The sequence below is a fragment of the Ornithodoros turicata genome, chromosome 1, assembly GCF_037126465.1.
Source record: "Ornithodoros turicata isolate Travis chromosome 1, ASM3712646v1, whole genome shotgun sequence".
Taxonomy (NCBI): Eukaryota; Metazoa; Arthropoda; class Arachnida; order Ixodida; family Argasidae; genus Ornithodoros; species Ornithodoros turicata.
The window spans coordinates 214,138,130-214,269,965 of NC_088201.1; the positions used below are offsets into that span (position 1 = coordinate 214,138,130).

A 131,836-nucleotide genomic window follows, 5' to 3' on the forward strand; every position below is an offset into this window, starting at 1 on the left:
CTGCTGCAAGAGGTGGTCGACATCGCCACCGAGTTTGGCCATTTTCGAAGACGAGCACCAAGACCGAAAGCCGTAGCTAGTGCCGCACGTGATGCTGCCCTTGCTGAAGTTGACCCCCGTAAGTTCACCCCAACCCAGGGTGTTGTACACACTTCCTGGTTGTTAGCAATGCCCACCATAACGTTTGAGATGACTCAAAACAGCTTGGGTGTCAATGCATATACCCATAAGGGTACCCATATTCCCAGATATAACATATATAATATATCCATATTCTGCCCCCTGAAGCTCTGCATTCCTCTAGCGGTCACTTTCTGGGGATGTTGCTGATGCAATTGGTAGCAGTGCCAGAAATGGACGACACCGGCAGTGTTGATGTGGTTTTGTAATGTTGTGCTGAGTCGCTTGCTTGTAGTAACTTGCTGTTTCAGGTCCAATTTGTTGCTGTGCAGTATGCAACGACTGTGTTGAAGCATCGCTCACTTTTTTTATACAGTGATTTTTCTTTGTATGTTGCAATGTTGCATGAGCCGCATTGTACTTGGGGAAGGAACCTAATGAAACCTAGAACTAAATATATGAGACTAGATTGGAACTATAATTTTCATACATGATGAAAAAACCCTTAGACTAGGGAGACGATGGAAAACTGGCTCACGCAGACAACTTTTTCATAGTCTCCCTAAGTGGCAGGGTTTTTTCCCCGTGTATTCTAGTAACCAGCACACTTGCTTCAGTTTTCTCATGACTCTTGTTTTTCTGTTTTTGGGTGTGCAGCTTCCACTGCACAAGCAGCTTTCGCACGGATGTACGATGGGGAGTCACATGACCACATGGACGACATGCTCGAAGACGACACACAGCATGTGACACATGAAGAAGAGCGCAGTGCCACTCATGACACACAGCCTGTTGCCCAAGACGCCATACATCCTGCCCAAGATGCCGTGCTTACTGCGCCAGACACTTCACTGGGACAGGCTACCCGACGCAGTAAGAAATTTTGTTGTGCAATTAAACACCATTAAACCTATTTATCCAATTTAGTGTCTGGTATAAATCTGGCGAATAAGTCCCATGCATAGTGCTGGTGATTGCTAATGCAGAATAAATATAGCATATGGGGTATTCAAATTACACAAGCTATGAAGCTGTATGAAATGGGTCAGTAATCTTTGTGATCCTTTTGTAGGAAAAAGGAGAAGGGAGGACCAGGACCTGGACTTCATTGAGAGAAGAGCAGAACGTGAATTCACAATCAAGGAAAGGCAGCTGAACCTGGAGGAAAGGAGGACCCAGCTTGAAGAAAGAAGGCTTCGGCTGGAAGAGGACAGACACGCATTTGATAGAGAACGTTTTCGAGAAATTGAGATTTCCAGAATGCAGTTAGAAGAGGAGAGGATTCGTTCTCAAGCACACATCTTAGAAACACTTCTTAACCATTTGCTCCAAAGGTCAGGTCCACTGTAGAATCTTATGACCAGAAGTATCTGTCATACACTCTTAAAAATGAACTTCACCGCATAGCACGCTCCTAGCCAACCATCATCCCGAATGACAACGTTCTCGCCCCTGATTTGTTGAAAACGGAGGCGTACGCCTTTTTTGTGACAATTATGAACAACATAAGTGTCACAAAAAAGGCGTACGCCTCCCGTTTTCAACAAATCAGGGGCGAGAACGTTGTCATTCGGGATGATGGTTGGCTAGGAGCGTGCTATGCGGTGAAGTTCATTTTTAAGAGTGTAGAGCAGCTATGTAATTGTCAGTGTATAGTGCGTATTACAAGGGCACGAAGGAAATTGATGTTCTGAGGCTGGAACACAGAGAAGGACAAACAGAGAAAGCCTCAAGTACCTAAGAACAAATAATTCTTTCATCATATTACAGGGATGTGAAAATGCATTTTGTAAATTTAATGCAGCATTGCAAAGTTTAATAATCCCTTCTGATTACAGTACTCTACACAAGTGTATACAGTAGAACCTCTGTCTCTCTCAGGAATTTAACGAATTTTTATATAACGCATGCAGCAAAGATGGCCTCAGACTGACTGGTACGAATTCACCTGTGCATAACTATGCTTGTACTGTACAAATACTGAAAGAATTTTAGACAATTATGTTTATTCGACATCCTTTAGATGTAACCGCAGAGTAACTGAGTTCCCTTGGTGTGGTAACTATACACTCTAAAAACGGTGACACTTTAGTGACACGTGAAATTGGTGTGACACTTTGGGGCGAGCCCAAACTTGGATTTGGAATGTGTCACAGAGCGAACTTAGTCCATATACAGTTACCGGAAACGCGTTTTTGTTGCCACCAAAGTGGCTGAGGTGTCGTAGATGATTACTGAAGCCTGGCAGGGCGTTTGAATGCTGGAGTTGTGACACTTGCCGCAGCTGCGGCCGTTGCTCGTGACACATGGTTTGATATTTTCGCTGTTTGAAGGCTTCGGATCTCTATATTTTCTCATTCAGTTACCAACAATGGGCAAGTCTTTGGCCAGTTCAAGCGAGGACGATCACGAGGTTTCTCGCGTCCGGTTTTATCTGCTAATGTAGCTTATTTAACTCGCTTTCGGGAATACTGTGACGACTCAGACGTTGATGTTACTGGAATATCTCGAGGAATCTGTGCGTATGACCTATGCTAGTGTTTGTCATATATGAGGTCAAACCGTTCACACCCGTGTGCACGGCAGGATGGTGCATCATGTGAGGGCATCCTTCAGTGACGTATCGGTAAGTTATTTGGGGTTTGTTTTCTTTTCGGAACGACGAACGCAATGAAATCATGTGAATACAGGGAGGCTGGAGGATAAATTGGAGCAAAGTGTGCCGCATTGTCTCTGTGTCTCTGCCCCCTGTCGAACGCGAGCACACTTTCGGAAACCCCACCTTGCTTTCCCTAGAGCATTAGGAAATACTTGACTTTATGCATGTGAAATTGTTACCAAGCAGACAATCGCATGCGCGCGTCTGCACCACGGGCACGACGCGTATTCGCGTAATGAATGTCCTTCACCAGTGCATCTGTGCGCCATAATTCTTTGACATCCGAAATCGCAAGTTACAGCGATGGAGAGAAATTCGAAGGTTTTTGAGTAGCTCCCGAGAATGGAGGCTTTGCGGCCTGTTTTTCTTCATACATCATTGCGCCGTTTCTTCCGATTACGTTCTGCATTTCGTTTGTCTTCACTTATCTTTTTTAATGTGTCGTGATCTAAACTGACCGCCTATGTTTAGGACCTGCAGAACCCCTATTAGGAAATTTCAGAATAGCGTGTGAGTCGCCAACGCAAGCGCAAATGAAGCTCTTTTGCTAATTATTCAGTTACCATGCTTCCCTTCAGGACACCCCTGTATTTCGAGATGCAGTTCGAGCATCGATTGCCATCTTAGTCGGGGTTCTACGGAATCAAGCAACCAGGAGGGTCTTGCACTCCGTGCTTGCCGCGCGATTACCTCGCAGTGTATCGATTCTGAAATAAAATGTTTCTCTTTTCTCGTGACCCCTAGCATGTGAGCGTGCCTTCCACATACGAGTACATCAGGTGTCAGTGTCCGCTGCATGTTTCACCCATCTCTGAAGTCTATAGAGCCACATTCTGAGAGTCTTCTGCATAAAAGTTAAGTAGCTGTCTGATATTCTGTCTCATGCTGTCTCGGACGCTTTGGCTCCTTCCCCGTGTGGGTTCGTGGAAGCGCACTCAATGCACTACCAAGATTGTCAAGTTTGAGATTGAGACAATACACTCAACTTTTATGCAACTAGGCGATGTTGCGACCACAAGGGCAACATCATGACTGACGCCGTGGGGGAATGTCCGTCCTGTGCCGACATCATATGGCTCAAAGTGTCTGAGGAAAACCCAGGAAATACCCCAAGCAGCACAGCCGGCACCTCTGTGAGGCCGACAACCGCAAGCCATTTCGCTAGCACCACCAGCACAGTCGTGACCACGACACCACCTGCACTCTAAACACAGAGCTCATCGCATAGCACGCCGACAGCCACCATTGTACAGATCGATGTCTTCATCACTGTTGGTTTGTTGAAAACGCGAGGGTAAGCCATTTCGGGACACTTATCATAACTGCATAAATGTCCCAAAAAGGCTTGCGCCTCCTGTTTTCAGCTAACCAACAGTGATAAATGCATCATTCTGTACCATGGTTGGCCTTCGGCGTGCTATGCGGTGAAGCTCTGTTTTTAGAGTGTGCGACGTTTTTTGTGACACTTGTTGTTGGAGCTCTCGTGACACATGCTTCAAAAAGCAAAAAGGAACAAAAAGCGTCTGGAAGTGACACTTGAGCAAAGCGTCACTTTTTTGCAAAAAAGTGACGCTTGCACCGTGTCACAAAAGTGTCACCATTTTTAGAGTGTAGCAGTAAATGTAGTATAGCTACATCTTGAAAAGCGTAACTGTGTCTCTAACCGAGGTACTAATTTTGCAGGCTACCAGTAACTGTAACTTAGTTACAGTTTCTAGAGACTGACCCATAACTTCAAGATACTCACGTAGTAAATATTTTGTGTCCCGACTAACTCACTGTAGTTCGGCTCTACTGTATGTAATTTAACTTGTCTGTGATATTTAGAATGTTTACTCTTCCTTTTTGCTCGAGAGCTTTAAATGCATTACTGAAACTCTTTTTGACGAATGAATGCATTGAATAGGTCAGTTCACACTGAAATGTGCAATACTGTGTGCAATATGAAGGGTGCACCTAACAAGTGCATTGTGGTTGTCTAGTCCTTTTCTCTGTATATTAAGTTTTTTATATAGCTCTAGTATATCTTTGATAAGGAAGCATTTTCTATTTCTGTCTTATTTAGTATTTAATTTTACTTGACTTCAGTGTTGCTTTGGAGCAGGTGGTCATGTTGACTGGGCACTATAATTGAACCTCTGTATGCAATAAGAGGATAAGTCGACTAATCCCCTTTTTACTATTTTTCCTACAATGACATCTACATACCAGTATGTACCTGCCAAAGAAAATTTAGGACTGTATTGCAATTTATTTGCCCGCCTCAGGAGGGTAAGAAATGGGAAATGCATGTGTGTCAATGGGACGTACCATCAGAGCAGGTCCCTTTTCTCGGTTTTTGATTTTTTGACTTCTCCCCTTATTGCACCCAGGGGTTCAGTTGAAGGCTTGCTGAGCCTCGGAATGGAATGGAGTTAATGTCTACAGGAAAAACAGGAGATACATCATCAATTAACACCAACTACGGCAAAGGAGTCAACGTTATGACAGCAGTGCTACCATTGCGAGGACATGTCCTATTGAAGGCAGCACTGCTGTTAAAATGCTCACTGCCCCCTCATAGATGTTGTTATTAAATCTGATTTGTTTGTTTGTTTTTTCTGCAAGCTCCGACCTTGCAATTGTTCTGATTTTACGCACGTAAACCAGTCTCATGTTCAACTGCTCATTTTTGCTAGTGTACTGCAATAACAATACAGTAAACAGTGCTCTATATTTGTGATACATTAGGCCTAGAAAAAAGATTTGATCGCCACATAGCTGGATGTTTATGCTTTAAGACATATATACTGTACACTGTGATATGTTACACTGCCTCAGAAAAGATGCAACAACCACACGGTGGGATGTTCATGCTGTGATATTTACTTGAATAAACACCTTCTTTAACAGCAGGTTAAACTGAACTTTTCTGGTAGACTGCTCTCTACCTTGTTTAATACAAGTCTGTGATCCAGACTGATATACTGCACACATAAGGAATTGATGCACTCTTATTATGCGGTGAGATGTTACAACAACAACAACTTTATTTGGAGATGGTGAATGGGGATTTTCATCACCAAGGGTGGTACTCTACCCCATTGTTGGGGAAGCAAATAACTGTTGCTTTATAATGAATTAACTCCAGCTGCTGAAATTTGCTCCTGGAGTTTGCAAAAAAAAAATGTATAGACATGTACCACCTACCTACCTGAGATATTCCTCTAGGGACGGTGGTGGAAGGTTACAGTAATCAGATGTCTGACTCCCGTACAAGCATGTGTGGCAATTTGTTAATATTACTCCTGCCTTGTACATAGATGCTACATTTTGTAAGAGCAGCTTTTGGTTTTTCTTGAAATCTAGGAATGCGAATTCCGAAACGATTTTTCCGAAACCCCATTCCACACACTGCCTAACAGTGCTCATCTGTTTGTTAAATGCCTCCTGTTGAAGAGACAGTGCAGCACCAGAATATGGTCGAAAAAGGAGCGGTAGCAGCGGGTAGGCAGGGTCCCCATACAGAACAAATGTGCGTCCATCCATAAGTTGTTCCAGCCTCCCATACAGACCACTGTCACGGAAGATTCCTGAAAATTAAATAAACATAAATGTCTTAACAAAATGTATAAAACTGAGTTGGGCTACAGTGGCAGTGGCGTAGCCAGAAAAAATATTTTGGGAGGGGTTCTGCAGGGACTTTACATGGGAGAGGATGATTTCCCTCTTGTTTCCCTCTCCTAAATGCACTACCTTAGGTACCATTTTGCAACCCCCTGGTATCAGCTAGAGCATATCTACGTGCATATCTAGAGCAATGATTTATTGCTGCACATGCACACAAGGAGAAAATTCATCTTGGAGGAGAGTTCTCTCTCTCTCTCTCTAAACATACCTGCATCGTGTCTGCTTCCGGGATAGGGACCGTCGAGCTGTGCGATGATGCCGTTTGGGCACATAACGCTCTGATACTTAACGGCATGGACGCGCTTGTGTCCCGAAAAGTAAATTCTTTGACTCGAAGATGGACGACATATGGGCCTCGCGGTACCGTCAATAAAGCCCCAACAATTCTTTACAGGAGCACCCTTTTCGTAGATTGCCTGGAAATGTCGTTTTCAAATTCGTAAACATGTTTACAGCACATAGGCGCTGGTGCATGCACTCTCATTTGAGATGCTTACCAGTGCAAAGTTCTCCAGCTCCAGCCACGAGTGCGATAGCGGGTTGTTCAAAAGATGCCCGAACGTTTCGGCGATATGTTCAATAACGACGTTGGAGACAATAGAAAGCGTCGAATAGTGGCGGCCGAACATTCTCTCTAGGTCGCAAAGTCTGTTCGGGTAGGCAAGCCGTCTTAAGGCTATGCAAAGCGCCTCGTCCCCTTTTAGAGTGCTTCCTTGTGCTTTCACGTCCTGCACATGTAGAGCTGCTTCTAGTCGCATGATGTCCTCTTTCTCGAAACGAAACTGTTTTCTAACATCGTCTGCATCCATTGCCGTCAGCTCCAGTCGGCCATATATTGAAGTCTGTTTCGCCCGCCGTTCGCGAAATCGGGATCGCAAAATGACATCTTCAATCTCGTCCCAGCTTAAACATTCGGCCAACAGCGGGTCGCGAAGGACGCTGCGATACGGCACATTCATCTCGTAATTGCGAATTTTCCACTTAAACCGTTAGATGCTGTGCAGTGCTCCACTCAAATCCGGCGCTGAAATCTAGTTCAAAGCGCCACCGCACCATTTCGAAAGGAACGATTCATACCGACCCAATAAAAGTCGCCTCGCCTCGCTCATTCGTTTGCTTTCGTATAGGTGGTGTCGGTCGTTTCGTTTGGGTAAAAACGATTGAGTAAAACTCCCTATTTATTGTCGCCGCAAGATCAAACGAAGGTTGTACGTTTCAGTGGGGGTTTAATTCAGTTCACTTCCTTTACCAGTTGGGACCAAAAATATCCGAAAAAGGGCCGGTCCCCGTCTCCTTTCAATCTCAAAACTGGGTTGCAGTTTCGGACGTTCGGGCTGGGTGGGTTTCTCGCTTTGTTTTCTCTCGGCGTTTATGAAGGTCACCACCTCCTGAGAGCAGCGCTGCAGCTCACCCACTTCTTTGGTGAGCTTATCAACAACATCACGGTTCTCCACCAGTAGCGTTGACCGGTCGGCCATGTGTGGGATAATACAGTAGTTGACGTCCACGCAGAGCGTATTCATCTGCTCCCCAATTCTCGCGAGAGACTTTCTTGCTTCATCGATGGAAACTGTATTAATATTGAGTCGGTCTTCCAGAGCGCACAGCTTCACGGCTAAGGACTCCAGAGATCTGGTTATGTTTCGCCCGATGTCATACACATCAGCACTCATTGGGCGGATTACAGACACGGACGATTCACTCTGACACTTGTGCTCCGCGATATGGCTCACGATGTCACGACGAAGCACTTTGGCACTGCATCCGTTGCACGTGACGGCGTGAAAATCACATTCGCGTAACAGGTGACGCTTTGCTAGCGCTACGGGACCAACGAAGCCGCAACCCAGTGTGGAATTACAGCAGAGCACATTAAATTTGTCCACCTGACTGGGCTCGAGAGACAATCTTCCAACGTTGCATTCCATCATCCAACGGGCACCGCCCGGTGGTTTCCAGGATCTTTTGATAACAGAGTTGGCACACAGCGTGGGAACAGTCCAGCAGATGGGTCAGCTCCGGAATCAGGTTGCACAACGAGCACGACCTTACGGAAGGTAAATTAACAAACTGCATGGGGCGCCAGTCCAAGGCGTCAGAGAATCCAACCAAGAAGCTTTCGGCAGCCATTCTACCCATATGGAGGAAGGAAACGCAAGGAGCGGCCAATGTATATGTAAAAAGGAGTACAAAGTCCCATATAAGGCATTGCGTAATGCGTGAAAGTGCACGCTGATGTCAGCAATGACGTGTAGCCTAGCCTGTCCGCCGTTGCTGACGTGTCTTGGAACATCATGGAACGCGGAGGTTTTTGTTTGTCTGTTTATGTCATTATTTCCTCCGCGGTTTGCGCTGTGAACGGTACCGGTAGTCGGGGACCGTGTTGTGGCAAGTGTCTTATGCGCTCATTTAATCCTTGCTGGAAATAGATGGCATGATCCAAATGAATTCTCCCCGCAGTTGCAAGAAGATTCAATGTGAAGTCAGACGGTCAATTCGTTAAATGTGTATAAGCGGATTATTTATCGCTGAGTGAATTAGGAGTCTTGCAGGGAAGCAGCCTTCGCGACAATGTGTATTACCAATTGTGGTGCGAAGATCGCGCCCAGGGAATAAGGAGCCAGTTCAAGGAATTCGTTTAATGGATGTCAATGAGAAATGGAAATACTATGGAATTGAGAAATGCTGGTTTCCAATAAATTTGACGAGAAACTCTACCAATACAAGGAATGAGAAGCCAATTGAGTGAGTTGACCTAATGCGAACGAATGAGACACGATCATCACCAACTGAGACTGGAGCAATGAGATGATACTTTTGGGGCGCCGTGGCACACGTTTCCCCATCCGCGCTCCAAAATAGTTCGCCTAATTTCACATGTTTTTGAATATCTCCTCAGAGGTAGAGGCGCCGTGGTAACTGCGTATCGCGCCTCCCACCTGAAGCTATTGTTTTTCCATCATTGCATGCAAGATTGCACTGCACGAAAGTGGAAGCGTTTCCGGCAGCCGCCAGCGGAATAATTATTCATTTATGAAACGTCGAACTGCGAGGATGACGGACGCGCATCTGCAGCAGTTCACCATGTGTCTTTATGATTTTTTGCCGTTTTAATATGTTAGTGGACATGTAAGGCGTGCCTGTTCTTTGTACGCTTATACCCGTGCAGGCATTATGAGAAGCGCTGATGGAAAGAGAGCAAGATGAACCCAAACGGAACAAAACTTCCCGTGGTGTTCCTGGGGATATCCATTCCCGGAAATTCCGATCTCCCTGGGAGACAGACATTTTCCCCACGAACGTCCCCCACATATCCGAGAGGTCACGGTTTGGACTATCCACAAACATCCGTCCTTTCTCCTCAAAGGAAGTTACACGGAGATGCCAGGACGTTGCACAGACTTAGTTGCGTACGCCGCTCAGGTCCCGAATTTTCTCATTATTATCGATACTGCTTGATTGAGCTGCTGCGTAAGTGGACACATTCTTACTCTGGCCTCTAGGCGTTTATTTCTGCCATTTTATTTCAGCTTCGGCCACTGCATCTTTCTTTGTTGCTCCTCTTTGTTTGTTTCTTGTATGTCCGTTACGGACAATGATCACCAAGTTTTAAAAAGTAAAGACTCTCATACATAAGCTCTTAATACCGTGATGCAACTTAGAAAGGCAGTGGCATAGCTTTTTTTTGTGGGAAAACTTTATTCAGTTGGCGGCGTCTTTCCAAAGTGGAAACTAATACTATATACTGCTTGTCTCACAAGCTTCCACAAATTCAGGAGTCCTGTTTGCCTGCGAGTCAAACTAAAGAGTGGGGTGTTTAAGTTTAATGCGATTGCGCATACCAATAACACAGGACTGAAGAACTGCTTGACGTATTAACTCACTATGCAGATAACGTCTGTGTTTCTTACTGCCTTTGATTTTATTCATTCAGTTGGTTCATCGAAAGTCGAACTCACGCCGCGACAGATCTTGCCATGTTCCTCCTCTCCTGTGGTAATGCTTCATGTAACATTCAGTCAGGGACCCTATTGGGACAATTCTTCAAAGGGCCGTTACGGTACATACGGCGGATGTACGGCTAGGGACGTCATCCATGTAGCTCCCAGAGATGTCCACTTGACACCCCTCTCTGGACATGGACGTTGGGATCTATTAAGGACGTCCAGAGGAGATAGTGTTCTGTCTGGGTAGGCCAGCATCTAAGTCTCGTTGTTCACCTGTCGGCACTGTCACATGATTCTCCGATCTCCCAGATCCCGCCATTTTCGCTTCTGTCCCCTTCCACACGAATTCGCGAATTTATAAGTCCGCGAAAGTAAGCACTTATATACAGTATCTCCCTTTTATGTTTTTCGTCAACATCAGCATCACTACTTCTCCTTCTGCTTCGTCTTTATTCAACTATGGTCCGTGGTCAATACACCATTTCTGGGTCCGCGTATGCGCATGCCCAGCCACTTCTGGCGGCGGCTGCCATGTTTGTGTGCATGAAAACTGTGATGCGAGGTGGCGAAGCTTTTTCGCGCTATGCCTATGATGTGTCAACTGCCGAAACATGAAAGGCATAAATGTCGGTGTATGGTTCTTCCGTTTCCCACTGTAAAGGCATCACGCAGTAAAGCGGGAGCTTTGCATTCACGCCGTTGGGCACGTGAAGGAAGATGGTTTCGTGTGGATGACGAGGAACAACTCAAGTGTCACGCTCTCCGTCCCCATCATCTTTCTCTTTGCCTGTGTGTGCGCATGCGCTTCGAAGCTTTCGCAGTGCCTGGAATGTGTTGCGTGAAACTGTACGAGCGTCGCCATGATAGTTGGCATAAAAGCAACGCGTGTTATGAATATGCCTTAACAAGCTCTCGTGCAGTTTTTGGGGTGCATCACGTGCTGTGTGCTTCCACAGGATCAGGCTATACTACTGAAAACAAATGTCATCCTGCTATATTAGCAAAAAATGCCACCTTCGCCCACGTGGTGTTGATTTGCCATCATTGCTTCGTCGTCTTCTCATCATGTCGTCTCTTTCCGCCAGGAGCGACGCGTGGAAATGGTCCATTTTCCTATGGATATGTGTCACATCAAGAAAACGACGAAAAATGCCCAATGGTCTATCCTCGTGCTCTGTGCTCACGTTCCCGTCTGCGTTCTGACAGCAGCAATGCTTGCCCCTCTGCTCGCATTCGTCATGCTTAACCCGGACTTTATCATCTCTGCGGCGATGACTGCTCTGCTTCCAGACAATCTCATCCACACATCGAACCATAGCGAAGCCGTTAATGAGACTAGCATGGACCAATATCAAGGAGCGCTGTTAACCACCGTGCAGTTGGACATCAAGCAGGGACGTCCGTACATGGTCCTTCTCCTCAAAGAGCATGAAGACGTCCTGTGGACCACCGTCAACGCGCACGAGGAAAGGATAGCCGAACGTGACGTCGTCGCCACGTACCCTACTCTTGCGGACCATCGTCAATACGTCTACGATGAGGGCGACGTTAAGTCCTCCGGCCGGACTGTTGGTAAACTGCCGCGTGTCTTGCAAAGAGTTGGAATGAAGTTGAAGGCGTTACGAAGAAGCCTTGGCTTTCAAAAACCTATGGTTACAAGAATATTATCTGCAGATTCCCTGACGGCTGAGCATAGAAGGGTGAAACTGCACAAACAAACCTCCGCGGGCGATGACGTAAGTTAACGACGTCACAATTTTAGGCACGCTTCCTGGTAACTTAGAGTCTGTATCGCATGGGCGATGAAGAATTGTAGTACGCTGGACACAGTTCCCCAACAACACCGACTATCCTCTGGATGTACGAATAATGTCCTAACGGTTTCGTATGTCCGGTGGCTACCTGATGGATATCCGTAAGAAGCATTAATCCGTTACGACATTATTCGTACATCCAGAGGATAGTCTGTGTTGTTAGGGTTGAGCACCGCATCCCCAATAGGACTGCCGGGTCCGTCATCACCGATTCCGAAACTATAGTACCCTCTTACTTCCCGTTCATCACCGAAAACGAACTCGAAAGTTCGACGCGAATTAGTGAGGTAGTTTTTGTGCCATTTGAGGTTACGCATGGCAGAGGCAGACGTCGGATATTGAGTGTACATGATGAGTTTTCGTCTCTGGAAATCGAAGAAAACGTCACACGGACAAATCCAATGAGGGAACGCCCTCTGGCGACCGATGGGAGGGCGGGCGTCTGCAGATTGCCGAGAGTCTGTGGCCATCTCACGGAATGCCATTCCAAGGTTCTCATACAGCCGGGAACATAAGACCATATTCCATGGTTGCGACACAGTTCGCACACTGATAAGCGAAAGTCGGCGCATTTATCGGCATACTGTTGTGCGAACGAAAAGCAAACGATCTCGCAGACAATCGCCTGCGCTGCGCCAGCACTACCTAGATAACAAAGCTTGCGCGCTCACTCGTCAACGTGACGTAACATTTAAGAGTCAACCAATCCGGGTCGTGTTTTGAACGGCCGTAGCCAATCACGAATAGCAGATGAGCTGCAATCATTTGTTGGTTCCTGAATTCGCAGAACGGTGTATCGGAGTAGCAGACGAATTCCGACCCGAAGAGGGAGAGGAGGCAATGCGCAGGCTTTAGGTACGTTCGATTAGGCCTGCACTGCCTGAACCAGTTCCGGTGGTGCTGCACTCGCCCATTCGTTTCGCCAGTGCAGCCGAGCGCCCCCTGCACCGTCTCGTTCGTTTCAAACCAGTGCACGCCAAGTGTAGCCCTAGTGTAAAGAAACTCTGCACTCCCACAGGGGTCAGTTCAACGGTAGTGCAGAGTAATGGCGGCAATGGCAGCAGACGACACAAGGCAAATAATAGTTAATGTAAATTCTCGAACGTGTCCCGAGAGAGCCGGAAGAGACGTTTGAATTCGAAGTCGAAAAAACGATTCATTACACGGTTCCTGTCAGTTCGCAGAAGATTCAACGCTATCACGGTTGCACTAGCGCTGCACTTCGATATTCGTTTCGCGGCGGCACTAGTGTTGCACCGTTGAACTGGAGCTGCGCTAGTTCAGAACTGGCCCTGCACCGCCCGAAACTGGTTCAGGGAGTGCAGGCCTAATCGAACGTACCTTTTGTCTGACTAATGTTGTTGGCATCGCGCCACTGGTGTGCCTGACTTACGTCACAATGATGTCACCCACGCTGGAGCTTCCATGGCTGCTGAGGCAGCACGAATCTTTAAAACTCGTTCTTTTAACATGTGCGCTGTTTTCAAGAGAAACATGGCGAACTAGACTGTGAAACGTTGTAAAACATTATCGCATCGGACCCGTAGATGTTTCCGAATCCCGAACACAATCTTCTTTTGATATTACTGCCTGTACTCCGTTCACGTAACCCCGTCCGACGGCTCCACACCTGGCAGGGAGACATTGTACATTTCGCGGCCCCCGTGTGCCCTGGTTTTTAGAGTTCTGGTCCCCAATTTTTAGATTTCTGGGCCGACTTGAGCTCCGCAACACACGTCTTCAAATTGTGCTCGAAAACTTGGCTCTCCTAAGACCGCACATGCTGTGGTAAGATTTGAGCACACCAGCTCTCAATACTTAATATGACCTTCGTAGCATCGCCAGCACCTTTTAGGCCCTGTTTCGTGTTGTGAATGAAAAGGCGGCACATAGCGTCAAACAATGGTTTGCGACATTTCGAAATGTCCTGACCCTTCACTGTCGTTCGCAGAGCCACTCCCAAGCACATGGTCTACTCGCGAACAGCGGCAGACCCCAAGGTACCTTTGACGCTTACAGAGGAAACCTAACAAGAGACGGCGTCATACCTCACTTCTTGACCGACGCACCGAACCAACTAATCAACGTCGACTATGGCTACGGCCGCAAAATCCGAATGGGGAATTTTTTCGTAGCTCAACGACTCTGGCTGGAACCCTTGAACGTTTCTTTCCCCATGGAAGAAGGGAACCTGTACACACTCCTTCTTACGGACATCACCTTCATGTTCTGGCAGTATTGGCTGGTGGTGAACATCGTCACCGAGGACGTGTACTCTGGCGACGAACTGATCCTCTACAGCGGTCCCTTTCCAACCTCTGGACGTCCACACACTCTGGTCTTCCTCCTCTACTCTCAGGGGACTCGAGTCATCGACATTGCACAGTTCAAGACGGAAACGGGCTACGACCTGGCCACCAGAGACCCCAGAGTGCTTGTGCAAGAGTGGAATCTGGGCGAACCAATCGCGATCAATTATTTCTTGACGGACGCCGTGCGGGATGACGTCAGGGCAATGTTGATAAACCACAGCGAAAATAAGAAGAGGAAAAAAAGGCGGGAAGACATTTTGAAACGGAGGAAGACCAAGGAACCTTTGCTGGAGGCCAAAGGAGACACAGAAGCTGAGCTGAAGCAGCCGGAAGAAGCTAATGGCGGCCATATTCTTGAATTGTGGTGGCCGCTGTTGCTGATGTGTTTTATAGATGAATATTGGATGTGTGTTCGTGTGTTCTTCACGCATACCATGGTGTACTATGGTGCGTTCCGGTGACCGAGCCTGGAGGACCCTGTTACCATTCGTGTTTACATAATAGGCCACGGTCTGTCATACGTGACGAAATGTTTCCCCCCTTGTTACATGTGCACCCAGGTGTGTCTCAAGGATCAGCAATAGGACCATTAGTGTTTCTCACTAATGCATATAAATTGTGTTACTGAGAAAATAAAGCCGCTAACATAGGACTTTTTGCAGATGACTTTACATTAAGTGAATTATCTTGGCAGAAATATCCTAATGCTGTAACACAATGCTGTGAGACGTGGCTAAAGATCAATAGTAATGAGCAAAATGCGTCAGCATAACAGTCATGACTTCATTACGTGGGGTACGTTTTGTTCACACGTTTTGGCACGAAGTACCTGTTGGCTATGTACTGAATACCTTCGATGGGACAGCGGTAAGGTTGCAGTGTAAGTTACGTTAGTAGTAAATGGGCAGGCCGAGGCTACAGGGATGAGAAACTACGGCCCCCCGCCAGGGCAGTGCTACCGTCGCGCCGACTTTTTTCGCGATTTTTTCCCGTGCGCGGCAGACGGCGCTCGGTGGAGGCTCTTACCATTGGGCGGTGCGTGGCCGGAGGGCTGCGTGCGCGGTTACCCGCTGACATTTTTCATTCGGGGCCGACTTCTTTCGTCATTTTTCAATCTGTGCCGAATTCAATCGCAATTTTTTTCAGCTACAACAGGTGTGCAGTAGGCTGTTTACATGCAAAGGATAGCCATACACAAAAGTACAAGTGAAAATATATTTATTAAAGTCATTAGTGTCAGAAATTATGTTATGACTCCGTGTGAAGGAGAAAAACACAGCCAAAAAAACCTGATGCAGAAGAAACACAATACACGTAACAAAGAATATGCTTATTACGCTGTCCGGGTGCATACCAGCGGGCCGACGGGGATGAGCGTGACCTTATCATTGTGCACCCTGGGCCGACTTCTCTGGCGATTTTTCCGCCTGGGCCGACTTCGTTCGCGTATGTTTTCCCGCTTATCGGCGGGCGGTGCGTCTGCGGAGGGTTGTCCGCGTGCTTATCGGCGGGGGGAGGGCTACGTCCGCGTTTACCCTCTCACATTTTTCAGCCTGGGTCGACTTCTTTCGTTATTTTTCAATCTGGGCTTGGGCCGACTTCCCTCACAAATTTTTTCCGGTACAACAGTTGTGCAGTGGGCTGTTTACATGCAAGTATAGGCATACACAAAAGTACAAGTGAAAATATATTTATTAAAATCAATAGTGCAAGGAATTATGCTGTGACTCTATGTGGTGAAGAGAAACCCAGCCAAAAATCCTGAAGCAAAAGAAACACAATACACGTAACAACAATTATACATATTACAGGCATGATGCAATAGCATTGAATAGGTATCACAGATCAAACACAATATTTTTTATTAACTGTAATCATACACACAAGTTTTCGATGAATCAGAAGTGATAACACATTTAATCAAAGAAAATGTTCTTAATCAATACGATTACAATCAAAATTACAAGTTTTATTATAAAAAGTCTGAGATGTGAGAACCTGATCGATGTAAGTAATTTCGAGCACAATAGCTAAGTTTAATATTCCAATATGACATAAATAATCAGTTTATTATGAAGTGAATAGCGCAGACATAAGGAAATAATTCGAATCAACACATAGCATTAATATAGAACCAATCATCCAACATGTTGGGAAATAATAGCTACACCATATCAAAACGAGAAAACGATCACCACATTTAATCAAAGAAGATATTCTTAATCAATATGATTACAAACAAAATTACAAGTTGTATTATAAAAAGTCTAATATTCCTATACCTGAGAGCAATCATAGCAATAGCGGGAAGTTCCGATAGTTGTATGTAATTAACTGTGAACAGCAGAGACCCTGGAAGACCATGGGACACGAACACAAGAGGAAATAAAATCTATACCACTACAAAGAACTTATTCTTAATCAAAACAACAGAGGAGAATAATCTAACATTTTAACTATCATAAAATCATCCTCGTGACATGATCTAATCGAACACTATACAATTTTCATTCTAAGAGACGCTAAAAACATTACTTTGTTTTATCAACACAGAAAATAGATATGTTAAAAATGAACTTCATCACATAGCACACTCCTAGCCAACAACCAGATCCGATTATATCTGCCCTGATTTGTTGAAGACGGGTGCCGATAGATGTATGTAATTAATTGTGAACAGCACAGACCCTGGAAGACTATGAGACACAAACACAAGAGGAAATAATATCTATACCACTACAAATAATCTATCATTTTAACTATCATAAAATCATCCTCGTGACATAATCTAATCGAACACTATACAATTTTCATTCTAAGAGACGCTAAAAGCTTTACTTTGTTTTATCAACACAGAAAATAGATCTGTTAAAAATGAACCTCACCACATAGCGCGCCCCTAGCCAACTACCAGGTCTGATTATATCTGCCCTGATTTGTTGAAGACGGGTGCCGATAGATGTGTGGAATACCACGGAACACGAACGACACGAACACGAGAGGAAATCAAATCTATACCACTACAAAGAAGATATTCTTAATCAATACGATTACAATCAAATTACAAGTTGCATTATAAAAAGTCTAATATTCCTACACGTGAGAACCATCATTGCAATAGCCTGAATATCTGTCACAACATTTCGAGCGCAATTCCAACATTGCACAACTTTTAATTTCTCATTAAGTGAACAGCATAGACGTAAGGAAATGACGAGAAACAACACAATCAACAGCTACAATTAATAGAGAGCCAAACTTGCGCACAATCCAACACATAGAGAAATAATAGCTAATCAATCTATCAAAAGGAGAAATATTACAATATAGCACAGACTTAACGCTGAAGAACAGGGGAACACTCTAAGCGGCGACATGTAAACAACAACAGAGGAAAATAATCTATCATTGAACCATCATAAAATCGAACAATATACAATTTTCATTCTAACAAACACTACGAACCTTGATGGAGGTATCCAAGACATAGAAAATATGCACTGTTTTCATCTCGGTTTTCATTCTTTTCCTCAAAGCCGGGAGACTTTATGTCTCTATCTATATGACCAAGCTCCCATGCTTTATCACTCAAAGGGTTGGGGGCTATATTCCTTCGTCCAGCAAACGGGACGTTCTAGAGCTCAGATAAGATAGTTCAAAGGCAATATATTTTATTGTGCAGCGTAAATAGATGTCGATAATATTATCGGGGATCACTATCTTTTCGTATCATTTCCTTGAAATGGAAATCTTTCGTCAAAGTGGTTGACAAGTCGACTAAGTTTGTACAGATGCGATATTGTTATTGAACATGTAGAGAAAGTCCAAATTATTAAATGGTAGCAACAATACTCAATCAAAAAACGAGAAACAAATTTAATTACATCAATTTTTGTAATATCTTGCAACAGAAAGTTCTATATAGATGAACCACACAGAAAAATCAAACGTGAAACACAACTCAGAAATATGAGGCATTCCCAACTCAGATATTATTTTTACTTATCTCAATCGAGTGAACAATTGAAACAAATACGACACAATTAATACATCATGCATACGTAATGTCCAACTCATAGAATATCAGTTGAACCTGAAACAAAACAATAATTAGTTCAGACAAATCATTTCTAAGCAAGCAGCGTGAATACACCGTACAATCTGTACAGAAACTTGTCATTTTCAATGAATAAACATGATCAACTAGTGGATTCAAGCGATAAAATGTGATGAAACCCGACGACCCCCAACACTAACATCAAGTTAGGGAGGGACGGCCTCTAGTATGGCCTTGTACATAGAATCATTGAAAGCGCACATTTTTTCTTACTCATCACATCTTTTTGTAAATCAATTTCCATAACTCTCATGGCATGTGGATATTAATAACATTCTAAAAAAATTTAATCACTAAAATGAGCATAGATATGCTTTTAATTAAGTGTAGACGCGCACTTGAAAACAGAAGAGACAATTGTTCTACATTGAAAAGATGGACAGATTTTGTACTCTCTACCATAAGTCATGGGAGGACATGATAAAACACTGCTCCGAAAAGGAAGAGCCGCGAAACGATTCCATTATCGCTGCATTTCAATACGTCCTAGACATGGTCGTATTCGGAGATGTGGTACAAACTACAGAAATGAAGATGCAAGAATTTATATGCCGAATCTACAATACTTATAAAAATATCTGCACATCAACGTCGGAAGGGCCACTGGGATTGATGGCGGAGTTTTTGAGATTTGCTAACGAAGAATTGAGATACACTAGACCAGATGTAATTGTAATCAGTGCAATGGGCATTGCGTTCATCAAGAAAGCAGTCAGATCAAATTATCATATACAAGCGGTCTATATCGCACGGTTCATTACGGATTTGTTGAAATTACACATATCTGAGATGGAAAGTACATAAAATCTTATCACGTGATATGTTCCACTACCAGTCAATGATGTCGAATGAACAGAAGTTCAATATTGTTGTGCAAGGTCTGATGTATCATCACTTATTGAAACTTAACAAACATATCAATTGCGGTGGACCACCGGACGATTTTCATCTAATACTCTCTTGTACTCCATTCAAGAATCTTCATACAAAGAAAGGAAACATCAATAAGCGACTGTGCAAGTTCGTCGCGACAAAGTGCAAGTTGTTGAAGCAATACAAACACGGCGACAACATATCACCTGCGTTAATCAACGCTTGATTCAAGCGCCCAATAATCAGAATAAACTACTTGATGTCTTAGGAATTCATGAGTCAAGACAACAAACGAAAACTTCAGAGTTTGGAATAGAATTGTAATTTATCGTAATAAACAAGCATATAATTGAAATAATCATTGTAATGTATTCTACACGTCGCAACGAAAACAGCTTATGATTAGATTGAAGATTGCTAAGGAGACGAATATTCCACACTGTGTGCAAAAATTCCAATATGGAATCAGAGGTAGCCATCAAATAGGTTTTACCCAACTACACTCTGTACAACTTCATCACCCAAAGGATAGAATTGCCGGAGAAGGATCAGCCTTTGAAATTTAGAGGCATGATACGTCAGTCTATGATTACAAAAAAGGATCACTAATCTCTTGTGAAAACTTATCATATTTCATGAATTAAATTCCACACTGCATGTATATTTCTCAATCAGTTGCACTAGCCCAGACGTAGTAAAAGAAGAAGAAAAGGCGTCTTTGACAAGCAACCCGATTGGAGTGCGGAATAAATAAATAAATATTTTCGTCAACACAGTTGTCCGTTTGTATGACTGGATAGGAAAAATGAGCCGTCCAAGATAGGGCAAAACGGGAAATCAGACAAGATAACTGATTGCGGCGGGATAAGTCAAAGCGTTCGCGACAACTTTTACAATCGCATTCGGTTCAGTGCCTGCGAGATAATACGAAGCCTTCGCAAAAAGCGAATCTATTATGAAATGCCGCGATGCAAATGGAGGATTTTACAAGCATGATGTGCAGGCGAAGTCTACATTTCTAATCACGTAATCTTCCTAACACACGGCACACAAACGTATATGAAATAATTTCCAAGTGCAATCAGATTTTAGGAGAAACGGGGGGGGGGGGATATGTATTTATTGAATGGAAAGGTCTGCCAGGCGAAGGTCGGCATGCTATTCCATTAAAAAAAAAAGAAAAAGAGAAAAGGGAACGAAGAATAAATAGAAACAAAAGGACGAATAGGAAAAGGTGAGTCTCCGTAAAAAGGAGGAAAAACAAAAACGAAAAGAAAAGAATGAAGGGAAAAAGAAAACTATAGCAAAGAAGAAAGAGAAAAAAAAGAAGAAAGAAAACGAAGGTGAGACTCCTGGAGCGCGCACCTCAGAGCTTAGAGGCCAGGCCAGTGCACTTCAGAAAGTGCAGTACAACAGTTGTGACGGCCTACTGTTGGTGCTGAGGCACAGGGCCAAGAAGTACGGCCAGCGTGAGCTGGTTGGTTGGGAGAAACGGATCAGACATCCGCCATCAGAAATTGGACATTATGTATGCATGATGTATTAATTGTGTCGTATTTGTTTCAATTGTTCACTCGATTGAGATAAGTAAAAATAATCTCTGAGTTGGGAATGCCTCATATTTCTGAGTTGTGTTTCACATTTGATTTTTCTGTGTGGTTCATCTATATAGAACTTTCTGTTGCAAGATATTACAAAAATTGATGTAATTAAATTTATTTCTCGTTTTTTGATTGAGTATTGTTGCTACCACTTAGTAATTTGGACTTTCTCTACATGTTCAATAACAATATCGCATCTGTACAAACTTAGTCGACTTGTCAACCACTTTGAGGAAAGATTCCCATTTCAAGGAAAGGATACGAAAAGATAGTGATCCCAGATAATATTGGAATGTTGGAATTGCGCTCGAAATGTTATGACAGATATTCAGGCTAAATGGTTCTCACGTGTAGGAATATTAGACTTTTAATAATACAACTTGTAATTTGATTGTAATCATATTGATTAAGAATATCTTCTTTGTAGTGGTATAGATTTTATTTCCTCATGTGTTCGTGTTCCGTGGTATTCCACACATCTATCGGCATGCATCTAGGGGCGTGCTATGTGGTGAAGTTCATTTTTAACATATCTATTTTCTGTGTTGATAAAACAAAGTAAAGCTTTTAGCGTCTCTTAGAATAAAAATTGTATAGTGTTCGATTAGATCATGTCACGAGGATGATTTTATGATAGTTAAAATGTTAGATTATTCTCCTCTGTTGTTTTGATTAAGAATAAGTTCTTTGTAGTGATATAGATTTTATTTCATCTTGTGTTCGTGTCCCATGGTCTTCCAGGGTCTCTGCTGTTCACAGTTAATTACATACAACTATCGGAACTTCCCGCTATTGCTATGATTGCTCTCAGGTATAGGAATATTAGACTTTTTATAATACAACTTGTAATTTTGTTTGTAATCATATTGATTAAGAATATCTTCTTTGATTAAATGTGGTGTCCGTTTCTCGTTTTGATATGGTGTAGCTATTATTTCCCTACATGTTGGATGGTTTGTTCTATATTAATGCTATGTGTTGATTCGAATTATTTCCTTATGTCTGCGCTATTCACTTCATAATAAACTGATTATTTATGTCATATTGGAATATAAAACTTAGCTATTGTGCTCGAAATTACTTACATCTATCAGGTTCTCACATCTCAGACTTTTTATAATAAAACTTGTAATTTTGATTGTAATCGTATTGATTAAGAACATTTTCTTTGATTAAATGTGTTATCACTTCTGTTTCATTGAAAACTTGTGTGTATGATTACAGTTAATAAAAAATATTGTGTTTGATCTGTGATACCTATTCAATGCTATTGCATCATGCCTGTAATAAGTGTAATTGTTGTTACGTGTATTGTGTTTCTTTTGCTTCAGGATTTTTGGCTGGGTTTCTCTCCACCACATAGAGTCACAGCATAATTCCTTGCACTATTGATTTTAATAAATATATTTTCACTTGTACTTTTGTGTATGCCTATATTTGCATGTAAACAGCCCACTGCACAACTGTTGTACCGGAAAATATTTGTGAGGGAAATCGGCCCAAGCACATATTCAAAAATGACGAAAGAAGTCGACCCAGGCTGAAAAATGTGAGAGGGTAAACGCGGACGTAACCCTCCCCCCGCCGATAAGCACGCAGACAACCCTCCGCACACGCACCGCCCGCCGATAAGCGGGAAAACATACGCGAACGAAGTCGGCCCAGGCGGAAAAATCGCCAGAGAAGTCGGCCCAGGGTGCACAACGATAAGGTCACGCTCAGCCCCGTCGGCCCGCTGGTATGCACCCGGACAGCGTAATAAGCATATTCTTTGTTACGTGTATTGTGTTTCTTCTGCATCAGGTTTTTCTGGCTGTGTTTTTCTCCTTCACACGGAGTCATAACATAATTTCTGACACTAATGACTCATAAATATATTTTCACTTTTCAGGATTTATATATATATATATATATATATATTGATATACTTGTTTCACAGGAAACAAAAACATCTGAACTAGAAAATATAATTACGTCAACAGCAATGACAGCAGGTTTAGCACACTCAAACGGCGATATCATGATCTGTGCGACTCTCAGTTAGATAATCAAATTCCGCAGAAGACAAGGCGGGGAGCTGACTCAATTGGCACCATGCTGAAAAACATTGAGGTTCCCTTTGGCAGCCTAAGCCAGTAATGTCACACCAACTACCGCAATTTTGCACTTTGGTAAATGGGAATTCTGATTGACTGTTCCAATTATTTCGCGTTGAGAAGCCGTTAGCGATTAGCTTGAGACAAGTTGGCTGTCCCAGATGCTGTCACTGCGGTGCTCTAGAGGATCCTCCCCGTGGTATGCAGGCAATGCTCCATCGATTACGCACGGGATCTGCGTTCACGAACTCGCAACTGTTCAAGATCGGCTCCAGGGAGGACTCCAGTTGCGGACACTGTAATCTTCTGGAGACTATCGCGCATGTCCTGACAGAATGCCGTGCATACCATATTATGCGGGAAACTCATCTTCCCCACGCCAGGCCTGGTATACTGACGGACGTCCCCTTCCCCGAAGGTTCTTGTGCGGAACGACTTTCAAAAACTCGCGGCCTCGTGCGCTTTCTTCGAGAAACGGGCCTAGCGGAAAGACCACTCTAGTGCACGTCTCACCTCCAGTGTGCCTCCGTCCCATCAGTATCGGTCATGCTGCCTATGCATCACTTTGAAGTCCTCAACTCCCCTCTTCCACTTTCCTTTTTTTTTTTTGCTATAGTCGTGGCGATGCCCACTTGAGTGCGGCCAAGAACGGCAAGCTACCTCGACACCCCCGCTCTAGAGGGCCCGGAGCGCATTCTTCATCATTGCTCCCATTACCAACCTTCTCGGAGCGCCATCTCTCATGGTCTCGTAGTCAGGCGGACTCTCGTCCCCTTCTTCCTGTAAGAATTGCTTGGTCCCCGGTGGAATGCAGCCCATCAACGCTCTGCGATAAACGCTCTTTTGACCTTTTTGCACACATTAGGACTACGATCCTTATTGCGAAGGGGCCCACCATTTCATTCCCCACATCACCACCAGCAATGGGGTAGAGTATAGCATCTGGCGATAAAACCCCCACTCATCGTCTTAAAATAAAGTGGTGGTGGTTGTAATAAGTATCCTCGGTATAATGCTTAATCAGGGTTGCCGCTGTGGGCCGCGTCTCCTACGGCTGCACACAAGGTTAAGATGTTACAACGTGTAAAAAAAGCGATTGACTAATCCTAGAAAAATGGAATATCTGGCGGTCTGAGAAATGTTGATAGAAGCCGACGCCTCGAGTCGGGAGAAAGCAGATACGTTCATCGAGTTCTTGAACTGTGTCCACAAGGTCCTATACGAACGGTTTGCGGACGTGACGGGGGACTGAAATACCTCCACAGACCATTCGCCTCCCACCCACAAACGGTTCCCGGGTGACATGAGGACGGAGCAGCGTCTTTTGGCTGTTTTTGTCTTCTTGCGATAGGCTGTTTTACAGCTCTGACCGCTGAAGCAGAGGGGATTCGAAGAATCGCGTAATAAGAAGGAGGAATCGTGTACGGGTCTTCACGAAACAAGGGTTTTCCTACGAGTCAGTGTATCTCCAAATATGTTATCCACTAGAGCACAGCAACAGGCAAACTATGATTACGAGCTCTTAGTATACGTGCCCGGACTTGAGATCTGACTGAACTGATACAGCAGTGCAGTTTGAGCTCTTGATTCCGCAACACGGCAACCCTTCTCGTACGCAAAGACGACAATCGCGAAATATCTGTTGTCATCGACTTTAACGGTTTCTTTATTTCACTGATGCGATGGTGTCCTGCATTGTGGAATTTATTGAATTGTATGTACCCTAAAGTGGAAAACGTCCATTTTTCTATTTAAACACAGTACAGAAAAGTGAGAATATTTGTTCACGCAGACTGAAGTATCCCGATAATGTGTTGCTGGAGGCGAACCTATCCGCTCCCATCCCTCGTCCCGTGTGAATGCTCGACGGGGACGGGGACTCCTCCGTCCACGTGGCGTCACCGCGCCAAGCAGACTTATCCCGGGGATTCGTCCCTGGTGTGAACCCTCCCTTAGGATCACGGAATAAAACAAGACAGGAGGCGAATCTTGTCCCTTCCCCACAGTCCGATAAAGATAGCCGAACACCTTCAGGGTGACAGAAGATGACACCATCAGAGAGATAATTCATGCCACTTCCACCCTCTCTCTCCCGACAGAATATTTATCAGGCGTTGCGCTGGTGCTGGCTGCGCCGAGCAGTTTCATCTCCAGTCTTACTTTACTCCGTGGTTGCCATCCACACAATTTACACATAGGCAGTTTTACCACGGCCAAAAGGACGTCCGAATCAGATACTTAAAAAAATGACACGTTTTTGGTGCATCATAGCCGACACTTCGTCGTCTACAGTCGAGGGATGGCGCAGCGAGCGAACTGGTTTGCGCAGTCACCGCTTCACAACATTTTGGCGCTTGCTTGGAAATGCAGTACCGCTGATGTAACGTCTTCTGTTTGTGATATTTTTGTTTTCTCTTGGCGCGCGACGGGTCAAGCGAAATCTTGTGCAAACATATGACCGCTCGTGCTCACCCAAGTCCAATATTGTAAACACGCATATCGCGCTCAGCTAGACGGAACAATTAGTGGCGCGGCTTTTGAATGCCCACAGGCTGTCCATCTGTCTCCTGAAGTTCTTCGTCGATCTGTTGCTGTTCCGTGCTGTGTTGTTGTCGGGCGAAGGGTTAGTCACCAGTCGTTTCGTGTGATTTCTGCAATGCTTGCGCATATAATAAACCAAATCTCTCGTAGCACAAAAAAAAAACCTAGGTTGGACACGACGCGGTTGAAACAAGTTGGTGTCGGCATGTTATAGCCTACCGACATTACGCGGAAATTGCGAAACGAAACCGCAACCTGTTTTCTTTATTTCCTCTCACCCTGGGCTTACAAATTTCAGACCACGTTGTGGTGGTGCAAAAAGCTTCATTTACTTCCACAGTCAACGGAAATGAAATAAGTCTACAAAGAGGCTTGCTTAGAGTTTCCCACATCCTTGGACATCAGTGAAGGAGGAGGAGGAGAAAGGCAAAAGAGAAGACGAAAAGGGAAGAAAAGAAGGGTAGAGGACAAAAATATGTGTGCGTGGACCATACAGCTGCTTGGAACGTAAAGTGCGAATGGAGGGTTCCAGTTTGGTCGGGTATATAATTCGGGTCTGTTGTGCTCATCTTGGTCGTCACTAACCACGGCCCCAGACTTCGCCCAAGTACAGATCAGCATGCCGTGAACTGGGTCTCTGATGTCCCATTCGTCTGGAAGTGACCTTCAGCTCGTGGACTGAGAGTATTTCATAACAGATTGTCATTGTGAGTGTCATCTTGCCTATCCGCGCCGGAACTTGCAGAAATCCACTCTAGCTTTTTTTCTCGTCCTGGTCGAGGCTGCCGACATTACATGACCTTGTCTGGATTAGCAAAAGGCACACGGCACACTGATTACAATTCTTCTGGCTTAGCGTACTTCTTCTGTAATTGGGAACTCTAATTCGCATGCTTCGAGGATAGCGAGGATCAACAGGATCTGGCAGGAGGTAGTCGTTATAACGACTTCAGTCCACACATTTTGCACTGCAATGTTAGTTCACTGCGCAGTCCTTTCCTGCGTTCAGAAACCACTTCCATGTCCGCAAGTGTACAACTGAAAGGGTGATGAATTCCGAGCGCCTTGAAGCTCCTGAACAGATGCATTAGGTCCACAATCCGTCTCCCTTCTGTGGCACCGGATCCGTCTTCTGGCGGGCTTGATGACCCTTCCTCAATGTCGACAGCTCCGGCGTCGTTCGACGCAAAGGTAGAGGAGTGATCTGCTTCCAGCGTGACGGATGCACCGTGCAAACGCCGTACCTTGTGCATCCTCAACCAGCTGTCCCCTGTCACGCTTTCGCTTCCCGTAAACTCTTGTAGAACCCATTTTGCTGAAGCGCTGTAGCAGAGGCTGGCGCACGAACAGCGACTGAGACCGTGTTCGTCGTAGACTTGCCGAATAGCTTAGACAAACGCCGGAAACTTTTGTACGCTTTGCTTAGGACGAAAGCGCAAGGTTTCTGTCTCGCGCACACGAGGCGGAGGCATCCAGGGGCGGATTACTGGCCATTGCATCGGTGCGTCGGCCTAACGTGGCAACGCCCACCGTCGGGCAAGCGCGCGCTGCCGACGCACGATCTGAAGTGGTCAGTAAGGCCACCGTCGTCCGCTGGGTAGGCGAGCGTCGTCGGCGCGAGGAGCAATGACGCTACTCTCGGTGGCAGACGCAAGTCTGTCAAGCAAAAAGCCTAAATTTGACGACATTAACTTACTTTGTATTTACCTCTAAGAAATGTAAATTTTGTTACCGCGTGGAAAAAAACCTTCTTGCACATACTTCAATAGATGAGCACGTAAGACACGAATCAGCCAATGCGAATGCAGTGCAGTGTCGTCTGCTGCCGTCGCCGGCTCGAAGGGAATCCTTCGGTGCTCGGAGCTGTCTCTTTTTCTTTTCACGCGACACATGCGTTGAGGATTAATTGCGTATTTTATTTTAGCATTACATTCGTAGAAGACGAGGACGGTGATCTGTGCACTATACGCCGCGTGGAAGATTGCTATACTGACGAGGATAAAGTTGGCTGCGTCTACTAAAAAAGCGCCGACAGCACCGGTAGGGGGCAGCGCTAGCGACAGCAGGCGCTGGTTTAGTAGACAAGCTCGCTGGTTTTGCTGAAAATGGCGGCCAACGAGCAGACGACGAGATCCCCGATGGTACCGCGCAGTCGATTACTGGATGTTTTTATTTCCGAAGCCTCCGAGACAGATGAAGAGCTGTGTATAACTGGCGCGCTTTCCGTCCTTACTACAAAAAAGCAAACAGACAAAGAATCTGAGGCCATGCACGAGAGCCGCCTTCAGGTTAGTCTCGCCGAAAGCGTATCTCGGTTCAAACCCTACCGCTTCCAGACCGATTTTAGAATGTCACCAACATCGTTTGAGGTTAGTTCATGTATCCACGACCCGTATAGGCTGCATGTTGGCGTCGGGTAGCCACTGTGACAGTGATGAGCCCAGCAGTCGATGTGGACGCCATGTTCAAACTACGCAGCGGGCGATGTCGTCTGCTATTGTGACGTCACACAGCCAGCAGCAGCGCGCTCAGCGGCTCCCGACCTGCTGCCTGCGCTGGCCAGCGGGAGCAGCGGCGCTGCGACAGCAGGTTGTCTACGAAGCGAGCGCGCTGCCCTAGTAGACGGAAACTTGCCATCCGCTGACAGCGCTGGCAGCGGCGCTGCCTTAGTAGACGCAGCCGTTATTTGGTGGACTTACGGTGTGCTTGCTGAGCTTGTCGAGTGATCTCCTCCTTTTTAGTTCTACAACTAAACTAAGCAGTGATTCGGGTAACAGCTCAGGACTACACAGCCTGCTGAGGCTTCCAGAGAGTTGCCGGCTACAACAAGCAGCCAAGCTCAAAATGTGCGGAGCGGAGGCAGATGTCGACGGAGGAGGAGACAGGTGCCACCATCAATGTCCACCAACTCCTTGAAGAACGAAGGAGAATCGTGGAACAACAACGGCGGACCGCAGGAAGCATTCATCGCCTATGCCAAGTATGCCCAATGAAAGAGTTACTAACAATACGGACAATAAAATATGTGCTGGCTCATTCCCGCAGGCACTGGCTGCAATATCACAATATTTAGCGCACAAGCTTCTGCAGAAAAGGCATACAAATGAATAGCGCAAGTATTGCTAGTTTTTTTTTATTGCAGTGTCCAAATATTTCATAAATAAAGAAATGTCATGCTTGTGCAAGACGGAGTTAATTTCACAATGGTGGGTTACATACACACTAAGTCAGCTAATGCGTGTGCATAACATTCCCTATATGGGAAACACTCGATGTGTATGTCAATGTTTCCATATACATCCTGTATGTGTATACATGAGGCTTTGGACAGTCGGAAGAAGGAAACAAACTGCTCTTCCGACAACGACGTGAAGACATCCTTGTGAGCACGAAATGTCCTCGTTGACTGCACTGAAGTGGCTCCTTGGTCCTCTAGAAACGCATACACAAGCGCCATTTTCAACGACGAACATCGCAGCGTTTTGCGTCGGCTGACCTCCTCGCCCAATGGCTACGAACGCCACACACCCGGCGATGGTGGCAGGCTGCGAGTAAGGTCACTTCTTCCTTCTCACGACGAAGCGGGTCACGTGCAGCACGCGTTACTATGGAGACGACGCAGCGCTACGCACCGACAAGTGGCCAGTAATCCGCCCCAGGTGTTGTAATATTTGCTTCATCGTGCGAGCAACTACACATGTGTAACTTTCTGAGATACCACTAAGGTATTACTGGCATCATATGCTCACGTTCATCAGTGTCCACCCTGACGCCCTCATTGTGTAACGGTGTGAGGAAGACGGCACGGTGGGTTTGCCGTGCCGCCGGGTTTTGGTGCTTCTGCCATCCCAGTGCTCACTCATGACGTCGTAACGCTGAGATTCATTTCATTTACACTTCACCCACCTTCGTTATCTTGTATTCGGTTTGGCTCCACATTTGCGCTATATTTTTGTTTTAGGAATAGCAAGCCGACCTTCGGTCAGGCTGACCTTTCCGAAATAACCGTTTATCCACCCCCACTGCAGAATGCCAAGCTGTTAACCATTTCAGAACAACAGCAGACAGAGCATCTTTAACCGCCATCGTTACAACAGCAAGGCGCGTGGGGTCGAAATTCTTGTTTCTCTTTTTAAATTATATTTGCTCACCCTTAACAATCTGCTCTCGTGCGCACTCACAAGGCTTCCCGTGCATTTCAGTCAAACTGAGTGACTGACATGTCAAGTCATGCACGTCCCACGGAGAATGCGAATTAAGCATTACAGTGCTTCCGACGGGTGAGAAAACTTGTACTTGAATCCGCGTTTTTCTTTACCGCTTCTCGCATATTATAAAGTGTCTTCATATGGGACTGCGATAACTGTCGTTGCTTGCTAGTTGAAGTCTCTTATTTCAGGTTATCAATAGCAAGCGTATAAAAGCAGGTTTAGCAGACCGTTTGTAAGGTTATCATGCTTGTCGGTGCCAATTTGCAGTTATGTAAGACCCAGAATCTTATCCAGTGGCAAGTCACGTTCAGGCGAGCGACGTTATGAACGGTTTGCTAAAATTTTCTACCATGTTCACCCCATTCCACAATAAAGCGAATAGGACGCCCACAAAAATTCGAGAAGAATGGCGATTATCTGCGGGAAACATCACGGACTTTTGCGTGACTCTATATACTCTTGGTGCATTGAAAGGAAACTTTGATATGACGTCAGTTGCTCCCTACCATATTATCTCCACAGTTTGCGATTGCACCTTTCTTCCTTTTTCTCGTACTTATTTGAGCAGTTTACCCAACACCCCCAAGATAAGGAGAAGGCCCGTGCCCTACGTCACACAGGAAGGCCCGCTGTTACTATTGCGGATGCTGCTATGAGGTAAATGAATCAGCGAACGAGAAGAAAGCTCGAAGCAGATCGCAAAGTATAGGAAAGGCCTCCATAAGTGACGTAAGCGCGCAGTCGGACGCTATCTAGGAGCTGTTGGTTTACCAATCACTTTTTGTGTCGAACGTGACTCTGCTGCTACCTATATAGATGTTCTGAAAATAAGCACTTCTTCCGCTGCACTTCAGAATTATTTGTACTTGTAAGAATGTGATATACCGTACTGCACGTAATACCCGTTACCTGTGTGGGAAAACTAATTTGTTGATAAAAACCGAAGGATGGTAATATAATACCCTGCGAATAGCTGCCCACTCTATCGCACACTCTAACTTAAGCAAAAATTTGGATATCGACACATCTGTTTCGCCAATTAAGTTTTACGGTTCCCTTAGGGCGTTCTGGCCACGAACCCTTCTCGCACAGGTTTCAGTGCAGGGACCTCCAAGAATTTCAGCCAAGTCAGCAATTTGAATTTGCATTGAATTTTATAATTATTAGCGTATAAGTGATGGTCTCCCACCCTCCCACCACCACCGCCACCAATTTGTGTGTGGGTATCACACACAAATAATTGGTCCCGGGGGTAAGACGTGGAACCACATGCTGTAGCAACGCGTCTTACAAAGAATGGTTAGTAGCACAGAGAGAAGCAGTATTGGTATACTGAACTCAAGTGGAACCCATTCATACACAACCCTATGCCGGGGCCATGATGGGCCTTCTCGCACCTCGAAAGATTTGCAGTTAGAGGTTCCTATCATGCGCACCAAGATCATAATGATAAGTACTTTCGAGGTCATTATGCTGGTACCAATTCGGTTGTGTAATGATAAAAAAATAATATGATCGCATTGGCCTTTCTCATTGTTTATAGTGAAACGACAGTTCACCGATTCAGAGAACGGCGTCGCCTCTTCGTTTTTTTTAAAAATTGATTTGCGTTTCATAGGACATGTGTCTGTCACTATAAGATTGTGGCGGCCCGTGGAAGACGATGAAGAGGTGCCTCTGGTGCCACGCGCTACTGCGCTGGTACAAGTTCTATCGGCACCGTCCTAGCGTGAGGCCACGCACATCTGGCCGCTGGGACATTCCATTAATTCCATCGTCGCCGGTCAGGACTCATGTAGAGGAAGACCATCGTCCTCTACATTTGGTGACCCGAACAACGAACACCATGTTCGGCGTAATTCGGCTTCCTACCATCTAAAATTTCACAACGACGGCTATTGTCGGGCAGCAAGATCCGCTCTCTTGCTGAAGACAACAGACGATGGCGCTAGGGCCCGCCTATCGTGAGTCTCCGAGCACGTCTCTCCAACGGGGCTCGTAATCGGAGGCTACGCTCGCTTCTTCTGACCTGGCACTCTTCGGCTTGAACGCCCCAACGGGTCGCGGTACCCCGTGGTCCCGCACCCTTCTCCAGGTCTCCACGTACTTCGCGATGGCACCCCCGGACATCACCAGCGACCATTCAATGAGCAACACGCTCCACTACCGGTACCGGTAAGTCGCTGTTCTTCCGCCCTGACGCCGCACATGCGTCAGCTCGGCAACGCTTTCCGGAAGACGCTCGCGGAAATGTCTCACGCTGCCCCCATCATCCTGCTTCCACTTGACACGACGCCCAGCGCACTACATCGACCGTCCGCAGCAACGTTCTACAACGAATGTCGACGTCCGCTGTCCTGCCGCGCCTGCTTCCGCGAACTCAAGCAGTATGCAAAGCTTTCCCACGTCCACGTGACATCATCATTCCTCCCGTCTTAGTATTGACGCGAACCTCAACCATTCAAACCGCAAGCGCAGCTCCACGTCTAAAGGGGGGGGGGGGGGAGTGATGTGGCGGCCCGTGGAAGACGATGAAGAGGTGCCTCTGCTGCCACGCGCTACGGCGCTGGCACGACAGTTCTATCGGCACCGTCCTAGCGTGATGCCACGCATATCCGTCCGCTGAGTCTTTCGTGCTGTCTTTCGTGGTACCAGGCTGTTGCTAAGCACGCGCTATTCTCTCTCTTACTGCTTCGTTGTTGTCAACACAGCCCACCGTGCATCGCCGCGGTTTCGGTAAGTCACGTGGTAACGAATAGTGCGAGCTACCGCCAAATCCCATAGCCAAGCGGCGATTGCAAGAACTACTACCCCGGTGCTGGGAGCTTTGCGGATGTCCAGGTCTCTAGTATAGAGTAGGTCGTGTTTTAGTCACGCCGCCGGACAAGTGACAGTATCACGTGACCGCATGCTTCGGAAATTCCGCGTCCTCGTGCAACAGATGGCACTGCGGGCCGGGCAGCGGTAGAGTCACTGTACCCGGTGACTCTAGGCAGCGGAGCGCGCGCTCCTCGTACATCTCTGGTCGTGGGAGAGAGTGAAGTTTCATCTCCTAGGTTTCTTACTCCGTGTCTGCAACTGAGATCACAGTAGTGATATAGAGGTGCTACCGGGTTATAAGAAGCTGCGCGGTTCAAGTATACAGGGTGTCCCAGAAAACGTGTCGTTGAATTATAATAAAAAAAACTACGCCACCTAGAATCATGCGGTCAAGAGCATTTCTTCTTATTATGTGCTTGCCACCTCCTAATGTGAATGTCATGTACTCCAAGTTTAATTATGTAAATATTCGCGAACTGAACTCGAAAATTTGCCAAGTAAAGGTCACTTTTTTACCCCACCAATATGAAGAGCGTGCCGAATTCACTCAAATTCATAATAATTCACAGTGATATTCACGAGATATCCCATCGGAAACAATAGCCGAATATCATGCTTTTCGGAGCATCGGACCATAGCGCGCGATGACTTTTTGAGCGCAATCGCTCTCAGTGAGACGAAAGCAGGTTCCGAAGCCAGCCCACAGAGTGATAGTAGAAAAAGTAACAGTTCCTAAAATTGGGAGAGGGAAAGCATTATCCCAGCGAAAGTCGGACGTGATAAGCCGTGCCTGTTTTATCTCTTTCTGCGATGTCGAGGAGGGCTCGGTTTCCAACCTCCTTTCGTCGGACTGACAAAGATTGCGCTGAAAAATTCATCGCGCTATTCTGTGCGACATCCGCAGACCATGATGTTCGGCAATTTTTTCCGATGGGATAGCTCCTGAATATCCCTGTCAATTATCATTAATTTGACTAAATTAGACACGCTCTTCACATTGGAGGGGTAAAAAAGTGACCTTTACTAGGCAAATTTCCGACTTAAGCTCGCAAAAATTCACATAATTAAACTTGCGTTACACGACGTTCACATGAGGAGGTGGCAAAAACCCAGTAAGAACAAATGCCATTGACCGCGTGACTCTAGCTGGTGTAGTTTTTTTATTTAATGACACGTTTTCTGGGACACCCTGTATACACCAATGAGGATTTTGCTCGCGGTCCGATTAGAAAGGGCAGAGTTGCTGTACTACGCCAAGGTAAGCGGAGAGCCCTACCGACTGCGCAATGATAAGATTTACATTCGTGATAAATAATTCATTTATGATACGCAGTTGAAGGGCGTTAAGCAGGTTCCACGTACACCTCGCTCTGAAAGAAAATTGTTTCCACGTCTAACTTAACGCTTACCTGTTTAAACGCTTGCAGTGTTCTTAACAAAAAGATAGATATTGAAAGTGTCTTGTTTGAACATAATCCTGATGAGTTGCCGATAACTGAAACCTGGTTAAATCCAGAAATTCAGAGTACTGGGATTTTTCCTGGCGGCTACAGTGTAATCAGGGAAGATAGAATATCTCAGGGGGTGGGGTGGTGGTGGTGGTGTTGCGATACTAATAAATGATTCCTAGTTTATTGCATTACCTCCTGCAGATTTTGAAAGCGTGTGGTGCAAACTATTTACAGACAATGGGACTGTGGCGATAGGGGTTGTATATAGGCCCCTGGTGCCGATGTAGCGGTAATAAAGGGATTGTCTGACTATACGAGGGGTGTTCAAATTAAAACCCTGACATTTCATTTTTCGCAAAAGTAAAATTAACCCACACGCAAGACATTAGTTCAATTTTTCAACGTAATCTCCAGCTGCACAAATACACTTGTCCCAGCGTTTCACGAGGGCTTCGATGCCAGCAGCGTAGAAATTCTTACCGGCGCGTAGCAGCCGTGATCGGACCGCATTTTTGACCTCGTCGTCGCAGCTGAAGTGGCCCCCAAGGAACGCCTTAAGTGGCCCGAAGTGATGGAAATCGCTGGGGGCGAGGTCTGGACTGTAAGGGGGATGTGGCAGCAAGTCCATCAGCAACAATTTAGCGGGTGCGTGTCATGAGATGCGCGTTATGCCGGCGTGCATTGGCCTGTAGGAGGAGGACTCTCTTGGTGATGAAACCCGGCCGCTTCTGCTTCAGCGCCTTATGCACATCCCTGAGAACCCGGCAGTAATGTGCTCTATTGATGGTGGTACCACAGAAATTGGCAGAAAAAAGTGGCAGAAAATAACAACGACAACATAAACAACAACGCCAGCCTTGTCCCAGAAAATCATGGCCATGACCTTACCCGCAGACTGTGCTTCGGAACTTCTAGGGAGCTGGCGAACCAGGATGCTTTCACGGTTTTGATGCGCGTTTAGACTCAGGAGTGAAATGCTGCACCCGCGTTTCATTGCACATGGTAATCCGATCAAGGTACGGCCATCCTTCAATGTCGAAACGGTACCTTAGCTCTTGGCAGATTTCCTGCCTTCTCTGCCGGCCAAACACGGACATCTGCCTCGGGACTCAACGGGCACTAGCTTTCCGAAACCGGAGGTTATGCATAATATGGTTTAACATTCCCACAGAAAGGTCCGAGTTCGAGACATGTTATCCGTCGGTCCTTGAGGATCAGGCACTCCACAAGTTTGATGTTCTCAGGAACTCTGACACTGGTCTTCGAGCCGCCCCGCCCGGGATCGTGTTATATTGATGTACGGCCGCCTCGGAACCGTTTGCGTAGAGCCCTGCGCGGATGAGATTTTTGGCATCCGCATCCGATTCGCATTCGCGCACACGTTATCCGCGTCCGATCCGCATCCGCAACATGCACTACAGATTATATGATTACGGATCTGCGAGAAGGTGTAGAGCGTGTTGGTTGGGACATAACATGATTACGACCCAAGCAGCACAATGTACCGAAAGTCGAGTGCAATAGGGGTGGACGGTATGTGTCTTATCAATGTTCTTTAGTTTCACCAGTTCGTTCAAGGTCTTTCACCTGCCCGTCCACCCCTATTGCACTCGACTTTCAGTACATTATGCTGCTTGTGGAACGCGGAGGGACAGGGACAAACACACACGGAGGCGTTCAACGTTGACCGCCTCCGTGTGTGTTTGTCCCTGTCCCTCCGCGTTCTTAATCACGTTCTATCGGATCTGAGTTGGTTGCTGGATGAGATCGCATCACAACTTTTCTTTGGCGGTACAACGTAACGCCAGAACTTGGGTGGTGATTCCACTAGGAACCTCGCTAGGGCCTGATTGTAAGACTGAAATTTCCTTACACGTATTCTGTTTCTGTGTTCTCTCCTAAGGTCAGTAACCCGTTGGGAGTTAGGGTGAGGCTGTTTTGTAATCCTATTAAGACGGCGTTTCAAATGAATTATTTCACGATCAATCCGTGGGATTTTCCTTGCGCGTTGCGACCTGCCTCTTTCTAATTGGAACAAATGTTGTACAATATTGAGAAAGAGTGACCAGAGCTCATTAGAATCACCCCTTACTGACTCGTCGCGAAAACGATCAAATTCGTGTGCCAAATGACCCGGAATACCGACATCGTCCGCATTTGCAAAATTGTGGGTTGTGGTAAACCGCTTACAGGTTGTACGAGCAGGGACTAAATCGCAAGTTAGTTGTACAATAGAATGATAAGAAATGCCATCAAAACTATTGCGAGGAGAAACATTTAAAGTCTGACTCACAAACACCAAATCCAGTTACGATGCAGTTGTGGAAGTAAACCTAGTAGGTTTATATGCTGTCTTTATAAGTTGAACTCAAAACATCGTAGCACAAAGAAGTTCAGCGCTAGCACCTTTATGACATAAAGACACATCATACTATTCCAGTCCACACCATCGAGATTAAAATCACCGCACGTAACCATCTTTTGCGTTTTTTAGCAAACTTGCGTATATGGTCAGACAATCCCTTAATCACCGCTACATCAGCACCAAGGGGCCAAACTTAGCCAAAACTAGCTACACGAGTACTGTACACATACGACCGTCAAAGTTCCATTCTGAATAACCAAGTCGTTTTCGAGGAATTTGTCGAAACATGCCGTAATAGGCAGACGATGGAACCTGCGCTTCTGTCATGGATACGTCGCGTATGACGTCGTCCTTGTCATGGTAATTGTAAGTTGGAGAAGCACCTTGGGTTGAGTTACCCCTTTGCTGTACGCGTTTGCGTGCGCGGTATGCCGGCGTGCATTGGCCTGTAGGAGGTGGACTCCCTTGGTGATGAGACCCGGCCGCCTCTGCATCAGCGCCTTGCGCACATCCCTGAGAACCTGGCAGTACTGTGCACTATTGATGGTGGTACTCTCAATTTCTTAGCACTCTCAATTTCTGGACTCAACCGGGTTTCAGTTATCGCTACTCATCAGGATTATGTTCAAACAAGACACTTCCAATCACTATCTTTTTGTTAACAACACTGCGAGCGTTTAAACAGATAAGCGTTAAAGGGACGGTCTTAGCCACGCTTAGCCAAAACTAGCTACACGAATACTGTACACATACGACCGTAAAAGTTCCATTCTGAATAACCAAGTCGTTTTCGAGGAATTTGTCGAAATATGCCGTAATAGCAGACGACTGAACCTGCGCTTCTGTCATGCATACGTCAGGTATGACGTCGGCCTGCGGTAACGTCGTCCTTGTCATGGTAATTGTAAGTTGGAGAAGCACCTCTGGTTGAGTTACCCCTTTGCTCTCGAAATGGGGATACTCAGTCATATACCTCCGGCAGCGGTGCATGTAGTCCGAGCATTGACTGTGCGGTCTCTGATAATGTGGCGCATAATCGAATACGTGGAAGCTAAGTCACGTGTTCTCTTTCCACGAGTATTTAATGCGGTTTTTAAATAAACACGCACCCCTTCTCCATGTACGTCGTCAGCCACACTTCAATTCGAAGCATGATCAGTGTTCCCTAGTCTCGGGGGTTTTACATTACGCACCATCTTCACCAGTTCGCTTGCTTCATAGCCATTTTTTCATTGTCATGGTCAGTGTGCAATGATGAGTGTAATGGAAGCGCGCGTAATATATTTTTGGTCGGAGCTGATGGCCAGCGACTTCAGATTTGTGATTGTGGGTGGGGTTGTCCTACGACCTTTAACTTGTCTCTGAGGATTAACGTAGTTGTTCTAAACCGCTACGCTTGCACTTCTTAGAATGTGCGTTTTTCACCTGAGAACAGAAAGAAAATGTACGACAGTTGCCGCGGTGCTGCTGACGCAGAGCTGACGCATGTGCGGCGTCAGGGCGGAAGAACAGCGACTTACCGATACCGGTAGTGAGCGTGTTGCTCATTGAATGGTCGCTGGTGGTGCCCGGGGGTGTCATCGCGAAGTACGTGGAGACCTGGAGAAGGGTGCGGGACCACGGGGTACCGCGACCCGTTGGGGCGTTCAAGCCGAAGAGTGCCAGGTCAGAAGAAGCGAGCGTAGCCTCCGATTACGAGCCCCGTTGGAGAGACGTGCTCGGTGACTCAGGATAGGCGGGCCCTAGCGCCATCGTCTGCTGTCTTCAGCAAGAGAGCGGATCTTGCTGCCCGACCACAGCCGTCGTTGTGATATTTTAGATGGTAGGAAGCCGAATTACGCCGAACATGGTGTTCGTTGTTCGGGTCACCAAATGTAGAGGACGATGGTCTTCCTCTACATGAGTCCTGACCGGCGACGATGGAATGTTCCAGCGGCCAGATGTGCGTGGCCTCACGCTAGGACGGTGCCGATAGAACTTGATACCAGCGCAGTAGCGCGTTGCAGCAGAGGCACCTCTTCATCGTCAGAGGGGGTTATCCCCCTCTGAGACCATCACTTGCTCGCTTATAATTATAAAATTCAAAGCGAATTCAGAATGCAGACTTGGCCGAATTTCTTGGAGGCCCCTGCACTGAAACCTGTGCGAAAGGGGTTCGTAGTGTCTGTCAGAACGCCCGAAGAGAACTCTCAAACATACCTGGCGAAACACATATGTCCGGACATCCAAGTTTTGTCTGAAAGAAAAAACGATTAGAGTGGGCGATTTTATTTCGATACAACATCAGCATACAGCTATTTGCAGGGTATTATGTTACCATCTTTCAGTTTTCATCAACAAATTAATGTTCCCACATAGATAACGGGTATTACATGCAGTACGGTATATCTTACGTATATCTCTTATATCTTAGAAATGGAATTATGTCTATGCTAACCGTCATCGAGGCTACAGAAATACGGGAAGCTGCAGAAATACAGAAATACCCTTACAAGAAATTTAATGATTTTTTTGTTGAAAGGTCAATGACTTTTGACACCAGGCTCATCAGAATTTCTCATGAATTTTGTGAAAATTTCTGATGGATTTATATTTAAAATTGACCGATCTTTCCCGATGCATACTTGATGAGTTTCTCACGGTTTATGATCCCTTTCGGGTAAGTTTTCAATTATTTCCTAAGTAATAAATTTCCTAATTACTATATAATAGCTTCCTGATTAGTCTACATGCATTTCTGATGTCTTTATGTTGTGTGGCGATGTATCCTACACTACATTTGTTTCTGACATGTCTTCTGTGTAGCTCCCGATGTCAACACATGAGTAACAGCAGAGGAAGCATGTCACAGCCAATCAGAAACACACTGCAAAATGCTCACACAGAATGTGCGAAGTTTAGGAATAATGATGACGTGAGCTTGGAAATACTCACGAGACAGGATAGCGGATGTGTGCTGTTTATTTCGTTGTTTATAGTTGGCTGCTCTTCAGTTCCTCGAGGTGGTGTCCGGACAAAAACTGCATTTGCACTGAAGGTACGATCGCAATTGTTGGTGCATGAAATGCACGTAAGCGGAATATGTCGTATTGAAACACTCGGAGTGATTAGAAAACGAATTTAATCAGATTCTGCAGCTGGCTGCGCGCTCCCGGTGGAATTCGGGCAACAGTGTGCGAGTCGACGTCACTGGACCTCGCCTCACTGGAGCCCTACATTTCGCACCATACCGGCGCTTGTATTGTTTCGGTTTGACATGTTTGTGTGACTCTGCGACTATCGAGCTATCGAGTGTGCTGCGAGTAGCGACTATCGAGCTATCGCAATCTGCAATCATCGTTCATCCCAAGCATGAGTGGTAGGACTTGTGCTGCTGATGACTGTAAGAGGACATCGGTGAAAGATCCCACTCTTTCATTTTTTCGTCCCCCCCCCCCAAAAAAAAAGGCTGAATTACGTAAAGCATGGTTAGATGCTTTAGGAAATCCGCATGACTGGAAGCGTGCGAAGACGGGCAGAATCTGTTCTGCACACTTCTCAAGAGATAGCTTTGAATTATCTGATCGTTTGAAGTTGGAGTTCGGACTAGGAAAACTTCGGAGAACACTGAAGACTGACGCGTAGTAGTGAGCTTTGTCCAGGAGATGATCGACATTATTTTTTATGCTTTGTTCTCGAGTTACGACAACAGCCGTTATGTGCAGCTCGTCGAGGAGGCACTCGTAGACAATACCTTGTCTAGCGGCGACGCGCAGATGTCGGAAGACGATGTTCAAACAGGTAAGGTTACGTCGCTTTGAGAAGCTTCAATGCTCATAGGAGTGGCATAGTTCTTCCTGTGTGATCGTACAATATAGCAGTAACGATTTGAAAATATTGTCCTGAGGATCATGGTATTATAGTAGAGTGACAGACATTGCAACTTGTGTGGTTGCCGCAGTATTGTGTACAGTACAAAAACGGTTATGTTCACTGTAAGAATAAATAATTGGACACAATTTTCTCTCGCTTTCTGCAAGGCAGATGGAAGTACACGCAGGTTAACTTTCCTACTGCTATTTTGTTCTTTGACTAGTTGCAAAGATGTTCCAAAAGCCAGCATTCGTCATGATGAAAAATACGGAGGACGAAGTGTCTAAGTAAACCAGTTACTCTGTTGTGTAAAGTTGATGTGCTAATTATTATTGACTAGTGTATATTGTTATACAATTATTGTTAGTAAGATGCAGTTCATTATTGACTCGCGTTGAGGTGCAGACTGCAAGACATTTTGCGTTTCTTTTTGTGTGTGTGTGTGTGGGGGGGATTTAAATGTATATACCATGTTTATCAGGCTGTATACACTGCCTATGTCTGTCAAAAATACAGTTCATAGCCTTGACATACATCAATGCTTGTTTTCTTTTCCCTTTTTTTGTGTGGCCGGTCTTTGCAGGAGCCTTGGCGATACTCTTTGCAGGACATTATATACTGACATGTCTTCCTTTTGTGCATTTGACTGGTCCTGGTTTTGCTGCGTTAGCTCAACATTTATTCACACACTCACAATTTCAGGTAGATGGCTGAAGACAGCCAGGATGCAAGTGTTCAGTCTGGTGGTGATGTTCAGAATGAAAAGTCTACTGAAGATGAAGGTGAAAGGTATGTTTGTGTCCCTAACTGGCTAAGATCACGTATTACACAATAGTTAACAATAGCTCTAATTGCAGGTCCAATGGCAAACACACTGATTTCGGTAGGTAACCTCTTTCCTGCTGTTCCTGAGGTAGGGCAATTCATGTCTATACAGATTACATTTTTTTAAATTATAGAAAACATGTTATTGTACAGCTGACATCACAGACCATTTGTTGCTCAGAAGAGCTGCCATTCAAAGTGTCATTATATCTTTATGTTCTTCACAACTGTCAAACGATATCTACCACAGAAAGAAGATATATGAAAATAACGTCAAGGCGCGATGTTCACTCCTTTTGGGCATGGAAATCGGAACAAGAAACCCTTGTGTGCAGCGCGGAGGAGAAGCTGACTCAGAGATATGTTGCTAATATCAACTATACATCTACTCACTGTCATATTACACACACTTCCAGTCTTATTTTCTGATTTTGTCATTCATAATACCTAGTGTTCTGCTTGTATGAACATATAAGATGCAGGTATTCCCATACCATCCCATAGTAATGGATAGAGCAGTCCTAGTCGTAAAAAGTCAAATGATAGGCCTAAGGAAGGAAATAGCCAAAACAGGTCATAAACCATGCAGGTAGTCCTATATCATGCCATTGTAGTGCGTAGAGCACTAATTGTCACAAAAGTCAATTTATAGTTACAAACAAGGACATGCTGTAGGACAAGCTGTAGGATCAAGGACATGCGCAGGTAGTCCCATACAATCCCATGGCAGGGCATAGAGTAGGCATAGTCACAAAAAAGGCAATTTATAGCTGTAAACGAGGTAGTAGTCAAAACAGGTCATAAACCATGCAAGTAGTCCCATACCATCCAATAGTAGTGCTTCGAGTAGCCATCGTCATAAAAAGTCAATTTATAGCTATAAACAAGGAAATAGTCAAAACAGGCCATAAATCACGCAGGTAGTCCCATACCGTTCATAGTAGGGCATAGAGTAGGCTTTTTTTATTTGCGTGTTAGCGCCGCGAAGCAACTGTGGTTATGAGCGGCGTACAGACATAGACAGCAGGAAGGAGTGGGACCAGGGGGTCAATATGCGTCCTGGGCCGACTTCAGGGGGAACTGTGCCAACATTCGTCTAGAAAGTCTTCGGAAACCCCAGCGAACACCTCAGACAGCACAGCCGGGGGTAAGATTCGAACCCACCACCTCCCAGTCTTGAGCACGACCTTGGCTACCACCAACGAGTGGACGCCTTAGCCCACTCGGCCATGCCGCTGGTAGAGCTGGCATTGTCACAAAAAGTTAACTCAATGCTGTAAATGAGGAAATAGTGAAAAAAAAGGTCCTAAATCATGCCAGTAGTCCCATACCATCCCACAGTAGTTCATAGAGTAGGCATAGTCATAAAAAGCCAATTTATGGCCATAAACGAGGAACTACTCATAACAGGTCATAACTTATGCAAGTAGTCCCATACTATGACATAGTAGTGCATTGAGCAGTGATTGTCACAAAAGAGTCGGTGTTGGATGTAAACGAGGAAATAGTCAAAACAGGTCATAAATAATACAGGTAGTCCCACACTGTCGCATAGTAGTGAAAAGAATAATGAAAAGATAACACGAGAATTTAGTGTTAAATTCCAAGGCATCAGGATTAAAATTGGTAGCACGAGCATTAAATTTAACAGAAGAAGGATTAAATCCCACGGTATGAGGATTAAAAGTGGCGGCATAAGGATTAAATCCAGCGAAACAAGGATTAAAAGTGGCGGCATGAGGATTAAATTCCGCGGTATAAGGATTAAATACGACGGGAAAACCTGTAGCTGTAGTGTCCAGTCATGATTCCGTATAAAAAAAAACTATTCTTATCACTTTTTATTGCAAATTCGGGTGGTCATTTCGTGGCAACTTTTTCTGCCGACTCCCGAGCAGTTACGTTTACTCAGTCAAACCACGACGATCTTGGCGATCTCGCATGTTCGCGTGGCGTTTTCGGAGCGCCCGGAATTGGCCAGCGAGCGCGGCAAAGAACCTTGCAATTTCCGAGAGCTCGGTAGTTTTGCCACATTTTGACCAAGCGAATTCGCGATTAAAGGGGCTCGAAAATGCAAAGACAAGTTGACTTTAAGTTACGTTCCACGCTATGTTAATTTCGTACTTGTTATCATAACTCAAAACTTTGATTCCCATACGGAGCTACAATCGAAATTATACCGAACTCTTTCTTCCTTCGGCGCTAAGCAGTGAACGTCGTTTCAGCTCGTGCATCGGTGCTTCCATGCTGCGCGTGCAGCACGTGCCACGCCATCAAGGGGCTACATTTTGAACTTTTCGCTATCCCGTAAAGCGGTAACCGCATACGACGAATTCTCGACGAAAAACGGCCAACTTCCCCACCGGCATGACAACTCGACGGAAAAACGGCGGGATCACGGAGGAGAAGTAAGGAGACCGAACTTCGCTGAAAAACGACGTCCCAATTTATCGAGTCAATTGTTGGCCGCGGCGCGGCGCTCGCGTTCCCTCCGGTACTAGCTCCGCGAAATCGCCTGCACGGCAATGCGCCGTTTGTGCTCGAATACTGTACTAAAAAGCGTTCAAAACGAATGTTTGTTTGATAAGCATAAACAACGGTGTCTCCAGTAACGAGTTAATATTTTCTGGTCAGCTACAATTATTTTTTCTTTTCTTTTTTTTTTTTTTCGGTTTCTGCTCCCTCGTTTTTGTCTCATACATGGAAGCTACCTGTCCGATAAAAATGGAATCGGAAATAAGAAGAAAAAAAAACGAAACTTTAATACGTAAGATAAACGTCTGACATTGCCAAAGGTGTAGTGTCGAATGCCTCCGATGGCATCCTCTGTCGCTTCTCCTCGGCCGTCTCGGGTATCGTGCCCTTCTCTCTGTGGTGCGCGCGTACTTTGACCGCTGCGCTAACACGCTAACATACCCCAAAGGAAGCAAACGTTGTTCCGAAAAGCCACATTTGAGTGGTATGGAGGAAAGAAAATCAGGAGGGAAGTTAGAAGCTGTGTAATCGAAAGTCGCCGGATGCGATCTTTCCGGAATCGCGCGTTATGTGGGTCGTTGCATAAGCTGGGACTGAGGAGTTTTATCTCCGTACGTGTCAAGCAGTTAAGAGACCTTTGTGTGTGTGAGTGGGGACAAGGAGGGGCGGGACGCTCTGATGATGGGACACGGTGCGGTTCCGAAGGTTCTGGCACTTAGTTCCTTATATCTTGTCATGCGTGCCAATCGCTCGCTTTTGGGAACTGCAAAATAAAGTCTCTAATTTATAAAAGATCTAGTCTCGAATTTATGTTGACGAACACTGAAATCTTGAACAACACATTACTTCTACATTATACACTATCGCTTTGGTGTTCCGTTTCAAGTTACTTCTGTACAAGCATATGCTGCTCAAAGCGTTGCACCGGATATTTTACCACCACCAAAAAAAAAAAAAAAAACATCCCCCCCCTCGTACACCAAGATGAAAATTGTCTTCGAGAAACAGGAAGTGCATGCACTGAATCCTGTACCGCGCGTGTGCAAAACCTGCGACAGAAGTGCGTTCTGGTACCTTGGTATTAAATTCGTGTATGGTGGCATGCGAAATATGTAACTCTCTATCCCAGCGGATGCATCACAATTACGACAAAAGGCTCCTGTTTCCCAAAGCGTTGTGCATACGCGACAAAGCTCTCGTGCAACAGCTAGAATGCAAATGCGGATTAACCAGCCCAATGACATCATTACCCTACACTGCGAGGTGTTCCCGGGAACTAATACTGATCAATGCAAACCATTATCAATGTACGTCTCGTGGTCGTGCGTTGGCGGTGATGTAAATACGCGTACCATCCTGTACGATGTCGGATAACAACCTTTGTGCTTCTTCGGGTGTCGTGTTTTATCGCAAATAAAAAAAGAGAATAGCTTCTTGACTGCGAGAGCACCACGCTTACGGAGACATTCAAGCCGTCCAGCCAACGCGGAGCCCCCTTCACGGCGACTTCCCCGCATTCTAAAATAAAAGCTTCTCGCTTTGCACTAACAAAAACTGTAGGCGAAAAATTCACGGAGAGATCGTTCCTTGATACACGATAAGCGTGTTTACTCATCAAAATATTTTTTTCTGCTTCCACTGGACACACAAGTACATCTGAAAGAGTGCATTACAGCAACCTTATTTCAGAGGAGCAAGTACCTGACGGAACGCGAGCGCCGCGCCGCGGCCACAATTAGACTCGAGGAATCGAGACCACGCTTTCTCAACGGCGGCTCGGCAGAGTTCGTTCTCCTTACTTCTCCTCCGTGGGCGGGATCAACCGCATGCACAGATTTCCACTGCGGAGGACGGTGGCGTCCTAGCGGGCGTTTCGTTACTCCGTGTTAAATTTGGACTTCAAATTAATTGATAAATGTTTTCCTACACATAGAAAAGTTATAGTGGCACACAGAAGTTATTGCGGTCAAAGCATATTCGCGAAGCGAGCGCTACAAAAGCGCCCTCAGAGAGCAGCGGGCGAGCGACAGCATGCTTTCCACTTCCCAAGTTAGCCATACGGGCATTCGAAATGCCCGCCACTGGTCCGGCACATCCGCTTGTGGAACGACAGCGCGTGGAGCGGTCCTATTGGCTGCCGTCGAGCGGCCGCTTCCGCTCTTCGGCGAATTTTTCTGTCCACCGTTGTCGTCGAGAAATCGGCGAAGTTCCCATTGCTCGCGTCGGCTCACCGGAAAAACGGTGACGGTGGCCGTTTTTCCGTCGAGAATTCGTCGTATGCGGTTAGCGCTTAAAGCGGTAACCGCATACGACGATTTCTCGACGGAAAAACGGCCAACTAATCCACCGGCGCGACACCTCGACGGAAAAACGGCGGGATGAACCGCATGCACAGATTTCCACTGCGGCGGATGGTGGCGCCCTGGCGGGCGTTTCGTTACTCCGTGTTAAATTTTCACTGCAAATTAATTGATGAATATTTTCCTACATATAGAAAAGTTATAGTGGCACACAAAAGAAATTCGTCCGGTCAAAGCATACTCGCGAAGCGAGCGCTACGAAGGCGCCCTCAGTCAGCAGCGGGCGAGCGACAGCATGCTTCCCACTTCCCAAGTTACCCATACGGGCATTCGAAATGCCCGCCACTGGTCCGGCACATCCGCTCGTGGAACGACAGCGCGTGGAGCGGTCCTATTGGCTGCCGTCGAGCGGCCGCTTCCGCTCTTCGACGAATTTTTCTGGCCGTCGCTGTCGTCGAGAAATCGGTGAAGTTCCCATTGCTCCCGCCAGCTCGCCGGAAAAACGGTGACGGTGGCCGTTTTTCCGCCGAGAATTCGTCGTATGCGGTTACCGCTTAACGCTTGCTAAACGCTCGTGCTCCCCGGTTGACGGCCAATGCGCGTGATGGAATGAACGCACAAATTTTGAAAAATAGCTATAACGATCGCTATGTGCCGATCAAGATCGAGCCCAAGGTCTCTGTGAAAAACAGTGCACGTTGCGGTGCGGACTGGCGTCGCTGCCCGAAGGATGTGAAGATAAATGCTACCAGTGGGACATTCACGAGAACTGTTGTGGGCTACAATTAAAGGAGCATGGAAATCCATTTTGGAACATATATTTCTTACCGCCTGATATGAACATACGAGGCGCAATCAAAAAGTAACATTAATGTTTTTTATTTAGAGAAAACACAAAATTAGAAAAAAAAATAATTCGATCATTTTTCAATATAGTCCCCGCTGGGTTCACTGCACGGTGGCCATCGTTTGACTAAGGCACAAATTTCGTGAGAGAAATATAATTGTGAATTTCAGCGCAATTAGTCATGCACTGCCGTCGAGCAGTATGTTTCAGCGACAATGAAAAACACTACATTCTCGTTTCGTCTCTGCATGAAAATGATGGACCCAGCACTTGTCGCCAGTGACTATACGAGTCAGGAGGCCATCCCCAAGAGCTTCTTGGCACCATATTATGGCCTCACTGATGTCCATGTGGCGTCGTTTGAGTTTGGCGCGGTGAGCTGTCTTGGTACCCACCTGGTGGAGACTTTGCAGCAGTGCAGCTCGTCGTGAACCTGCTGGTGGGTCTAGCCATGACTGATGTTCAATTCTTAGACAACTTCTCCAATAGCCACCCGCCGGTTTTTGCGCACGGTAACCTTTACTCCAGCAACAGCGTCTACAGCGCCTGGTTGCCCAGAGCGACATGCAGCAGTCAAAGTATGAAAGCCAGATTTGAACTTTGCAACATCCATAAACCTGCCAAAGCGACATGCAAGCGTTCTGGTACAGTCTCCTCATCCTCCAATAAATATTTTGAGTTTTTTTGCCCTCGCTGGTCAGAAATACGAGAATGGTATGTTGCTCCTCTCGGGTGCAAATCTCCAAGGTGACGTACATCTTCGACATGGCTTTGTGACGTCATACTTTGCGGCACGCCAACTACTTTCGACGAGCTCTTCCATCTAGGGTGAAATGTGAACATGTCTAAACATCAACCGCGTACTACGTGATCTCCTTTTTATGTTGCCATATTAAGGTTAACTTTTGACTGCCCCTCGTACTACCTTCATAAACTGTCACGCAAAATATTTCCTTCGAAAAGCGTGAATTTCCTGAGAAAATTAGTGTGCAAGAATGCGACAGTCTCCCCCAAGCCGAGTCTGGCGTGTGGTGCCGTCAGGCGGCCGAGCACTTCATTGGCTGCCAGAAGCGTCCGCTCCCCGCCAGAATCGCCTGCTAGCTCCAGAATCGTGGCGACTTACCGACTGCGACGCTGTTGCTATTTATTTGCGTTTAACATTCACTTGTGTTCTTACATGATTTGTCTCGTACGTTTTGCATAAAACATGACTGCGGGCAGTGTAAAAGGTGTGGCTATAGGCCTGTGTGTTGCCGTGACGGCCCAGGTTAAGGTGTATCGTACACGGTTGTGGTTTCTGTTCCTATTGTGCTGAAGTGTCATTGCTTAGTGAACAGTATTGTGCCTCTGTGTGCAGCATATATATGATACGACTAAATACATTCCTGTCAGTTGGAGATTTATTCCATGTGCCATTGTTGTATGCTGCGTATGACCATTCAAAAAAGAAAACTCTTATTTGGCCATGCGTTTTGGGGTTTCCCACAGATCGCTAGCAGATGAACTCTACTGACTTTATTATGGTATCCATGTTGTTGTGCTTGTGGAGACGTTGAGCTCCTGGTATCAGTAAGATATGGTAAGCGCAATGTTACACAGCTATGCATTCATCGGTCCGCTCTTTCGCCTCGGAGATGCCAGTGCCCATGCGGTTCAGAGCCGATAGTGATGGCCACAACAAGGAGAAGTCATGATGGTCGATGACCTCTTCAAATGAAAACACTGGTCACTGTGCCGCGTCTTCATGACTGTGCATTCGTAACCAAGAAGAAGCACTATATTTCAATCCGAATGTTCGTTCACACTTAGCAGCATCCCAAGCAAGCAATGGCCGACGGTTGGCAAAAGGTCGGATGACAGTTGGCCAATGACTCTTTCGGCCATCCAACGTTGGTGCAACGTTGCATAGTGATAGGCAGAGTGAGGATTGGAAAGCCGTCGGCCAGGGTACAGATCCATATCAAGGAACTAGCTCGTTGGCCAAGAACTTGCCAAAGCTTAGGTGAATCTCGCCTGGGGGAGAGGGTAACGTAGAATGGTGTAGCACTGCATAGGTTCGACTTTTGATGGACCAAGGTAATTTTTTAAAACTAAAGCAGTAAGAAACAGAAGCGTTAGCTTCATGGCGAGTTAATACGACAAGCAATTCATCATTTCAGTGTGGTTTGTCTACGCTGCAAATTAAACTTCGACATCTCACCAGTCATTTTGACGCACGCGCGAACAGGACTCTAGAATTGCGAAAGCTTGCGAGACAAGCTATGTATAGTATCTGTTTTTCCTCGGGAAACAAATGCCGTTGTGAGTTTGGTCGCATTGTGGTCTCGGGCATCTTACGAGCTTTTTTTTTTTTTGTACTTTTAGACAACTCTCTATTTTTTGCATTTTGAAACGTTGTGCTCACTGTCCATTGTGGGAAACACGAGCAACACAAACAAATATTGATATATCGTTACCTTACGCCGCGAGAGGATTATGGAAATGAGCGACGCCGCAGGAATGCTTTGGTGTGTACCTTGGCACAAGCTTGGCACAACGTAGACTGGCCAATGCTTGGCAAACCGTTGGCCAGGGTACAGATCCGTATCAAGAAACGAACTTGTTGGCCGATGATGTACCAAGCAAGGTCAGCCTAACTATTGCCAAGCTTGGCCCAACCTTTGTTTGTTGTTTGAGATCACTTACTGTAAGCCTCCGATACGTTCGTGTGGCGAATTCGAAGCTGGCGGAGCTTAGGCTCCAACTCCATAAAACGTTTCGTCAAGAAGAGCAGACATGTCACCTAAAGAGTGTTCAGTTCATCACCTGTCCTTTCAACGACGTCCAATGAATAAAGCCGTTTCCTGCTCAGTCGGCTTGCCGGCGCCACTACGCCGGAGAAATCGCAAAAAAAGAAAGAAAACGACGGCGCGACCACATGACGTCAGCGGCTGGAAGCCGATGAGGGGGCATTTCTGCCGCGAGATTCAAAGCTCCCTGGCGCGCCAGGATTGCGCGCTACGCTCAAACTTTTTGTGCGAATAAGTATCACAGGTCTCAGAATCGTACTTTCTACTTCTCGCGTCATATTTTATTCCGATCATTTCCATGGGGGGTTGCCCGAAATCCACCATTAAGAATAAACGTTTAAGAATAAACCGCTTAAAAAATACACGGTTAAAAATAAATCTCCTAAAATAAACCGCTTACTATCCCCGCTTAGAGATCACCATTTAATAATCCACCATTAAAAATAAACTGTTTCAAAATCCCCTCTCCATCTAGCACGGAAGCGGACTGATTGCAATTTACGCCGGGTTATATCATGTTATGTTAGGTTAGTTTAGTTTCGGTTAGTTTGGGATAGTTTAGGCTAGTTTGGTCCTGTGAGGTTAGGTTAAGCCCCTTGCTTGCAGTTCACCTTGATTTGGGCCTATACCACATGACTCTACCAACTGTAGGGTGGATTTGGGGGGATTCTGAAACGATCTATTTTTAACGATATATTCTTAACCGTGGATTCCTTAGCGTTTATATTTAAACAGGGATATTTCGGCGATTATTTTTGTGCGTTTACTCTGGGAGATATATTTATAACAGTGGGTACTTACGCGTTTATTTTTGAAAGATTATTTTTCATGGTTTCAAACGGGATACACCCTTTCCATGTTCCTTTAAGTGAATCGGTATTCAAAAATGCAGTAGTGGCATCATGCCGCGCACATATGGAACGTTACGATCGGGCCCGTTCCAAATTTACACGGCCACGATAGCTATGCGTCTGCTTCTCCTGCTGTCTCATTGGGTGCTGCCAATCTTCGCCTCCGAATCCCATTACGCCGGGGGATCCCATTCGTGGCTGCCAAAGTCTGCTCTGTTTTCATTGCGTTTTTCTTCTAACCGGTAGCGCTCTGTGGACTAATTTTGCTTGCATGAAGCTAAATGAAACACGGACTTTCATTTGAGAGCAAGTTGTTTTTGCATTTTACTGCCTCTAATCTCTTCTAACCACACACGATTCTCTCACAGTGGTCGTAATCCATTCCACTACAGCTGCTAGCGGCATTAAAAGTACTTCTCAGGATTTCGGTCGTAAGCCGTCACATCTTGCAGAATTGTGTATTTCTTTGGTTCGACTTATTTGTTCATTTTAGCGTTAGAGGAGACGTAGGACATAAAACAAGAGGAAGAAAATCAGAAATGATCACTACGGGAATAGAATCAGAAACGGACACAAGAGCAATTTGCTCACTGAAGTAGGCCCTGGTTGGCTGTCCAGAGCCTGTGAATGATCTCTTTTTTTTCTTTTTACATTTCACAGGTGTCACCACCCAATCCAGCTCCAATAAAATTCTCTTTTTTCACTCTGTTCATGGATGAGAGTTTCAAATCACAGAGAGATCAGTTGCAGTGGGATACAGACAGCATCTGTACAGCCATTCCTCACTCTACATTACCATGTGCTTCTTTAAGTCTTTGGATTCAATACATGTGACGGAACACGACTCACACTTCGGACAGCCTCTTTCATGTGTACATGGCACTTGGACGGCTTCTATCCAGGGGTGTCATGACTACTTCTGAACCCACAGGTTCGCTTTGGCTGAGCACGCCAATTCTCTGGCTGGTCTGTCTTCATGCTATGGCTATAAACCCCGCAGTACTGAGGTTGCATTTGCATGGCATCACACACATGTAGGCCCACTTGTAACGCTGCAGGTTTGTGCTCTGCCTGAAGTACGCAGAGCAGAGAATGCTCTTGTATGGCCTCTCACCTGTGTGTGTCTACTTGTGATGCCCCAGGTCTGCGCTCTGGCTAAATTCTCCCAGAAAGAGATCGCCTTTCTAGGGCTCCTTGTGTGTCCACTTCTGACACTGCAAGTTGTTGCGGGTAAACACGTCAGTAGCGAGGTCACACATTTATGGCTTCTCACCCGTGTGTGTTCACCTTTGATTAGGCACACTCATGCTCTGACTGAACTCTGACACACAGAGATGGTGTGTCACCCATGTGTGTGTTTACTTGCGACATGAAAGGCTTGTGCTCTCGTTGGGCTCTGCAGGAGAGAGATCGCACTTGTAGGGCTTCTCGCTCATGCATGTCTGCTTCTAACACCGCAAGCTCCCGCTGTTGGCCCTACAGGACAGCGGTCGCATGTTTGTGGCTTTTCGCTCATATGAGTCTACTTGTGATTGTGCAGACAAGTGCTCTAACTGAACACTGCAAGGCAGAGATCACACTTGTATGGCGTTTCACCCTTGGGTGTTCGACGGGCTTCTGCTCTGGTTGAACTCCTCAGGAGAGAGATTGCACTTGTACGGCTTCTCGCTCACGCATGTTCACTTGTAATTCCTCAGCTTCGCACTGAACTCTTCGCACTTTTATGGCTTCTTGCCCAGTGAGTTCGCATGTGACACGACAGGCTTCGGCTGTAGCTGAATTTTGCGGGACAGAGATCACACTTGTATGGCCTCTCACCCACGTGTGTTTGCATGTGACTCTGTAGTTCTGTGCTCTCGCTGAACTCTGCACTACAGAGACCACACTTGTGTGGGTTCTCACCCATGTGTGTTTGCCTGTGACTCTGCAGGTTCAAGCTCCGGTTGAACTCTGCAGGACAGAGGTCGCACTTGTATGGCCTCTCGCCTGTGTGTGTTCGCTTGTGACGTTTCAGCGTTGTTCTCTCGCTGAACCCTGCATAGCAGATACCACACTTGTATGGCTTCTCACCCGTGTGTGTTCGCATGTGACGTGACAGGCTCGTTCTATAGCTGTACCCTGCAGGACAGAGACCACACTTGTATGGCTTTTCGCCTGTGTGGATTCGCCTGTGACACTGCAGGTAGTGGTTCATCATGAACTCTGCAGGACAGAGGTCGCACTTAAAGGGCGTGTCACCCACGTGTTTTTGCTTGTGATATGACAGGCTTGTCCTGCTGCTGAACGCTGCAGGACAGACATCACACTTATATGGTCTTTCATCCGTGTGTTTTCGCATGTGATGCTGCAGCGTCGTGCTGTCATAGAACTCTGCATGGCAGAGATCGCACTTGTATGGCTTCTCACCTGTGTGCGTTCGCTTGTGACGCAACAGGCTTGTGCTCTGCATGTACTCTGCAGGACAGAGGTCGCACTTGTATGGCCTCTCCCCCGTGTGTGTTTGCTTGTGATGCCGCAGCGTTCTGCTGACATAGAACTCTGCACTGCAGAGATCGCACTTGTATGGCTTCTTACCTGTGTGTGTTCGCTTGTGTTGCAACAGGTATGTTCTCTGGCTGTAGTCTGCAGGACAGAGATCACACTTGTATGGCCTCTCGCCCTTGTGTGTTAACTTGTGACTCCGCAGCTTTGTGACATCACTGAACTCTGCATGGCATAGACTGCACTTGTATAGTTTCACACCCGTTTGTGTTCGATTATGATCCGACAGGCTCGTGCTCTGGCTGAACTCTGCGGGGCCGAGGTCGCCCTTGCATGCACCCGTTGCGCGTGCAAGTGTCGCGTACTTGTGCAACCCTTCTCCCGTATGACTTTTTGCATGCGCTCGCAGAGTTGATGCATCACAGAATGTCGCGGAACATGTGTTGCAGGTAAGTGGCTTTGTTTTGTGAGCCATGAGGTGATCTTCCAGGTGGCCAATGTCAATGCATGTAGCCAAACAAACAGTGCACTTGTACAACCTGTCTTTCTCATGGGCAAACGTCGTCGATTTGCCTGCCTCCCAAGCCTTGCTCTGATCTGAAAGTCGATCGCTGGTAGTCACCAGTGAACTGTTGTCGAATTGTGGTTCGTCTGTTGTTGCGTTGGTATTGAAGAGTGGATTTGAAGAAGCGCAACTTGTAGACGCTCGACTACAAGGCCCTCTGGGCTGTTTCTCAAGATGAAGCATCCTTGTGCCTTCTCTTGCTCCTGAAATTACAGAAATTGGACATTGAGAGTGCTGACAGCTTGGTAGTCGATTAGCACAATATTCGCTCACAAAATTAAGGCACTATGTTGCACAAAAAATGGTTTGCCATACAGAGGCCACATTATTTATGAAAGATCAATGCCTGGTAGTCATCTGCCGTTTTGTTCCAATACATCTGGTACTATGGTATTTGATAACACTGCAGTGGCTGCCTCCACCTGGTCAGTTGTGCTGCTAGAGTGAAAATGCAGTACTAGCGAAAAAGCAAAGTATCGAGATTTCACTGCCAGGACCACAAGTGAATCATTTTCTGTGGACTATGATATCGTGCTGCGATTGATTGATTGATTGGTATTGCTGTGGATAACAGATGTGTCTTCAGCTCTTGACAAAGCAGAAGATGACCTCACTAAGATCACAAACGAAACAAGAAAATCCAGGTTGATTATAGGACCGGGACTCCAACAAATACTTGTACACCTACAATTTTTTTCCACATGCACCTTGTCTGTAGTGCCATGATTTGGGGCAATAAGTGTGTTAACTATGCAAATAAATATTCATTTAACTATGGGTTAAATAAATACTCACCAATCATAATCATAAAATAGTTTATTTTACTGGGGGTTACACTATAAATCATTTAGAATAAATCTTTTGAGAAAAACTCCTTCATGATACATTGTTTTACAATAAACCGCGTAAAATTCCCCGATAAAGAATCAACTGCACAAAAATTCCCACCCAAAAAACAGTCGCTCAAGAATCCACCATGAAAAGTATATTGCTGCAAAATATATAGTTAAAGATACACTGTTTCAAAATACATCCTGTAGTCCAACATGACAGCAAGGTACTAGATGTATATCTCTATGCAGAGGAGAGAAGTAAGACATTGCTTACATTTGTCGTCTTTGCCACTGTTAGCACTCACCTCTACCTAGTGGTCTGTCATGGCTGCCATATTTGTTTTGTGTGTGTGTTGTTGCTATGTGTTCCTTTGAGTGTAGAAAGGCAACGCGTTATATGCATGTCCTGCGTTATTTCTCTTGAAAAAGCATCGACGAGAACTGTGGCAGTGCTGAGCGCTCGTTCGTGCGTGCGTGTGTGTGTCCAGAGTTAGCTTTACACTGACGTTCAAGTGAAGTACGCTTGCTTCAAGTATGGAAGTGTGATATACGAAGTATACTCATGGTAGGAGTCCAATTAAATTCGCCGACTTTGGGACTGTTTGCCAAAGTGGATTGTCTATTTCACTCGCGGCCACACCACGTGACTGTAAGAACCGCAAGGTGGATTTAGGGGATTCTGAAACGATTTATTTTTAACGGTATATTCTTAACCGTGGATTCCTTAGAATTTTTATTTGCATGGGGACACTTCAGTTATTATTTTTGTGCGTTGATTTTTAAACATGTATATTGCGGGAGATTTATTTTTGACAGTGGCTGCTTACGCGTTATTTTTTTAAATGTTATTTTTAATGGTTTCAAACGGGCTACGACCATTTCTTATTCTGTGCCAGCACCACAAAGCAACTGTGGCCATGAGCGGCGTGCAGACATTGAAAGACGGAGAGACGACAGCAGGAAGGAGCGGAGGGACGGGGGCTAGTACGCGTCCTTGGCCGACTTCATGGGGGAGCTGTCCTGACATTAGCCTGGAAGGACTGCACGAAAGCCAGAGAAATCTTCAGATAGCACAGTCGGTGAGGGGATTTGAACCCACGTCACTCTCCAGTACTGGCGTGGAAGCAGTCATACAAATGAAACAACCTGTAATGCATTAACATTAGAAGGGGCGTTTCGAAGAAAAGTGCGGACGTCGATCCGCACGTCGAGCACAAGGGGGACGTCGAGCACAAGGGGGAGACAATCCAGCCAGGGTCGCGTATCGTTCGCGACACAGAGGGCTGCCTTGAGTTGCCTGTGCAGACGTTCAACGATACCATTGGTGACGGGGTGGTAGGCGGTGGTACGTTATGTACTTGGTGCCGAGCAGGTGGCAGAGCTCCCTGAAGAGAGTGGCAGTCGAATTGTCGGCCTCGTTCTGTTGTTATGGAGGACGGCACGCCAAACCGAGAAATTCAGCCAGAGAGGAGGGCTGAGGCTACCGATTCTGCAGTTATGTCAGCGAGTGAAGCGGTCGATTTGCAGTCGAGATTTGTTAGTAAGTAGCGCTTGCCATGTACCGGAGGAAGGGGGCCGACAATATCAATGTGAACGCGGTCCAACCGCACGTCCGGGGTGAGGAAAAGTCCGGGTGGGGAAACTTTGAACTTTGGACCGTTGGCAGGACAGGCAGGAGCGGGTCCAACGGCGGACATCGCGGTTTATGCCAGGCCAGATATAGCGTTCTTGAACCAACCTCTGTGATGCCCGAATGCCAGGGTGCGAAAGGTTGTGCAAGGAGTCGAAGACGCAGCGGCAGAACTCAGACGGCACGAAGAGTGGTGGTGAACCGGTGGAGATGTCGCACCAAAGTAGTGTGGTAGAGGATGGCAGGGACACTGGGCAAACTTAAGAGAGCCCGACGGCGTCGAGACGCCCGTGACGGTTGGGTGGAAACGGCGGCGATGTCAAGCCGTGACAGTGCGTCGGCAGCGCTGTTGGAGGTTCCGGGGATGTGGCGGTCGTCGTCAGTGAACTCAAGTATGAATGCCATGTGACGTTCTCCTCGGGGAGAGTGGGTGGGGTTCATGGCATGGATGAGGGAGGGGCTTGTGGTCGACCGCAGCGTGAAAGATCGGCCTTCTAGGAAATGCCTGTAGTGTTTCATAGCGACGTATGCCACCAAAAGCTCCCACCCGGAGGTGCTATCGCGATGCTGAGTTGGGGAAAGCTTGTGCGAAAAGCAACCTAGTGGGCACTATTCGCCGTTGCAGAGTTGTTGCAAGACGGCTCCAACTGCTTTGTTTGAAGCGTCGACCAATAAGGCCGTCTCGGCGTTAGGCTGCGGATGATGCAGGAGGGTTGCATCTGCAAGGTGCCGTTTGACGGTCGCAAAGGCTAGTTGAGCTTGACCAGTCCAAGTCAGGGGAGTAGTTTTCTGCTGTTTGCTGCCGGTTTCGGCGAGCAGATGGTGCAAAGGCTCGATGATGTCCGCACAGCGCGGAATAAAACGTTGATAGAAATTGATGAGGCCCAAAAATCTGCGGAGCCTGGTGTGGGGGGTAGGCAGTGCGTAGTCGAGGATGTGCTGGACTCTATCGCCCCGACGTGAAATGCCGTGCAGAGTGATGGTGTGCCCGAGAAACTTGAGGGTGGAAACTGCAAACTCGCACTTAGATGCATTGATGACTATGCCGAATTCCTGGAGGCGAGTGAACAACTGGCGCAGGTGGTCTCGGTGTTCATCGTCGGAAGCACTGGCAACGAGAATATCGTCCAGGTACGCAAAGCAAAATGTTATACCCCGGAGAACATGGCCAATAAAACGCTGAAATGTCTGAGCTGCGTTGCGCGGGCCAAAGGGCATTTGCACATACTCGAAGAGCCCGAATGGAGTCGTGATAGCGGTTTTTGGAATATCTGATGGATGAACAGGAATCTGGTGGTATGCCTTAATTAGGTCGATCTTCGAGAAGTAAGAAGTTCCGTGCAGACGGGCGGTAAAGTCCTGTATGTGCGGCAGTGGATAGCGGTCCGGCAATGTAACGAGGTTCAGGGCCCGATAATCGCCACAAGGGCACCAGTCGCCGGTAGATTTTGGAACCATATGAAGAGGTGAGGACCATGCGCTGGAAGATGGTCTGATGATACCGAGGTCAAACATACGGTCGAATTCCTGCTTCGCAATACGCAAGCGCTCGGGCGCCAGCCGGTGGGGACGGGCGGCTATGGGTGGTCCTTTGGTGACTATGTAATGGACGGTGTCGTGCTTGGAAGGAGCGTCCTCTGCTGCAGGGCGTAAAATGGCAGGAAAGTCGTTGACGATGTCTGCGAAAGGGCTGCGGTCGGGCAGGCGGAGCGTAGGACTGAGAGCGCGAATAGCAGACGGAAAACCGCGGACCTCAAGCAGTGTGGTGTCGACGAGACGACTGCGACGAATATCCACCAGCAGGTCGAAGTGGTTCAAGAAATCGGCGCCCATGATCGCGTAGGGGAGGTCGGCGACGACCTTCCCTACGACGAGGTCGGCTACTTGGGCAAACCAGAGTTGAGGATCAGCCAGGGAATAGAGCGGTAGGTGAAGGTTGGTGACAGTGGCCTCTGCGGTGACGGGTATGTGATCGCTGTCCGGGAGTGACGTCACGTCCGGGTCACCAATTTGTAGCTGCGCTACAATAAGCGAGGTCTGACACAACTGATGGCTGAGGGAAGAATAATGTTTTAATGAGCTGCGGGTACGCTCGACACCTACGCTCGAGGTAAGCACTCACGGGGCCACAGGCGATGGCGGTGATAGTGAAGTTGGCCGCTACATATCTATTGAGCCTTGATGCAGAAAACGAACTGAAGTAATTTAAACGTTGGACGGTGGCGGCAAGTTCTGCACCAGCAGGCGACCATAGCAGATGACGTCAATCGTCCTCCTTTTACAGCGGCGCACATGAAAATGAACGCAACTTTAGTAATGGCTAGAAATAACTTCCAAGCTTTGTGCCATAATCCAAGAATGCCTACTCCCAGCTACACTTCTTTGCAGGAGGGTTAGCAGAGGGTTCTGCCATCAAGCGAACCAGTTTTGGCGAGCAGACAACAAGCCACGTGTGGTTTCAGTTTTGCATATGACAGCTATGTCCCAGTGGTGTCCATGCTATGAATTCCACTGTGGAAACACGCAAGAGCTGACTGAAAATGTCCGCATTAGCCATGGGTTAATTTCTGTCATAATCAACGACATCTGCGATTTAGATTTCATTCCCTCACTCGCTTTTGGTCATCACACGTCTTGTTTGAATACCCACTTTTCGTTGTAGTGTATTGCGGGTGTCTGGTTCGGAGACGAGTTAGATGGAGGACCTTTCAGGCGTAACAGCAGAGGTGGGGAAGGATCTCGTTACCAGCTAATTAGGTTACTGTGCAGAAAAATATGTTGCCATGTATAGTTCCTAAGCCACTTTGGAAAAGTAACTGTGCTAACTTGTGAAAAGTGCTGTGGGCCCTGCAGGATAGAGGCTGCACGTCTGTGGATTCTCACACATGTGTGCCCTCTCGTGATTGCACAGACCTGTGCTGTGGCTGAACTCGGCTACGCAGAGATCGCACTTGTATGCAGGGTGTCGAACCGTACCCGAACCGTACCCGAACCGTTATTTTTGCTGGAACCGAACCCGAACAGCAATTTTTATGACAGTGTTGAACCAGAACCGGAGCAGAACCGAAAAAATAATGCGATAACCCGTCCGCAAGATTGTTCCCGTTCTCACTAAGATCACGAGCGAAACAACGACAAGAAAATGCAGTTTGATTATAGGACCACACTACAGTAGAACCACCTGTACAGCTGTACTTGTACTTGTACAACGTGTACTTGGAGCTGACGAGTCTATCTGTTGCAACATAGACGAGTTGGTGAACTGCCTTCAGCAGTTGATGTGTGGCGCCCAGGGCTGGAATGCTTCTGTGACAGTTGTTGGTTTCGGAATCTGTACCCTGAGGTGCTATGAATAGTGCTTCCAATATTCCGCCGTCGGTATGCCGGCTGTGTCCTCGTTGTTCCAGAGTCCCATTTCTAATGTACGTGAGCCAGTCTGTTCCGACTCGATACAGTAGAGTTGTCCCAGGGGGTTGGCATCAAAATAGACGAGTAAGTGTGTAATAGGAATCCCTATCTGTGGTGTCCGCAGCCCAAAATGACGAGTGATGTGGCAGTCTAGAGATGCCTGCAAATATGGAACATCGGCATTGCCCATTGGTCCAGTCGTAGTCGTGGGGGATGTGGCTGCTTGGGAGCCCCTCATAGAGGTGTTCAGAGTCGGCAAAAATGGCTGGTGTTATGGGCCGTATTCTTCTTTGATGGTTATGGTAGTCAGGCAGTGGTTGAGCAATTTGAAGAGTGTCTGCAGGGCGTCTGCAGGGAATAGGAAGGACACTGTAAACAATTCATCTTGGTTTCAGAACGATGTGGGCTGCAGACTGACGTCAACCTCTTTTACTCCGGCGACAGGTTGGCTAGTTGGCTTGTGGCCTGACCATCATCACAATTTAATAAAATTTCAAGATTGATTGATTGATTATGTGTTTAATGGCACAAAGGCAACAAAGGCCATAGAGCGCCAAAACCATGGTGAGTGTGTCGGAGATGATTATGGGGAAGATGATGTGAGAGAGCGTGTGGTAGTTAAAACCTATCTACAGGTATGAGGTATGAGCGATGAGATTGACCAGGATAAGAGAGAGAGGGGGATGACGATAACAAGCGAGCATGACAGTTAAAAGCTATCTACAAGTGTGACAATGAGATATTTACATGAGGAGTTCGGTGATATTGGATAAAAGCGGAGCAATGCTTATCATCTACATCTGACTAAGAAACCCACACGTGGTCAAAAATTTGATTACGTTATCAAACGGCACAAGAGGGGTGTCACCCAGTAGAAGGGCTGGGTGGAGTGGGACATGGTATCTGTAGAATGCGGTGAAATACTGTTGGCGTTGGTGTTCGAAGTGAGGGCAGGATGCCAGTACGTGCAAGACAGTCAAGCTGTCACCGCAGTGCGCACAAGCTGGCGGATCCTGACCTCTGAGTAGGTGGTGATGCGTGAGCCATGTGTGTCCCATCCTCAATCTCGCGTAAAGAACCTCGGATGATCTGTTGATGTGTTCAGTCCGATGCGGGGGGGAAACGTGTGGCTGTGTGAGGTGTAGCTTGTTATTTTCTTCCATGTCCCACTCCTGCTGCCACTGTGTGCAGACAGCTCTCTTTAACACTGGCAGGATGTCTTGGTAGGGTAGTCCTAGAGCTGACTCCTCTTGTGCCAACGCTCGCCGAGCCTCACGGTCGGCTCGTTCATTCCCCGGGATCCCAGTGTGGCTGGGGACCCAGCAGAGACAGATTGAAAAGCCTCGGGAACAAAGTTGAGTCGCAAGCGCTCGTAGTCGCTTGACGAGGTGATTCTTGGTGTCATAGCATGAAATTTTCAAGAAATTTTCATCTGCCATAATCAGCTTGAAATCCTTCACGGTATATTACTCCAGCTAGATAAATATCTTTCAGAGTGGATGATACCAAGAAGGTCCACGAATATGTCTTCCAAACAGACATCATTAGCGTATAGGAAGAGGGGAGTCAAGTCCTGCAGATCACATAAACAAAATACAGAAACCGACACTGAAGATTTTTGTTTAAGTTTAATTTGTACGAGCTTTCGCGTGGAGGTCCACGTGAAAGCTTGTACAAATTAAACTTAAACAAAAATCTTCAGTGTCAGTTTCTGCATTTTGTTTAAACAGACATCATTAAAAAGGACAGTCGCATCTATTCCAGTCCATTTCAAAAATACGGTGTCTCTTCGTTTCTCGTGGACCACAGTACTGAAAATCCCACACGAAGGAGCAATTTAGTTTGACTGTCATTCGATTGAATACATGTCAAGAGCAGAGGACTAATATTGAGTGTGTGCTGGAATTCCCTCTCTAGAAACTGCCTATGAATCAATGAGGCTGCAACCCTTAGGAATGTCGCGGCTGACCGGGCATCTGGACGGCACCTTTCCTCCTCTGTGCACTTCCCTCTGATTGATGATTGATGATTGCAGTTTTTATGGCGCATGAGCAACTAGACTATAATGCGCCAAAACAGTGATGTGTGTGGAAAGATAAAAGTAACTGTTCAATTAAAACCGAATTATCTCAGAATTCGAAGTGTAAACCACAGTAAAAGGGAAAGTCATTCACTTATAGGACATTTAGATAGCCGATATCTCTAAAAAAGTTAGAAATTCTCATGTAGGGTAAAAGCGGTTCATCCCTAAGCAATAGAGCAGGGTGAAAGGGCAGGTGATATTGATAAAATTCTTTAAAATGGCGACGACGGTGATTTTCGTGTAATGGACATGTGATTAGGATGTGCACTTCCCTCTCATTCCTCCGCTTGTGGAGTGACGTCACGCTGCCAGGGCTTGTGTGGCTGCTGAAGCAGGGCTGATCTTCAAAATTCGTTCATTTAATATATGAGCACTTTTCGGACGGATTTGCTGGGTAGACTGTCAGCCAGTGCCAAACGTAGTGGTGTCGGTTTCATACATGGCCCTCTAGATGTGACCGTCCCTTTAAATACTCATTCTTTACATGGTCTATGCAACACCACCTAGACAGAGAAAGCCTGCTTACTCGTCTGCATGACGTAACAACTAAGAGACAGCGAATCAGGGTCGTGTTTTCAATGGCTGTAGCCAATCATGGATGTGCTTCCAGCGGTCGAAGACATGGAGACGAGCCACTGTCAACCGCATGGGATAGTAACTGTCGTCTGCGAGTAGTGAACGTCCCCACATAGTAAATGGAAAAACAAAATAAAGCGCAAACCGGTTATTGTTTTTTCTCTTCTTAAGACTATTAGAAGCCTATTGCACTTTCAGTCTACAGGTTCAAATTTGCAAAGTTATATGCAATCACCTATCATAGTTCTAGAGTTCGCGGAACAGTGAATCACGGTAGCAGAAGAATTCAGACTTTATATGTCTGCATAGCGAAGAAGAGGGACGATGCATTAAGCACGCGTTCTGTATCTAGGTGGCGTTGGTATACGTCACTGAATAGTGAACGTCCCCGCATAGTAAATGGAAAAACAAAATAAAGCGCAAAACAGTCATTGTTTTTTCTCTTCTTAAGACTATGAGAAGCCTGTTGCACTTTCAGTCTTCAGGTTCAAATTTGCGAAGTTATATGCAATCATCTATCATAGTTCTTGAGCTCGCGGAACCGTGAATCACGGTAGCAGAAGAATTCAGACTTTATATGTCTGCATAGCGAAGAAGAGGGACGAGGCATTAAGCACGCGTTCTGTATCTAGGTGGCGTTGGTATACGTCACTGAATAGTGAACGTCCCCGCATAGTAAATGGAAAAACAAAATAAAGCGCAAAACAGTCATTGTTTTTTCTCTTCTTAAGACTATGAGAAGCCTGTTGCACTTTCAGTCTTCAGGTTCAAATTTGCGAAGTTATATGCAATCATCTATCGTTGTTCTTGAGCTCGCGGAACAGTGAATCACGGTAGCAGAAGAATTCAGACATTATATGTCTGCATAGCGAAGAAGAGGGACGAGGCATTCAGCACGCGTTCTGTATCTAGGTGGCGTTGGTATACGTCACTGAATAACATCCTTCCTTAAAATGCTATTTTCTTAATTCTGTGTTAGTGCCGCCAAGCAACTGTAGCTATGAACAGTGTACAGGCATGGACAGATAGAGAGAGGCCAGCAGGCAGGAGAGAGGGTTAGCTTGAGCCTTGGGCCGACTTCAGGGGAAACTATGCAGACATTTGACTGGAAAGTCTGCCGAAACTCCCAGGGAGAACCTCAGACAGCACAGCTGGTGCGGGGATTCATTATAATAGAGTGTGTGAGCATAACGTCAATCTATTCCTTAATAAATCGTGCCATACTACTGGATAGCGTTATTCGTTATTTTGTTCATAATGATTGTTAGTACCATGAAGTACTATAGCATGTTCTCTAGCAAGACTCTATAAAGGATCGGACTTTATCGGGTTTAACGTGTCCTGCCCCAATTATTAGTATTGGCACGTTTATTATCCACAGTTTTTACAACGAACTCCAAGGGGTCGCGGGAAATATTCGTTGTAAAGGGGCAGTTTCATTTTAAATCGAACAAGGCGCAGAAGTTGGGTCTTTTGATTGTGACGAAAAAAATATATGTTGAATGGGACCACGGGCGATGTAAAACGCGCCCTACACTAAACTCGTTCAGGCATTAATATCTGAGGTGGAGAGGAGGAAAGATCTGAGACTCTTTCGGGCGCTTCTGTCGACCATATTTGAGCGCTCCAGGAGCCGTTCATTTTCATCGTAAAAGGTAAATTCTTTTTGGGGTGAGAGACAGGGTACTAGTGCCTGCGCCACGTTGTTCTTGCCGCCGTGTGATGCGTAGTTAATTTCCAGAAAAATCGTAAACTCTGTGTGTGCGTCAAAAAATCCCACAATTTCCGGTCACCTACCACCATAAGTATTTCTTCCACTGAAGTGAAATTAGTATCACTCGATAGATCGCGCAACGCCCTTTCGTGTGGTATGTTTTTTATGTATACCGATCTGGGTATTACGTGATTTGGAAGCGTTCAAATGCGCAAGGTATGCGGTTTTACGCAAATTTTGGCCGCAGATATCTCAAAAATGCCATCTTCGATTTTAATAATTTTCGGCACATGAGTAGCTTCACCCCGCTTGTTTCTAATGGCGGAGAGACATTTTTACTTTTTTGCGTCTGGGAAGAGGAGCGATTTTCTCCCTGCTGCAATGTTTACGACACGCACGGCTCTCACGCGCCGCTACGCAATCTAATGCGCCACACGTGCGCATCAAAGAACATCACGAAATAGTGTGTCACGCTAAGCTCAGACACGATACACAGCTAAGTCCACTCTATAATATCCATTTGGTGTGCCTAGTTGCAAAACAGCTATGCAGCACCGAAAAGGGTCTCAAGTACATGGGAAAACTGATCTCTGTCAGATCTGCCTGAAATCAATACAGCCAAAGCCGTCTGTCCGAAACAGGAATCGGCGAAGTTCACACACTCTTGTGGCCTGTCCTTTGGATTTGGGACATGCAATAAAACATGTTTTGCTCACAGCTTAGCTTGGCCGGTCCTGGCTACCGCTGATTTCTAGGAATAGTAGCTTTCATATCCACCATACAGTCATTCCGTGATCCAAAAAACAAGTACAAAATATGTGTCAACAAACAAATTTATTTGAGTCATCATATACTAACACAACCGCCTGTGCAGACTGGCACACATACATGCACTGAACGTACAGCGTCCGTTGCGAAGCGCTTCTGAGCAACAAAGTTAAACCGTTGACCCTTGCCGTTCACCCTTTCAAAACACAGCCTTTTACCAACAACGACCAACTTTCACTTTCACATACTTGCCCACAATCACATGATGAACACGTCCTTTCCTTGCCGGCTATACACCAAACAAAACATCACGCTGCTTCATGAATCCTATTTTCTTGTCACTGCAATGCAAAAATAACGGCGCTCGACCATGTTTCTGGAGTCAGAATTCACGACAACATTGCAGTTTTAAATACAGTTGGCTGTTCGTAGACTGATGCTTGTATCGAGAAACAGTACAACACGATCATAAATGGATTAATTAATATTATAGAGTGGACATCGCTGTGTATAGTGTCTAAGCTCAGCATGACACACTATTTCGTGGTGTTCTTAGACTGATGCTTGTATCGAGAAACAGTACAACACGATCATAAGAAATGGATTAATTAATATTATAGAGTGGGCATAGCTGTGTATAGTGTCTAAGCTCAGCATGACACACTATTTCGTGGTGTTCTTAGACTGATGCTTGTATCGAGAAACAGTACAACACGATCATAAGAAATGGATTAATTAATATTATAGAGTGGGCATAGCTGTGTATAGTGTCTAAGCTCAGCATGACACACTATTTCGTGGTGTTCTTAGACTGATGCTTGTATCGAGAAACAGTACAACACGACCATAAGAAATGGATTAATTAATATTATAGAGTGGACATAGCTGTGTATAGTGTCTAAGCTCAGCATGACACACTATTTCGTGGTGTTCTTAGACTGATGCTTGTATCGAGAAACAGTACAACACGACCATAAGAAATGGATTAATTAATATTATAGAGTGGACATAGCTGTGTATAGTGCCTAAGCTCAGCGTGGCACACTATTTCGTGGTGTTCTTTGATGCGCACGTGTGGCGCATTAAAGTGCGTAGCGGCGCGTGCGAACCGTGCGTGTCGTAAACATTGCCTCAGGAAAAAAATCGCCCCTCTTCTCAAACGCAAAAAAGTAAAAATGCCTTTCCGCCATTAGAAAGAAGCGGGGTGAAGCTACTGATGTGCCGAAAATTATTAAAATCGAAGATGGCATTTTTGAGATATCTGCGGCCAAAATTTCCGTATTATCGCATACCTTGCACATTTGAACGCATCCAAATTACATAATACCCATATCGACATACATAAAAAACATATCACACGAAAGGGCGCTGCACGATCTATCGAGTGATACGTGACCGCAAATTGTGAGATTTTTTGACACACATGCCGAGTTTAGGATTTTTCTAGAAATTAACTACGCGTCATACAGCTGCAAGAACAACGTGGCGCAGAGACTAGTACCCTGTCTCTCACCCCAAAAAGAATTTACCCTTCACAATCAAAATGAACGCCTCCTGAAGCACTCAAATACGGTGTCGACAGAAGCGCTTGTAAGAGTCTCCAATCTTTCCTCCTCTCCACCTCAGATATCGATGCCTGCACGAGCCTGGTGTAGGGCGCGTTATACATCGCCCGAGGTCCCATTCAACATATATTTTTTTCGTCACAATCAAAAGACCCAACTTCTGTGCATCGTTCGATTTAAAATGAAACTGCCCAAAGGCGATTTCGTTAAAAAGGAATGTGCAGCGATATTACATTCTAGAGTGACTGTATTAGTCTCAATACAGTTATGTATGCGTAGACTGAATGTGAATGGTGTCACGCACACGTGAAAGAGTTTGTTGCACCAGCGGTGTCAACAAACACGGCGTCATAGTCCGCTTAAAAGGGGCAGCAAACGGGCGTACGAGGCGTACTTTTTTCAAACGCACCGCGATACATTGCAGGCGGTGAACGTTTCGAAAAAATTGACGCAAAAAACATAAATAATGGCTCCAGACCTAATGAATGTTCGCTGCATTATTTTGCCCTCACGGCCATCCCTACACAAGCCCTGGCGATGATAGCCACACGTCATTTTGACATTGCGCATCACCAACCATTCAAAACAAGGGATTGCATTGATTTTGGTTGCAATATCAGGAAGTGAGGTCAATTCTAAACATATTATTTACACTCGTTAATCCCAAAACCTGTAGCCGGGTCAAAAGGTAACAAAAGCCCAAAATACTCCATTTCGTGCGCGTGTCATGTTCTCAGCGCTTTATTGCTCCACAAGGTCACAGCGATGTCCCCACAACCGGTTCTCTCTACATGCCGCTGCTTGTGTCAACGAGGCCTGTCATTGGCTAGGAGTCCAAACTCTCCCCCGTCTCCAGTGACACTAGGGTTGCCACCAGGCCGGTATTATACCGGCACGGCAGGTTAAATGCTCGCTCTGCCGGTTGCCGGTAGGAAGGTGATACCGGCAGCCTTTTGCCGGTATTTGTGGCTCAAGAGCTTTCACAGGGACTTTTGCGGGCTTTTCCCTTCAACATTCCACTACAACTTGAATAAACCTGGAGCACAGACCCAACTCCGCGCAGTCACCAGTTGTTTCCTTAACTAAGGAAACAACTGGTGACTTCATGGTGGTAATTCATTATTATTTATTACGCACAGGAACACGTTTCCCCGTAGTGTCTTGAGCTCTCTCTCTCTCTCGTTTTCTCTGTGTGCTCTTCCACCCCTCACCCACTTCCCTTTCCCGCGAGCTTTCCCCCTTTCCCTCTATTCCACCTCCTCTCCCTCAACCGGTATTTTTCACTGCAAAAGGTGGCAACCCTAAGTGACACGTGTGCGATGTAGGTGCTCTCTGTGTAGGAAGGAGAGACTCACGCGGATTGCGCCCAATACCAATAGAATTTCTGAAGACGAGTTTTATCAGAAGCATGGGAGATAATGAACCACGCGCACCAGCTGTGGTCTGTTCACAATGGGCAGTGTCGCCACCGTAGCGAGCGATGTGGTCCTGGTTTCAGAATGTAAGGCACTGTAGAGCGAATGCCTGAGACAGTGAAAAGTGTTAATTCTAGCATCCTAACCTCACCCAATTATGAATTCAGACAGCTTAGGGCACGGGCAGGCATAAGAAAACAGCGATTTGTTTACCTCGGGCTAAAAAAAAAACTGCGACATTCTTTGGGTCCGGGTCTTTGAGCCCTTTGTGGGCTCTCTTCTTCTTTCTATCCATATTGGTCATTTCCAGTAGTGACTAAGAAGACACTGGAGGCATGTGACCTCCACTCGTGCCCTCTGCTAATCCGTTCATCAAACCACTAAGCCGGAAGCCAGCCGCGTGACACAGGCAGAAGGGGAACCCAATTATGTTGCATGAGGCAGTTGCTTCTAAAACTTCATTATATGGGTCTTGTGCTTCGCAGATCAGGCTTCGATCAGACTGGGGCAAAACTTTGTTATTTCTAGTAGCTCTGTTACAAAAGAATTCGTCATAAAGGGGCGGAAATATATATATATATATACTCACTGAACAATGCGACAGCACCAGAGGACACGTGTTTCGCCGTGTTTGCGGCTCGTCGGCCCTGGGTAGCTGCGCATCGTTCGGGATTGGCAAACAAGGGGTCACTCAGCGAGCGATATACACCTGGGAGGGTGACTGAGCACTCCTCAATGCCTCAGTGCAAGCCAGTGAATTATAAAGAGGGGGAAAAAGACATTAAAAAAATGATGATAAAGTAAATGATGCTAGACGTGTTTGAAATTCAAACTTACAGATTAAAATGGCTTCTATGGCTGTACGTAGAGAAACAGATACTCATTGAACGATGCGACAACACCAGGTGCTGTCGCATCGCGCTTAGGGCCTGACTTTTTCGGGTTTTATTTTTGGCCAAATTCGGGGGGTAAATATCGGGTGATATTTTTTCACTCGAAAATTCGGGTGTATTCGGGTTAAATCCCGTTACGGGATATTCTGTCGTCAGGAATTCGGGTGATTTTTTTTTGTTTAATAAAAATTTGTCTTAACATGGAACTAATGTTTAGCAATGTTATCAAACTTTATTTTAATGCACGCTTACGAGTGTGCCACGCGACATGGATGTTTTCGGGCAGATTCGGGTTAAACCCGAATTTTTACAGATTTCGTTCGGGGGGTAGATATCGGGCGGATACGGGTTTAACCCTAAAAAGTCAGGCCCTACATATGCTGCGGATTGTAGTTTAGCTTAAAATAACATTAGCCCAAGTTAACGGTGCATACCTCGCCTCAGCAGTTTGCAGTTTTGCGGTGGTATTGGGGGGACTTTGATTTGATGTCTGTGAGTTTCCCTTTAGGGACACTTAAGTCATGCCTACAGCCAAGAAACAAAAAGGGTGTCTTGTAACTTCCACAGGGCATGTATGGCAAGGCCCTTCCTATAAACTTCCTATAAGATTCCTAGAAACTCTGTAGATGCTGAAAAGTCTTTCAGAAGGTATAAAATGATTGCACGTGCCAGACATTTGGCCTTGTCAGAGGAGAGCATGTCAGAGGAGATATCATGTATGTAATGCTGAACCACAATTGCGCTTTAAACCCGAGATTTTATAAAATAGGTTTGTCCCTACATTATCCGAGAAAATAAAGTGTTTCCCATTTCAAGCAGCCGTTGGCTGCTTGCTGCGGAAAATCTGCCGGAAGAATTTGCCGCAGCAGAAAACCAGTGGCGTTACCCATTGTTAGAGCCTGAAGTTTTAGGGTTTTACCCAATTCTTCCCCGAATTTGCACCGCGAATTGAAGGTTGACACTTTAGGGTGAAACCCGATTTTTTACCCGGACAAATTGCCCTCACTGGGATGTCTGTAGGAATGTACTAACTTACTTGTTTGGCAGCAAATGGAGTCATATCACCGTTTGTAACAAGCCACTACAGATAGTTTGAGTAACAGAGCACGATTTCTCCCCGAATTTAGAATACTGCAAGTTTTTTTTCATCCAAATTTACGTGAATTTAGTGCGCACGTTTATTTACCCAATTTTTACCCCCCGAATTTAGAAAAAAATATTTCCCGAAAACTTCAGGCTCTACCCATTGTCAGCCATGTCAAAACAGCATGCAGGTAGCACAAAGACTGACTGATACGCATGATTTAAAACGAGATTTCCTTCAAAGATGGCAGCTGATGGCAGCTGGCGTCAGTAACGTCACAGCGCTGACGACAACGGTGATGCGGCCACCTCACTTTGCCGTTTCTCTACCGTTGAGGCATCCGCCGTTTGCCTCAGTGAATTGCCCTCGAGCCGTGATAGTTTGAATTATCTTCCGCGCACGCAATTAACTGCTGCCGAATTAACGAACGTTCGTTCCCACGAATTTCTGCAGACATTTGCTGGGACCTAGCGGGTTGTCCGAATTATCCGAGTTAGCGGGAGGACTAGCTATTAAGGATTTTACTGTATTATCAAGTGCATGTTGTGCACTTGAAAGCACGTTACTGAACAGATAGAGTGCAAAGACAGGACGGAACACAGAGCAGACGGACACAGAGCACCGTGTCCATATCTTAACGAACAAATATGCTGTCGTTTATGTTTGAATTAATTCTGCTAAAGTTACGAGGCAAAATTGAAAAAGCAATCCCAGTGTCTATTTTGTCTACTGCGTGAGTCTTTAGTAAAAGTGAGCGTGCGCTAGCAAGCTGATACAATCAAACCTCGTTAAAACGACACTCGTTAATATAACATCCCTGCTTTATTGCCATTTTCCTTGGGAACTGTTTCCCCCCAGTGGCCTCCGCATGTAACTCTTTTTCGTTAATACGACATTTCGTTAACATGGCAATGACTGGTATTTTCAGCACAACTAGGGCGAAGATATATATTTTACCCTCACTATTATGAGCTTCGGTCACAGAACCGGCAGTTCCCCCGACCTATAGTGGTAAAAATGTTGTCCCGCTTTCGGAGTGACTGATGATGAAGTGCTTAAAGGAGCCCAGAAGGCACTTGAAATCACTAACATTTTTTTAAAACCAAGCGGTTATCCTGCCTCTTAAAATTCATCATGTGAAGTAATTTAATCAACAGATGCATAAATATTCAAGAATTCGGTTCTGGAAATCGCGGCCGTGCGCAACGATGGCAAGAGTTGGAACGAGCCACTGAGGCGCCCACATCATTTTGACGTCAGGAGAGGGAAGCTGCTGGTTGGTTTAGAGGAACTTCATCTGCTATTTTTCAGTCGGAACCACTCCGTAAGCCGGAGAGGTGGAACATGTTTCTTTTCGCATTTTCTCTGAATTATCAGACACAGTAAACGAACACTGGTCTATAGACACCATTCAAAGCATGGTTCAAGCTTAGGCCATTAGATTGTGGAGGCTATCCTCATTGAACTCCCTGGAGGAACATTAGCCAAAAAACCAGTCAACCTGTCTCTGCTCGAGCTCGTTTTTTTTTTCTCTTTCTGCAGTAGGTCAACTATGAAAATAAGCTACACGCACCAGTTGAACATGGTTCTGTCCATGTCTGTGTTTTATATGGTGTTCCTCATCGTGGTGATTGTTACTGGAGTTCCGTTGTTGGCGGCAATAACTATAAACACACAGCACAGCAGTAATCGCTGCTTCAGTTCACGCTTCAAAATGGTCTCCTCCGCATTCCTATGATCACCAATTTGCCCATCATTTCGACGAGCAACCTTTGCTGGCCATTCAGTAATTAATGTATCATTCAGCTAGAGGAGTATTCTTGCCGATACATTGTCAGACACAAAACCAGCGAAATCTATCACAATATGCCGCAGCCAGGACGGTTGCGGCATTAGGCGTGGAACGTCCATCGGCTGTCGCACAGACCAGCAGAGTCAAGCAATGTCATAAGACCACCGCAATATACAGGGTGTCCCAGAAAACGTGTCATTGAATCATAATAAAAAAACTACGCCACGTAGAATCCTGCGGTCAACGGCATTTGTTCTTACTAGGTTTTGCCAACTACTGGTGGGAATGTGATGTATCGTAAGTTTCATTATGCAAATATTTGTGAGCTGAACTCCGAAATTTGCCAAGCAAATGTCACTTTTTTACCCCACCAATATGAAGAGCGTGCCAAATTCACCCAAGTTCACGATAATTGACAGTGATATTTACGGGCTATCCCATCGGAAAAAATAGCCGAACATCATGCTTTTCGTAGCACCGAACCATAACGCGCGACGGCTTTTTGAGCGCAATCCCTCTCAGTCCGACAAAAGGATGTTCCAAACCCAGCCCACATAGTGATAGTAGAAAAAGCGACAGTTCCTGAAATTGGGAGAGGGAAAGTGTGTGGGAACCACAACTTGTGGTGCGCGCCCAGAGGGGGCGTTGCTCACTGTGATATGTTGATAGCATTGCGGGGGGCGAGAGAAAAATGGGATAAAAAGCGGAGCATCGAGCTCGTGTGGGAGAGCTGCGTTGTCTGGCAGTCACCTGGGGCATTCTGCACGAAGGTATGCAATAAACCTTTTCCTCATTGATGCATTGACTCATGTGGGATGTTCATTCATTGGGCCACATGGGGTGTGTGAGCGTTCGGAGAACTGGAGCGGAAGGCGGTTGGTATCAAGGTAAAATAAACATACATTGTTTGTCACGGTAATCCGTTCCATTCTTTTTCGCCGGGCTAGCCAGACGAGCGAGCATGGATCCGAGACGTGGGATAAGGGTCCCACAAGTGGCACCCAACGTTGTGGAGGCAGACCCGTTCCACTGGCGATGTGAACCGGGAGGCCGAAATGCGTAACCATGTTTTTTTTACCATTTCTTATTTAGGGACGTCTGCGACAGCCTCGCGCTGTTGTCCAGAAGACTGGGCGGCCGGTATGCCTGTCGGGAGGACAGCATAGCCGGAATCCTCCGGTATTTTTTTTTTTTCTTCACGCAATGGTCTCAAAGTTTCAGCACTGCTGAGTGGGCGGTGAACGTCCCGAGTTTTCCGGCCTGCTCGAGCGCCTGACAGCGGCAGGCACGCCGTTGCCCATGCACGTTGTTCTTTACTGATTACGTTTCTTTTTTGCCACTGCACAAAAACAGATAGGATTTTGTGGGTTTTATTTGTGTGGGTTTTCATGTTCTCTTTGAGTTTTATAGCCGCTCCAGTACCCGTATCCCGAGAGCGACTGGTTCCCGGTATGCGCCACACATCCCCAGCCATGAGCATGAGCATCTCTGTTGTGCCAAGGGACGAAGCTTCCCCAACCGCTTGCTTCGGTTGAGTAAAGGCTGGTTACACAGTAATCCGCTGTCCCGGGCAGTCACGTCGATAGGGACATGGTATCTGCAGTGCTTCCCCCAGAATGTCTCGACTACGGTGCCTTTAGGGCCATAATCAGACGTGGCGTCTCCATGCTTGGTTGGTTCCACCGCCGCAGGCACAGCGGCACGCGCCGTTACGCTTCTCAGGTAACATGACTGCCTATCAGACTGTCACGGGTATCGTGTATCATGTGCATTCTGTAGGTTGCACTGATATCAGATGTGTCGCACGAGGTATTCCCGCCAGTGCCACCCCCTTTCGCTTGTATCTCCGAGCATATCCCTTTGATAGCTCTGAAGTGATAGCATGGGAAGATCGTACTTTTGCCGTATCTTCCTAGTAAATTTCGCGTCTACTCGAATGAGTGCCGGCTTTTAGCTGGTTGGGATGAGCAAACCATGCTTCTAATGTGTTGTTCCCCCAAGCATTCGATCCCTTCGCATTTGTGCAAAGGTTGATCACCGCAACCAGGGACCTAGAGAGGCCCGCATTGCATCAACTACGCTTGGTTCCTTCCGGACCTGCTTCCAGCTGCGACACTATGCGCACGCAGCGCACGTAGCAGTTACTATTTTCGGTCACCAAAACCTGGTGCTCGCGATGTAGTATCTATTACTGTGATTTCCGTTACGCGGACTTCCACGTTTACATTTGGGGAGTGCTTTTGCAGGCACTCGCGGTACGGAGTCACCCTCTTACTGCTGTTCCCTTCTCTTCAAGCTTCAGCACGCAACATTTACATATGAACGACCCCCTGCCGTCTCGGCGCTCGTCACGGCCCCTTTGGAGGACTGAGCAGGCCCAGTCCCGGTCTCCTGGCCCTCGACGAAGATCGGTGTCTACCTGGACGGTAGTCCACCTGGGCTACCCTGGTTTCCTGGGCTTCACACAACAGATGGTCTGCGCAGCCCCGCCCCCTTAGGAATGCGGACCCGGCATCCACCCCACTGCCGTTTCGGGGTCTCACTATGCTGGAACGAAACCCAGCAGACCCACTCCAACCCTTGTCAGCAGAGGAGCAGCGTATATAATGCCCCGTTTGTGGAGTACCAGAATTGCACTGCACAGCCCACCGGCGGGGTGAGCTTCACCGTTCCCGCATTGAGCAGGCTCGACCGGAATCCATCGATGTCTCTACTGCCCTCTCAACGCTTCGTCAGCTCCGTCCAGATCTACTACGGGAAACGGAACGACAGCAGGTACAACCAGACCCAGCAGATGATGATCTCATCGACTTGGACCCCGATGGACAATTTTTGATGGATAATTTTCGAGTGCCCGACGTGTCTTCTTGTTTCCCTTTTTGTGATGGGGGGAGATGTGGGAACCACAACTTGAGGTGCGCGCCCTGAGGGGGCGTTGCTTACTGTGATATGCTGATAGCATTGCGGGGGGCGAGAGAAAAATGGGATAAAAAGCGGAGCATCGAGCTCGTGTGGGAGAGCTGCGTTGTCTGGCAGTCACCTGGGGCATTCTGCACGAAGGTATTGCAATAAACCTTTTCCTCATTGATGCATTGACTCATGTGGGACGTTCATTCATTGGGCCGCATGGGGTGTGTGAGCGTTCGGAGAACTGGAGCGGAAGGCGGTTGGTATCAAGGTAAAATAAACATACATTGCTTGTCGGGGTAATCCGTTCCATTCTTTTTCGCCGGGCTAGCCAGGCGAGCGAGCATGGATCCGAGACGTGGGATAAGGGTCCCACAAGTGCTATCCCAGCGAAAGTCGGACTCGATAAGCCATACCTGTGTTATCTCTTTCTGCGTTGCAGGTGTGGGTGTGTTTTCAACCTCCTTTCGTCACACTGACAAGGATTGCGCTGAAAAATTATCCGTGCACTAGCTCCGTAGAGCATGATGTTCGGCTATTTTTTTCTGATGGGATAGCCCCTGAATATCCATGTCAATTATCATAAATTTGAGTACATTAGACACACTCTTCACATTGGTGGGGTACAAAAGTGACCTTTACTTGGCAAATTTCTGACTTGACTTGATTGACTTCAGTTCACAAAAATTTACATAATTAAACATACGTTACACGACATTCACATCAGGAGGTGGTGGTAAATGCCGTTGACCGCATGATTCTTGGTGGTGTAGCTTTTTTATTATAATTCAATGACACGTTTTCTGGGACACCCTGCATGGTCCACTTGCCAATCATACAGCTAAACGAGAATTAGCTGAAGCATTCTACAAATGTGAACATCACAAGCACACAAATTTGGTTTCATCCGTGCTTTCCCAGCGCCTCTTGTTCGGTTATCACATATTGACATAGTTTGTGCCCATCGACGTATCAACATGCAAGGAAACTCGCAGCACGTGTTGATATCTTGCAGGCACCTTGAAGCCCACCCTGGGTGTAATTCAAAATAAAGTGATCGAAACCCCGGATGCAAAATAAACTAGTGTAAATAAATGTTATCTGCCCACAACAACAACAAGGTCTACAAAAACTGCGGCTAACCTGGATACAGCAATGCAAACGCCAAACTAACGTATCTCTAATAATAAACCAACACGATTAGAGCCTTAAGTTTTAGGGTTTTACCCGATTCTTCTCCGAATTTGCACCCCGAATTGAAGGTTCACCCTTTAGAGTGAAACCCGATTTTCACCCGGTAAATTCCCCTCACTAGGATGCCTGTAAGAATGCATTGACTCGCTTTTTTGGAAGCAAATGCATTTACACCACCGTTTGTACCAAATCGCTACAGTTAGTTTGAGTAACTGAGCCCGATTTCTCCCCAAATTTAGCATACCGGCAGTTTTTTCACCCAAATTCGCACGAATTTAGTGCGCACATTTATTTACCCGATTTTTATTTACCCGAAAAATCCAATGCTGGATATTCGATTCGCGAATCGAATAGTTCGAGCGTTTGATATTCGATTCAAAATTTGAATATTCAAAATCTTTCAAGTGTAATTTAACATGCCTGTTGTGCTTTATTCCCACCCTTGGCCCCTGAACCGGTTTGGGAACCGAACAGTTTGAAAAAAAACGGTTCGAACCATTATAGTTGCTTTCCGGAGCTGAACCGGAGCTGAACCCTTATAGTCGAACCTAAACCCGAACCGAACCGATAAACGTTACTCTCTGTATGGATCTATACCACCAGCTCGCTTGCTACCTCTCTATCCTTGCATTATCGTAACATGTGCTGTTCGTAACATCACAATCCACTTTATGACCAAAATCCGTAGGAACGGCATTCGTCATATTAACAAGCTTTGACTGTTCGTGCCTAATAAAAAAATTAACAGTTCTGTCGCATCATTCGTTTCTCTTTGTACCTCTCTTTTTTGTGTGTGTGCATTCCCCACCGTTGAGTACATAGCAGTTTACAACAATTTTACCATAATTATCACCTTCTGATGCGGACCCTCCGCAGTGTCGTTGCTGGACTTTGTGCTCCATTTGTTCCTGCCCTGCCAAGATTGTGACATTGTAAGGCTCCGTTTTCACTACTGTGATTGGTTGTTTATCTTCATCTCGGGGTTCTTCTTTAATATGACACATCCCAGGAGTCGCCCCTGAAGCGAAATGAAACGGAGAGAAGTAAGACACATTTGCAAAGCTCATGACAATCGAAATTTCGAGTTTGAGTCGTGTTGACCTTATACTCGAGTCGAACTCGACTCGACAACTGATGATTCGCCAAATTTTGAGTACTCGATATTGTTTCGAGCTCTATTTAGATCCTCATTAAAGTCTATCACATATAAGATTTAACCTGTCTCAACGATTCATTCCACCATTTGGAAACACGCATTTGGCGCAGCCGCGATCGCTGTCACAATTCCGCCATCTTCTTTTCACTATTAGCTTCGGCTAGCCTCGACTTGGCTACAGACTGAGTAGTGGCTATGAATGGCAAACCGGCTTCAACTGGCTACTGCTGGCCACGGAGGCATCTCTCTCTCGCGGAAGCGTATCCGACATGGGAGGAGCGCACTTCGTAGTTTCGTATCTTCGGCCGGAGAGTCTGTTTCGGTTCTACTACATGTAGTTCATAAAACTCGGAGACGACTGACAAGAGTGAAGAAAGTGCATCTGCACACAACCGAAAAAGGGCTGGAAGCCTTGTGTAGGACTACGAAAATTTCTGGTACGAACGCTTCCTTACCGCGCCCATATACAGGGTGTCCCAGAAAACGTGTCATTGAATTATAATAAAAAAACAAAGCAAAAACCCACTCTCACAAGACTCTCGGTGGTGTAGTTTTATTATAATTCAATGACACGTTTTCTGGGACACCCTGTATAGTCGATAACCGGTGATCGACACTTTATGAGCGGCGCTACTCGGTCCCTAAAGTAGATTTGGACAAGTGGTTACAGAATGAGTTCCATTTTCACGTTTATCTGTTCCTTATGGTAGTGATTTATGAAGTTGGCCCTGTGCCAAGGAGGCAGTGTGGAGATTCTATCTTGGTTGCGGCATCACGTTGCGGTGTCGCGTTCCCGCGGCAGACCTCTTTCGCATATGCGCAATACTTGCATTTGAAGCATATTTGAATTAGATTTCGTTTGTTACAATACAAATAACAACTCTGAAGGTGTTAGACAATCAGATTTTTGTCCTGCATGTGCGGGCATGTATATAACTTGCACAATTGCTGTTCTTCCTGTCTCAAAGCCAGCCGGGACGAATGGAAGAGCGGTGAAATAGCAATAAGTGGTACAACAGGAAAGTTGAGCCTGAAATTAATGTTTTCAGCAGAAATTACTATGTTAATTTCCGTTTTACTCCTTCAATGAACTCTGTCACTCAGTTACATGAACAGCATGCAGTGTTAACGTTATTTTCCGCAACTCATTAACTTCTTAATCCGGTTGATATTTTCAGGTATTATTTCTGACAAAGATTGCCGTGTTTTGTATATTTTAGAACTTGTAGATTTGTCATGGTAGTAGGCGCACCTATCGCCATCGGCATCTCCAAGCCAAAGAAGGAGCCGAAGCCAGACTCCAGATCAATCATCAGATGTACTCGATATGTCGATATACTCGGACATGCCTTTGTAACTATGTAATCATCAAACATTGTCTCTGACATGGTGTCAGAAGTGGGATTAGAAACAGCAGACAGAATACCTCAAGAAGAAACAATGTAGCGCAAAAGAACGGATAGAAGACGGCGCCGGAAAAGACAGGCAAGAAAATACGCTAGTAGGTATTCCGAAACTATGGCAGACTGTGGTCTGAAAACGCCCAAGCCTCTCGATGTGTCATCGCAGTCGCCGAACACATGGGACGATTGGCTACAGAGCTATGAATGGTATGCTACAGCCATACAACTGCACAAGAAACCCCCAGAAGTCCAAGTCGCCAACTTCATGACAGTTATCGGTCCGGACGCGCAGAATGTGTACAGAACGCTTTCCCTCAGCGATGAAGAAAAGAAGCAATTGGAAGTCGTGAAACAGAGATTCAAGGAACACTTCACGCCAAAAGCTAATCACGCCTATGAAAGATACAAGTTTAACGAAATGAAGCAGCAAGAAGGCGAGACGTTCAACGAGTTCCTTACCGCCGCACGACTCCAAGCGAAGAAATGTCAGTTTGGCGAGCTGACTGACGAGCTACTTAGAGACCGTATTATCGTCGGTATCAGGAACGACGACGTCAGAGAAAAATTACTGAGCGATCCGACGATCGATCTGCAGAAAACGGTCAACACGTGTAGGGGCAAGTGAACAGGCATCTCAACAGCTCAAAGAGATAGCGAACAAAGATACAAAGGTAGTGGACTCTATTACGAAGAAGAAAACGAAGAGTACACAAAAGATGGACACAGAGATGAAAGAGCAAACACAAAAAAAGATAGGACCAAGAAAAGCGTGTACGTTTTGTGGAAGGTTCCACAAACCTAGAGAATGCCCCGCATATGGCAAAACTTGTAACAAATGCCATAAGATGGGACACTTTGCAGCTGTGTGCCGAGCGAGCAGAAACTTAGCACAACACAACGTCCACACGATTGATGAACAACATGACACAGAAGAGATGTACGTGTCCGAATTGAAGACGGAGGAAAACAAGACAGCGTGGCATGAAGAAATCCAATTCAAACATGGAACCAAAGTCACTATGAAGTTAGACACTGGAGCCCAGTGCAATGTCCTCCCATACAAAGTAGTCCAAGAAATGGGATTACAGGTGTTTGAGACATCTGTTAAGAGGATCTCGTCCTACAGCAATCACAAAATTCCTGTGATTGGAGAAGTAAGAGCTACATGCATTGTACATGGACAGACAGTAGAGCTGAGATTCCTCGTTGTGGACTCGGATGTAACACCAGTTTTGGGTCATAACACGTGTGAGACCCTCAACTTGGTAAGAAGAGTGCACACTGTCCAAACAGTACAAGAGGACGACAAAATATTTCAAGGTATGGGATGCATAAAAGACTTTGTGTATGATGCTGACATAAAAGAGGAAGCAACTAAGACTTTGGTGAACAGGCCACCAAGAAAAGTTCCATATGCGATTATGGAGGAAGTTAAGCAGGAACTCCTCAGCATGGAACAGAAAGGAATAGTTGAAAAAGTCGTGGAACCAACACCATTTTGCAGCGAGATGGTCCTGGTGAAACAGAAAGGAAAAATAATGATCTGCCTCGACCCAACAGAACTCAATAAGGTTCTAATCAGACGTAACTACCCACTCAAGACTCTGGAAGAGATTGTTGCTCACCTCAGAGGTGCCAAGCGGTTCACTCTCTTAGATCTAAAGAAAGGTTTCTGGCAAATGAAAGTGTCAGAACGCACAAAGAAGTATCTGGCCTTCAGCACACCCTGGGGCAGGTACGGCTTCAAGAGAGTCCCATTTGGCATAGCTACAGCACCAGAGGTTTTCCAACAGGTTGTCAGCAGAATCCTAGAAGGTATGCCAAACACAGTCAACTCCATGGATGACATCCTATTGTATGCTGAAACAAGCGAGAAGCTACAAGAATATACACACAAAGTCATGGAAGCACTGAAAGAAGCCGGTGCAAAGCTCAACAGAGACAAGTGTGTGTTTGACAGCAATTCGGTCAAGTTTCTTGGTCATACGGTAACTGCAGATGGACTCAAGATTGACCAAGACAAAGTAGCCGCAATTGATCAAGTCAGGGAGCCAAAGAACAAGACTGAACTACAAAGGCTACTAGGTATGATACAGTACTTGCAAAAGTTTGTGTCAAACCTTGCAGACAAGACGGTACCACTCAGAAAGCTCATTACAAAGGATTCAGACTTCCTTTGGACGTCAGAACAGATGCAAGCGCTAGCAGAAATAAAACAGGCACTAAAGACTGCCCCGACGCTGCAGTATTACAACGTCAATGGCGCAGTAACCATATCGGTCGATGCCAGCTCCAAAGCCTTGGGAGCAGTGCTGTTACAAGAAGGAAATCCTGTCGCATATGCATCTGCAGCAATGACAGAAGCTCAGCAGAATTATCCACAAATCGAGAAAGAGGCACTGGCAATCAGATATGGGTGCAAGAAATTCCATCAATATATATATGGAAGACCACTGACCATTGAGACTGATCACAAACCAATAGAGAACATCGCAAGAAAGCCATTGAGTAGAGCACCTCCCCGATTACAAAGGTTTCTGCTGGATGTACAACAGTACGCACCAACAATAGTCTACAAGAAAGGAAAAGAGCTTGTCATTGCAGACTTGCTTAGCAGAGACTGTGTCGATAACGAGTCCGCCGACATTTGCACACAAGACCTACAACTCTTGGCAATAGCACCTATGTCGCCAGAAACGATGAACGAACTCAAAAAGGATCTTGCAGAAGACAAAGACATTCAAGAGATCATGGAAACCACAAAAAACGGCTGGCCAAGTGACACAAAAAGGCTCAGTGAAACACTAAAACTATACTGGTCCTTTAGAGATGAACTTGCAGTTTACGAGGACATACTTTTCAGGAATGACAGAATTGTCATCCCCAAAGCGTGGAGGAAAAGATTACTATCACAGATACATGCAGGACACCTTGGCAGCAACAGTTGCCTGAAAAGGGCACGAGAAACAGTATACCGGCCTGGCCTAACAACAGACGTCAGAAATTATGTAGAAAGATGTAAAACATGCCAAGCCACAGAAAGAAAACCAGCAAAGGAACCACTCCACATGAAAGAGATACCCGATCTACCCTGGGAAAGAGTGGCATCAGACCTATTCAGTTTTGAAGGGCAATCATATATTGCCATAGTAGACAGCTATTCGGGTTACCTGGATTTCAGAAAACTACGTGGAGAGTCTGCACAGGAAGTTGTCAATGTCATGAAGGAATGGTTAGCCACTCACGGTATACCAAAGGTCCTTGAAACCGACAACGGCCCCTGCTACACAGCGAAGGAGTTCAAGAACTTCACCAAAGACTGGGAATTCCATCATATCACCTCAAGTCCGAGATACCCACAATCTAACGGCCTCGCTGAACGAGCAGTGCAGACAGCCAAGAGTGTACTTCGAAAATGTGCCTTAGATGGAAGTGACATACAAATGGCCCTCCTCAACCTAAGAAACACACCAAGGAATGAAGGGCTGGGATCACCAGCACAGAGACTGTACAGCCGAAGAACAAAGACTACCATTCCAATGCACAGCAAACTACTACAGCCAAAGGTAATACAAGGTGTGAGACACAAATTGAATACAGAACGTGACCGGCAGAAGAGGTATGGTGATCAGCACACAAGGCAAGCACCGAAAATGGCTGTAGGCCAATCAGTCAAAGTGTGGGAAGGACACAGACACTGGATCCCTGGTACGGTCATACGACACTTGGACGAACCCCGTTCGGTAATTGTTAAAACACAGAAAGGTCTACATCGCCGCAATACATCTTTCGTCCGTCCAACAAAAGCAGAACAGCAGAGGACAGACACTCAGACAAGAAGTGCTGAGCACTGTGTGCCCCAGCAAGTCACCCATTCAACTTTTGACGACGACACAGAAGACGACAGAACTCTGACCAGGTCTGGTCGCTCTGTCAAGCCTGTCATGAGACTCAACCTCTAAAAAGAGAAAAAGGGGGATGTCATGATAGTAGGCGCACCTATCGCCATCGGCATCTCCAAGCCAAAGAAGGAGCCGAAGCCAGACTCCAGATCAATCATCAGATGTACTCGATATGTCGATATACTCGGACATGCCTTTGTAACTATGTAATCATTAAACATCGTCTCTGACACAGATTGATATTTTTGTTCAAAATACAGACATATCTTCATGAGGTTTCTGCTGTTACACCAACTTTTTGGTGTCCCAAAATCAATTTTAGGAATACATGGATAGCTTTGTTTACGAAACTTACATCATTCGATAGGGCATTCATTTGGCTATATTTTCCTATATAGCAACATATTTTGAAGTGATACTGTCAGCCACAAAAAATATTTGTCAAACCACCGTAAAATGTGTTAAACCGCATGTTGTTGCAAGACAGTTTTTCTACCCATAACTTTTAAATCTTTTATGGTTGCAGTATTCATTTAGCAATGCTGTCCTTAGGTGGCACATTGTTTTCATAAGGCTCTTATAATCTTCATTCGTTTCATTTTTTGTTAACTGTAGCACAAAAGAAGATTTTTAAGGGGAAGTTGGCCAAAAAGTGGCACTACAGCAGCTTTAAATTTCATATCTATCTTCCTGTTTCTGCACATTGCCTATCATTTAATGGAACGCGAACTACTCGAACTCGACTCGATACTCGAAACAGGGATTTGGTATTACTCGAACTCGACTCAAACTCGAAAATTTTGCTACTCGCACAGCCCTAAAAAAAATAAAAAACAGTTCTGTTGCATCATTCGTTTCTCACTGTACCTCTCTTTTTTGTGTGTGCATTCCCCACCGTTGAGTACACAGCAGTTTACGACAATTTTACCATAATTATTACCTTCTGACGCGGACACTCCGCAGTGCCGTTGCTGGACTTTGTGCTCCATTTGTTCCTGCCCTGCCAAGATTGCGACATTGTAAGGCTCCGTTTTCACTACTGTGATTGGTCGTTTATCTCCATCTCGGGGTTCTTCTTTAATATGACACATCCCAGGAGTCGCCCCTGAAGCGAAATTAAAGGGAGAGAAGTAAGACACATTGCGAAGCTCATGACAGTTTATGCAACCGAAGACACAAACAAGATAAAACGATAGGGTCTTCGGTTTTTTAGGGGAGACGCGGCAATTAAAATGGCGATTTTCATCAAAAAAGTCGATTTTTCAATATGTGTATTTTCGTAATACTCGCACCTTCACCTATCGTGTCACGAAGTGTTTCAGTCAAATTCGAGCTAGAAATTGATGAAATGCTTACTTTTGTAACACACCCTCGCGAAAAAGTGAGTAGAAATTACGCTCGGAAGGCTCTTACCCCCAAATTTTTAAATGTGACTTTCCTTTTGTAACTTTCCTTCCTTTCCCTAGGAACCGCGAAAGTCTCTTTCCCCAGAAGGCCGGTTTTTTCACCTAGTGATACTTTTGAATGCAGCTTCCACTTTCCTTACGAAAGGAAACGCGAACTGTTCTCGGAGCGAGTCTGGGAGTGAGAGTACACTTCCTTTTTGCCAGTTAATATGATGAAAGTAATAATATTTATCGATGATTTATCACTGAAATGTGTTTCTTAAACGTATTACCTCTTCCGTTTAATAAAATTTTGAACAGCGACGCTTCTTCGGGATCGGTTATTACGTCTAACACGTATTTGAATTGTGGTCTTGCAACATTGTACAAGCCGAACAAATCCAAGACGAGTCAAACGTTGCAAGACAGGTGGCGGGACGACCACGTGAGTTCAGACTTCAACCGTTCAACAATGTTCAACTGGCTCGTCAACCATGTCAAAACGAACGCCGTACATGACACCTGATGAAACAGACACCTTTCTCGAACTTCTACGGAAGTACAAGGGCATAGTGGAGAACAAGAAGACCGACAGTGTGTCGGCGAAGTCGAAACAGCAAGCGTGGGAGAAGATGGCTGCGGAGTTCAACAGTATACCTGGTGTAGTGCATCGGAATGTGAAACAATTGCGAAAAGTGTGGGACAATTTGAAGGGGAAGTGGAAAAAAGAAACAGCGAAAGGAGTGAGACACAGCATGCTGACAGGTGCGTACAACTGTTCCATTTGCTAGCTTTCGTTTGACATCACATGCATCGCAGAACACTGCAACTTCTTCTTGGGTTGTCAGGTGGTGGTGGACCTCCCTCCCCAATGGACCCGGTCCTCGAGCAAGTGGAGTCCATCGTCCCCCACATTGCCACAAGGATACACAACCCTTTCGATGGTGACCGCAACTGCTTGACTCCGGAAGTACGGAGTATTCTACTTCCCATGTTAGACGACCACAACGGGACGCAAATTGTAGAGCGAGGCAAGTAAATGACAGTACTAACTCTAAAACAGTAGTTTGGTTGGTTGGTTTGGTGCACAGTCATGAAGAAGCGACGAGAAGGTACGGGACAGTACAGATCCCAGACTTTTTCCTCCGACTTATTAATGATGCCATACACCTTATGTGTAAATCTACTCCAGTTACAATCACTTATATTGATGATGCTCTTTTTGCTAGTTCTTTGTTACATAGAGCTCACACGTGTTTGCTTTTCGCATTTTGTCATGTTTGTGCTCCACTTTTGCTGTTTTCTCTCTGCAGGCACCTTTCACACTGTGCCTGGATCGACAGGTGGTGCTCAGTTACAGTCTGAACATTCCACCTCTGACGACACCATTCTGGACGAAGCTACAACGACAGGTGGTGAAGGGACTCAGTTCCTCAGTTCAGGACCAGCTTCACATGATGCGTCCTCACACGCTATATCGAGCAGTGTACACTTAAGCGGTACATCCGTACCACCACGTGAATCATCAATGCCAACTAACACAACCAACACACAAAGAGAGCAGAGGTCATCCAGAGCAAGAAATGCTGTGCTTGAGAATGCTCTTTCTTCAGAATTGGAATCACGACGGGAGACGATGGCACAGGACAATATACGTAGAGACGCTGAGCACACGCTGAGGGTCAAGCTCATGAACGAAGAACACAAGCTAAAACTAAGGCACATGCGTATAATGCACAAACTGCAAGTCCAGTGTGTGCGTGAAGAAATTCAGGTGCATAAGATGAAGCAAAGACTGTTGGGGGAGCAGCTAACTCAAGATATGAACAAGCAAACTCGAGTGAACGTAACATGATTTAAAAGTACTGCCATATTTCATCGTGACTGCTTTTGTAAGCAGTTGTATGCATTTATCCATCTATGAATGTAATATAATGTAACAGTTCAGTGTACGTGTTTAATTCATTGCACATTCAATGGAAATATTTCACTCATTAAACATTTTTGTAGTCAAAGACAGTAGCAACAAGATTGATGTATTGAAATTAATGAATCACCATTGTTTTCTCTGCATGTACATAATTATCTTCCTTCAGTGAACAATGTAGATGACTTGAGGAAGCATGTAAAAAGATCATCAGGATCAAAGCTCGGTGCTCTAAGCATCGTCCTGGACGCGGGAAAAAACATTTTCAATTAGACGGCGCCTCATGTGTGCACCAAGCACAACGTCTGGGTAGATAGCAGATAGAGGACCCTCATCTTCTTGTATTTGCATGTTGTCCATTGGGCAGGGGTCGTTCCATACGCATGCGATGTTGTGTAGTGCTGCACAAGCGCAGATGAAAGCAGCTGACCGTTCAAGCCGCGTTTGGAGCTTCATTCTGAGGCATGGGAATCTTCTTTTCCACACTCCAAATGCTCTCTCTACTGAATTCCGCGTTTTAATGTGGCTTCGGTTGTATCTGCGGAAGGTAAAAATAATGACTGTCTAGATGACCATTATACTTTCTAGTTTACCTTCTTTCTGCTTGCGTTCTGGGGTCGCTCAGTGGAGTCATTAGAAAGGGCATGCATGGGTATCCTTGGTCCCCAAGCAAGATACCAGGCAGCATCCCTTCTTCGTACAGGACACGAGCTCTGCTGTTATCAAATATCCGACTGTCGTGCACTGACCCAGGCCAACTCGCAACAATGTCGAAGAATTGAAGCTCTGGACCAGTAATGGCCTACGCACAAACTTCAATTCGACTGGGGTACCTACACAACTTTGAAAATCTCACCTGTACGTTGATGGAGAAAACTCCCTTACGATTCCTGTAAACTTCGGCGTGCATCCCACCAGGGCTGTTTATAGGAACATGTGTGCAATCGATACAACCAGTGACGCCCTGAAACCCGGCAATCGAGTAAAAGCGCGTCATTACTGACGCTGCTTCGGATGCAAGAGGAAACCGGACATATTTTGGATAAAGTACAGAAGCGATGCGCCTCGTAACTGTCCAGATCGCGTTGCACGTTGCTGACTGTGATATTCCCACCAAATCACCAATAACTGTTTGAAAAGCGCCAGCACCATAGAAGCGAAGGGTCGCAAGCAGTTTCAGCAATGAAGGAAGAGGATGACCTCTGTTGTCTGTCGCACATTCGAGAGAAAGCTCACTCAAAATACGCAAGACAGACGACTTTGTGAACCGGTAACGAAGTAGGAACTCATCGTTCGAGTAGCACTCCATAGGATTCTCGCGGTCAAGCAGACGACGACGATCCGGACAAACCCGTGCATACAGCTTCCCCGAGCACAAATCACTTGCGCGTGAAGCAAATTCGAGAAAATCTACGAACGATTCATCGGGAGCTGCCATGTTGATTGACGTTGTGAAGGGAAAGTGCAAACGTAAGGTAGCCCCTCGGCAACCTTCCGAAGGGCGTTCCTTTCGCGCTTGCGAAAGGAGGGCAGAAAGGAAAGGAATGTTTAAAATTGAGCGGAAGGCTTGCTTTCGAAGGAAAGGTACTTTCGGAACGGAAAGTCGCATTCAAAAATTCGGGGGTTAGTATTCCACCGATTGCACGATAACTTTCCCACCGACCGGCGCCATCTTAGTATCGTTTGAAACACGAGAAATCCAGCTTCCTGATGGTCGTAGTTTCGCACTTCTCCGTCCGCAAACGAGGGAGCGGGGCGCCTGCGAAAAATGCCAAACTCGGGAAGTGATTGGCTCCCGAGAGCCACGTGGTCAGTCCGCTGCCCTCCTATTGGCGGAGACGGCATGCCACGCTCAAAATGCGCACTTTCGACGTTGCGCGCTGCGCGCTGCGTCGCCTGCTCCGGTTTCACGGCAGGTGTCTGTAAAGCGCGACCGCACCGATTTTACGTGCATTTTCGCTGCCAGGACAGCAGTATTAGATGGGTCTTCGTAAGTTCCGCAGGACACATAAGTTTGGAAAGCGCCGGAAAGCTCGGAATAAAGGGATTAGTAGTTCAATACCTGCAGCTGGCACTACTACAGGTGACGCAGATTTTGCCGATTCTGCGGCGCGACTGGCCCCCGAATGCGAACTTCAGGAATTGGCCACTGCTGAGCTTCTCGAGGACAGCCACGAGGCGTCTACCCCGCAACCTAAGTCCAACATTTTGCAACGGATCTCTGCACTACCTCCAGGTACGGAGGAAATTGCTGAACAGGAGCAGAGAAAACGTGACATTTTGGACGCCCTTTTCATCCACCTCTGCAACAAAGCGAAAATTTGTGCTTTTCAAGGAAGAGGATGTCAGCAGCGCAGCCACCGAATTTTCATTTTTCGTAGTGAACAAAAGTATGCTAAGCGACTTGCTCTCTGCAGCTAGCTGCAGCAGCTGTGGCAATGCACCCATCCGACTTGACACCACACATTGCCTGGGTCCGGCAACAAAAATGCAGTTATCTTGTGACAACTGCGGTATAATAATAAAGAGCAGTTGGTCCTCTCCTTGGATCGAAGGTGAACCCAGAAGGTAAACCCATTTCAAGTAAACGTACATGCTACGAGGGCTGTACAGACCATTGGGAGAAAGCAATCGACTATCGACGCCATCTTCTCCCAGATGGATATTTCACGTAGGGGGTTGCACCACAAGTAGAGCCTGAAGTTTTAGGGTTTAACCCCATTCTTCCCCAAATTTGCACCCTGAATTGAAGGTTGCCTCTTTAGGGTGAAACCCGATTTTTACCCGGCAAACTGTCCTCACTGAGACGTCTGTAGGAATGGACACTAGCTTGTTTGGCAACCGACACAGTTACATCACCATTTGTACCGAACCAGTTTGAGTAACTGAGCCCGATTTCTCCCCGAATTTAGCATACTGGCAGTTTTTTCTCCAGAATTCACACAAATTTAGTCCACACGTTTATTTACCACCCGAATTTAGAAAAAACATTTCCTGAAAACTTCAGGCTCTAATCACAAAAGTCATATCAGAGGCTTCAACGCAAGTACAGTCACCCTGCTGTTGTGTCAGCAGCGGCCACCAAGATTGAAGCAGAAAGTGCTCAAAAAGTGCACAAGATATACAAGGAACTTGGTGGAGCACCAGGGAATATTGATGTAATCTACGCTTCGACATGGATGACACATTAGTGTTGGCTGCATCATTGAACCATACTCTGGCCTCGTGCTCGACCACTGTGTCCTCTTCCAACTACTGCCAAGGTTGTGCTGTGGGACCCAGACCAGATGATGACAGTCACCCTCAGTGGCTTGAAAGCCACAGGCCTCACTGCCAAAAGAACACTGGAGCAAACGCTGGGCAGATGGAAGTGGAGGCAGCCCGAATCACGTTTGAACGGTCATACCAAAAACATACTCTGCGACGGTGATGGTCGAACATTCAGCGCCCTCAGCGAAGAGAAGGTACATAGATTCATCCCCATAAGGAAGCAGGAATAAGGCCCTTCTTTTTTTGCTGTACCAAATCCTGAATTCCGCAGCAGGGAACTATGAATTCTGCATTTTCCCGCGGTAAAAGGAAAATTGCCCTAGTTCAGACGGAAAATGCTCTCTGCTAGCTCTTAGTGTAGAGGGGACCAGAAACTTAGTCCAAAAACTTTTGCGACTTAGCATAACAAGGTACATTGTACTTTCTTCGGAGAAGGAGTGACGTTTGTCACTGACTATCAAATTGTACTTGCTGAGTGACCTCCCTGCATGTACAGAGTTTACTGTCACATGGAGTTACTTGACAGCTATGGACACCAAAGCAGGGGTCAGCGTTTGCATTCCACTCCAGAATCCCAGAGAGTTGAGGGTTAGAGAGAGGAGTTAGAGGGTTGTTCCAGCACACAGATGGGGCCTTATCCCGATTGGCACATCTACGCTGTAACGCAAGCTGACCCGGTGCGAGCAAAGTCCGTTCATCTCGCGCATAAACTGAGTTCAGCACGCGGTTTCTGCAAAATTCTGCGCAAAACCTCATATTCTGTGGCAGACCCCCAATCCGCAAATTTTTGCAGAATCTATGTTAACTATGTCCAAGTTTCAAGGTGATAATTTAAGCGGTTCTTTCTTTATGAATTTTTTCATATCCTCGTCTCGTGGAGAGGCTGGACAAGTAGAAAATTGTGATAGAAGTGTCCTTCAACTTGTCGTGCATTCCGAAATGTATGCTTCACATCGTGACAGTCTGCTTTTTTCAGATTTCCAGCGCAGCAATTCTCAGTCTCATTTTTTCTTCACATAGTCGTGATAGGTAAACCTAGAATGATTACAAATTATGATATTAGAAATAAATTGCTGAGGAACATCAACAAAGGGGAGTGTCACGATGTGCAGAAACTGTCTGTGAATCTTGCAAAACAAACGGCGTGAAAATAGAGCAAGTGGTTGTCAAGATATCTGCTCCACGAGGGAAGCAGAAAGCGAAAAAGTGCATCTTGAGAAAAAGCCCTCTAAAGTTTGCCAAATCATTTATTGCATCAAAATGCTCCGGGATTGTAGTCTTTCGTGTCACTTTGTAGACGGGCCTTCTCAGCCCTCTTGCCCTTTGCTTCATGAGCTTTTGCGGCCTTCTTCTGGCGTAGCCGGTCCTTCTCAGCTGCTCTACGAAGGGCATGCGCTCCAGGTTCAATCCCGATGGAGTTACAGAATTCTTTGTAGGTGCGCAAGGTCCCAGCATTATACCTGCAGATCGCTTCCTCCACAGCTGTCTGAGCTGCTATCAGTGACGAATGCTCATCTTTTGACTGGAGCGACCAGATAACCGAGTGCAAGCTCTCTGCAGCATTTTGGGTCCGCTTCCCCCTGCACCTGTCGAGAAGCTCTGGTTCGGAGAGGAGCTTGTATATCGGTAGGAGTGCTTCTGCAACGTGATTTCCCAGTCGATATTTATGTGCCGGCTGGGGCTGACCTTGGGCTTCGGCTGCACGATGCCTACACCAGCTTGTTGGCCCTGGCGGGCAAAACTCGTGGTGTGGCTTTTCATCAGTCGACGTGATATGGTGGAATGTGGCCATGACAGCCCGCTGCATATCTTCAACTTCTTCATTGTTCCTGAGTGCCAAACCATAATAGCTTGTTAGTTTTTTTATAAGGTCCTGGGTAAGGCCACCCCGTCCTCCAAGTGGTTTATCCTTCTTGCTTTTCGCAACTATGGAACGAAGTGCGGAATCCATACGCTTCTGCACAGGATTGATGCAGTCTTCTTTCCTTAGACGAATAAAGCCATACGTTTGGTCATCACAGAGGGCCAAAAATGTCCGACTGTCCCCGTCGCACACAATATTTGTGTAGCGCAAGCCATTCTTCTCAATGGAGCGTCTAAACATCTGCAGTGCAGCTTCAACCTCCATACCTGAAGAATTGACGTCAGTGTTCTTTTGGCACACATGTGCCTCTTTCCACTCGGCATAGCCATCATCCCCCTCCTTACGTTCTGTAGCACAACCATGACAATAGTTCGATAGTACTACCGAGTCCAATACGAGTCCTGTGAAAAACTCAATCACGGTACCCACACCGATGTGGGAAGTATGACCACGGGTCATCCACGACCCATCATATACAACTGTAATGTTTTTTGAGAACGTAGGGTCCATTTCTGTGTAAACATCCTTGACTGCAGCTACTGCATCTTGGAAGACGTTCTCTACAGCTGCAGAGGCAGCAGGCCCAAAAGTCTCCTTGAGGTGCTTCTGGAACGTCTTATGATGAAGACCGCGGTGTGAAACGTTCATTATCGACCAAAAGTCCGTCGGGGCAGTGGAGCTTTTGCCGACGCTCTTCATCGCTTGCATCGCTCTGAGATTCACTTCAAAAGCTCTACTGTCCTTCTTACGGGGGGAGGACCATTCTTTTGCAACTAATCCACACCTCAGGCACGTCAATTCCATTCTCACAGCCAGCCCATGTCTTGTGCCCGGCACTACAGTTAGTCCTGACTGCCGACACTGTTGACACAGTGTTCCGCTAAGCAGTGCGTTCAACGCTGACACTTGGCACACCACGAACTCTTCATCTTGTGCTGTATCAGTAGTTTCTTGGCTGACACCGATGAGTTGCAGTTTCCGCTCCGTCGCTGACATGGCGCTCAGCGAAGTTTGCACCGCCTCCGATGTCTCGCGCAACTGGTCCAGACTCACAAAACTTGGCTCCAAATGAGCCTGTATCGTCCGCCCGGTGCTTGTCGACGGTACTTGGTCGTCATTTGTACTCTCTGTGGTGCCAGATCGAGTGCTTGTAGGGTTAGCACCTTGCTGCGCATCAACAGGTGGTTCACTTTCGGTACTTTCAGAATGCGGCAAAGTAGTCGTCTTTTTCTTCTTCGCAGTCGGTGATTTCCGCTTTCGACTTGCAAAACTGTGAGCTGTTGCATATTTCTTCTGAAAGGACCGTCTCCCCATAGTTTTTCAGATAAGCTGGGCGACGTAGCGACGAAAACTAAGCAGAGCTACTTCCAAAACCAAGCGTCCATGCGGACGGAGAGCAGACAGTCCCGACGGAGACGGCGCCCGTTGCTAGGAGCAACCAGGGCGCAGGCCAATCTCAAGGCGCGCAGGATTCACGTGACGCGGGATGCCCAATCGGCGCGTAAGCAGATGCATACCAAGTTTTTCAGTTTGCTGCCTTCCTGCTCATTGGAGGGCGGCGACAAGCGGGAATTTTGAAGAGGAGAGAATCCCCTTTCCAACGATACCAAGATGGCGACGCTTCTCCGTTCCGTTCCGGAGTTACAGGCTTTCGAAAATCGCCAATTTTTCGTAAATTTTGGTGCGCTTTGCGCTACCTTGGTTCGTAAAAACATTTTTTTGACGCACTTTGCGTTCGTTTTCAGAAGAAATACTTTGGGATCGGATAGAACATAGACAAGATAGATTGAAACTATCATTTTCAGAAAATCCATTTTTTTGTCATTTTTCGCAAGTTGAAAGCCGTGTCCCCCCTTAAGCAGGAATGTGTAAACCATGTAAAAAAAAAAAAGAATAGGGACGGCACTGCGCAACCCTGTCGACAAGAACAAAAGCAAGGATCGAGGACTCAGTATGGGTGGGAAAGGACGTCTGACTCGGGGATTGATCAAGAAGCTCACCAATTATTACTGCTTGGCTATCAAGAGCAATGCTGGCGACATAGAAAAAAATGGAAAGGGCCATCGTGGCTAACATTTCATGACATCACTTCCACTGACAAGGACCCACACCATGAACTCTGCCCCCACAGGACAAGACTCCTGGTGCACATTCAATAGAGCCCCTGCAAGAGAAGAACCGCCCCCCCCCCCCACTTCAGTACAACTTGCCGCATCATGTCCGGGAGGACCTCTTCCCGATCTATAAGAGGTTCTCGGGAGGGAAGCTCCTTGAAAGATGCAAAGATGGAAAAACACAGAATGCTGTTGAAAGTCTGAACAATGTAGTTTGGATGCTCCGGTCAAAAACCCAGTCGCTCAGGCTGTGTGTAAGTTCAATGCTGGTTGTTGGAGGACAGTTCTTCACATTGCGTCCCAACTGGGGTTCAGCCCAGGTGCGTGCTCCCTTCATCGTGCGGCAGAAAAAGATACAGGGCGTGTAAGTTTTAAAAGAAGGCGGAACGTAAATTCCGGCCATCCGTTGGAAGGAAAGGTGCACCCACGACTCTGAAAAAAAAAATGCCAGACTCGAAAGACTACTGTCCGGGGGTGGTTTCTGAGGGGCTGCAGTAGGGATTAGTGAAAAATAGATGAAATAAAACTTCGCAGCTGGTTTTCCCAGCTTTTCATTTGCTTCAGATTGCCATCACGGCGAGCTTCACCGTATCTGAACAATTGAAGATGGAGCCTTCCTGTTTCTTGCCAGCAAATCCTGACACATTGAGGAGTGCAACAAAGCAATTAGTTTTTATGTATCTGATACAGAAAATTTTATAGAGCCCTTTTTGTCAAGCAGTATATCTGTAGAAAAACAGGACAACGGGTATTTAACGAGCTTTGACTGTTCATGCCTAATAAAAAAATAAACAGCTCTGTTGCATCATTCGTTTCTCTCTCTCTTTTTTTGTGTGTGCATTCCCAACCGTCGAGTACATAGCAGTTTACGACGATTTCACCATAATTATCACCTTCTGATGCGGACACCCCGCAGTGCCGTTGCTGGACTTCGCGCTCCATTGGTTGCTGCCCCGCCAAGGTTCCGACATTGTAAGGCTCTGTTTTCACTACTGTGATGGGTTGTTTATCTTCACCTCCAGGTTCTTCTTTAATATGACACATCCCAGGAGTCGCCCCTGAAGCGAAATTAAAGGGAGAGAAGTAAGACACATTGCAAAGCTCACGACTGTTTATGCATCCGAAGACACGGACAAAATAAAACGACAGGGTCTCGGGTTTTTAAGTTATGGATCTATACCACCAGCTCGCTTGCTAACTCTCTATCCTTTCGTTATCGTAACATGTGCTGTCCGTTAACATCACAATTCACTTTATGACCAAAATCTGTGGGAACGGCATTCGTCATACAGTCAAAGTCCTTTACAACGAACTCCACGGGGACGCGGGAAATATTCGTTGTAAAGGGGACTTCGTTAAAAAGGAATGTGCATCAATATTACAGTCTAGGCATTCCGCACTAGACGTGGACGGAAGTGGCGCGAACGAATACGGGGTCAAAGCCAAAATGAAGCTTTAGGTGTACTACTTCCATTCACAACTTCCTTCACAACCCGTCAATATATCGACGGAATTTCTGAACACGAGCTTTACGTTCTACCTGCAGCATGGCGTATTACGAACCACGAGGACGGACATGTCGTAACGGTTTGTTTACGTTACGCTTCGGGGAACCGATGAGCAGTGGCACCACCGTCGCGGGCGATGAGGTTCTGGTCGGAATGCCAAGCACCGTACGGCGATCCCCGATACCGTGAAAACTGCAAATTCTAGCAGCCTAACCACACCCAGCTTTACAACATGTGTAGGCGTAAGGAAACAGCAATTTATTTATCTCTGACTAAAGAACTCCGTAACTTTCTTCTGGGAAAGTTTGTTCAAGGCACTCCTTGAACAGTATGATTTGAGGCCGTCAAGCATGACAGGAAGGTTTGCACTTTTTCTAATATTTCCGCCGCGTCTCCTGCCGTAATCTTTGTCACTGGTGCTTGGTTTTCCTCGTCGCTGCTGTCCTCCTCTGCGTCTTCCATTGTGCCACGTGATTGTCGAGCTGGATTACCTCGCAAATGGCTGCATCACTGACCTCACTGTCACTTCATCATCCGCAGTGATGAAAGTCTGTCGGCGTAAGTCCCTCAGGAATGCCAAACGCGTCCATGCAGCCATCCCACGCGTCAAGGATCAACGTGTCGTCCTCGTGCGACATCTCCGCTTCATTCATGCTGACTTCCTGCGTGAAACCGGCTTTCCTCCAGCAGTTCTTTACAACCTCTGATGTCACGTTCCGACAGGCTCCGGTTATCATCTCGATATCCTGACGCACGTTGATCTCGGTGGGCCTCTGAACTTCGTTCTCGATGTTAAGTAAGATTCGCTCGAGCATCCTTTTCCGGTAGTACACCTTCCTCGAGCGAATAATCCCCTGGTCCGGCGGCTGGAGCAAGGACGTGCAGTTCGGCGGCAGCGTCACAACCTTCACATTTGTCATTCTCGGAAAGCTTCGAATGAGCGGAACAGTTGTCAAGCGCGAGGGCGATCTTCTTCTTCTCTCTTTCCATCTTGTTATCGAGCATGGCCAGCTAGTCGGTAAATGCAGTGTACTCTCGTTATTATGACCATGGTCGTTCCCGAAAATTTTGGTCATAATGCGTAATTGTCATATTAACGGGGGGGATTTGCAGAGGTTTCACTGCATTGTTCCCCAGGAGTATGGTCGTAAAGCGCGTATGTCAGATTATCGGAGGTCATATTAACGAGGGTTCACTGTATCTCCGTTGTCATCCATGCCTTCTTGTTCCAGTAATGATCAGCTGGGAGGCTGATGACACGCTTAAAAGCGCGTGGGTTGCGGGACTTGCCGAATGACCAGCGGCTTCAGCTTTGCGGAGCCCGTCATGTTGCAACGCAGAAGGACCGCAATCTTCTCCTTTTTACTTCTTCCTGCCTTTGCACTTCTCACCTTTTACGGCCATCGTGCGCTCGGGCAACAGTGCTGAAGAAGAGTGCAGTCTCGTCGGCGTTGAACACGTCCTCGGGGGTGGTACTCCGAGAGTAGTTTCGCAATTTCTTGCTCTCTCCATCCCACAGCGATGGTTTGAGGAGCGGACTTTTCTCCGCCGGCGAGTCCTCTAAACGCAATGTCATGCCGAGCACTAAAGGCCCGGAGCGATCCTTCAGAGCCCTTCAACTTGTCATCAACGCCGTATAAATGCACGAAAAATCTCTGGCCTTCGCGCACAACATGGGTCCAAACACTGGTATGTTCTGGGATCGCCCTTCCAGAAACCGCTTGTACACCGCCTTATCGACGTCTTCGAAGTTAGCAGCTCGCATTCTTTTCCGTGATGGTGCACCTCTGCTGTTGCCGTATTCCCTTTCAAGCTTGGCCCGGTCTTTTAGGAACATTGACAGTGTGGATGCGCCGATTCCGAACTCCCTGGCTATTTCTTTCTTCCGGTGTCAACCGCATTCAAAACGGCCATTCTCTCCTCTAAGGAGAACTGCTTTCGTGTCGTGGACGCTTGTTTGTAGCCATCGCAGACGACTGGCGATCTCTGGCGGCAGACTAGCCTTATGAACACCGGTCAGCTTCTCCCCCTTTTTAACACGCCCGAAAGGGTAATTAACCTTCATCTCTAGCACGTGTTATGCCCCATTCAACCCGGTCAGGCCAGCAGTCATCAGTCCCTTTTCGTTATAAAGGTGTTCGTTGTAAATAACTGACTGTATTAACGAGCTTTGACTGTTCGTGCCTAATAAAAAAATGAAAAACAGTTCCGTTGCATCATTCGTTTCTCACTGTACCTCACCTTTTTGTGTGTGCATTCCCCACAGTTGAGTACACAGCAGTTTACGACAATTTTACCATAATTATCACCTTCTGACGCGGACACTCCGCAGTGCCGTTGCTGGACTCTGTGCTCCATTTGTTCCTGCCCTGCCAAGATTGCGACATTGTAAGGCTCCGTTTTCACTACTGTGATTGGTTGTTTATCTTCATCTCGGGGTTCTTCTTTAATATGACACATCCCAGGAGTCGCCCCTGAAGCGAAATTAAAGGGAGAGAAGTAAGACACATTGCAAAGCTCGTGACAGTTTATGCGACCCAAGACACGGACAAAATAAAACGATAGGGTCTCAGGTTTTTAAGTTATGGATCCAGAGAGTCGAACCGAACCCAAACCGAAAACCGTTATTAACCGTTATTTTTGGCCGAACCGGAACGGAACGCAACGGAACCGAACAGTCGACGCCATCTTGGAGCTGAACCGGAACTAAACCGTTAAATAAATACCGGTAACCGGTACATACGGAACTAAGCGAGGAAACAACAAAACAAACCCTCAAAGCACACACAAAGCCTCAAACGCCCGGAAATATTGGTATTGGTACGGGCAGAGGTTTGCATATTGTGCATGAACATAAAACTACTTTTTCTTCTTTTATTAGCTTCTTAGCCTTAATGTTGTTTGCCGAAAAAGTCGTGCCGTGCAGGAATGCTCTAGATTTGCTGGAGTCGCGAAATATATACAAATATGGTAACTTAAAAGTGTTATGACTATTAACGTCTAGGACATAGACAATTAGACATTAATGTATATAAGGATTAGGGGTCAACGACAGCCTTGGGTAGCATTCATGAAGTGACATACACAGCTATACATGGAGTCCACCCTAACTGACACATATCGCGTGTGAGCTTACATAAGAAAATTACAAGGTAAAGGGTCAGCCACACTGTTAAAACAGAACTTCACCACATAGCACGCTCCTAGCCAACCTTCATTCCGAATGATATCATTCTATGCATTGATTTGTTGAAAATGGGAGGAGGCGCCTATCTGGGACACATTATCTTTAGGGCCCTCGGTTTTCGGGTAAAACCCGATAAAGACGTTTTTACCCCCCGATTTACATCAAAATAGTTCGGGTTTAACCCGTAAACCGGGCTTGCGAAAGTGCAAATCAAGGACTTGATCCGCACACGCGCGAACTACGGCAATCACGCGACCGCTCCCGACTTGCTCCCGACCGCGCCGCGTCTTGCTGGTGAAGTAAACAAAACACGTCGGGTTTGGGTTTGTGGACGCTTGCATGCAGGTCCGATTTCTAGCGTGAAAAATGTTCCTTTGGTAGGCGTCACTATTTGAAAGTTGGCTTCACCTAACACTTCCGTGTATTGCGGTCAAGCCCACTTCAGCGAATGCTTAGTGCTGCTGTACGTTTGTAGATTTAGCGGAACTTTTCGATTCATTTATTTGTGTTACGGGAAAGCCAACTTTAACCCATGACATCATACACTTTGTTTAGTGATATATTAGGTTAGATTAGTGCGGCTGTGGCAGCTTGCCTCGCACTCCCAACTTCATTATTGAGGCGGCCATGGTCCTATTAATCTAACCTAACTTCACTAAACTAACCTAAGACATCAACTTGGTTAGTTTAGAGATAAGTTAGATTAATGGGGCCATGACAGCGTCCCTTGTCCCTCAAAATCAGTTTCAATAATGAGGTGAAGCCGCCTTGCAGAATGGCAACGCCAACCAAAGTAATACCCTGGTTTCGTACCAAAAATGTTGTATGTTTTTCACACCCGAAGAAATGTAGTCTGCTACATGAAAGCTTGTGTCAATAAGTAAGTTGAAAACTTCAGTGTTGGATTCTGTACTGTTAGTGCTTTCCGTGGACGTCGGCGAGACCCTTTCTTGTGCTGTTACCATAAACAAAATACAGAAACCGACACTGAAGACCTTCGGTGTCGGTTTCTGTATTTTGTTTGTGATCTACAGGACTTGACTCCCCTCTTCATATACGATTGTGCTGTTACCAAAAATAGCAAAGGAATCAAGAAAAATCACGCTAAACAGCGAAGAAAAAAGAGTTAAGGAACGCTCGGCGTTCCTTGAAGTGGGTTTGCCCGCAATACACGGAAGTGTTAGGTGAAGGCAACTTTCAAGTCTTGTAGGGAGTATCTTGTATCAGCAAAGTATGCGGAGTAGAAAAGAGGATGCAGCAACAGCCAACAATATCCGAGGCATACCAACGCGAGCGCGAGCATGCTCTCAACACTCATCGATGGATGATGCTTTACTGAACATGCAACTTATTCTTTCTATAAACAGGGGCCAGTGCAAGCCTTAGTGGTTATACAGTGAATTATCTACCAGTCTCTTAATAAATATTCTTTCACTTAATTTCAACACTCCACAGACCAACCGCTGTGGAGTCACTCATGATATCAGTTGTCTCGCGATGTAAACCCCAAATTATTAATTAATTAATTTCAACACATAAAAGTATCTTTTTCTTTTTTCACCCGAAAATACATCACTTCTCAGTATATCACCCGATTTTACCCTGTTTGGCAGGTCCTGATTTTCAACCCGATATTTACCCCCCGATTTTCACAAAAAATAAAACCCGAAAACTGAGGGCCCTAATTATCTTGTCCCAGATAGGCGCCTCCCCCTTGTTTTGAACAAATCAGGACGCAGAATTATATTATTCGGAATGATGGTTGGCTAGGAGCGTGCTATGTGGTGAAGTTCTGTTTTACCAGTGCACCCTCATGGTGGTCAGAATGAACAACAACAACTTTATTTAAGGTTAAGAACATATCAAAGTTGGTTTTCTTTGTACACTTGAAATTTAAGAGGTGAAAACAAATATACAGGGTGTTTCAAAAACCTTTCAGTCGGACTTTATAAAAAACAGGGCGACGGAAAAATACGAGGTAAATGGCATTTGTGTGGCAACTGAATTTGCCATCTTTCAAAAATATTTTAATTAAAAGAAATTGAATTTCTTTAATTGAACTCCAAAATTTCTTAAGTCAACCTAACGTTTTTTTTACTGAATTAGAGAGCCCGTAGCAAACTTAGTCAGATCCACCAAGAAATTCGCTCGATATTGCAAATAGAACTGCCCCCAAAAAGTCCCGAAATTGAGAATTGAGACAGCGCACAAAATCAGTCGCAAAGACGCGCGGAGAGCCTGACATGCTCCTGCCAGGCTCTCAAATTCTGTAAAAAAAACGTTAGGTTGACTTGGGAAATTTTGAAGTTCAATTAAAGAAATTCAATTTATTTTAATTAAAATCAAATTAAGATATTTTTGCAAGGTGGCAAATTCAGTTGCCGCACAAATGCTGTTTACCCCGTATTTTTCCGTCGCCCTGTTTTTTTATAAAGTCCGAATGACATGTTTTTTGAAACACACTGTATATATATACAGGGTGTCCCAGAAAACGTGTCATTGAATTATAATAAAAAAACTACACTACCTAGAGTCATGCGGTGAATGGCATTTGTTCTTACTGGGTTTTTGCCACCTCCTCATGTGAATGTCGTGTAACGTAAGTTTAATTATGTTAATTTTTGCGAGCTTAAGTTGGAAATTTGACTAGTAAAGGTAACTTTTTTACATTGACACGCCACACGAGGGGGGAAACGGTTACAAGCCGTCAGGTGACCTCATTTTTGATAAGATAGCTCTGATTCCCGTACTCACCGCGCGTGTTCGTTCTGTGGGTAAGGCTTGTAGCCCTTTCCCCCCTCGTGTGGCGTGTCAATGTAACCGCCTTTCTTCACAGCTTTGCGCTCAAACTACGAGCCGTCAAAAAAGAGGGGGAGCCAAGGGCTCATTTCCACGGATTTTTGGCAAATTTATTTCGGCAATTGCCATTGCATTACAAGTGGGATTATGTGCTATACTGAGTAAAATGACCACGGGGAACCCATTTCCGCAAAGAAAACGTTAGGTTGCCTTGAAAAATTTCGGAGTTCAATTCAAGAAATTAACTTTCCGTCAATTGAAATGAAATAAAAATGTTACCAATATGTGGCAAAAGTTATTGGCAGAAAAAAAAATCCCTCGACCGCATGTCTCTCCCGCGCCTACGTTTTTTACTATGGATTTCTACCATGGTTGGTGGACCACTCGGTACATATTTTAATTCCGTGTTATAGTGCCGCGAAGACACTGTGGCTATGAGCGGCGTACAGACGTGGACAGATGGAGAGAGGACAGCAGGAAGTAGTGGGGGACAGGGGGTTTAGTATGCGTCCTGGGCCGACTTCTGGGCCAACGGCGACATGGTTGCACGGCGACGGTCAGTGATAACCAATCCAATTTAATAAAAAAATGTCAACCCCCATGCCTGAGAGCTATAGCCAATCCAACTACCATGAAGCGTCGAAAAAGAATGAAACGACGTGTCATGAAGTAACGGCTACCGAAAGTAGCGGCTGTCATGAAGCGTCGTTCGCTGCTTAAAGTGTATTCGCGTCTACCGACCGGTAATCAATAATTTCAATGACTTAAGAGACTTAGGCTAAGGGAGCAGGCTTGGTTAATTAACTGTTATATTCCTGCCGAGATTCTGTAAACAACACGGTGGGTTTGTTAACTACCGCGACACGAGCTAAACATGCTGTAGCAGTCAACCCAAAGTGGTAATTCATGGTTATGCTCCTATCGTAACCACTACTAATCATATCTTTCATATCGCGCAAAATCTTTCAAGTGTAATTTAACATGCCTGTTGTGCTTTATTCCCACCCTTGGCTCCTGAACCGGTTTGGGAACCGAACCGTTTGAAAAAAACCGGTTCGAACCATTATAGTTGCTTTCCGGAGCTGAACCGGAGCTGAACCCTTATAGTCGAACCTAAACCCGAACCGAACCGATAAACGTTACTCTCTGTATGGATCTATACCACCAGCTCTCTTGCTACCTCTCTATCCTTTCGTTATCATAACATGTGCTGTTCATTAACATCACAATCCACTTTATGACCAAAATCCACGAGAATGGCATTCGTCATATTAACGAGCTTTGACTGTTCGTGCCTAATAAAAAAATAAACAGTTCCGTCGCATCATTCGTTTCTCTCTGTACCTCTCTTTTTTTGTGCGTGCATTCCCCACCATTGAGTACATAGCAGTTTACAACAATTTTACCATAATTATCACCTTCTGATGCGGACACTCCGCAGTGCCATTGCTGGACTTTGTGCTCCATTTGTTCCTGCCCTGCCAAGATTGCAACATTGTAAGGCTCCGTTTTCACTACTGTGTTTGGTTGTTCATCTTCGTCTCGGGGTTCTTCTTTAATAGGACACATCCCATGAGTCGCCCCTGAAGCGAAATTAAAGGGAGAGAAGTAAGACACATTGCATAGCTCATGACAGTTTATGCAACCGAAGACATGGACAAGATAAAACGATAGGTGCAGGAACATGCACTTACTTCCAATGAATGACTTATTGCACGGAGGAATACACCGTATAACACACATGGCAACCACAATGCCCCCTAAGACTCCTAGAACCTCAGCCTTGTTAAGTGTAAATCCCTTATCTGTGAACGTCACCGTCGGATGACTTATACATAGGGCCTGACTTTTTCGGGTTTTATTTTTGGCCAAATTCGGGGGGTAATTATCGGGTGATATTTTTTATTTGAAAATTCGGGTGTATTCGGGTTAAATCCCGTTACGGCATATTCTGTCGTCAGGGATTCGGGTGTATTTGGGTGATCTTTTTTTTTTAAGTAAAAGTTTGTCTTAACACGGAACTAATGTTTAGCAATGTTATCAAACTTTATTTTAATGCACGCATATGAGTGTGCCACGTGACCTGGATGTTTTCGGGTAGATTCGGGTTGAACCCGAATTTTACAGATTTTGTTCGGGGGGGTAAATATCGGGCGGATACGGGTTTAACCCTAAAAAGTCAGGCCCTACTTATACATATTATAGGGCCCTCAGTTTTTGGGTTTTATTTTTTGTGAAAATCGGGGGGTAAATATCGGGTTGAAAATCAGGACCTGTCAAACAGGGTAAAATCGGGTGATATACTAAGAAGTGATGTATTTTCGGGTAAAAAAAAATACTTTTATGTGTTGAAATTAATTAATTAATAATTGGGGGTTTACGTCGCGAGACAACTGAGATCATGAGCGACACCACAGCAGTCGGTCTGTGGAGTAAAATAGAGTTGAAATTAAGTGAAAGAATACTTATTAAGAGACTGGTTGATAATTCCCTGTATAACCACTAAGGCTTGCACTGGACCCCGTTTATAAAAAAAATAAGTTGCATGTTCAGTAAAGCATCATCCAGCGATGAGCATTGAGAGCACGCTCGCGCTCGCGTTGGTATGCCTCGTATATCGTTGGCTGTTGCTGCATCCTCTTTGCTACTCCGCGTACTTTGCTGATACAAGATACTCCCTAGAAGATTGGAAACTTGGCTTCACTTAACACTTTCGTGTATTGCGGGCAAACTCACTTCAAGGAACGCCGTTTCTTCACTGTTTAGCGTGATCTTTCCTGATTCCTTTGGTATTTTTGGTAACAGCGCAAGAAAGGGTCTCGTCGACGTCCATGGAGAGCACTAACAGTACAAAAACCCAACACTGAGTTTTCAACTTACTTATTGACACAAGCTTTCATGTAGCAGACTATATTTCTTTGGGTGTGAAAAACACAGGGCATTTTTGGTACGAAACCAGGGACCGCGGTATTACTTTGGTTGGCATTGCCATTCTGCAAGGCGGCTTCATCTCATTATTGAAACAAATTTTGAGGGACAAGGGAAGCTGTCATGGCCCCATTAATCTAACTTATCACTAAACTAACCAAGTTGATTATGTCTTAGGTTAGTTTAGTGAAGTTAGGTTAGATTAATAGGGCTATGGCCGCTTCAATAATGAAGTTGGGAGTGCGAGGCAAGCTGCCACAGCCGCACTAATCTAACCTAATATACCACTAAACAAAGTGTATGATGTCATAGGTTAAAGATGGCTTTCCCGTAACACAAATAAATGAATCGAAAAGTTCCGCTAAACCTACAAACGTACACTTCGAGCAACACTAAGCATTCGTTGAAGTGGGCTTGACCGCAATACAAGGAAGTGTTAGGTGAAGCCAACTTTCAAATGATGACGCCTACCAAAGGAACATTTTTCACGCTAGAAACCGGGCCTGCATGCAAGCGTCCACAAATCCAAGCCCGACGTGTTTTGTTTACTTCACCAGCAAGTCGGGAGCGGTCGCGCGTGTACGGATCAAGTCCTTGGTTTGCACTTTCACAAGCCCGGTTTACGGGTTTTATCGGGTTAAACCCGAACTAGTATTTTGATGTAAATCGGGGGGTAAAAACGGGCTTTATCGGGTTTTACCCGAAAACTGAGGGCCCTATAGACATGTAGTACCTACGTATACCTCTGATGTGTGTGGCCTCCATTAACCCCCGCTTAATCACGTTTCCTCCATTTCTACAAAACCAGTTTCATTAAAGACCGGGTCGCGACTGCAAACTGAAGTGTGTTCTTTCAGATCAAGCATAAATTCCTTATTTGTGAGCATCACCAATGGACGACTGGTAAATCCCTACGTACCTGTGATGTGAGCACCCTCCATTAACGATGAAAGATGGAAGTCACTGAAAAGGTTAGCCAGCTGTAGGACTCAAACCCACATATTCCAGATTACCTCAGACACCGGTAATCCAGATCCGGCACGATCCAGATACGGTAACCAGGTACAGATAATCCAGAAGATGTGGGTTCGCGTCCTACAGCTGGCTTACCAAGCCGGTGTGTCCTTTTAGCATAACAGGTACGTTTCCCTGCAGAGACCTTTTATGCACATGAGAGATATGTAGGTATATGTATCAGTCATCCTCACATACAAGGAATTTATGCTTATCAGGGCTGAGGCACGAGAGTCTTGCTCTTGCACGTTTGGTACTGTTGTATGTTGTACGTGTTCAAGTAAAAACGAATTTTCTTTTGGGGGACTGCATCTCGGGCTTGCCTAGCAGTCCCCTAACAGCTTATGTATATATCGCATGTAAGAAATAAATAACGCAAACTTCCAAACTGTGTATTCTTTGTGTCCCTGCAATAAATCCTTTGTTGGAAGTTTGTCAATGTTCCTCATTGTCTTTCGTTGACATCTTTGGTTGCACTACGTTGTCTCGAACGTTCATCACCAACGTGCCAAATCCTTTGCCTTTCTCAAGGCTCCAAGTCATGTGACTGCCGTCTCCACCTGCTTTCAGATTCTATAGTTACGACCTACTGCAACTTATCTGTACACAATGCATGCAAAACAGTCAGTCTATGACACAAGGAAGCCTTTGTTGCTATATGATGTAAGATGGCCAGGCTTAAGACATCCTCACCAGAAACGTTCATTGTCTGAGTAGTATTTCTACAGAATCCTATTGTACTACAGTGTGTTCTTCAGCAACATTCCGCATCACAATTCTAAAATTCACAATTTTAAAAATAAAGTTGTTGTTGTTCAGCAACATTCTATAAACAGGTTCGTATACTTTTTCGCATGAAACACTTCCTGATGAAACTTGACTCACCCCAACTATTCCCTCCCAAATCGCTTTAGAACCAATTCGGGTCAAATCCGATTTCTCCCCGAATTGAGTCATACATCAGGTTGTACCGTGCGGGGTGTCGAACCGAAACGTTTTTTTGTTCCGGTTATATCGTAAACAATCCGGTACCGGTTCTGCTCCGGAGCAAAAAAAATAACGGTGCGTACCAGTTTTAACTGGTTCCGCTTCTGCTAGAATATTCATCCCCAGAAAAAAAAAATCAAAGTTACAAAATGTAAAGCCGTTTATTCTGCATACGTGGTATTTTAATATTAATAGACAACTGTGAAATTGGTAGCTCCTGGTTCCTGTAGGTTACTGACTGCTGAAGTATGAAAGTATCCATGATATGACTTCAGAGCACAAGACGTCAGTTCATTCGCCTATCAGTAGTCCGAACCGGCGAAGTTTTTTCTTGGACCGAAAACCGTTAAATATATTTTTTCGGTTTTCCTCCTGAGCGAAAAAAAAAAACGGTACAGTTTCGATTCCGTTCTGGTTCGCACTAATAGCGTTTTTTTTTTTTTTTTTCGGTTTTCGGTTCCTGTTTTCTGTTTGCTCCGACACCCTGGTACCGTGTACCACGGGCACTATTTACTAACTGAAACGCAGGTTTAAAACAGCACCCAATTTTTTTTCCCTCCTGAATCCAGTTTAGGTATTTAACCTGAAAAACTCAGACCCTATGTTTAAAAGAAAGAAACATCTCTATTTTGAGATGATGAATGAGGAGATTGCCCAATGATGGTGGTGATGTACGGAATGAAATAGTGAGCCCCTTCACAATGACCATCGAAGTCCGATGGTATCCAAAAAGGTCAAAAACCACCTGAGCGTACTGTTCACAAGGATTTTACCATCAGTACTGCCTCCTGGTGGAGCATCGCTGCGGTGCTTGATCCAGTCCTCTTCCAGTAGGCACACAGCATCAGGTGGTTCCGATTTTACTCTCATGAGCTGACCACCATTGAACTCTGTGGAGAACTGCATTTCTTGGAGTCGTGGATCAAAGGGACTGGCACGTGATGACTCAAACCCACAAGTGCCTCATGCTTCTTCCTTAACGCGGAATAAACCGTTTGCTGCTGTCATCCCCTGTAAGTTGGTGACAATTAAAAGAGACAAGTGAGACGAGAAGTGAAAAAAAAAAGAAAAAGAACATTGCAGCAACAGTTTCCTTAAGCTCATACAATATGAAAACCCTGAACAGTGTACTGATGAAAACACCGACTCACTGGGTGTCGGAGGCTCAGAGCTGTGTCTGCGTGGGTTCCCAGAAGGACAGAAGAGGATCTGAAACGACGGAGTCACGTGTAGCCACTGTTTCTTCTGAAGAAAGAAACAATACTTCTATTTGAATACCATACTTAGTAGATTCAACGCATGGCATTTGGAAGAATTAAAGGGTGATGACTAAAATTACGCAAAATGCATATTTTTAGAATGTGTTCTAGAAGATATCCCAACGTTTCCAAGGGCCGCAAAGATTTCGGGTAGACATCTGGTTTTACCTGAATTCTTGAAAACATATTCGGGTGGGGGGGAACTATTGTGCCCGACAATGAAGAACCCTATGGATTCAGCAACCACCACTTGATGGAATGTGTGCTGAATTGATACTCAACTTGAAGATGTGCTCGATAAAAATAAGGGAGTCAAAGTGTTGCTGACCTGAGTTGACCGTGTGTGCCATTCCCAAAGACACTGAACAGCAGAACGAAGAGCTGCCTCCACATAGCATTGATGAGTTAGATAGCTACCCAGTTTGACGGATTAATTCGGAATAATTAGAGTTGTAATATGTAAGAGGAGCACAGAGGAGACCAATATGTTTTATAGTCCATGAAGAAGACCGAGAGACACGGACACAGAAGACGACACACGTAGGTTCTCAGACACAGCAATAAAATTTATTACTTCATCTCAACTTAAAAGCTAAAAATCTTCGAAGGGGTGCGAGAGAGATAAAAGACGCATTGCTAACTACGTTTCCCTTGGTGGCAATCTCCAAGGATTCCTGAAACAACCTTCGGTGTGCGTAGGGTTCCCACACAAGCACTGTAGTGTCCTTGAAGCAAGGCTGGCAACCTCTACAATCCCGTAAATACTCTACCAGTTCCGAAGACCCGGCCATTCTTTCAACATTTGCTGCATGTTCCCTAATCCGGTCATTGAGGCACCGGCGTGTCTGGCCAACGTACACGAAGCCGCACTCAAGGGGAATAGAATACACAACATTCTGCTTGCAAGGAACAAAAGGCTTCCTGTGCCTCACGCCACAAGATTCAGATTTAGAGCTGAAGCGGTCAAACGACTTAATTTAAAGGCATTAGAAAAAACAACTTTGATATTATAGTATTTAGCGACAGCAAGAATGTTGTGCGCAACTGCATGAAAATAGGGAATAACAACTACATTACGAGAGTTTCCATCATTCCATGGTCTACACTGTGAACTTTCAAGCAATTTCATGGCTGTAAGAGTTGTACATTTTAGAAACCTCGCAAATATTGTACATTTCCAACTCAGTGGAATAGCTACCCGACAGAGATTCGGGGAAGGCACGTTGGACGGGGGACACTTGACACCTCAGGGGGTCTTCGCGACCAGACGCTCGCTGGCAATAAATCAGTAGAGTGGGCCAAGGAAGATGCACCGTCCAAAGTTGCATGGTGCACGGATTGACAGCTTGGTCCGTTGCCCATAAATACCGAGTAGTGGGCGGACAATTAGGAGGTGCCTGGTTCGGTCTAAATTCAAACTAGGCCATCCATGAGTTGGAGACGTTTGAACCGGGCTTCTGGGATTGGTGTTTGCTGGCGGGGGGTTGTGTCTCAAATGTCACCCTTTTAAGCGGAGGACACACGAAAATCCGTGTGTGGAAGCCGCAACGACTTGATGAAGACGAGGCGAAAGCCCCGTGACTTCAGTCGCTATAGAATTGTCTTGTATATAGTTATGTAAATAACTATGTAAATAAAGCCCAGTTATTGTTCGAGAATACCGCCTGTCGGACGTCCCTTGGGAATATCTCCGATCTGTGAGCTACATCAACGGACCATCTTCCAGCAACAACGGAAGAAACTTTACTGGCGCAGCACGACAGGATGCTCACCTACGAAGAGTTGAACCATCCGGACGGACGGACGATATTTAGAGTCGGAACAACGAGGGCATAGCAGCGCAAGACAACGGCAGACCATTGGAGTGTCCAGGAAACTGAAGGGACTGCTCCAGTCATCGTCAGGATCCCAGCTTTGCGAAGAAGCATGACGACCAGCAGCAACATGGAACAACTTCGAGGCAAGTTAGGCGGAGCATTGCCGGCTGCAGCCGTTGGAGCGGCTGTGACCAGAAAGCAGTGCTAGCCAAGCCCAGAAGCAGCTCCGCGACGGACAGCGGAAGCTAACTGCAACGGACTGCAGTGAAGGTGTCTGTGCCAGCGACGAGTAGCAAGGACAACCCAGAGACCCAAGCAGCGGTGACGCGACGTTGTAGCGGCAGCATCACCGGGGTCAGCTGTGTTCTTGGATTGTTGGACAGAACCTCAACGCATCCTCCGGAAGCAAGATACATGAGGTAGGTGTTTCGTTGCTTACGTCCTGTGTGCACTATGATCGAGTCTAGTAACGGGCACAGAGACAGGGAAAACATGCGGAGCGATGAGGAGCTAGAGGTAGACGCAGCGTTGATAGACGCCGTCGAATATGTACATGGCGTTTGTGGGATCGCCGCGGCGCCCGCAAAGAAATGGGAGATCCTAGATTTGAAACTTCAACTTGCCGAACTAAGAGTAAACAATGCGCGAAGTTTGAGGTGTAATGAGCGACGTGAAGCCGCAACCTTCCGTCCAAATCAAAAGTTCGTTGAGGTGAGAGACCTGCTAGGCAGGCTGAGCGTGTCCCTTAAGGAAATGCCCAACGAACCGTCATCAGTAGCCCAGTGGCTACGAGACGTGGAACAGGCACTGGATGCTCAAGGCGTTCCGTATCCGTGGAGACCGGGATTTTTGTACCCCCTATTAAATGGGAGAGTTCATCAGTCGTACTCAAAGCTGTCGCCTCCAGAGCGAAGTAATTTTGAGCTGCTGTGTGAAGCAACCATTGAGGGCGTGACGTCTAATACCGTCGTGGCATCTTTCAGCCATGCTGAGGATGTTACTAGCAGCGTACGAGACCTGAAGGTCGATGTAATCAGTGAGTCAGGCACTGATAGCGAAGAAAATTTGTCAGAAGCGTCAGTTCATGTCAAATGCCGTGTGATGACACGTGTGGTGACAGACGTACAGCACTGCGGTAATTCTCGTTGCACGGGCGAAGACCATTGTGCCGAGCAGGTCAGCGACGTCCGTTTGCAGTGCACTGCTTTGCACGCTAACATGAGCGAAGAGCAGTTGCCCCGTCATGAAGGCGGAAGCTTGAGGTCCGACTATGAGGGCGAGGGGCAGGCGAGCAAGCTCCCCAGCGCAGTGCACCACCTCGGCAATGAAACACCTGCAGAGAATGAGCATAACACGGAGGTCGAGACATGTAGCCTCGAAAAGAGTGAGATCCGTAGCGATCCTCACAAGTCCGTAACAGGCACAAGTCATGTTTCTCGCAAGCTCCTGACAGATAACGCTGTATTAGACACGAGTGGGACGAGCGAGTTGCTCGAAGTAGCTCACGAACGCGTATATGACGCGTCGCTCAGTTCCAGACTGCTGGTGAGCAATCGGAGCCTGCCGGCGCGATGGGTTGCTGACAAAGTGTTGGGAATCGTAATCGCACGTAGGACCCACGAAGAGGTAGTCACAATGGGGAGGCTAGTGTTCGATACGTTAGATTAAAACCCATATATAATGTATCGCTTAATGCCATCAGTTCTAGTGCACTACGGGATGTGGGCAATGGGGCACCTATAGAGTGCAAGTGCAGTGGGACTTTGCTTGTGAACTCTACCATCAGTTACATTTGTACTGCACAGTGAAGTAGCCCGTATTCAAGTTGACTTGTGTATTAATGATCCTGCGACTATAAGAGGGAGTAAGATTCTTACTCGAGTGCATTGTAGTGTATACAGTGTATGCAGCTGTTGTTATCGTAATCCAAATGACTAGGCTACACAACTCTTAGTGATATTGTTCCTTGTGTCGCAATTGTGCCCCACAAGTAACTTAAGGGGGGAGATGTAAGAGTTGTACATTTTAGAAACCTCGCAAATATTGTACATTTCCAACTCAGTGGAATAGCTACCCGACAGAGATTCGGGGAAGGCACGTTGGACGGGGGACACTTGACACCTCAGGGGGTCTTCGCGACCAGACGCTCGCTGGCAATAAATCAGTAGAGTGGGCCAAGGAAGATGCACTGTCCAAAGTTGCATGGTGCACGGATTGACAGCTTGGTCCGTTGCCCATAAATACCGAGTAGTGGGCGGACAATTAGGAGGTGCCTGGTTCGGTCTAAATTCAAACTAGGCCAACCATGAGTTGGAGACGTTTGAACCGGGCTTCTGGGATTGGTGTTTGCTGGCGGGGAGTTGTGTCTCAAATGTCACCCTTTTAAGCGGAGGACACACGAAAATCCGTGTGTGGAAGCCGCAACGACTTGATGAAGACGAGGCGAAAGCCCCGTGACTTCAGTCGCTATAGAATTGTCTTGTATATAGTTATGTAAATAACTATGTAAATAAAGCCCAGTTATTGTTCGAGAATACCGCCTGTCGGACGTCCCTTGGGAATATCTCCGATCTGTGAGCTACATCAACGGACCATCTTCCAGCAACAACGGAAGAAACTTTACTATGGCCCTCTTCGCAATCAATTGGTTGTCATACCCGGCCTGCATGAGTCTTTCACATTGCTTCCGTAAACTACTCCAAACAAAATGAAAACAGCTTTTCTTCGTTGCAGCATTCAAGAGGGATGTACAAACACCGAACTTAACAAGTATAGAATGTGCGCTTGAGTAGGGCAGGACCAGCTTGCAGTTTTCTTTTCCATATGACCAACAAAAACTCGGGTTACAATGAAATGTGAGGTCCAGGAACCTCAGCATCCCATGAGAGGGTTGCTCTACACAAAACTTCTCGGGTGCTACTGTACTAACGGCCTGTAAGGTAGAATCCACACATATAGAACCAGCATCAGAGATAACAATGATATCATCAACAAACCGATGAATCAAAACACGCTTTTGACTCCCATAACTCGTAAGCTTGCCCAGCTCAATGTCCAAGGTATTTAGATAAATTTCTGATAAGACAGGAGCGACCGCGAATCCAATGCATACACCATTTTTCTGAATGAACAAACAATTGTCAACAGAGATAACCGTAGATTTCAAATAACACTCTAGAATACTGAGAAAATCATCACAGGAAAGACCAACTTCAGACTGAAAAACAACCAACTGATCTTCAATAAAATGTTTGACTGTCTTGAGTAGAACCTTTACGTTCAGCGAGTAATACAAATCTTTTATATCAAGGGAAAACATAGTTACCAGAGCACCGTGGAAGGGCTCTAAGCTCTCGATCAGTTCCTCAGAATTCCGTAGCGAGAGAGAACCAGGAAGCTGTAGAACTTTTAGTCCGCGTTGGAGAAATTTTGCAACGAGTTTCTGCCAAATACCAATTTCACTCACAACGACACGAAGAAGCATCTGCGGTTTGTGGTCTTTTAAAAGGAACTTGACCGATAGCTCAGAGCACTTGCATTTTACAACAAGTTTGGACATTTGGTGGTTCGCCTTGGCGAAAATGCTTACAATAGAGGACTTGTACTTTTGTAACGAACCACGAAACAGAGTGAAAAGATCACCAATAGCAGAATTGACCTTGTTCAAGTATATTGCACTGGGCAAAACAGCAAATTTACCAGACTTATCACATTGAAGCAACATGGCGTCAATGGAAAAAAGTTCATCCTTAACATTCCTGATCTGCTTCAAATGAGGTGATGGGCCGTTAGTATAAGCGGAAGCGGGAATGCGGGAGAGACAGCGTTCAGTAAACACCAATCTGTCAGTGCTATCAGTAATTTTGGTGGAAACATGACTTATGAGCGCTGCAACATCAAACTTTGTAGGTTTCACAGGCAGGGAGCATTTCGGGGGCTGGGACAGAACCTCAAGTGAATTCTGAGAAATGCTTACATCAAAAGGGTTAACCAGTTCAGAAGAAGCACTGCCAGCTTTGCACGTGGGAGGAGCCGCAACCACAAAAGTTTTTTTCTTCGAGCACCACTGCCTAGCAAACTCCGTGCTTTGAAGCTGCGACCACTTTAAGAAGTATGTCTCTGAAGCATACCTGTCGCCGTAGAGTAATGTCCAAATCTTGGATGACAGGGTACTGAGGTTACAAACCTGTCCAACCAGAGTAGACTTGTAGCAGCACAGGAGCTTTAACTTGAGATGCCACGGAAGTAACAGCTGCGAGCCCAGGAGAACACCAGGGGGGACAAATTTGCGCCGAAGAACCAGCTTGATGAGTGCAATGTCGGATTCGACAGAAGCGATAGCCAGGCCAAGATGACACAGGGTATATAAAGCAGCATGTTCAATAACCGATTCATCCAAAAGGGCAAGTTGAGATGGACCAATGTTCACGACACTCACAATTCCTGCATTCGGAAGCACTAAAGAAACAAGGGAAAGGGTGCAGGCTAATCCGGTCATTGAGGCACCGGCGCGTCTGGCCAACGTACACAAAGCCGCACTCAAGGGGAATAGAATACACAACGTTCTGCTTTCAAGGAACAAAAGGCTTCCTGTGCCTCACGCTACAAGATTCAGATTTAGAGCTGAAGGGGGTCAAACGACGGGGGGTCAAACGAAGGGGGTCAAACGACGTTGGCCAGACGCGCCGGTGCCTCAATGACCGGATTAGGGAACATGCAGCAAATGTTGAAAGAATGGCCGGGTCTTCGGAAATGGTAGATCATTTACGGGATTGTAGAGGTTGCCAGCCTTGCTTCAAGGACACTACAGTGCTTGCGTGGGAACCCTACGCACACTGAAGGTTGTTTCGGGAATCCTTGGACCACCAGGGGAAACGTAGTTAGCAATGCGTCTTTCATTCCTCTCGCACCCCTTCGAAGATTTTTAGCTTTTAAGTTGAGATGAACTAATAAATTTTATTGCTGTGTCTGAGAACCTACGTGTGTCGTCTTCTGTGTCCGAGTCTCTCGGTCTTCTTCATGGATCTATACCAGCTAGCCTGAACCCTTTCCCTTATTTCCCATGTTTTCTAGTAATCAACGTGGATTTCGAAAAGGCTTACCAACTACGACCTAACTGATAAAATTTCGCTCATGACCTTGTCGAGGTACTGAATAGAACAGGACAGGTTGAAGTTACATTTTTGGATTTTTCCCGAGGCATTTGACTGGGTCTGGCATGTGAAACCGTTGTATAAACTTTGATATCTGTTGAATAGCGATTCTCTGGTACAGTGGTTACTTTATGCAGTTGGTATCTCTATTTGTTTGTAGATATGTAACAATTTTGCGACTCATTCCTGTCATGACAGTCAAGAGGCAGTCAACAGTATAAATAAATAAAAAATAGTATGAATAATTATAAGAACTCATCTTTGAGATATTTAAGCCCCCAGGAAGTCTGTTAGCATTCATCCGATGATTTTTATTATTTTATTGCTTATTTCATATCAGAGCTCCATTTGTGGACATACTTTCAAAACAGCTGGCAATTAAGGTTGGTGTTCCTGACCAAATATATATGTATTATTACTCATCCAATGCACCAGGTATAGCTTCTTTACGCCTATAGTGCTTTGGCGATTTAAGTCCTATCACGTTTGGAGCAACACTAACTTCCAGTCACAAGATTCTAGCACTTATTCATTGAAGAAATTTCAGCAAAAATCTTACACCTAAACTAAATGCATGCCTATGCATGCATAGTGTTGAGAAGGCTATCAAATTTGGCTTTATCACTCCAGCTAACTTATTCCTTGGTTGCTTTCTAACAAAGGGATCTACAGTTCAACATGTCACATCTATCTGTGTATTTCGGCATTGTTTTGGTAGGCGTCACCATTCCCCAAGTCGGCTTCACCTAGCGCACGGGTGCATTAGGTGAAGCCCACTTTACAAAACTACCAATGTGGCCAGACTGTACATAAGTTTCTGCCAGGAACGGCGAAATGTAGCAATTTGGCATCAGGTGAAGCCCACTTTACGGAGCCGCTTGTGTTGCTTCGTGTCGTTTTCTCCCCTTCCTATCTTTTGTAAAGTTATTTGCATTTTTATTTCGCACGATTTCTTTCTCTTTTTTGTTTCGGACCTTCGTTTTTGTCTTTTTCTCTTTCTTTTTGTCTTTTCTCTTGAATTTGTAGCGTGTAATGTAGGGGAACTTGCTCATATGGTGTGGGTTATTTATTTTTACTTATTTTACTTTGAAATACTGCAGGCTAACACACGCCCAAGCAGGAATGAATGTTGAAATACATATACAGCAGAAGGATATGGCCTCATAATGGTGAAAAGAAAAACAAAGAAGTATAATTACAGTAATGATTTATTAAACTAACTATTTGCAATGTCATCAAAGAAGGTATTTATTACCTCGTGAACGCGACCTCGTCTCCTTGGGGTCAATGTCCACCAGCTACAGTCCACCGGTGACACCACGCTGTGAAGGTCCTCAAGGGAAGGAGCATGCGAGCGCTGGGTTCGGATCCGTGAAAGGTCGCAGCGATTAACAACAACAACAAAAATTCAGGAAGCAAAAGAAAAAAAGGAAAGCAAACAACAGTGCGACATGCGCCTGTACGTCATGATTGTCGGTCAGTTGCGATCACGCGGGGCCTGGTCGTTCTGTTTGTCCGTCTGTATGTTCCAGCCTCAAGACAGCTACTTTCCAGCAAGTCTGTAAAACTGTGCCTGCATCACGAACGCTGTTGCAACCGGCAAGATGAAACTCCCCATTCCTCACCTTAAAAATAAAGCTGTTGTTGCGTACGCCGGGATCTCTCGTGTCGATGATGGCTCCTTATTGTGGATAATGTTTCTCCATCAGATTATTCATGCAGAGGAAGGGGTCCTAGCAACACCGATGGCCGTTCAGCGACTGCCACCGCATACAATCCAGGTGCCCCTGCAAGAGCGCTCGCGTCGCCCCTTTTCCTTTCCGTATGACGTCCAGTTTCACTTTCGCCCAGGGGCTTTCGATGCGCTGTGTGTTGGTGCCGGTCACGGGACACACAAGATTCACGCTGTGGTTCACTGTTGTGTGCTCCAAATTTGTGTGTGCCCCGTTTGCCTCGCGGAGGTATCGTATGCACCTGTAGGCCCGCCATTCGTCTGTCGCTACTTTTGTTCGCAGTGCAACATTCCGCCGAATGAGTGGGCCAAGTGTCCTTACGTCCCTTCGCTATACGATTGTTATGCGAAGCTTGCCCGTGCTTGAAGACACAATCCCGACAACCCATGGGCCACGGTCCATCCCGGTCCCCGTAGTTTCTCGACCGGGGCAGGCTGTCGCCGCGCAGTGTGCTGCCACTATTGGCTTTCCGCCTGCCACGAAGCAAAGTTTCGTCTACTTGTACTTCCTGTCCTGCCCCCCCCCCCTTCCGTGGTCCCGGAGCTGAGCTGCTGCTGCTGCACAAAGCAGACAGTTCTTTGCCATACCCTGCAGGGCCATGCGTTTGGCTGTAGCATACAATAGCCAGAAAATGGCCTCCCTGGACATTTTCACGTTTGGGCTGTGGTCCACTTAACACAAAAAAAAAAAAAGAAGGAAGAAAAAGAAAATACTACCTTGGATGTATCCTGGTGGTGCGCCGACAAGGCAGCTGAGCTGTTCAGCTGTGAGAGCTACACAAAATATATTAGGGAAATTTTACTCCGGAAGTTCACTGGTACACTGCACGGGCTTAACTATGAGCGTACAGGTAGGAGTTGAGATTGTACCCACCCCTCCTGGTTTTCGACGGGCAGATATGAAATGCTTCATAATCATAGAAAGTCGATCCCCTCAATGATTCAGCAGCAACCAACCAACCACGACCATGTCATTGGGGAATTTTGGCAAGCTCAAGGATACCGATTATTGCCCACAATCCTAACTATCCACCACTGTCCACCATCTTGTACATATTAAGCCCATATTAAACTTTGAGAACTTCTGTGTCATTGTCTTATGCGGCTTGTACTATTGTATCTCAGATCCCCCTCCCTCCCCTCCTGCTCAGACCTTTCTTTCTTTTTTGACTCTGCGTTTTTAAAAATGATAACTAAAAGTCTTGGCGAATAGCAACATCTCAGGCACCAACAAGTTGACGTCACACCTGACGTCACTGATTGTACTCGGAGTTATTGCGAAAGAGTAAGCTGTAGAACTTCGTCACCTGGGGTACTGTGCAGTGGCGCCCGGGTCCGGGATCTTGCCCCTCCCTGTTCCTACATGCTATGCATATATGAGTGTAACTATACCTGTTTTCTACAGGTGCCGTACCGGAACCTCCCGTCCCTCATCACAGTGACGACGGTGCATCGGTAGTCTGTCTTCTGGGTAGTAAAACCCATAATGTAAAAAAAACCGAGACTAGGGAACACGAAGGGACAGACACACAACCCTAGTCTCGGGGCTTTTTACATTATGCATCATCTTCACCAGCTCGCTTGCTTCCTAGCCATTTTTTCATAGTAAAACCCAATTTGCCGCATATGCTACACACTGTCGATGTAGGTGGACGTCGTGCTGTTCAAAACTCAGCGGCTACGTCCTGCGCTGGTGGTCTCGGCAACAAGTCACGGTTCCGACAAAACGAGTCGAGCCTTTCTGGGTTGACGCATACCGGCGAGATCTCGAACACACTCGGGTCTACCTGGGTAGACCTGCGTCATAGGATGGCATTCGCTTGCGCGAATTCAGTTCACATGACAACATGGAGGAAAACGGTAAAACAGAACAGTGAAACCCCTTCCGACATATTTAAACAGAACTCGACATCCCTGGTCTGACTTACAGAGGCTAGTATGGGTAGATCCAGAAACACCCAAAGTGCATGGTTGGACAAAATAACCTCATTCATATTGGTCCCTTCTCCCAGCGATACGTACAAAGTATGTTACACGTGCAAAATTCAGTGACATTTCTTTTGTTATTTTGTGCTCAATCCTAATGAGGTGCTGGCCCGCAAAACGCCTAGTAGTATTCCTCATCTATTCTCATGTCTTTCGCGACGCGCAGTGAACAGGAGAGGGTGAAAATACAAGGAGAGTGCGGTGACGGACAGCTCGCACGCGCGGATCGCGCGTTCATCTGAGAGGTCATTGGCTGTTTTTTTTTAATTATTACTTTGTGTGTCAGAAAAGTGCGCCAAAAAGAAAACCGCGCTTCTTTTTGTCTCACGCTTGTTATTACGCTTACACAGAACCAGGATCGAGTTTTAATCACGCCATTGTAGATCATCAAAGAAAGTGATCTATCTGCACGGGAGGTATGTAAATGCTCTTAGACATCGCGTAGTTTATATTTACCGGCAACTTCACCCCGCACATGTTTCGTTCTTCCTCGAATGTGGTCTCCGTCAGTCAGACCAGAGATCTCGAGTTCGGTTTAATTATGTCGGAAGAGATTTCACTGTTCTGGTTACCACTTTTCTCGCACGTTGTCATGTCAACTGAATTTATTCGAGCGAATGCCGTCCCATGTATATATTTAATTATAGGGATGGCTACCCGGGTAGATCCAAGTATTTTCGAAATCACGGCGATATGCGTCAACCCGGAAAGGCTCGACGGGTTCTGTCGGGAGCATGGTCTGCTACCGAGGCCACCAGCGCAGGACGTAGCCGCTGATCTACGAACTGGACGACGTCCCCCTACCTCGACAGTGTGGGGCACATGCGGCCAGTTGGGATTTAATCCCCAGATGGCAAACTGCGGAGGCACCGTTGTCACTATGATGAGAGGCGGGAGGCCTCAGTTCCGGTGCGGCACCTGTAGAAAACAGGTACGTAGCTATACCCATATACACATACGTGTATAGCATGTATAGGAAGCCTGTTTCATTCAGATCTGAGAAACAATAGTACAGTACAAGCCGCATAAGTCAATGACACGGAAGCTTTCAAAGTTCAATATGCGCTTAATATGTAAAAGATGGTGGACAATGTCCCAGACCACCTGATAGTTGGGATTGGGGCCAATTACCGGATCCTTGAGTTTGCCGAAATTCCCCGCTGACACAAGTGGTATTAGTTGGTTGTTGTCGCATCATTGAGGGAATCGATCTTCTATGATTCTGAAGCATTTCGTATCTGCCTGTCTAAAACATGGGGTGTAATTTCATCCCCTAGCTGCACGCCCCTAGTTAAGTCTGTGCCGTCTACCAGTGAACATCTGGAGTAAAAATTCCCCAATATATTCTCTGCAGCTCTCACAGCTGAACAGCTCAGCTGCCTTGTCGGCGCAACACCAAGACACGACTAGGAGGTCGTTCTTTTGTTACGTCGACCACTCAGACAGGCCAAATGTGAAACTGTCCAGGGAGGCCATTCTCTGGCTGTTGTACGCAATGGCAAAAGGCATGGCCCTGAAGGCCATGGCGCAGTTGGCGTACCCTACAATGGTCCTCCACCGCGAAGCACTCGTAGACTGGGCCTGCTTTGTGCGGCAGCTGGTCAGCTCCGAGCTGGCCACACGACCACGCATGGGAGGGCCAGGAGATGAAGTACAAATAGACGAAACTCTGCTTCGTGGCAGGAGAAAGGCGAATAGGGGCAGGACACTGCGCGGCGACAGCCTACCTCGGTCGAGGAACTACGGGGACCGGGATGACCGTGGCCCATGGGTTGTGGGCATTGTGTCTTCGAGCACCGGCGAACTCCGTATGAAAATCGTTGAACGAAGGGATTCAAGGACTCTTGGCGCACTCATTCGACGGCATGTTGCACCGCGAACAAAGGTAGCGACCGACGAATGGCGGGCCTACCGGTGCATACGGTACCTGCGCGAGGTCAACGGGACACACATGAATTTGGAGCACGCAACAGTAAACCACAGCGTAAATTTTGTGTGTCCCGTGACCGGCACCAACACCCAGCGCATCGAAAGCATTTGGGCGAAGGTCAAACTACAGATCATGCGGAAAGGCAAAGGGACGTCGAGAACGCTGCTGCAGGGGCACCTAGATTGGATGTGGTGGCAATCGCTGAACGGCCATCAGCGTTGCCAGGACCCTTTCTACCGCCTGATTGATTTGGTGGAGAAACACTATCCGCAATAAGGGGCCACCATCGACACAGCAGATCCCGGCGGTTGCAACAACAACAACAACAGCTTTATTTTTAAGATGAGGAATGGGGAGTTTCATCTTGCCGGTTGCAACAGCGTTCGTGATGCATGGACAGTCTGGCGGACTTGCTGGAAAGTAGCTGTCTTGAGGCTGGAACATACAGACGGACAAACAGAACGACCAGGCCCCGCGTGATCGCAACTGACCGACAATCATGACGTACAGGCGCATGTCGCACTGTTGTTTGCTTTCCTTTTTTTCTTTTGCTTCCTGAATTTTTGTTGTTGCTGTTGTTAATCGCTGCGACCTTTCACGGATCCGAACCCAGCGCTCACATGCTCCTTCCCTTGAGGACCTCCACAGCGTGGTGTCACCAGTGGACTGTAGCTGGTGGACGTTGACCCCACGGAGACGAGGTCGCGTTCACGAGGTAAATAAATACCTTCTTTGATAACATTGTAAATAGTTAGTTTGATAAATCATTGCTGTAATTATACTTCTTTTTCTTTCTTTGTTTTCACCATTATGACGCCATATCCTTCTGCTGTATATGTATTTCAACATTCACTCCTGCTTGGGCGTGTATTAACCTGCAGTATTTCAAAGTAAAATAAGTAAAAATAAATAACCCACACCATATGAGCAAGTTCCACTACATTACACGCTACAAATTCAAGAGAAAAGACAAAAAGAAAGAGAAAAAGACAAAAACGAAGGTCCAAAACAAAAAAGAGAAAGAAATCGAAGCAACACAAGCGGCTCCGTAAAGTGGGCTTCACCTGATGCCAAATTGCTACATTTCGCCGTTCCTGGCAGAAACTTATGTACAGTCTGGCCACATTGGTAGTTTTGTAAAGTGGGCTTCACCTAATGCACCCGTGCGCTAGGTGAAGCCGACTTGGGGAATGGTGACGCCTACCAAAACAATGCCGAGCAGACGTGTTGTTCTCCGCGCTCGCTCAGTTTCTGCCTGGAAGTTGCCGCGGGGGAAAAGGTGAGTGATTTGACGCGCTCCTTTTCTCGTATGTTTGCCGTGTTTAGCGGTGACCGCGCTCGTGCTAAGCCTTTTCTCGCATGTTTAGACTTGTTTTGCGGTGTCCAAGCCTGTTGACGCATGTTTAGCGATGTGTGGTTCCCGCCTTGTGTTAGCTGCGTAGTGTTGAGGTTATGCCCAAGCGCGCTCCTTTTCTCGTATGTTTGCCGTGTTTAGCGGTGACCGCGCTCGTGTTAAGCCTTTTCTCGCATGTTTAGCGATGTGTGGTTCCCGCCTTGTGTTAGCTGCGTAGTGTTGTGGTTAGGCCTAAGCGATCGTCCCCCAGTAAGCCTTTTCCCCCGATGTGTACTGTTTTCTGTTTAGCAGTAGCGGTTAGACCTTTTCTCTCGCATGCCTAGACTTGTTTAGCAGTGCTGTCATTTTTACCTGCCGCTAGTATCTTGTTCTCTGTCTCTCTCCTCTAGAGCTATGATGGTGGCGCCATCTGGTGTGATGCCTTGCAACTAAGTGGCCACCTGTCGTCGATCTCTGCAAGTACCCGACGTCAACAAGCACTGGTCACCCCGGAGCCGTTTCTTCGCCGCGGCATCGTTGATTTTCGAATAAATTGTTTCTCTCCACTCTATTTCTATCTTTTCATTTTATTTTCTACCTATTTTTTTATTTTTTATCAGCTCAAGTATCCGGAAACTCACATCTTCGTCTGGACGTGTCTTAGATGATCCCCAATTAGTGTAATGACTCCCTGGTGGGTCCTGATTAATGTGGGGGGTCCCAATTAGCTCTAATTGCTAATTAATGGCGTCCAGGCAAAGATGTCAGTTTCCGGATACTTGAGCTGATACATTACTACTCAACTCTCCGTGGCAACTTTCTATTATGGTTCCCTCTGCTTCTTCTTACCCTGGCCACTTTTCGTTACGGTAGCTTTTTTCTATCGATCATTGGTTTACGATGAATCCAACAAACAGGGTTCAACTCTCAGTGGGAAGTTTCTATTATGGTTCCCTCTGCTTCTTCTTACCCTGGCCACTTTTCGTTACGGTAGCTTTTTTCTATCGATCATTGCTTTGCGATGAATCCAACAAACAGGGTTGAACTCTATGTGGGAACTTTCTATTATGGTTCCCTCTGCTTCTTCTTACCCTGGCAACTTTTCGTTACTGTAGCTTCTTTCTATCGATCATTGCTTTGCGATGAATCCAACAAACAGGGTTCAACTCTAAGTGGGAACTTTCTGTTATGGTTCCCTCTGCTTCTTCACACCCTGGCAACTTTTCGTTACTGTAGCTTTTTTCTATCGATCATTGCCTTGCGATGAATCCAACAAACAGTGTTCAACTCTCCGTGGCAACTTTCTATTATGGTTCCCTCTGCTTCTTCTTACCCTGGCCACTTTTCGTTACGGTAGCTTTTTTCTATCGATCATTGGTTTGCGATGAATCCAACAAACAGGGTTCAACTCTAAGTGGGAACTTTCTGTTATGGTTCCCTCTGCTTCTTCTTACCCTGGCAACTTTTCGTTGCTGTAGCTTTTTTCTATCGATCATTGGTTTGCGCAGAATCCAACAAACAGGGTTCAACTCTCAGTGGGAACTTTCTAATATGGTTCCCGCTGCTACTTCTTACCGTGGCCACTTTTCGTTACTGTAGCTTTTTTCTATCGATCATTAGTTTGTGATGAATCCAACAAGCAGGGTTCAGCTCTCAGTGGGAACTTTCTATTATGGTTCCCTCTGCTTCTTCTTACCCTGGCCACTTTTCGTTACGGTAGCTTTTTTCTATCGATCATTGGTTTGCGATGAATCCAACAAACAGGGTTCAACTCTAAGTGGGAACTTTCTGTTATGGTTCCCTCTGCTTCTTCTTGCCCTGGCAACTTTTCGTTGCTGTAGCTTTTTTCTATCGATCATTGCTTTGCGATGAATCCAACAAACAGTGTTCAACTCTCCGTGGCAACTTTCTATTATGGTTCCCTCTGCTTCTTCTTACCCTGGCCACTTTTCGTTACGGTAGCTTTTTTCTATCGATCATTAGTTTGCGATGAATCCAAGAAACAGGGCTGAACCCGAAGTGGGAACTTTCTGTTATGGTTCCCCCTGCTTCTTCTTACCCTGGCAACTTTTCGTTGCTGTAGCTTTTTCTATCGATCATTGCTTTGCGATGAATCCAACAAACAGTGTTCGACTCTCCGTGGCAGCTTTCAATTATGGCTCAGGCTGCTTCTTCTTACCCTGGCAACTTTTCGTTACGGTAACTTTTTCTATCGATCATTGCTTTGCGATGAATCCAACAAACAGGGTTCAACTCTAAGTGGGAACCTTCTGTTATGGTTCCCTCTGCTTCTTCTTATCCTGGCAACTTTTCGTTGCTGTAGCTTTTTCTATCGATCATTGTTTTGCGATGAATCCAACAAACAGTCTTCAACTCTCCGTGGCAACTTTCTATTATGGTCCCCTCTACTTCTTCTTACCCTGGCAACTTTTCGTTACTGTAGCTTTTTTCTATCGATCATTGCCTTGCGATGAATCCAACAAACAGTGTTCAACTCTCCGTGGGAACTTTCTAATATGGTTCCCTCTGCTTCTTCTTACGCTGGCCACTTTTCGTTACGGTAGCTTTTTTCTATCGATCATTGGTTTGCGATGAATCCAACAAACAGGGTTGAACCCCAAGTGGGAACTCTCTGTTATTTTTCCCTCTGCTTCTTCTTACCCTGGCAACTTTTCGTTGCTGTAGCTTTTTCTATCGATCATTGCTTTGCGATGAATCCAACAAACAGGGTTCAACACTCAGTGGGAACTTTCTAATATGGTTCCCGAAGCTTCTTCTTACCCTGGCCATTTTTCGTTACGGCAACTTTTTTCTATCGATCATTGCTTTGCGATGAATCCAACAAACAGTGTTCAACTCTCCGTGGCAGCTTTCTATTATGGTCCCCTCTGCTTCTTCTTACCCTGGTCACGTTTCGTTACCGTAGCTTTTTCCTATTGATCATTGCTTTGCGATGAATCCTACAAATAGGGTTCAACTCTCAGTGGGAACTTTCTATTATGGTTCCCTCTGCTTCTTCTTACCCTGGCCACTTTTCGTTAGGGTAGCTTTTTTCTATCGATCATTGCTTTGCGATGAATCCAACAAACAGGGTTCAACTCTCAGTGGGAAGTTTCTATTATGGTTCCCTCTGCTTCTTACCCTGGCAACTTTTCGTTACGGTAGCTTTTTTCTATCGATCATTGCTTTGCGATGAATCCAACAAACAGGGTTCAACTCTATGTGGGAACTTCCTATTATGGTTCCCTCTGCTTCTTCTTACCCTGGCAACTTTTCGTTACTGTAGCTTCTTTCTATCGATCATTGCTTTGCGATGAATCCAACAAACAGGGTTCAACTCTAAGTGGGAACTTTCTGTTATAGTTGCCTCTGCTTCTTCTTACCCTGGCAACTTTTCGTTACTGTAGCTTTTTTCTATCGATCATTGCTTTGCGATGAATCCAACAAACAGGGTTCAACTGTAAGTGGGAACTTTCTGTTATGGTTCCCTCTGCTTCTTCTTATCCTGGCAACTTTTCGTTGCTGTAGCTTTTTTCTATCGATCATTGCTTTGCGATGAATCCAACAAAGAGGGTTCAACTGTAAGTGGGAACTTTCTGTTATGGTTCCCTCTGCTTCTTCTTACCCTGGCCACTTTTCGTTACGGTTTTTTCTATCGATCATTGCTTTGCGATGAATCCAACAAACAGTGTTCAACTCTCCGTGGCAACTTTCTATTATGGTTCCCTCTGCTTCTTCTTACCCTGGCAACTTTTCGTTACTGTAGCTTTTTTCTATCGATCATTGCTTTGCGATGAATCCAACAAACAGGGTTCAACTCTAAGTGGGAACCTTCTGTTATGGTTCCCTCTGCTTCTTCTTATCCTGGCAACTTTTCGTTGCTGTAGCTTTTTTCTATCGATCATTGCTTTGCGATGAATCCAACAAACAGTGTTCAACTCTCCGTGGCAACTTTCTATTATGGTTCCCTCTGCTTCTTCTTACCCTGGCCACTTTTCGTTACGGTAGCTTTTTTCTATCGATCATTGGTTTACGATGAATCCAACAAACAGGGTTCAACTCTCAGTGGGAAGTTTCTATTATGGTTCCCTCTGCTTCTTCTTACCCTGGCCACTTTTCGTTACGGTAGCTTTTTTCTATCGATCATTGCTTTGCGATGAATCCAACAAACAGGGTTCAACTCTATGTGGGAACTCCCTATTATGGTTCCCTCTGCTTCTTCTTACCCTGGCAACTTTTCGTTACTGTAGCTTCTTTCTATCGATAATTGCTTTGCGATGAATCCAACAAACAGGGTTCAACTCTAAGTGGGAACTTTCTGTTATGGTTGCCTCTGCTTCTTCTTACCCTGGCAACTTTTCGTTACTGTAGCTTTTTTCTATCGATCATTGCTTTGCGATGAATCCAACAAACAGGGTTCAACTCTAAGTGGGAACCTTCTGTTATGGTTCCCTCTGCTTCTTCTTATCCTGGCAACTTTTCGTTGCTGTAGCTTTTTTCTATCGATCATTGCTTTGCGATGAATCCAACAAAGAGGGTTCAACTGTAAGTGGGAACTTTCTGTTATGGTTCCCTCTGCTTCTTCTTACCCTGACCACTTTTCGTTACGGTAGCTTTTTTCTATCGATCATTGCTTTGTGATGAATCCAACAGACAGGGTTCAACTCTCAGTGGGAAGTTTCTATTATGGTTCCCTCTGCTTCTTCTTACCCTGGCCACTTTTCGTTACGGTAGCTTTTTTCTATCGATCATTGATTTGCGATGAATCCAACAAACAGGGTTCAACTCTATGTGGGAACTTCCTATTATGGTTCCCTCTGCTTCTTCTTACCCTGGCAACTTTTCGTTACTGTAGCTTCTTTCTATCGATAATTGCTTTGCGATGAATCCAACAAACAGGGTTCAACTCTAAGTGGGAACTTTCTGTTATGGTTCCCTCTGCTTCTTCTTACCCTGGCAACTTTTCGTTACTGTAGCTTTTTTCTATCGATCATTGCTTTGCGATGAATCCAACAAACAGGGTTCATCTCTAAGTGGGAACCTTCTGTTATGGTTCCCTCTGCTTCTTCTTATCCTGGCAACTTTTCGTTGCTGTAGCTTTTTTCTATCGATCATTGCTTTGCGATGAATCCAACAAAGAGGGTTCAACTGTAAGTGGGAACTTTCTGTTATGGTTCCCTCTGCTTCTTCTTACCCTGACCACTTTTCGTTACGGTAGCTTTTTTCTATCGATCATTGCTTTGTGATGAATCCAACAGACAGGGTTCAACTCTCAGTGGGAAGTTTCTATTATGGTTCCCTCTGCTTCTTCTTACCCTGGCCACTTTTCGTTACGGTAGCTTTTTTCTATCGATCATTGCTTTGCGATGAATCCAACAAACAGGGTTCAACTCTATGTGGGAACTTCCTATTATGGTTCCCTCTGCTTCTTCTTACCCTGGCAACTTTTCGTTACTGTAGCTTCTTTCTATCGATCATTGCTTTGCGATGAATCCAACAAACAGGGTTCAACTCTAAGTGGGAACTTTCTGTTATGGTTCCCTCTGCTTCTTCTTACCCTGGCAATTTTTCGTTACGTTAGCTTTTTTCTATCGATCATTGGTTTACGATGAATCCAACAAACAGGGTTCAACTCTAAGTGGGAACTTTCTGTTATGGTTGCCTCTGCTTCTTCTTACCCTGGCAACTTTTCGTTACTGTAGCTTTTTTCTATCGATCATTGCTTTGCGATGAATCCAACAAACAGGGTTCAACTCTAAGTGGGAACCTTCTGTTATGGTTCCCTCTGCTTCTTCTTATCCTGGCAACTTTTCGTTGCTGTAGCTTTTTTCTATCGATCATTGCTTTGCGATGAATCCAACAAAGAGGGTTCAACTGTAAGTGGGAACTTTCTGTTATGGTTCCCTCTGCTTCTTCTTACCCTGGCCACTTTTCGTTACGGTTTTTTCTATCGATCATTGCTTTGCGATGAATCCAACAAACAGTGTTCAACTCTCCGTGGCAACTTTCTATTATGGTTCCCTCTGCTTCTTCTTACCCTGGCAACTTTTCGTTACTGTAGCTTTTTTCTATCGATCATTGCTTTGCGATGAATCCAACAAACAGGGTTCAACTCTAAGTGGGAACCTTCTGTTATGGTTCCCTCTGCTTCTTCTTATCCTGGCAACTTTTCGTTGCTGTAGCTTTTTTCTATCGATCATTGCTTTGCGATGAATCCAACAAACAGTGTTCAACTCTCCGTGGCAACTTTCTATTATGGTTCCCTCTGCTTCTTCTTACCCTGGCCACTTTTCGTTACGGTAGCTTTTTTCTATCGATCATTGGTTTACGATGAATCCAACAAACAGGGTTCAACTCTCAGTGGGAAGTTTCTATTATGGTTCCCTCTGCTTCTTCTTACCCTGGCAACTTTTCGTTACTGTAACTTTTTTCTATCGATCATTGCTTTGCGATGAATCCAACAAACAGGGTTCAAATCTAAGTGGGAACCTTCTGTTATGGTTCCCTCTGCTTCTTCTTATCCTGGCAACTTTTCGTTGCTGTAGCTTTTTTCTATCGATCATTGCTTTGCGATGAATCCAACAAACAGTGTTCAACTCTCCGTGGCAACTTTCTATTATGGTTCCCTCTGCTTCTTACCCTGGCAACTTTTCGTTACTGTAGCTTTTTTCTATCGATCATTGCTTTGCGATGAATCCAACAAACAGGGTTCAACTCTAAATGGGAACTTTCTATTATGGTTTCCTCTGCTTCTTCTTACCCTGGCAACTTTTCGTTACTGTAGCTTTTTTCTATCGATCATTGCTTTGCGATGAATCCAACAAACAGGGTTCAACTCTAAGTGGGAACCTTCTGTTATGGTTCCCTCTGCTTCTTTTTATCCTGGCAACTTTTCGTTGCTGTAGCTTTTTTCTATCGATTATTGCTTTGCGATGAATCCAACAAACAGAGTTCAACTCTAAGTGGGAACCTTCTGTTATGGTTCCCTCTGCTTCTTTTTATCCTGGCAACTTTTCGTTGCTGTAGCTTTTTTCTATCGATCATTGCTTTGCGATGAATCCAACAAACAGTGTTCAACTCTCCGTGGCAACTTTCTATTATGGTTCCCTCTGCTTCTTCTTACCCTGGCCACTTTTCGTTACGGTAGCTTTTTTCTATCGATCATTGGTTTACGATGAATCCAACAAACAGGGTTCAACTCTCAGTGGGAAGTTTCTATTATGGTTCCCTCTGCTTCTTCTTACCCTGGCCACTTTTCGTTACGGTAGCTTTTTTCTATCGATCATTGCTTTGCGATGAATCCAACAAACAGGGTTCAACTCTAAGTGGGAACCTTCTGTTATGGTTCCCTCTGCTTCTTCTTATCCTGGCAACTTTTCGTTGCTGTAGCTTTTTTCTATCGATCATTGCTTTGCGATGAATCCAACAAAGAGGGTTCAACTGTAAGTGGGAACTTTCTGTTATGGTTCCCTCTGCTTCTTCTTACCCTGACCACTTTTCGTTACGGTAGCTTTTTTCTATCGATCATTGCTTTGTGATGAATCCAACAGACAGGGTTCAACTCTCAGTGGGAAGTTTCTATTATGGTTCCCTCTGCTTCTTCTTACCCTGGCCACTTTTCGTTACGGTAGCTTTTTTCTATCGATCATTGCTTTGCGATGAATCCAACAAACAGGGTTCAACTCTATGTGGGAACTTCCTATTATGGTTCCCTCTGCTTCTTCTTACCCTGGCAACTTTTCGTTACTGTAGCTTCTTTCTATCGATCATTGCTTTGCGATGAATCCAACAAACAGGGTTCAACTCTAAGTGGGAACTTTCTGTTATGGTTCCCTCTGCTTCTTCTTACCCTGGCAATTTTTCGTTACGTTAGCTTTTTTCTATCGATCATTGGTTTACGATGAATCCAACAAACAGGGTTCAACTCTAAGTGGGAACTTTCTGTTATGGTTGCCTCTGCTTCTTCTTACCCTGGCAACTTTTCGTTACTGTAGCTTTTTTCTATCGATCATTGCTTTGCGATGAATCCAACAAACAGGGTTCAACTCTAAGTGGGAACCGTCTGTTATGGTTCCCTCTGCTTCTTCTTATCCTGGCAACTTTTCGTTGCTGTAGCTTTTTTCTATCGATCATTGCTTTGCGATGAATCCAACAAAGAGGGTTCAACTGTAAGTGGGAACTTTCTGTTATGGTTCCCTCTGCTTCTTCTTACGCTGGCCACTTTTCGTTACGGTTTTTTCTATCGATCATTGCTTTGCGATGAATCCAACAAACAGTGTTCAACTCTCCGTGGCAACTTTCTATTATGGTTCCCTCTGCTTCTTCTTACCCTGGCAACTTTTCGTTACTGTAGCTTTTTTCTATCGATCATTGCTTTGCGATGAATCCAACAAACAGGGTTCAACTCTAAGTGGGAACCTTCTGTTATGGTTCCCTCTGCTTCTTCTTATCCTGGCAACTTTTCGTTGCTGTAGCTTTTTTCTATCGATCATTGCTTTGCGATGAATCCAACAAACAGTGTTCAACTCTCCGTGGCAACTTTCTATTATGGTTCCCTCTGCTTCTTACCCTGGCAACTTTTCGTTACTGTAGCTTTTTTCTATCGATCATTGCTTTGCGATGAATCCAACAAACAGGGTTCAACTCTAAATGGGAACTTTCTATTATGGTTTCCTCTGCTTCTTCTTACCCTGGCAACTTTTCGTTACTGTAGCTTTTTTCTATCGATCATTGCTTTGCGATGAATCCAACAAACAGGGTTCAACTCTAAGTGGGAACCTTCTGTTATGGTTCCCTCTGCTTCTTTTTATCCTGGCAACTTTTCGTTGCTGTAGCTTTTTTCTATCGATTATTGCTTTGCGATGAATCCAACAAACAGAGTTCAACTCTAAGTGGGAACCTTCTGTTATGGTTCCCTCTGCTTCTTTTTATCCTGGCAACTTTTCGTTGCTGTAGCTTTTTTCTATCGATCATTGCTTTGCGATGAATCCAACAAACAGTGTTCAACTCTCCGTGGCAACTTTCTATTATGGTTCCCTCTGCTTCTTCTTACCCTGGCCACTTTTCGTTACGGTAGCTTTTTTCTATCGATCATTGGTTTACGATGAATCCAACAAACAGGGTTCAACTCTCAGTGGGAAGTTTCTATTATGGTTCCCTCTGCTTCTTCTTACCCTGGCCACTTTTCGTTACGGTAGCTTTTTTCTATCGATCATTGCTTTGCGATGAATCCAACAAACAGGGTTCAACTCTAAGTGGGAACCTTCTGTTATGGTTCCCTCTGCTTCTTCTTATCCTGGCAACTTTTCGTTGCTGTAGCTTTTTTCTATCGATCATTGCTTTGCGATAAATCCAACAAAGAGGGTTCAACTGTAAGTGGGAACTTTCTGTTATGGTTCCCTCTGCTTCTTCTTACCCTGACCACTTTTCGTTACGGTAGCTTTTTTCTATCGATCATTGCTTTGGGATGAATCCAACAGACAGGGTTCAACTCTAAGTGGGAACCTTCTGTTATGGTTCCCTCTGCTTCTTCTTATCCTGGCAACTTTTCGTTGCTGTAGCTTTTTTCTATCGATCATTGCTTTGCGATGAATCCAACAAACAGTGTTCAACTCTCCGTGGCAACTTTCTATTATGGTTCCCTCTGCTTCTTCTTACCCTGGCCACTTTTCGTTACGGTAGCTTTTTTCTATCGATCATTGGTTTACGATGAATCCAACAAACAGGGTTCAACTCTAAGTGGGAACCTTCTGTTATGGTTCCCTCTGCTTCTTCTTATCCTGGCAACTTTTCGTTGCTGTAGCTTTTTTCTATCGATCATTGCTTTGCGATGAATCCAACAAAGAGGGTTCAACTGTAAGTGGGAACTTTCTGTTATGGTTCCCTCTGCTTCTTCTTACGCTGGCCACTTTTCGTTACGGTTTTTTCTATCGATCATTGCTTTGCGATGAATCCAACAAACAGTGTTCAACTCTCCGTGGCAACTTTCTATTATGGTTCCCTCTGCTTCTTCTTACCCTGGCAACTTTTCGTTACTGTAGCTTTTTTCTATCGATCATTGCTTTGCGATGAATCCAACAAACAGGGTTCAACTCTAAGTGGGAACCTTCTGTTATGGTTCCCTCTGCTTCTTCTTACCCTGGCCACTTTTCGTTACGGTAGCTTTTTTCTATCGATCATTGGTTTACGATGAATCCAACAAACAGGGTTCAACTCTCAGTGGGAAGTTTCTATTATGGTTCCCTCTGCTTCTTCTTACCCTGGCAACTTTTCGTTACTGTAACTTTTTTCTATCGATCATTGCTTTGCGATGAATCCAACAAACAGGGTTCAACTCTAAGTGGGAACCTTCTGTTATGGTTCCCTCTGCTTCTTCTTATCCTGGCAACTTTTCGTTGCTGTAGCTTTTTTCTATCGATCATTGCTTTGCGATGAATCCAACAAACAGTGTTCAACTCTCCGTGGCAACTTTCTATTATGGTTCCCTCTGCTTCTTACCCTGGCAACTTTTCGTTACTGTAGCTTTTTTCTATCGATCATTGCTTTGCGATGAATCCAACAAACAGGGTTCAACTCTAAATGGGAACTTTCTATTATGGTTTCCTCTGCTTCTTCTTACCCTGGCAACTTTTCGTTACTGTAGCTTTTTTCTATCGATCATTGCTTTGCGATGAATCCAACAAACAGGGTTCAACTCTAAGTGGGAACCTTCTGTTATGGTTCCCTCTGCTTCTTTTTATCCTGGCAACTTTTCGTTGCTGTAGCTTTTTTCTATCGATTATTGCTTTGCGATGAATCCAACAAACAGAGTTCAACTCTAAGTGGGAACCTTCTGTTATGGTTCCCTCTGCTTCTTTTTATCCTGGCAACTTTTCGTTGCTGTAGCTTTTTTCTATCGATCATTGCTTTGCGATGAATCCAACAAACAGTGTTCAACTCTCCGTGGCAACTTTCTATTATGGTTCCCTCTGCTTCTTCTTACCCTGGCCACTTTTCGTTACGGTAGCTTTTTTCTATCGATCATTGGTTTACGATGAATCCAACAAACAGGGTTCAACTCTCAGTGGGAAGTTTCTATTATGGTTCCCTCTGCTTCTTCTTACCCTGGCCACTTTTCGTTACGGTAGCTTTTTTCTATCGATCATTGCTTTGCGATGAATCCAACAAACAGGGTTGAACTCTATGTGGGAACTTTCTGTTATGGTTCCCTCTGCTTCTTCACACCCTGGCAACTTTTCGTTACTGTAGCTTTTTTCTATCGATCATTGCCTTGCGATGAATCCAACAAACAGTGTTCAACTCTCCGTGGCAACTTTCTATTATGGTTCCCTCTGCTTCTTCTTACCCTGGCCACTTTTCGTTACGGTAGCTTTTTTCTATCGATCATTGGTTTGCGATGAATCCAACAAACAGGGTTCAACTCTAAGTGGGAACTTTCTGTTATGGTTCCCTCTGCTTCTTCTTACCCTGGCAACTTTTCGTTGCTGTAGCTTTTTTCTATCGATCATTGGTTTGCGCAGAATCCAACAAACAGGGTTCAACTCTCAGTGGGAACTTTCTAATATGGTTCGCGCTGCTACTTCTTACCGTGGCCACTTTTCGTTACTGTAGCTTTTTTCTATCGATCATTAGTTTGTGATGAATCCAACAAGCAGGGTTCAACTCTAAGTGGGAACTTTCTGTTATGGTTCCCTCTGCTTCTTCTTGCCCTGGCAACTTTTCGTTGCTGTAGCTTTTTTC

At 45.8% G+C, this 131,836-nt stretch overlaps 3 protein-coding genes across 6 annotated transcripts; 1 reads left to right on the forward strand and 2 right to left on the reverse strand.

Annotated features, from left to right (window-relative positions):
• The first annotated feature begins 8,373 nt into the window (after nt 1–8,373).
• On the forward strand, nt 8,374–15,171 carry LOC135376332 (uncharacterized). Of its 2 annotated transcripts, XM_064608876.1 has the most exons (4): nt 8,374–8,459; nt 11,481–11,967; nt 12,070–12,131; nt 14,161–15,171. In XM_064608876.1, exons 2-4 carry the CDS (start codon nt 11,496–11,498, stop codon nt 14,980–14,982), a joined length of 1,356 nt encoding a protein of 451 aa, XP_064464946.1. In that variant the 5' UTR covers nt 8,374–8,459; nt 11,481–11,495; the 3' UTR covers nt 14,983–15,171. The 2 variants fall into 2 exon arrangements, with proteins under 2 accessions (XP_064464946.1, XP_064464945.1); XM_064608875.1 differs by having other exon boundaries at nt 11,481–12,131.
• Nucleotides 15,172–50,872: 35,701 nt separating this feature from the next.
• On the reverse strand, nt 50,873–106,126 carry LOC135379039 (zinc finger protein ZFP2-like). 3 transcript variants are annotated; one of them, XM_064612285.1, is made up of 8 exons: nt 106,039–106,126; nt 105,661–105,898; nt 101,377–101,541; nt 96,282–96,446; nt 93,358–93,522; nt 82,845–83,009; nt 76,297–76,461; nt 50,873–53,784 (listed from the first exon to the last, which is right to left on the reverse strand). In XM_064612285.1, the coding sequence occupies exons 2-8, from the start codon at nt 105,791–105,793 to the stop codon at nt 52,229–52,231; spliced, it is 2,514 nt and encodes an 837-aa protein (XP_064468355.1). In that variant the 5' UTR covers nt 105,794–105,898; nt 106,039–106,126; the 3' UTR covers nt 50,873–52,228. The 3 variants fall into 3 exon arrangements, with proteins under 3 accessions (XP_064468355.1, XP_064468354.1, XP_064468356.1); XM_064612284.1 differs by having other exon boundaries at nt 76,285–76,461; XM_064612286.1 differs by lacking the exon at nt 101,377–101,541 and having other exon boundaries at nt 76,285–76,461.
• Nucleotides 85,448–86,654, reverse strand: LOC135379171 (putative nuclease HARBI1). The gene is made up of 3 exons (XM_064612415.1): nt 86,073–86,654; nt 85,810–86,018; nt 85,448–85,754 (listed from the first exon to the last, which is right to left on the reverse strand). The coding sequence occupies exons 1-3, from the start codon at nt 86,652–86,654 to the stop codon at nt 85,448–85,450; spliced, it is 1,098 nt and encodes a 365-aa protein (XP_064468485.1).
• Nucleotides 106,127–131,836: the final 25,710 nt, after the last annotated feature.

Excerpts from the sequence above, each read along its gene's own strand:
- LOC135379039 (XM_064612284.1), bottom strand. The coding sequence starts at position 105,793 with ATGCAGTTCTCCACAGAGTTCAATGGTGGTCAGCTCATGAGAGTAAAA. Across the intron at positions 76,462-82,844 it reads CGGAGTGTCCGCGTCAGAAG|GGGCGACTCCTGGGATGTGT; the intron begins GTAATAATTATG and ends ATTTCGCTTCAG. Across the intron at positions 53,785-76,284 it reads ATCAGAAGGTGATAATTATG|GAGCAAGAGAAGGCACAAGG; the intron begins GTAAAATTGTTG and ends CTGTAATTTCAG.
- LOC135379171 (XM_064612415.1), bottom strand. The coding sequence starts at position 86,654 with ATGGCAGCTCCCGATGAATCGTTCGTAGATTTTCTCGAATTTGCTTCA. Across the intron at positions 86,019-86,072 it reads TTTTCTCCATCAACGTACAG|GCCATTACTGGTCCAGAGCT; the intron begins GTGAGATTTTCA and ends GTTTGTGCGTAG. Across the intron at positions 85,755-85,809 it reads AGAACGCAAGCAGAAAGAAG|ATACAACCGAAGCCACATTA; the intron begins GTAAACTAGAAA and ends TACCTTCCGCAG.
- LOC135376332 (XM_064608875.1), top strand. The coding sequence starts at position 11,496 with ATGGTCCATTTTCCTATGGATATGTGTCACATCAAGAAAACGACGAAA. Across the intron at positions 12,132-14,160 it reads AAACCTCCGCGGGCGATGAC|AGCCACTCCCAAGCACATGG; the intron begins GTAAGTTAACGA and ends TGTCGTTCGCAG.